This window comes from Sitophilus oryzae, unplaced genomic scaffold, assembly GCF_002938485.1.
Source record: "Sitophilus oryzae breed Bouriz unplaced genomic scaffold, Soryzae_2.0 scaffold_488_pilon_pilon, whole genome shotgun sequence".
NCBI lineage: Eukaryota > Metazoa > Arthropoda > Insecta > Coleoptera > Curculionidae > Sitophilus > Sitophilus oryzae.
In genome coordinates, this window is record NW_022147071.1 from 194,593 (window position 1) to 338,771 (window position 144,179).

General features: G+C 32.1%; 4 protein-coding genes across 13 annotated transcripts; 2 read left to right on the forward strand and 2 right to left on the reverse strand.

Annotated features, from left to right (window-relative positions):
• Positions 1–1,906: 1,906 nt before the first annotated feature.
• LOC115886388 (flocculation protein FLO11) lies at positions 1,907–27,708 on the forward strand. 3 transcript variants are annotated; one of them, XM_030905510.1, is made up of 17 exons: positions 1,907–2,171; positions 17,209–17,359; positions 18,730–18,889; positions 19,062–19,223; positions 19,283–19,476; positions 20,503–20,675; positions 20,794–20,944; positions 21,758–21,931; positions 22,930–23,052; positions 23,105–23,210; positions 23,415–23,552; positions 23,612–23,820; positions 23,892–24,084; positions 25,301–25,412; positions 25,475–25,610; positions 26,221–26,446; positions 27,106–27,708. In XM_030905510.1, exons 1-17 carry the CDS (start codon positions 2,149–2,151, stop codon positions 27,240–27,242), a joined length of 2,568 nt encoding a protein of 855 aa, XP_030761370.1. In that variant the 5' UTR covers positions 1,907–2,148; the 3' UTR covers positions 27,243–27,708. The 3 variants fall into 3 exon arrangements, with proteins under 3 accessions (XP_030761370.1, XP_030761371.1, XP_030761372.1); XM_030905511.1 differs by having other exon boundaries at positions 21,758–21,886; XM_030905512.1 differs by lacking the exon at positions 21,758–21,931.
• A 408-nt stretch (positions 27,709–28,116) lies between these two features.
• Positions 28,117–31,800, reverse strand: LOC115886389 (solute carrier family 35 member E2B-like). Its single transcript, XM_030905513.1, has 5 exons — positions 31,443–31,800; positions 31,100–31,351; positions 30,863–31,049; positions 30,053–30,250; positions 28,117–29,592 (listed from the first exon to the last, which is right to left on the reverse strand). The coding sequence occupies exons 1-5, from the start codon at positions 31,675–31,677 to the stop codon at positions 29,397–29,399; spliced, it is 1,068 nt and encodes a 355-aa protein (XP_030761373.1). The 5' UTR covers positions 31,678–31,800; the 3' UTR covers positions 28,117–29,396.
• A 602-nt stretch (positions 31,801–32,402) lies between these two features.
• Positions 32,403–84,082, forward strand: LOC115886381 (sodium bicarbonate cotransporter 3). 8 transcript variants are annotated; one of them, XM_030905493.1, is made up of 26 exons: positions 36,697–36,936; positions 54,665–54,768; positions 57,438–57,566; positions 58,962–59,015; positions 61,951–62,121; positions 62,241–62,403; positions 62,644–62,780; positions 63,300–63,362; positions 64,249–64,326; positions 65,459–65,758; positions 68,890–69,011; positions 69,222–69,364; positions 71,453–71,646; positions 71,714–71,815; positions 72,429–72,637; positions 72,817–72,975; positions 73,565–73,714; positions 73,774–73,869; positions 74,120–74,359; positions 75,086–75,213; positions 75,334–75,535; positions 75,855–76,085; positions 80,316–80,509; positions 80,980–81,091; positions 82,507–82,528; positions 82,914–84,082. In XM_030905493.1, the coding sequence occupies exons 1-26, from the start codon at positions 36,926–36,928 to the stop codon at positions 82,916–82,918; spliced, it is 3,519 nt and encodes a 1,172-aa protein (XP_030761353.1). In that variant the 5' UTR covers positions 36,697–36,925; the 3' UTR covers positions 82,919–84,082. The 8 variants fall into 8 exon arrangements, with proteins under 8 accessions (XP_030761350.1, XP_030761353.1, XP_030761354.1 ...); XM_030905494.1 differs by having other exon boundaries at positions 82,465–82,528; positions 82,914–82,990; XM_030905490.1 differs by lacking the exons at positions 36,697–36,936; positions 82,507–82,528 and adding an exon at positions 32,403–32,872.
• Positions 84,083–85,421: 1,339 nt separating this feature from the next.
• LOC115886417 (protein Wnt-4) lies at positions 85,422–91,914 on the reverse strand. The gene is made up of 5 exons (XM_030905548.1): positions 91,782–91,914; positions 89,767–89,991; positions 87,892–88,091; positions 87,207–87,371; positions 85,422–86,242 (listed from the first exon to the last, which is right to left on the reverse strand). Exons 1-5 carry the CDS (start codon positions 91,865–91,867, stop codon positions 85,866–85,868), a joined length of 1,053 nt encoding a protein of 350 aa, XP_030761408.1. The 5' UTR covers positions 91,868–91,914; the 3' UTR covers positions 85,422–85,865.
• Positions 91,915–144,179: the final 52,265 nt, after the last annotated feature.

Below are 144,179 nucleotides of genomic sequence, written 5' to 3' on the forward strand. Positions count from 1 at the left end.
AGGTCAGGGGCTTGGAACACCCTCAAAAAGAAAATTCCTCTTCTCCAACTCCCAGTGGATGACATACCAAGATTTTACAACTTTGTGAAACTTTTCCCTGTAGTATTGAGTAATAAAAAGGATTGGAAGGAAGAAACGCTTACTCAGCATATAAAAGACCATACCATAACGTGGTATACTGATGCTTCCAAAACCAAAGCAGGGACAGGGATAGGAGTATTTGGGCCGAAAACCAAATACTCCGAACCAATGGGCACCTACCCCAGTATCGTTCAGGCAGAAATTTACGCTATCGAAAGATGTGTACAATTTATCTTAGATAGGAACTATCAAAAACAGGAAATTGCCATGCTAATTCGAAGTTGGTCAAAGAATGCCTAGAGAAGCTCAACAAGTTGGGCAAAGAAAATAAAGTCCTCCTACTTTGGGTGCCTGCTCACCAAGGGATAGAAGGCAATGAAAAAGCAAATGATCTAGCTAGGAAAGGAGCGAATCTTCTGTTTTCCAAGCGGAAACCAACTGAAAGCGGAACTGAAGAATTTGGAAGACTCCAACCGCAACTTGGAATGGGTATCCTCCAACGGTGTAAAACACTCGAAAAAGTTCCTCAGAACCTACGACCGAGAAAAATCAAAGGTTTTCCTTGATTTAAGTAAAAACAATCTTCGGATTGTCACGGGGTTTCTAACAGGACACTGTCTCCTCAACGAACACCTCAGTAGGCTGAAGCTGAGAAACAACGGCGAATGCAGATTCTGTGGGGAATTTGGGGAAACACCAGAACACCTCATCACTGAGTGCGCCGAGACGACGACCATTCGTGCCATGAACTTTGGTACGGCTGATGTCAAGGATGGAGAGCTGGCCTCTGTGGAGCCGTCTCAAATACTGGCTTTTGTTAAAGCCTTGAGACTGTATGATGAGTTATAACTCAAGAAAGGGGAAAACACAATAGAGATCTATAAGGTCGAGGTGGCTAACTCCCCTCCTAAACATTCTACATTCTACGGTTACGCTGCCGCACAGTTTGGCTGCAACTGTAGCACGGGATGGCTATGGCACAGTGAGGACTGCGATGATAGTTCCCTTGTGCTACGTTCTCGGTCGGCTAGGAGTAGTTTACTACTCCTCTTCTCCAGAAAGGTGGTAGGTCTGAGGGTTGTATAAGGATATACCGCCTATACTCGGATGTCAGAGCCTCGTTTGTTTAAACAGGGTGCACCACGTGAAGGTGACGTTGACTTTTGGGTAAGCTAGGCTATATGTATCACTTCAAAATACCCCTTGCACCCCACCCCATAAACACCTCAGTAAATTGAAGCTTAGAAACAACGGCGAATGCAGATTCTGTGGGGAAAATGAGGAAACAACAGAATACCTCATCACTGAGTGCACCGAGACAACAACCATTCATAAACTTTGGTACGAGTATGAAGAGTTGTAACTCAAGAAAGGCCTCTAGATCAAAAAGGTCGCCGTGATTAGCAAAACAAATCCTCTCATACATTCTTCATGATCTGATGATCTGGGGGGCAAGTAGTAGTTAGGCCCTAATAGACCTTTTGTGCATCTTAAACTGAAAAAATGCATTGTCTGTGTAACAATACAACTGTTTTCAAGTCTCGAACCACTCTAAGAAGCACAAAAACAAGACAAGAAATGTCAAACTTGTCTCATAGTAATTTCCATAGCGTTGCGTATTTCCATATAAGCAATTAAATCGACATAAACTTGCAATTTCTTTGAATAGGTCATTAGGTACGACCATCATCACCACGCTATTTCCAAAAAACCCTCCGTATTCTCTCCGATTTTGAAAGCGAAAGCGTACCCTCACCACCACCTCTTCACTGCCAATCCTGCATCGGTACTTCTTCTATCTCCTGCTAAAACCAAGAGCGCCGAGCGGCGGTTCTTTCTCTCCCACAAGAGTCGGCGGTACTTCGTATTCGGCTTCGGTCTTTCGCGCTGTAAGTGACTCTTGTGAAAGGTGCGTGACCATACGCCATTGAGGGTGCGCTTGGTACTGCTATCTGACGACGGTACCACCCTCGAGGTACTACGACTCTTTTGTTTTGAATTTCTCCAATCTCTTCGTTACTTCGTCTCGGTTGATTTATAGGTGTGGACTAAAACGCTTCTACCGAGATGAATACTGCCTGGATTTTTATGTAAGTACTTTGTCGTTGTTATATGAAGATTTTTTGTTAATAATTATTCAGAGAAAGGCGTTAGGTGTTGCTATACGAGTAAAAGGCTGTGTATTATGTTTATTACTATGTGTATTTAAGTAAATTTGTCTCGCGTGTTATGTTGTAACAGTTTTAATGTATCCAAGGAATTCTGTATTGCGAATTTTGATTATGTCTTGTTACCGACCAGTAAGAGGTATTGCCGTATTGTTTTTATTATTATTGGTATCCGCGTAATATTTTGTAACGGTTGGTTTTAATGTAGTAACATAGTAAGAAGAAAAAATGTGTTGCTGCTGTTTCAATATGCTACAGTTAGTTAGTGTTTAGTCGAATTAAAAAGTCAAGGATAAAATAAACATTTCTTTTTGAAGAATGGTTCGATTTTACGTATTCTTTGGTTATTTTTTTAATAATTATACATTTTTATTAGAAACAAATTGTGTCGTTTCATGATTATAGAAACATGAATAAACAATAAAACGATTTTTTCATTGAAACATTGCATTGAGATGAAAGAATCATATGGAGATGGAGAGTTTCAATATGTTAAAGTTTAGTATGGACCTTTTTTATCATTCAAATTTCAAGGACAGACGCTCGTAAGAATTTGATAAATAATTTTAGTCCTGAAGAACTACAGGGACAAATTAAATAACTAAATACAGCTAGCAATAAAGTAGGTCTAAAAATGAATTTAACAAAAACTAAAGAAATGTACAACGAAGAAGTTGAAGTTGAAGAAAATGAAAGAAATTTTTAAAAGCCTTGAATCTTCCTGAGACTAAAAGAAAATGTGATCAAAAAGCTTTATGATCCAAGGTGCTGTGAGTAATAACAGATAAATAATTCTTTCAAACCAAAGTAAACAAATATTTTTTTAATATTATATGATGTGCTGAATAATAAAAAAGTAATACTAGAGACGAAAGATATCTCGGTTTTGACAGTTTTCTTTGACATTTCCTTTGATAAATTTGAATTTTTGAGACTTTTTTTGAGGTTTTAGTTTATCGTGTAATCGGTTTTATGTATAGTGTATAGATCTGGAAAAACGTTGTTTCTGAACTTGACTACAGTAAGATTATGGAAATCTTGCCAACCGTTTATCTGCCTTTTCGTTAATCTTGTGACCCTCGTGTCCAGGTACTTAGGTTAACGTAACATTGCTAATTGCGACGATTTTACAGCGGATAGTTCTCGATCTCCAATATCAATCTTACCAAAGTTATGGCATGAATACTCAGTGCAGGACTTTATTTTGCCTAATTTGTTGAGCTTCTCTGGGCATTCTTTGACCAACTTCGAACTGATGGTTACTGAGTTGATCGCTTTTAAGACACAAGGATTCAATTGCGGAAATTTTGTTTGGCTAATTTATAGCTCATACCCAACGCTGACAGGATCAGGGTTGGGTAGTCCAAGCAGACACACTCTCAATAATAATTTATGTAAGCGAAAAAACCTTTCTAAAACCCGGCAATTTTCCAGTTATTTGTTCTACCGACATAATAGCAAACACAATAATTTTTTGTCTTCTCAAAGCTGCTGTAGTGTATTTTGTAACAACGCAAACGTTTACGCTATGTCCCTGATCTAATCGACGCCACCAATTATTATAATTTGTCTTTGTGTTATAATTTCAATATTCTCGACATTTCTCAAGTTCCTGAAAGTTTATAAACGGCTGTTGTGTTTTTCTTTTTTCGTTATTTTGCAAGAAGGTGCATGGTGTTGCACATTTGTGGCGATATTTGTTTAATCTTGACCTTATTTGATATGTCCATACGATTTATTTTCAGATAATATGTGTTTTATAACGTTACTAGCGTGTACCAGCGACTTCCTTCGCGTCATATTAATCATTTGTAATGGTGATGATAAAGCAAAGGAAGAATTGCCATTAACATACAAACTGGATAAAATTTTCTCACATTTATGTCAGCATAAGAAAAAACAACATGGCGATATTATTGTATAACTTGGTAATATTTGAGGGGTAGTTTCATCTTGTTGGAATTTGACTTTCGAAAAATCCGTTTGCCAAAAATAAGTTTTTTACGTCAAGCAGTTTAATCAGAATCGTGTTTTTTTTTTAAAATTCAAAATATGTAAAAAAAAAACAAATAAATTATGCTTGTCCAAGCGTTTTCCCGAAAGACTAACCGTTTTTTAAATAACAAATATTGTAATATTTGAGGGGCGTTTTCACTCTCTTGGAATTTGAGATTCGAGAAACCCCTCCTTATCGAACCTCTACACCCCACAGTCAATCCGTTTGCCAAAAATCAGCTTTAAACGTCAAGCAGTTTAAGCAGAATCGTGATTACTCAATGGTCATATTTTATGAAGCACCCTGTATAAATTTATAAAAAATCTTAAATTAAAAATTTTTCCGAAAAACTCACCGGTTTCTAAATAAAAAATATTTTAATATTTGAGGGATAGTTTCACCCCCTTAGAATTCGAGTTTCGGAAAATCCCTTCTTATCGAACCTCTACACCCTAAAGTCAATCTGTTTTCCAAAAATCAGCTTTTTACGTCAAGCGCTTTAAGTAGGATCGTGATTAATCAATGATCAGATTTTTCGAAACACTCTGTATACATTTTTAAAAAATCTTAAAATATGTAAAAAAACAAAATAAAACATACGTGTTTAAGCTTTTTTTCGGAAAATTGGCCGTTTTTTAAATAAAAAATATTGTAATATTTGAGGGGTGGTTTCACCCTCTTGGAACTGGAATTTCGAAAAATCCCTTCTTATCGAATCTCTACACCCTAGAATCAACCTGTATGCCAAAATTGAGCTTCTTACGTTGAGTGGTTTGAGCAGGATCGTGATTAATCAGTATGTCAGTCACTTAAGGATTTTATATATTAGTATAGATATTATACAGGGTGTACAGGGTTTCTGATTGCATTAATTTTTCGTCAAATGTTTGATTTTAAATCCCATTTTAAATGAACTTTGTGGCAATATTTTATGGTTTCTGTAGATGGGAAATCCCATTTCAAGAAGATTTACTGTTTTGATGATATATAATATAAAATCTTTTACAGTTATTACCGGTAAAGGTCAGATGGATATGATAATTTTCGACTACCTTGACTTTTGAAAGGAAATATTAAAGATAATGCGCTTTTAAATATCATCCGCATATTTTTACCCGAAATATTATTAGAATTTAAATGTATACATATACTCAGAATTTTCTGGAAAATCATTTAAAATTGATTTTGAAATAATTGTTCAATGTTTAACAGCAATTAGATTAAACAAGAAAGAAAACTCAGAAAAGATCCAGCAGTTCCCAAAATTTAAGCAATTTTTTTTGGGAAATTTTCAAAGTAAAATAACTCGAGATCTACCAGCCCTGAAAATACACACACCGGAAAAGTCTAGGGATATTACATTTTATCCAGCCATCGTCAGTAATTTTATTATTTGCATTGGAAATAAAAATGCGAAATTTACCGAATTTTTCAAATTTACCTTGATTTTTATTGAACTCCAAAAAAATACACACATTTTTTTTATTCTAAACTGTGAATTAAAAAAAAAAGATAAAACCATTTTTACTTAATAAAGGGTATGGCCTCCTCTACTGTTCATTATAGCCCTACATCGTCTCTCCATGCTCCTGATCAGGTTGTCGATCTCTTCTTGAGGTACAGCATGCCACGCTGCATTCACGGCCCGAACCAGATCCCTACGAGTTTCACGAGGCATATCCATTCTCAAAATTCTTCTTTGGACCGCGTCCCATACGTGCTCGATGGGGTTGAGGTCAGGAGATTGTGCCGGCCAGGGTAAGATGTTTAATTGATGAGCATTTATAAATTCACTTACCGCTCTGGCTGTATGAGGCCGTGCATTGTCATGCATGAGAATCAAGTTTCTCCCAAAATCATTGGCATATGGTAACACGACAGGCTCAAGAATTATATCACGATATGTGATTCCTGTTAGAAACCTTTCAAGAGAAACGAGATCGGTTTTTCGGCCTAACTGGACTCCTCCCCAGACCATAACTGTTCCACCTTGATAAGGGTGCACTTCCTGAACATGATCCAACCGAATAAGATTTCCCGGTCTTTCTCCATACCCTAAGCCTTCTCGAATCAAAGCGTGACTCATCCGTGAAGAGAACATTGGCCCATTGTTCATTCGACCACTGAACATGATCTTGAGCCCACAAATATCGTAACTCTCGATTTCCTCTCGTTAAGGGTTGAGCTCTCCAGGGGCGTCTGCTTCTTAAATTGACCTCTCTTAATCTATTGCGAACAGTGTCAGGACTAACGGTTACATTATGTGTTTCCTGGAGAATTAAACTAAGCTCTGGTGCCGTAACAGTCGGTCGGCGTCGAGCATTTAATTGTAAAAAATGATCTTGCTGAGGGGTAGTAATGCGATGTCGCCCTGTGTGCCTTTCAGCAACATCACCACTTTCACGGTAGCGTACACTTAATTGCGATATTACACTTTGCGTTGTATTTAATGCTCTACCTACGTCGATTTGGCGCATTCCAGCTTCGAGCATACCCATGATCAGGGTTCGGAAGTAGTTAATTAAGACGTAATTTACCTGATTAAATGTCGTTTAATACTAAACTAGAGTTATTTGAATGAATTAACTACATGAAAACTACGTTAGTAAACTATGTATTGATATTATGAATAATTTTTCCTTTGTATGAGGTGTAATAGAGATAATATGATGTAAATATTATATTTAAAACCATATTTCTCCTGTTTTCTTAAATACATTATGTGTTTTTAAAGCTTCAACTTATTATAACCTCACCTAAAACCTTTGACATTTGAAAGTTACATACATAAGTTACATAAACTACACCCTCTACATAAACTACATTAACTACATGTCATGTAGTTTATGTAGTTTTTCAAAGTAACATGTAGTTTTCCGAACCCTGCCCATGATCCTTAGCATGTCGTCTCTGTTAAGATGTCGACGCTCCATAATGTCGTTTAATACTAAACAGAGTTATTTGAATGAATTCTGGCCAGTTATCATAAAAAACATAGTCAGTACAGGTTAAATTCGAACAATTGATGCTAGGTGCTTTTTGTATTTGACAAAAAATGCACAAACACTTCTGCAAATATCCCAAATTTAGAAATAACTAGTGTGACTACTTCGTTTCAATCGAAGTAGAAAGAATCGGCCTACAAATATGTGGTTGTTTATTCAAAACATTTATTTTTAACTTTAATAAAATGATATCCCTAGATTTTTCCGGTGTGTTTATTTGCAGTTATTTAAACCACACCCTGTATATTGGTCTAATTTTCTTTGCTGTTTTCACGAATAATTTCGTCCATATAAATTATAAATAAAATTATTATTCAGTATTAAAACTGCAAAACAATAAAAATATACACACTTGACAATACGCGTACTTAAGTTCTTTCTCTTATAACACCAATCTTTCGAGGCCACTCTATCTAAAAAAAAGCTTAATAAATATTTAAACAATTCTAATTACAAATGATAATTTGCCAGTGCAAGTGAAAATGTCAAAGGCGTAAATTCTTTCAGAAGAGGCGCATTATCTGTCGATTAGAAACGGTATTTGTTAATAAATTTGTCAAATAATTGTTACTTTCTAGTAGCGAAGTCACTTTGATAAGTTTTATGTTGTGTGCAACACTGTGATCATAAAATTAAGAAATACTATAAAAAAAATTAAAGAAATTTAATAATAAATTATAATTGGGATTAATTCTTTTGATAGAATCAAAATAATAACAATAAGAGAATCTTTGATTAAATATTTGATATAAGAACATATCCATTAGAAAGTAAAAATATATTTAAGTATATATTATTATAATAATTTATTTGTTTCTGCTAACAGAATGTTAAACGGATGAGACTGAAAGTAGATAGTCTTGTAAAGTAAAAGGTTAAGGTAGATTTATCAACATTATTAAATTATCTGCACAGCAAACTATCTATGTACAGGTTCATTATTTTAACATTTCATACTGACTTGCTATGTATGTATTTGCAAGGCTTATAAAATGTGTATTGAGAAAATAAAAAAAGCCAATTACCAATAGCTGAAGAAATGTGATACTGGGATTTAGGGCATACATTTCTTATGGAATAGGGTTAATCATACTTAAAAATATTTAAATTACCCAAGTCAAACTGTAACAAAAACATTTATCAATAAATTTTCGAAGTCGATGGCATGTGTCCATCAGGAGCTTACCAATAGCTGAAGAAGTGTGATACTGAGGTGGAGAGGATAATTTTCTTATGAAATACAATTATTTATACTAAAAACTATTTAAATTATCATAGTTAAACTGTAACAAAATTATTTATCGATAAATTTTTGAAGTTGATGGCCAGTGTCCATCAGGAGTTTACCAATAGCTGAAGAAGTGTGATACTGGGATTGAGGGCATACATTTCTTATGGAATAGAGTTAATCATACTTAAAAATATTTAAATTACCCAAGTCAAACTGTAACAAAAACATTTATCGATAAATTTTCGAAGTCGATGGCATGTGTCCATCAGGAGCTTACCAATAGCTGAAGAAGTGTGATACTGAGGTGGAGAGGATAATTTTCTTATGAAATACAATTATTTATACTAAAAACTATTTAAATTATCACAGTTAAAGTGTAACAAAATTATTTATCCATAAATTTTTGAACTTGATGGCCAGTGTCCATCAGGAGTTTACCAATAGCTGAAGAAGTGTGATACTGGGATTTAGGGCATAAATTTCTTATGGAATAGGGTTAATCATACTTAAAAATATTTAAATTACCCAAGTCAAACTGTAACAAAAACATTTATCAATAAATTTTCGAAGTCGATGGCATGTGTCCATCAGGAGCTTACCAATAGCTGAAGAAGTGTGATACTGAGGTGGAGAGGATCATGATTGCAGAAAACCCTGTCTTTTAATTTCCAGAATGCTCTTGAGGCGCTGCTAATCCTGTGCTGAATGTCAGATTCGATATTGGCCTTTTCCGAAATCAAACTGACGAGGTAATTGAATTCCGTTACATATTCCAACAGTTCTTCTCCGATTTTTATAGCATTGTTGTGATCTTCCGGGAGAATGCACATGATTTTTCTTTTGTCGATGTTCAGCTTTAAGCCCAAAGCCAAATAAATATCTTATATTATACAGACGATTACAAAATCTCTTATGTAAGACCCATCAAAGTATTTTTGCAACCCGACGGAAATAATACACAAAAAATCTTAAGTACTTTCTACGCCTATAAACGTAAAATTTCTAATTAATGTTAATACGATACTTTAAAATTCTAACGACATTTTTACCTAATTAAAGGACGGTTTATAAGAAATATTCAACGATACACAGCGTTAAGAAATACCTGTATACACGAATGACAGATGTTAGGAGGCGTCACGTTGGAACAGCTCAACATCCGAATCATCCTTAAATTTCGTAACACGAAATTCAAAATGAAAGATTGTACTGTGGCTGGTATAATATCTTTGTTGTAGCTGTTGTGTGTCTGCTAGCTGTGTCTTTGGCTAGAGAGTAAAAGCAAAAACCTTGAAGCCGCTAAAGTTCAGAGGGATCGTTTCTCTAACGACTCGAGGAGTGTTTACATACGTGTGTGTAGTGGATAGATAGTAAATTTGTACGAAAGCTGAGCTGCATCTGAATCTGAAGCAGTTGCAATTAAAATAAAGTGTCCCGAGAATGGGTTTTATTGTTTTAAGTTGTTCAATTATTCGAGAAACCTGTTTAGATATTTGTCGTTTCAGAGAATAAATTGTTCAAGTGAGATTTCTTTCAATTATCAATCCATTTGTTGACGAATAATTTTTGTGGTACATATGTATAAAATATTGACTAACCAATGTACCGGGTGGCCAACTAAGAATGGACGTCGGCAGTATCTCAGAAACTACTTATCGTATAACTTTGGGAAAAACATTCTAAGAAGTAAATCGACCAAGAGAAATCGCTGGAAATTATTGCCAAGTTCGAAAAATGTCCGCTAGGGGGCGTTTTTCTGAGAGCCAATCAGAAAACAGAGTTTTTCTCAAAAATATGCTGGTGAACAGGTATTTTAAATATTACTATTGTAATTGTCGAGAAATTTGTAATTTTTTTGATATAGAGTATTTTGCTCTATCTCATAAAATAAACTGGTGGGGGAAGGTTAAACTTGATTTTATTAAAATAAGGATAACTCTGGTTTGGGTTAGCCGATTTAAACAAGGAAAAAAAATTACAAATTTCTCGACGATTACAATAGTAATATTTAAAATACCTGTTCGCCTGCATGTTTTTGAGAAAAACCCTGTTTTCTGATTGGCTATCAGAGAAACCTAGCGGACGTATTTCGAACTTGAAAATAATTTCCAGCGGTTTCTTTTGGTCGATTTACTTATTATAGTTTTTTTCCCAAAGTTATACGATAAGTAGTTTCTGAGATACAGCCGGCGTCCATTCTTAGTTGGCCACCCGGTACAGGATTTTCAGAGATACAGTCAGAAAACAGACCTGCAGGTATGGCCTGATATGATATGGCTTAAGATTATGAATCCATTATCTATGGCCCATATCTAGGCAAAATTTTGTAAAATTTCCATTTTCTTATTTGCCATTCCAGTTGCGCCCTCTAGAGGTTCCCTGGAAGGAACATAGATTCCATGATGCCGTAGAACGCCCTCTAGGAACACCCTGTACAGTTAGCGTCGTATATTTACCTTATTGGTCTTAAGTAATGTTATTTAAAAAACGGCTATTCAGTAATTCGAGGTAAAAATAATGACTTGTAATGTAATCTATAGTATTGTTCTAAAAATATCCAAAATTAAAAGTAAAATAGTTTTACGAAAAATACTGCTGCACATATACCTATAAAAAATCGTAAAATACCGGGTGAAACCGATCATTAACCGAGTCAAAACAAAACAACAGTTATATAATCCAAACTCATCTAGTTACCTTTTGTGAAACTATGCCCGTTATAACATCGCTGACCCCGATTTGAGAATGAGCATGCCGAATACTAAATAAGTATGAAATTATTACGGTGATTAACCATACAATTAGCAATAAAGATTCGGAAGAAGCATAGAGAAATTATACTTTATTTCATTCTTATCAAAAATGTATTGATTTTGTTAATTTTTGTTTGCCAACTTTTGAGAAATTTAGAATAATTATATTAACATAAAAAATCGTATTTTTTATTTCAGAAATTGTGATTATAGTCTATTCATTAGGCATCCAGTTGGCTTGGCATGTAAATGATCGTAAATGGACTGGCTGTCCAACAAATACGCTGTGATTGTCACTGAGTTAGTTAAAAAAATAATATATTCTTTTAATTTTAATAAATCCTTGGTACCAATATCACCTTACCTACCTAAAAATCTGTCTATATTGTTTTATAGTTGTAACAATATTAAATACTGGGAATTTTGTAATAGAACATTGTATAACAAATAATTACCTTCGTATTTTTTTCGTGGATTATTTTTGCAGTATCTATATTCACAAAAATAATACGACATTGTAGTGTCAAATATCATTATGTGCAAATTCAATGCATGTGTATTATTTCTATAATTAGGCATTAGGCATTGCCTAAAAGATATATGTACTTAAAAATACTAAATAGAATGATTAACGTTTTTTGTAAGACAGACTTATTTGTAAAAAAAATATTTTCACAGCAAATGAGTGACATACTAGACGATATAGTTATTATTATTATTACAGTTGAAGCTTCTGAGTGCGTTATAAACAAGAAGCTTCATGACGATCTCGGGATTGAACGAGCCTCTATAGCAATGCAGAATTTTGTTCTTAATCATTTCATGAGAAAAGGCAGTCTTCTCATTCATTTTAATTTTATTTTTCATTAGAAGACTGACAAACAAGATCTTAGAAGTCCATTTTCTATAAACAAAAAATTGTCGAGCCTGGAAAAACGATACTTTCTGATGAAAAAGCTATCCAGAAAGATATTATTTTCTGATTAGTAAAAAAAACAGCATGTTAAAATTGTCTCTATATTTCGAAATGATCGAGACATCGCAAGCCGGACTGACCAGACCAGTCAGCATCTCTCGCTGGTCAAGTGAAAGAGAGTGAAATTGAACGTGGCCACCGATCAAGGTCACACGGTGACCTTCCCAATAAAGAAAGTATTTTTCGTAATGGCTTTTAAAATCGACCAAAAGCAGCCCCGGGCCGTAAGTGATTTGCATGTCGATCCATTAGTGTTCTCCGAATTCTCTCTGATTGCACCAAACTAGTTTAATGATTATTTGAGGATATTGGAAGAAGACGTGTAAAAATATACAGTGGGTGACAAAAAGTTTGCTTATAATGCCGGGTCTGGAGCAAAGCGATAAAAAGTAAACACGATTTTGAGACAAAAACAAAAAAAAAATTGAGACAAATTGTCCACACCGCAAGAACCAAAGACCAAAGTACAACAAAGTCAAAAGTTTAATTGTTGCGAATGAGTTTTATTAACCATATGTGATTTCACTGGTCTCCTACTAAGCAAAATAAAAACACATATACATATCACCACAATACACCAAAACACTTTTACACTGGACGCGCGTTTCGCTAACCATGTTAGCATCATCAGCAGATGATTATAAACTTTAGATATAATCATCTGCTGATGATGCTAACATGGTTAGCGAAACGCGCGTCCAGTGTAAAAGTAAAAGTGTTTTGGTGTAGCGTAGCAAAAAATACTAAGGAGTGAAGAAGCAGAAATAACTACTATCGAGGAAAATAATATCGCTTTATTTACTACAGACCAGGAAAACCTAGATTTATCAGAAAATAATATACCTCGTAATATGCCTGTATATGATGTATAGACTTCTCTTAGATCAAAATAAATTTTAGTTGAGTCAATAGTATTCGCTATTGCTTTAAGAAAAGTGTCTCTTTAATCAAGAAATGTCCCTTTTCAATCAAGAATTTTTGCATGAATCAAAGAGACTATTGATCTTGTAGCAAGAACTTCTTTGCATGTTCATTTTGGGTCAAGAGTGAAATACTTTGAACAGATAGATTCTTCTATTCTCTTAAGTAATTTTTTAAAGCTTATGAAAAGATAGTTAATGCTTTGGGCAAAGAAACGTCGTTCTTGGCCCTATTGAAAAGCGCCAATCTTTTGGGTCAATTAAATGGTACCTTTGCTAGGGACAGGTTCTCAGAGTCGTGGTATCAAAATGGCAATCCTGCTAACTGGAGTTTGACAAGCGGTCACATTCGCCACTCTAACCAACCATCCAAACTTGTCTTTTTATATTAATTTCTAGAATTTGTCTTTGATCATTTATTAATATAAAATTTTCCAACTTTTAAAAACATATTGACGGTCATTGTAATAGATATATTTAAATTACTATAATTAATATTCTTATTAAAATAAAGAAAAATAACTTTCGTATAGACACCGCCAAGAAAGTATCAAAAACAACATATTTTAATTGTTATATAATGCAAATTAACTCTTATTATATACATTAAAGTAAATATATCAGAAAATTGGAATAGATTAAATCCGAGTAAGGTTATTTCCAATATAATGCAGAACAAATTCTTTCGAGTGTGAGAGTGTTGTAATAAATTTACCTGGTTTTAATATCTAGTTCAACGGGCTAGATATTATTACAGAAAGGTGTTATAATAATATTAACGAGAAATATTTTAAGGTGATATTTTCGATCTTTTTTTGAATATTGCAGTTATAATTCTGGGATATTTGGGGTTTTATTGAATAATTATTTTTTCTGTGAAAGAATACGAATATTTCTTAGAAAATTAGGCAATTTGTTTATAAAGAAAGATTTAGTAACTATTATACAGGGTTGTTCACCACATACGACACGGAGTATTGTAGCTAAACGATGAGATTTTTACAAATTGTAAGTTTTGGGTTCGATGAAGGACTATTAGAGTTACAATTTAAAAATAATTTTACAAGATACAGAGTGTCCCAAATAAGTAAAAAATATCAAAGTTGTATTTTTTTAAACGGAACACCCTGTATATTATTTCATTTTTAGTTTCTACGAATAAAATAAAGGTAAATTTGATTAAGGTTTATTATACTTAAACCTTACCGTTTTTGAAATATTTTCAATTTTGTGAAATTGCAGTAAAAATTTTAAGGCTTCATTTCTCCAAGGGTATCAAAGTTTTTAATACTAAATATTTACTGAAGTTTATTTATTGATCAGTTATTTTGTTGCAATAATAAAAATAATACTACCTTATACAGAGTGCCTAAAAATTTATTTTAAATAATTATTACTTTCAAATGGCAATAACTTGTTTAATTTAAACGAAACACCTTGTATATTTTACGAGAATCAGATGCACAATTTAATTGTCTATCAAATTATATTATACCATTTTTTACCTATCTCTTTAAGTTTCCGTAGAAAATGCATTTTCTTGTAATTTAGAACTTATTTATCAATATACCCATGGAATATTGACATTTTAGATTATTTTTAAAGATGTACCAAATTTTTAAAGAGTACAGATACTAATATTGTCGATATAATTTGTTTATTTTATTAAAAAATAAAAAACTGTTTAAATATTTGTTAAAGGGGACCAATTAATATGATTCCAGTATTCAAACTACATTAACTGACCGTTTGCGTTGATTAATAATAATTGCTCTAAATACTAAAAACTGAATTTTGTATGGACAGTGTGATAAAAAGAAACACCTTAAAAATGATATTTCATTTTTTAATAAATACTTATTTATAACTACAGAGACTTTAATTTTGATAACTTATTATTATATTGATTTCTGACTCAAATCCACATTTATTTAGAATAATTTATTAACGAACATAATTAAGTATGTAATTAATTAGTATATGGGCGGAAATAATGCTGTTATATTTAATTAATGGTATACTCTTTTATAAAGATTTCAATAGTTTTCTTTTTGCATACAAATGGGTTAGTAATATTATCGTTTTGCTAAAAACGATAATATTACTAGCCTGTACATTTTGTACATTTGTTGCTTTAAAAACAATCTAAAATGTCAATATTCCATGGGTATATTGATAAATAGGGTCTAAATTATAAGAAAATGCATTTTCTACGAAAACTTGAAGGGATAGGTAAAAAATGGTATAATACAATTTGATAGACAATTAAATTGTGCATCTGATTCTCCTAAAATATACAGGGCGTTCCATTTAAATTAAAGAAGTTAATGGCGTTTAAAGCTAGAAATTATTTAAAATAAATTTTTAGACACTCTGTGTAAGGTAGTATTATTTTTATTATTGCAACACAATAACTGATCAATAAATAAACTTCAGTAAATATTTAGTATTAAAAACTTTGATACCCTTGGAGAAATGATGCCTTGAAATTTTTACTGCAATTTCCCAAAATTGAAAATATTTCAAAAACGGTAAGGTTTAAGTATAATAAACCTTAATCAAATTTACCTTTATTTTAATCGTAGAAACTAAAAATGTAATAATATACAGGGTGTTCCATTTAAAAAAAATACAACTTTGATATTTTTTATTTATTTGGGACACTCTGTATATTGTAAAAATATTTTTAAATTGTAGCTCTAATAGTCCTTCAACGAACCCAAAACTTACAATTTGTAAAAATCTAATCGTTTAGCTACAATACACCGTGTCGTATGTGGTGAACAACCATGTATATGTTACTTTGAAGATTTCCATAAAAAATGATTTTTTTGCTAAAATTTTGAGAACCACTGGATCTTTTCTGGATTTTCTTTCTTGTAAATTTAATCTATTACCTATGTTGCCATATTATCAAGAATTTGTGTTTTTTAACTAAAAACTAAAAAAGTTTCCAAAACATTTTTCCAAAAAAATTTCAAAAAAAATGTCGCTAAAAGAACCTCATAATCGTGTTTTTGGGGTCGAAATATACTACCTCTAAAAATTTTGTTTACAGTTGCTGTTTACAGTATTCTCCGATGATGGCAGCACTGGTGGAGAATTCACCAAGCCTGTAAAGGTATACGGAAATTTTAGAGCAATGATTATTCAGTAACCGTACAAGATACTTATTATTTATAGAAATTGTCTTACTCACATTCACCAACACGTTCCGCATTCAAAACGAGTTAAAAAATATATGAATTCTTTGCCAGTACCGATACAAATAACCTACCAGTAGCTATTTCAAATTTAAATAAACCTGAAGAACACACCTTCACAATGGATCTTTATTGCGTATCGTTTAGCATAAAAATGCAAGATAATTGCGAAACACATGAATAGATATTAATAACGGTAAAAAGTCAACTGAGTCGTAAGTCTAGCCTGAAAGAACGTTATTTTCTATTGATGCACACAACCAACTTATCATATATATTAATTCAGGGTTCTTCAAGCGGTTCACCTGACAGAAGAGGTAAATGTTAAAATAATTATTAATAGATCGAAAGGTTAAAGAACAGAATCGAAATACCACGAAAAATGCCATTAGTACAGTAGCTAGAATAAGAAGAATCCAACCTTCTTTTGTTAAATACAACATAAAACAATACAGTTTGCTGAAATATATTTTGTAAATCTGACAGATCTATTCAAATGCAAATAAAAAGAAAGTTAGGAACAATGCACTTAGACAAACGTTACTCAATATATCATCACATTTTCTTGAAACGATTAGAAATCTGTCGGTTAAGTTGGTAGTGTCTCTTAGTTTTTTGATGTTTTATACCAAATTATCCGTTTTATCGCCAAAATTATCATCGATTGTCTCTCCCACGCCGTCTTTGACGCCATTTTTTTTCGATCATACCTTATTACCTTTTAAGAGACCGTTATACTCGCACCGTTGCCTACTAACTATTCGTTTAAGTAATTTTGTTTTATTCAAAACCGCAACAAGATCGAAACAGAATAATTAATCGCAATTGCATCGTGGCCGATTACACAAAAAAATCATAGTTTCTCTTTGTTGCAGCTCGATATGCATAGTTTCCTCTGCTGTGGCGTTCCCTGCTCAGGAAGCGAAACCGACGACAGAAGAGAAGCCGGATCAAGAGTTCGTTTTTGTCCAGTCGTCAGGGTCAAAAGCCAAACCGATCACCAGGAAGGACAAAACAGTCGATAAGGTATAATATATTATGTAGATTTAGATTTTATTCACTATTGTGTCTCCCTTTCCTGAATTATAACTCACCATACAGTCTAAGGGCTTTGATAAAAGCCAGTATCTGAGACGGTTTTGCAAAGGTTAGTTCTTCATCTCCGATAACAGTCGTACTAAAGTTTATGACATGAGTGTTCGTCGTCTCGGCGCACTCAGTGATCAGGTGTTCTGGTGTTTCCTCATTTTATCCAAAGAATCAGTATTCGCCGTTGTTTCTTAGCTTCGATCTACGGAGGTGTTCATTGAGAAGACAGCGTCATATTAAAAGCCCCGTGACAATCCAAAGATTGTTCTTACTTAATTCAAGGAAAATAAAGTCCTGAAAAATTTCTTCCAGTGTCTTAGACCGTTGGAGCATTCCTATTCCAGGTTCTTGAGTTCAGCTTGGGAAGCAGAACGGTTCTGGTCCAGTTATTGGAGTGTTCGATGAGTTAATATTTCGTGTAAAAGAAGAGCCTTGCTGAACAAATTTATTATAGTGTCCTGATTCTGGATTAACACAGATTATTCAGTATTAAATGGTCATCTTTGCTTGTTTTTGAATATTCGCATGTCACCTACTGCGTCTGTTCTCATTAGTGATGGGAATAATCGAATTATTTTCACCATCGAATAATTAGTAATAATTCATATTTCACAATCAAATTAATAATTCGAATTATTTAGTAGTATTATAAATTTAACCTAAAAATAAATTCGTCCCAGCTAGTGCTCGTCTAGGGGCTATTTTAAACAAATTCTGAACCATTGCCATACCTATATTCTATCACTGAATAAAAAATAAAAAAAATATTCTTTATTCAATGTATTCTATTAACTGTGCCGAAGCCGTTTAATAAATTAAACCATAATTTAAAGTTTTAAATTTAAAAGTGCCGAGTTTATGATTGTTTCAATTCCTATTGAAAAGCTCATATCTAAAATAAAAGCTTCTTCTAAAACGATATAAGTATGTCCTTGTTTACGTGCGGTTCGTATTTCTTTTTAGTTTATCAGTTGCAATCAATAATTATTTAGATAAAAGAAGAAAATGAATTTTAGTGTTCGGCAGGTGTTCGGTGAAATTTGGGTGAGATGGAAATGAACCAAATAATAGTAGTATTCTTTCGTTCTGAACGAAATGAAAATTTTCACTTAAACTGATTTATTCCTACGTGATATAGGAAATAACAATGATTTCTGGATTTTTCTATATCGGATCGTTCCTTTCTTTGTCGATTCCCTTTATAAATCAGTTTAAGTGAACACATCATACATCTTTCCGTTTTCGTATCCGAGGGAAATGAGGTGCGCCACCCTGTATTTTTACTGTATTTTTTATTTCTCTTTAAGGAAAGACCATTTGAGACAGCTCATAAGCTTCCACCCTCGTTAACTTACGCTTTGAACGATGAGGAAGAAGAAACGACGTCACTTGTCAAACTTATCAAAAAGAGCGGCAAGAAGGTCCATAAAAGGGCGGCACAAAATGCCCCAGCTCCAGCACCTGCAGGTACCAGACACTTAAGACTTAACACCCTTTAGACCCTTAACACTCTTTTCTCTATTAATCGGTATTCCTAAATCCAGAAAAAAAAACTACTAGACTATTTTTTTGCTTCCAAAAACCGAAAACATTTGATCTGAGGTCGTTCTCTATCTAATGTGTTTTGTGTCTTCTTCAGGTGCTATTAAACTTAATGTCGCTAAGCTCTTAGAAAAGTACAAACAAGAGATTAAAACCTCAACTACGGAAAAACCCTCTTCCACGGCTAAAACCACCAAAGCCTCTCGAAGAAGAATCGCTAATAAACGCACAAAAAAAGAGATTAAAGCTGAAGACTCTGGTAGGAATACATCCATCATTATCTGATTTAGACTCAACAGGATTTTAAATAATTTCCAGGTATTTCTGCAACTAGCCCGAGTCCAGTTTTGACCACGTCCAAGATCGCCCCGAAGAATATCGATATGGATGTGGTTGGGGCTGCCAGTGAGAAACAGAGGTCCAGAATTCAGATTAAGAAAGGTCCTAATGGGCAAGAGTATGAGTATGAGTACGTTTACTACTATTATGACGAGGACGATGAGAAAGACAAGGTAAGTTTTGGAGGAAAATATGAAAATAATGTTGAGATGTTATATTAAAATATTCTTAGAATAGAGTGTCTTGAACCGTTGGAGTCTCCCATACCATGTTACGGCTGGAGTCTTCTAGGTTCGTGAGTTCCGCTTTAAGTTGGTTACGGTTCTGGTCAAGTTAGTGGATTGTACGCTCATTTTCTAGCTAGATCGTTTTTTTCATACTATACCAGAGTAGGAGGACTTCACTTTCTTTACCTAAATTGTTCAACTTCTCTAGGCATTCGTTGAGCAATTTCGAATTGATGGTTACTGAGTTGAACACTCTTAATGCTGCTTGACTATCGGATAAGGTGGTTTTTTCTTGTTTCCGATAGTTCCTATCTAAGATAAGTTGTATGCATCTTTCGATAGCATATATTTCTGCTTGAATGATGCTGGGGTAGGTGCCTATATTGATTCGGAGTATTTAGTTTTCGGCCCAAATACCCCTATCCCTGCTGTTTTGGTTTTGAAAGCATTAGTACCTATACCACGTTAGAGCATGTTTTTTTTCCTGCTGAGCAATCGTTTTTATTGCTAATATTTTTTTATTGCTCAATACTATAGTGGGGTGTTTCTCAAACTTGTACATTCTTGTTGTGTCATCCACTGGGAATGGAAGGTCTGTGTGTAATCCACTGGGAATGGTGTGTCATCCATTGTCGCATGGGCCGATGACAATGTGCAGTGGCGTTAGGCCTAGAATGGTCACCATTGCTGCTGTTGGGCAGGTTCTCATGACTCCTATGACGCAGATGCATGTCAGTCTCTCCATTTTGCACAAGTTTTGCCTTGCTGTACGTTGCTCTAGTTTTGTTTATCAAGCAACTCCTCCAAAATAATCATGTAGTAGATCATTTACTTGTTATTTCAGAATGAAATATTTAGATTCAGAATTTTATCACATACTCACACAGAATATCCTCTACTGTAAAAATCTAAAAAATATGAAATATAGCTAAAAAAAGACCAATTTCATCAAGGACAATTATTACTTTACAGATTACCAATGCTCACGATGGTCCTGCCAAAAACACCATCTCCAGAAGTGACAAAAACAGAGAAAAGCCGACTCCAGAAGCAAACGAAGTAGTACCATCCAGAGGCAAAGCCAGAGGCAGACAACTAGGTGAAGATGAACCCGTCCAAGAAGAACGGTTACCAGCTAATACTAGGTTGATATAATTAATTTATGATTTTAAGTCTATATATTATTTCTATCTCAGATATATCAATATTATTTTCATAGTCTTGATTAAAAAATTTAGCATAAAACAAAATGTTTTTCTTTAGGTTCCCTCCAAGAAGCAGAAACTTGAACACAACTCCAGTACCAGACGAAGACGATGATTCTAAAGTAGCTGCTAGTAGAACAAGAACCAGGGGAAAAGCTACTACAGAGTCTTCTAACGCAGAAGATGATAACGTCTCTGATGAGACTCAAGTTAGTATCACTAGAGTATTTAGAAAAATATAGTTACAGCTGGTTATGTTAAAAGCTGGAAGGGTACATAAATAATCCCGGAGTAGCGAACAGTGATAGTTTTGCAGCAAAATGTGAGAAAATTAAATTAATTTAAACGAAACTGTCATAGCCGTTTCTAGATTAAAATATGTCAAAATCTGACACATTTGTTCTGTACAAATTTTACAAAACAGAGGCTGAAGAGATTTTGACCACCCATGTGAGAAATTTCCTCTTATTTACATCATTAAATTATTTATTAGATTGAAAATATTTTATGCATTAAAGTTTACAAAAAATAAAGATTTATATAGTCGAAAAAAGTCCGATAGAACCAATAGAAAAGTAACTATTTTGTCACATCTTTAATTAAATGTTGTTAAATAAATTAATTTTTTATACTATAAATATCTTTTTTTTCCTAATCTCCTACGAACTGATATAATATGACGAGCAATCTATTAAATTACTGTGAGATTATATGCCTCGATAACATATTGGTGCAGATTATTTTCACCCAAACTATACATTGATGCGGATTGTCTATGAACTCTTTCTGAAGGTCACAGAAACCTGAACGCGTAATTCGGTGTTCTTTCGCGTCTGTTGTAGTTAATTTGTGTCTCTGTCTACTAGAAAAATATTAATAGAAAGAGGAGGGGGGCCAAAAAATCTCTTAAAACGCCTCACAGTTTCTGTAAAGTATTCACTCTAAAAACCGTTTCCAGTTTTTGACAAAACCACCTGTTTTTGGAGCCAGAGGTTTAACCCAGTTGTTTAATTGCTTACCAGGGTACCAGGGGTCGTACTAGAGCTAACGTGCGCCGCCCTTCGCTCGACCTCGTGGACAGCGAGACGTTTAACACGCACTCCGCCGCCGCCCAATCCCCCAGCTTCCCCGCCCAACTACCCGCCGGACCGGTACGTTTTTTGGGCGCCACTCCGAACGAATTCTACGACCTCCCCGTAAATGTTTTTGAGAGAATACCGAGAGATACAGCTCTTTTTTGCACCTTTTTTGAATTAATCTAAAGTCCCTTGGCTCGAGCACCCAGCAAAGCACTAACTTTCCTGAAAGAAAACTTTGTGTTACTCTCGATCAGACAGCGCAGAATATTTTTATCATGACAGAAAATCTTTAACTGTCCAAATATTGACTCCTCTGTTGATTTTACAGGAAAGTCGTAAATCGGTTTTTAAAGGTCTGGATATACTGAATACAGGGTGTCTCAGGCCTTGTTGCCTGTTCAATTTACAAATAGATTTCCGGTGAAACAGGAAGTGACCGAAGTAATTGAGTACGTCAATCAATCCTGATTTATGTCATATACTAACAGACCAAATCTAGATTTTTTGTCTGAAAAAATAAAAAAGTTATATGGATGAGTCACTTTTGACAAACACCCGTTATATAATAATGTTTTGTGCTGTCTGGTGGTTATTTTGATCATTTTTACAGAGGAGTTAGTGAAATTTAAATCTAAAACTTGCACTGGCGATCAGTACTAACATGGTGATCTGTTAAAGAAACACAAAAACATTTCAATCAATCAATATTTTTCAATTTTTCGACTATCCAATTTCAATCGTAAAAGCATTCAGTCAATACAAAACTAAAACTAATTACTATCAATTCAGATTCCACATTCAACTCATAACCGAAACAACGTCAATCTATTCTCTCAAAACCTTCATCATTCTTCACCATCAGAAAACAATACTTTCTCACATCTTTCTGGCTTCTTTTTCTTCTATTTCTTCTATTCTTCTATCTGTCCTTGCTTCTCCTGTCGCTTCTTCTTCAAATATTATCACTTTCTTTTTATGCAATAATTCACAAACGTCGGGGATAGTATCTTTGGTAGGTCTGGAGAATTTCTTCTTCTACAGAAATAAACCAAAGATAGAAACATCGTCGACGGTACGTTACAGTTTCTTTACATAAGTGCTTATATTGTTTACAGGAGGATCCAGAAGATAAAGAGCCCAGTCGTGAACCAGCTCCGGTATCAGAAAATACCGAGGAAACGAAAAAGCCTGTGCCAGAAAATGGTGAACCAACCACCCCCATGGCGGGCATGGAAAAAGTAACATATTAAAAGTATTGTGATTCTAGATAATAATGAAATTTTGTTAAAGGTTGCGCTAGATTTGTATGCTATTTCTCAAGGAACTCAGAAACTGTTTGGTGAAGATGGAACGGAGATCAGTACTGAAGATGGAAAGAGTACAGGAGAAACTGACGGTAAAGGATAAATAAGTTATTTTTTTACAAATAGTAAGGAATGCAAGAATAACAAATTAATTATTTAACTCTTAACAAATTTATTGATTGGTTTACATTATTTCTAAGTACTATTTTTAGCTTTTTTCTAAGATTCATAGTAATCTCTAATTCAAATCCTGTGAAAATGTACTTATTACAAAATAAGTATTTTAATTCTTGTAGCTACCACTCCAGAGTCATCTTCAACCGAAGAAATCGAAACCACAACTCCAACTACCACAACTACAACAACTACTACAACACCAGCACCCACCACAACTACCAGAACTACAACCACAACTACCGAAGCCCCTACTAAAGGCAATATAAACAACCTTAATCTTTTTTAAAAATATTTTAATAATATTCTCTTTACACAGCTAGCAGATTCGGTGGCAGACGCACACCCCTTTCAGGTCGCAAAGGCGGCAGTACCACCACAACCGAAGCTTCTTCTCCCTCAGAAAAACCCAAAAAGTTCGGTAGACCCAGTGGCTCCTTTGGAGGTCGTCGCAACAAACCTACGCACGCACCGGCAGTTGAAGAAGACTCTCACAAGGAGGAAAGTAAACCAGTCAGTCAAAGTAAAGTAAGTGTTCCTCGTTTATTTGTATATCTAAGTCTATAAAAGATGTTAAATTTTGTTTTTTTGAATTATAGCCAGCAACTAGAGGAAGATTCGGAGGTCCAAGGACACGTGGACGTACCACCGCTGCTCCCGAAGAGAGGAAAGACGATTCTAGTACCTCTGCGCCAACGACCAATCACAAACCTACCCTGCCGAGGTCTAGGCCTTCGTTTAACAGTTTGAAGGGTAGAGGAAGGACAACTACTTCTGCTCCTGCATCCGAAGGTATGTTATTATTATCAGTTTCACTATAGTCAGTGTCATCAGGCGTTCTTATATTATGTAGAAGACAAGATCGTACCTATTGTCACTTTCTTCTACGGATTTGCGACTCATAGATTGCTAAAGATGTTATTGTTATATCGTATACAAACTGGTTCTTTTGTATCTCCAATATATCATCATACGACTATTGCACTCTTTCTCTTTTTTCTCTTTAGTTAAAACAGTTTTAATGTTATGCTGTTTGAGGATTCGCCTGAACCTTCTTGATCCTTTTGAATATGGAATCAAAAGAGAGAGATCATGTTCCTCAGTCTAGAGAACCAAGAGATATACTATTGTTGAGGGACTTTCTATAGAGTCACCATTTTAAAGCAAATCTATTTCAAGATTATTTAGTCAGCAATAAGCAGGGCCTATTTTACCATAAGGCCCGGTGGTCTGGGGGGCCCGTTGAGGGTTGTAAAATATTCATAAATGTTGAATTTTATCGGAAAAGAGGGCCCGAATTTTTGCTTGGGCCTTAGGGCCCGACCAGATGAAAAATAGGCCCTGAGTACATGCATATTATTTCGTATATTTTTCATTTTATTGATTTTATGGAAAGCACTGTTCATGAAAATGTTGTATCCTATGTTATAGGGCTTGTTTCTCTCTACAGTTTTCTGTCTCACAATGTACCGTTTGTGTCCAGGAAGAGTTCATAGTTTCATAGTTGTCGATTTTCGAAAGAAATCAGTACATGCATATTATTTCGTATATTTTTCATTTTATTGATTTTATGGAAAGCACTGTTCATTAAAATGTTATATCCTATGTTATAGGGCTTGTTTCTCTCTACAATTTTCTGTCTCACAATGTACCGTTTGTGTCCAGGAAGAGTTCAGAGTTTCATAGTTGTCGATTTTCGAAAGAAATCAGTACATGGCAATAAGAGATAATATGCTGCTGCATATGCTGTTGGCTCGATGATATAATGTTTTGAGAGGTTGGTAAAAGATTCAGAATGTTTAAAAGTTAAACAGCTTATCACAGAATCAATGTACCCAAACGACTTTAGAGACTCTAGAGTTCTACCTTTATTTATTTTGTGTAATACCATGTTGAAGTTTGTATTTTCTTTAGTTCTAGTTATGGTGTTGAAATTTTTGTTATTATTTATTTAAATAATACATATAAGGGTTGATTGAAAAGTGCATTATTGTAATCTATTTTACAGAAGCCCCTGCTGATTCAGAACCTCAAGGCAGTTCATCGGAACCTGTCAGTACAACTACTGCCAGAGCAAGACGTGTCCTTCCTGGAGCTACAGGCAATATAAAACCCCTCAGGTAAAAATATATCTTTAATTGAAAGTGGTGTGTTTTTTTCATTAAAAAATATATATCTTTAGACCAGGACCAAGAATCAACCTAGCTGGAAGACGCGGTGGTCAAACTACCACCACCACGACAGAAGCTAGCGCAGCTGAAAATAACAGCGAAGCTGAAAATGAAGAGGAAACTCACGTTGAAGCTGCAAGCGAAAAGGTAATTCTTTTTCCCCTTCTCTGTGTCGTATAATTCAAAACATTATAAATATTAACGGTTATTCTGGCAATTGACAACTGATACTTATCCAAGGAAATCTTTGATTTTTCTCGGTCGTAACTCCTGAGAAATTTCTTTGAGTATCTTAGACTGTTGAATGTTTCACCATTCCAAGTTACGGATTGAGTCATCCAGGTTCAAGAGCTTCATGTAGGTTTCGACTTGGGAAGCAGAACGGTTTTTGTCCAGTTAGTGGAGTGTCCGCTTCTTTTTTAGCTAGATCGTTAGCTTTTTCATTACCTTCTAAAAGATAGACACCACTGGGTGGCACCCAGAGTGGGACGACTTTATTTTATTTGCCTAATTTGTTCAGCTTTTCTAGGCATTCTTTGGACAAACTTAATTAACGTCTTAATGTGCCTTCTTCCTATATCTACTTCTTTTTTGCTCCCTGTATCCTGTTCCCAGATACAAGAGAATATACAAGAAAAAAATAACAGTTCAAGATACAAGAGTTTCTATAATTCTACCGAGAGTTAAAAGCGATGAAGATACTTCTTTTACCAACTAGATTTACACAAAATTTGATAAAAATATTTTTTGATTCAAGGATGAAGCTCCAGCTCCAGCTCCAGTAGACAACAGTCCACTGGGTCGTCTCCGCAACAAGCAAAATCGCGTCAACGTTCAACCTAAATCCAAGTCAACACCAACGGCTAGTGCTAGTGCTCAAGTGCAAGTGCGCAGAGTGAATCCTTTGCTCGCCAGAAGAAGACCTGGAGCCACTACTGAGGCACCATCGAGCGAAGCTCCTTCCAGTGAAGCTCCCGAAGAAGGTATTTGATTAAAAACAGTCATATACTTTAACACATTACACCAATAGAGTTGAGGTTGGAATCTTTAGTGTTAGGACAGGACAATAATACATTAGTTCATCATAATACACCAAAACACCTTACTTTTAACGTTGGACGCGTGTTTGGTTAACCATGTTAGCATCATCGGCAGTTGATTTAAATTCTAGTTAATAATAGTATATTACCTACCGAGGATGAAAGTGTTTCATTACTGTCTAGAGATTAACTAAATCTTGAGACAATAATGAAAACTTTCCTTCGAGGTTTGTATACTACACACACCGGAAAAATCTAGGGATATCATTTTATTAAAGTTAAAAATAAATGTTTTGAATAAAAAACCACATATTTGTAGGCCGATTCTTTCTACTTGTATAGTACCTACACTGTATAGTACCCAGGTACCTACTTAGTATTTTTTCCACATTATGGTTAACCTTCACATGCAGTGATTAAAAAAGTATTTTCTTATCGTTGAACTAAATTTAAAAATGCTAATACCTACTCATATTGCTGTTTTTTTATTTCAATTCTAATATTTGAAAATAAATATGTTTGATGTTTTGATGAATATGAGGATTTAACTTGAATTTTATCTTACAAAGTAACATTTATTAAGAAAGGACATATTTATTTAGCTGAAGAAGCGGAAATTGAGACTGAAGCAGCTCCCAGTTCAAGTACCACCACCGAAGAACCAAAAGGGCTCAGCAAACTACTGGCCGGTAGGAGACGCGCAGGCGCAAGAGTACCGGGTACCATCAGCCACAAGTAAAACAAAGGCTGAACCATTTTTGAACGATAAATTCTAGTGTGACAAAAATCAGACTTTTTTGAAATTCGAAAAAAATATTAAGATATCTCATAGGTACCATCAATAATTTAGCCTAATATTGTGTTGTGTGTTTTTGTAAACTCTGATTTGTTTGCTCTTTTTTTGAAAAACAGAGTGATATAAAAATGATTAATTTTTATATAGGGTGATTCACGACGTTGCGTTGGTAGGTTAGACGTTTAATGGTGACATATATACATAAAGGTCTAACCTAACATCGTCATGACTCACCCTGTATAAAATAGCGAGCTGTGACTTACATTATAAACAAACACCTTTCATAGGAGACTCCCCCTAACTGCCTTTTAGGTTTTTCTAAATTTTCTTGTACTGTACATAATCTAAGAACAATAGTATTTTTCTTACTACTTGTTTTCTCATCATTAGGTTTTTTTTAAAAACCTAATGAATAGAAATAATTCTCAGATCTTCTTTAGCAAAAGTTTTTGTAATCTTTCCTAGTTTTTAGTATATACCACCTATTCAGCCTTTCAGAACTTATTTTTAAACTATTTTTTAGATTTAAGTCTAAAAAAAATAGGCAGGCCTGACATAGTGCCAATATTGTTAGAATTATGATTAATGTATAAATATTTATATGCGTGTTCTTTATTTTTTTATATCTTATCCTTTATACTGATATATTTCAATTTAATAAAAAAAATATTGCTAAACATTTTTAAAAAAATTGTATGTAATTTATTGTATTTCTATAAGTATCTCTTTTTTGTTATTCCGTATTTTGTATGTTGTAAATAATAATGAAATAAGGACAATAAATAAAACAAAACGAAAACAGTGTTTAATAGTTTTATTGTAAGGTATAAAAAAGTTATAATCTCTCAAAAATCTCTATAAATATTGGAATGTGATGTATCTTGATCACTCCAAAAAATAATTTATTATATTTAAAAATGACTTTTTTAAACGTATATTGCATTATTTGTAACATTTAACAAACAATATTTAGAATATTGAAGTATTATAGTACGGGTTTTTTTATTAAGTATCTACTTTCGCTATAATTCAACAAGTTTATAAAATTAACATCTTTAAAATAAAAAAAAGGTAAAGGTATGTTTTAAGTGGTTGAAAATGTTTAATTATCTGATATTCTCTAGTGTATAATGTGATGTAGCGTGGATTATACTGAGTATATACAGGGTGGTTCCAATACTAGACAACGTTCGCTGTATCTCGGTAACCGTTAATGAATTGAACTAAAGGAACAAATATTCATAGGTAAAGAAAAATTGCTCTAAAAATTGTTTGAAAGGTGGCAAAAGTATAGACGATATCGATATTTCGAAACAACTATCGATTCTTTGGAATATCGATGTATTTAGACGTCCCTAATATAGAAAAAATTTTCAACCCTTAAACACAGTTTTATCAAGAAAAGTGAGTGTTGTGGCGTCACGTGGATTTTACTGCTTATGTACAGGGTAGTTAAATAAAACAAAGGAGTTAATGATAGAACGAAAAGAAATAAACTTTCGGTGTAATTAATTAGGTTTGAAAGCTGGTAAAACTACGGACAATATCGATATTTTAAATAGCTATCGATATTTTAATACCTCGATAATCTAGGACGTCTCTAATATCGAATATTTTTAACTACTTGAAACAAAGTTTTATTCAAAAAGCGTATACTGTGACGACGCGTGGATTATACTCCGTATATACAGGGTGGTACAATAATAGAGGACGTCGGTTGCAACTTGAGAACCGTTAAAAAATATTTACATTTAAAAAATTGGTCAAGAAAAATAGCCGTAAATATTTTGTTTGAAAATTAACAAAACTATTACCATATCGATATTTTAGATACCTATCGATATTTTAATATATCGATAATGTTGGCCGTCCCTACTATCGATATTTTCATGTCTCGATAATCATGGACGTCCCTAACATCGAATTTTATTTTCAACCACTTAAAACACATTTTTTTACTAAAAAAGGGTAACGATAAAAACTTACAATCTCTTAACAATAATTAAATAAAATCTAAGATTCATCTTGCCTGAAAAATAATTAGGTTTTTTTCCTCTAGTACGAAAAAATAAATACTACGTTGTAAATTCCGACCATTCATATTTTCCTGATTCGTTTTTGGATTAAATTAGCTGATGATAACACTTTATCATCACGTTCTTGAGCCACGATATACAGGAAAACTCCCACAATGACAGTGATGGTACCCAGGCCACTTAGTGGTGTTACTGGATTGCCAAACATAAATACTGACAGCCATATTAAAAACGCACGTTTTGCTGTATTAGCCACACTAAAAAATAATTCAAATTAAATATATCAGTAATTTAGTGTATACAGGGTGTCTAAATTTCGTGGCTGAACTCGAAAAACATAAGAGATACAAAAATAAACCAATAAAATGCCGGTTTGCAAATCAAAAAAAATCCAAATACTTGTAAAGATTGTTTTTAACATATACAGAGTATCCCAAAAATGTACAACCATATTTCAGGGAACGATTCCTCATAAAAGAATATGAAAAAAAAATCTTATAGATATGGGTCCAGAAATGGCTAGTTTTACAGATACCTAGAATGTTAAAACTTTTAAAAACTATATTTTTTTTGTAATTATTACACATTTGTACATTTTTTTCACAATTAGTTTCGATAAGGTGACCCCTTTCCCACTGAAGTTAATAATCGTATTTGGGACATCCTGTATACCATAATAATATTTATTTAAAACCCATTACGGACAGATTGAATTACCTGTGTGTAACTGGACTAATGTAATCCATCAAAACATACGCTGTAATACTTTGAAAGTGAAAAAACACTCCATTCAATACAAAGAACAGTACCACATTATAACTAATATTTGATAGATTCAACTCTGTAAGGAACAGAGTTGCCGGTACTTGTATCACAATACTGGCTACGCTAGTGTAAAACTGTAATTCTGCAGGGCTGAAAAAAATATTACTTTTACAATAATTTGTTTCAAAGTAAATAAAGCAAAATAAAGTTTAATAAAAAATATATACCTAAAACTAAGTAAAAAAAGTAGCTGTGGCAACATTGCAACGTGCATTCGTCAAACATTTTGATGACGTCACGCCAACTTTTATTTAGTTTCCTATACCATTTTTTATTAAACTTAATAATCATAAATAAAACAGAAAAAATATCCAACAGATACAAAATTTTTGAACAATATGGCCCAGAGGCTTATCATTATTTGCTCTAGAATATTATCTATGCCTATAAAGATTAGGATATACATTATCTATAATATTTAATGTTTGTATATTGATTAAATCATAGACAGACAATAAAATTATTAAATTAATTATGGATAATTTAGTAAATTTAATAAAAAATTTAGAAATACTTCATTCTTCTAAATGTCAAAGAATAATACCCATTTAAAGACCTTCACATTATTTAAATGTAATGACCTGTTACCTCACTTTAAGTAAAAGTGAAAGTATTATTTATTATTGAAGCATCATAAAGTAAAGAGAAATCTTATTATACATGCAGTTAGAAGTAAAAAACCTCATAAAAATTTGTACTTACTTATACTTAAACTTATCCCCTGACAGTAACATTTTCGAGTATACGTTCTGTATACATTCAGTTAAATTTGTAGCCATAGCTGCCATGAATCCTATAGCATCGAAACTAACTTCATTTATCGAACACAAAGCTAACCCCGCCATAACGGGCAGTAAGCTGAGATTTACATATAAACCAGTCTGTTCACCTTAAAAAATCAATTAAATCATTGCATAAAAACATTCTTATATACCTTACCTAATATAAATCTAGATATTAACACAGTAAATAACGGAGCTGAGCTCTTAATAGTTTCTGTAAAACTAACAGCTACGAAATTCAACGCTACCAGACCTAGAACGACCGTTAAAAACCTAGTACAGCCTACAAAAATCATATGTTTATAAAACCCAGGTGGTTTACTAAGTCGGTGTAACGTTTTGTACATTCCGCATGGAAAATACAGCTGAATAAAGCCACACATGGCGGTCATAAGCATTTGGCATGCACCTAAAATATAACCCTATGTTTACTTTATACAGAACAGCTGTTCTAGTTGTATTGTTACAAAAAAATATTTTATAATAGACTGATCACTTACCTAACACCGTTGGATTTCCATTAAGGGACGTTAGAATGTACTTATTCAAAAACAACGTGCAACCGCTGAAAAAATACCACAATAAAAGAAATATGATGGCTCTGATATTACGGAGGCCCCTTTTCGCTGGCTGGGCCACCAGAGAATTGTTTAGCGGTTCCGGTTTTTGATTTTTCTCTTTTTGAACACCATTCGATTCCACTTTCTTTTCATTTTGGGGAATTAGATTTTCCATTTTCTACCTATTCAGTTTAATCTGCGTGTTCATCGCGATAATCTCTGTTTTTTAATGAGATTTGAAGAAAGGTTTATGTGGAAAAAAGTTACGTTACGTCAAAACAATTTGTTTATAACCCCACTTTTTCACATCTATAAATGTCAGTTGGAGAGATTTCTTTTTGAGAAAGATGTGTAGTTTCGTAAGTTGTCCATAGATGACCTGTATATTTGGTTGCATAACTGAAAAAGTATATTTTTCAAATTTTCAATTTTTTATATTTTTTTAAATAAAACTGATTTTAAATTAATTATATTCTTTAATGAAGCGACTTTTTTTAACTCGACATTAATCCCTTGCAAGTTAAAGTAATTGGACTAGAAGTAATAGAATTCTTATCAAGGGTTGTAAGTGCGATTATCTGAAGCCCTTTTTGCAATCAATAATGTATCAGGCGCATGCTTCTAAGGGAAAATCAAGTTTTCCTTGGTGTTTCTTGAATATTTCATTCGGATAAAGAAAGATACAAAAATTTGACCACTTATAGAACAAAGATATCGAGCTTTCGGAGTTATTTTCGATGATTTTCGGCATTGAATTGAATAAGGACGGGTTAAAGGTCGAATGTTTAGGGTCAATTGGCAAGGGTAGAAAGAAAAAGGTATAGTTTAGAGTACTCAGGAAGGAAATAGAGCTACTCGGGGCGGAAATGAGACTAGATTTGAAGGGAAAAGCTGAAAATTGAAGCAGTCGTGTCGGAAAATCACGGGCGCGACCATGACTCTATTATCAGCTCTATTTTATAACTAATTCTCATTATCCAGCTCTAAAACTCTTCGTGTTACCGTATATTACTATAGCAAAGCTTCTAAAAATACCTCAGTAAATTTTTTAAGTATTTTCTCTAAAAAATATCTTGAAAAAAATGTCAGCGAGTCGATGTGTAATTAGAATAATAAGAAAAATAGTTTCTAGGATTAGAAAAGTTAACGTTTTTAATCACAATAATAACAAATACGTTTTGGTTCAGTAACTATTAAATTTTAGCTAGTTTTACTCCAATATATTTAGATATAATTTCGTCTAGATCATTGCTGTTAAATATGTTAGATGAAGAGCTTTAAAAATAATTACTTACTTACTAGATATTAGTTTATTCCTAAGAGTAAATTGTGTAATCCTGTGTTATGAAATCAAGAAAGTATTGAACAAGGTAAGTCTGTATTAATATTAATTTAATCAAAAAGTTCATGTATAATTGATTATTGTATTTATTTCTAGGTCTATTTTCTTTAAAAAATTTTTCACTTTCAAAATCTGTCAATTTGCTTATTTTAAATATTCTTTTATGTTTTTGCTTAGGTATTTTTTTATTTTGTCTATACAGGGTGAGTCTTAAATACGTGCCAATATTTTCAGGACTGGTAGATCTCGAAAAAAGAAATGTATTTTCTCTTTGCTGTTAAATTCTATATGAAATTTTGTTTTATACTGTGTATCTAAGTTTAGCGGTGTTAGAAGAAATTTAAAATTTTTACCAAAAATAACGTTTACAGAGGAAAAGATTAAATAAGAATGAAATATTTTACAGCATGAGTGTATAAATTTTTGATACAAGAAAATTGATACAATAATATACAAAAATACCGTATGATCGAGAAAAAAAGACGGCGTCAGAGATGGCTATGAAATGAAGATCGCTGTCATTTTATACAGGGTGGCCCATCGAAAACGTTCCGCAAGGCATAACGGCCAGGGTAATTTTTTTTTCAGAAAATCCTGATGAACTGATGAACAGTTTATAATCATCTGCTGATGATGCTAACATGGTTAGCGAAACGCGCGTCCCGTGTAAAAGTAAAAGTGTTTTGGTGTATTGTGGTGATTTAGTGTTTTTATTTTGCTATAATATATGTATGGAAAATATCAACGATCGTCATTTCCAAGCCAACTGGACGCCGTTTTCTTTTCGATCATACGGTACTTTACCCAACGAATACATTTGTTGGATAAAGAGTAGCTTTACCCAAGCTCAAATAGATAGTGTATTTCTACGAGCTTGTGTGTTGTGTGAATACCATTTTGTAGAAATTTATATAAAATATTCATGAAAACTGTTATTTTTAATCATAAATTTGCATTTATATTGTTTTTCCATGGTTTCCCTTTGAAGGATAAAATATAGGAACTCTGAATTTCAGAGACCTAGAAATATATATAGAAAACCAAGGTCTGTTGAGTAAAAAACAGTGTTAATACTTTATAGATTCCATTTTGTATAAGTAAAATACTTTATTTTTCAAAAAATGTAGTATTTTGAAGTAAGTAAAACACACTTATTACATAATATATATATTAATTAAATATTATTATTTATTACTTAATATATATTTATTTAGGTATAGACATTTTTACACTTAATATATACTGTATGATAAAAAAAAACGGCGTCAAAGAGGGCTGGGAAATGACAATCGATAATAATTTTGGCGAGGTCAATCCCTAGACACTATTTACTAAAAACTGTGACATAAAACTTGTCAAAAATAACAGTAATTATAGAAGAATTAAAAAAGGATTGAACGTTCCAAATCCAGAAATTTATTTCCAAAAAAATATTTTTCTGGAATTTTAAATTACACCACTTTAAAATCATTTTTAGGGTTGCGTACCCAAAGGGTAAAAACGGGAACCCTATTACTTGACTTCGCTGTCCGTCCGTCCGTCTGTCACGAAGGTCTATCTTATGAACCGTTATAGCTAGTCAGTTGAAATTTTCACAGATAATGTTGCCGCTATAAGAACAAATACTAAAAACAGAATTAAATAAATGTTTATAAACAAAAAACTACTTTCACTAAACATTATCTTTTAAGTAAGAATTTTACATAGAATCTTTCAAGTCCTCGGTGGCCGCGTGGTTAAAGCGCGACTTTACGCTGCTATGACGTTGGAGTCGTAGTAAGGCAGGTTCGAATCCTAGCCAAGGCGACTTTTTTTTAATCGTTTTTTTTAATTTTTACATATTTATTTTTACTTTTTACATATTTATTATTGATCAATACAATTTTTAGTAATGTGTTTCTTCATTTTTTTTAATTACTTATACGCGTATTCAAAATTTCAGCCAAATCGGAAAATAAAGTTTATAACAATATAGTGTCTATATATTGTTGTATAGATAATGAATGGTATGGAACTTGAAAAATGAATTAAAACCTTCTTAAGGCCAACTGGCAGTAAGCGCCATAAAGAAGAGAAGAGTACGAGCATAGTAAGTGACGTCTACGGCTTGACCTCGTCAAAAATATCATAGATTCTCATTCCTCAGCCGTCTTTGACGCCGTTTTTTTTTCGATCGTTTAGTATATTGAATAATTTTACTTAACAGAAGTAAATGTACCTAGTTTAAAGTACTCCAAAGTACTACTGTATATAGGTCTAAGTTATTATTCCAGATATAAATAAGGAAATGGTTGAAAAAGGTCAACAGCTTTTCCTTTCAATTAGTTAAGTAAATAATACATTACGGCCTGTAATACAACGTTTTATTTCGTTGAACCTTCAAATAATTCATAGTACAGAGCTTATCACAGAAACAAAATAATAGTAATTAACCAATTATTATAGTTGGTGTTTTCCGCCAGCGGTGTTACGACAAATTATGTTTATTTGCCTCCAAATTGAATTAAATTACATTGTATTATTACAAAAAATTGTGTGTGCATTATGTGCACATATTTGAAGCCAAACTTCTTCATATTTCCGTCTGTCTGTCCGTCTGAGAACTCCATTCTGGCACCTCTATCCACGTGTCGAGTTTGGTTCCAATCGACCCATAATTAAGAAAAACCTTGATGATTTCGTCCATTTAGAGGTATCGGTTCAAAACGTCGAGGGTGTCATCCTGTAGCCCGTCCCCAATTATGCCGAAATCGACCAATAAAACACTAAATCACCACAATACACCAAAACACTTTTACTTTTACACTGGACGCGCGTTTCGCTAACCATGTTAGCATCATCAGCAGATGATTATAAACTGGGTTATATATATAACATGATTAGCGAAACGCGCGTCCAGTGTAAAAGTAAAAGTATTTTGGTGTATTGTGGTGATTTACTGTTTTATTTTGCTGTGTAGCACCAAAGGTTCCAACCCTCAACTGTAATCGTTTCTTACGTCAAAACTAACTGTCACAGTGAAACGTGCCTTACACGGTCAAGTTGGTCTTGGTCTAATCTATTGACATATACCAAACATAATTTAAGTCGGATGATTTCTTGATTTGATTCATTGATGATGGGATTTCGTAGCACACGAAACGTCGGCAAAATATCATGAAAAGATCGTTACCATTTTTCTTCTTGCGTCTTGTGTGTCACGGCCTTCAATTTTTACTCCTATCGCACGTAAAGAAGTTTCAATTCAAAAAATACTTGTGAAACAATTAAAGTTCAATTTTTTTTTATTAAATCAGCATTTTTTTTTATAAAAACAACAAGTTGGTTTCTGGTGTTATTGGTACTTGTATTCTTTAGTCATTTTTTTTGGTGTATTTTTTGTCCTCCATTCGCGAATTTCAAATTCCAGAGCTTTACGCCCTGGGCTGCTCAGAACGGTTCTGAAAGGAGCTGTGCGCGATATAGCCTGGTGTCTCCATATGGCCCGGAACAGTTCTGATCTTTCGGAACAGTTCTGAAACAAGGGTATTATTAAGCTTTTTTTTATTTTTTTTTTGTTTCTTCTTGTATAATAAGACAATTTTTTTCCTTTTAACTATTAACCGATTTTTTGTGCAAATCTCACTGTCTTAATCTCATCTCGTTACATTTAATCACTCTCATTTTTCTAAATATTCATTCCCTGATTTGCATAAAACAGCCTGTGGCGCCTGTCGACTATTTCTTCTCCTCCAAACTATTATTCGACTGACTGATGTAAACAAACAAAATGCTAATGCGTTTCAAGAGCACCATGTCGATGATGATGAACTCTCCTTATCACTTCTATTATTTTGCATCTATCCAGTTTCAGTATCGCAAGCACCAGCGAGCGTGCGAGACAAAAATCTTGATAGTCTCGTAAAACTGTATCGTTTGGCGTGCAAACGCTTCGTGAGATTTAGTTACTAGTCTGATAGTCTGGTAATACTTCGGTTGTTAGGTTTGTTGAGTGTAGTGTATATAAGGAGCTTTTATGCTGAAAAGAGATAGAATCAGTGAGGTGGTTGGTGTGCTTTTTACTTAGTTAAAAAGCTTTTCAATGGAACCCAAGTAAGAATTATTTTCTATTTTCAACTTGTAGATGTATTATTTTATGTCAACAATATTTTCTTCTATTTTCTATTTATGTTTTAGCTTTATAATTATGTTTCTAATATTTTTGTTTAAAATCTCTTGAATTCTTAGTTTCTTTTTTGGTAAAATTTTGAGAACCACTGAATCTTTTCTGGGTTTTCTTTCTTGTAAATTTAATCTACTACCTATGTTGCCATATTATCAAGTCAAAAAATTATGTTTTTTTAACTAAAAACTAAAAAAATATCCAAATTTTTTTTACAAAAATTCCGAATTTCCAAATTTTTTTTTCGCGAAAAGAACGTCATAGGCTTGTTTGTGGGGTTGAACTATACTACCCGTTAAAATATTTGCACTTATTTCTGGGACACCCTGTATAATATCTGATGTAATCAACAATATTTTTCTTCTATTTATGATTTTTGTTTCTACTATTTTTGTTTTGTAATTTTTCACGTCTTTTGTATATTTTTTGTTGTCAAGAGCATCTTATTTACAACTATAATTACAGGATGTTCGAATAATGCAGGGCCAAATTTTAGAAGGTGGTTCCCCAGAAAAATATAATCCTGTATCTTTTTTTTTATGAGGAATTACTTCCTGATATTTGGTCGACATTTTCGACCACCTTGTATATCTAGTATTACGTTATAACTGATGTAACGAGATTTAGTTATTACTCTGCCCTGGTAACAATTTGGTTGATTAAATTTTTTTGTGAAAAAATGTTCAACTCTGTTAATTTAGGAGAAGGTTTTAAAAATACTAGTAAGGACTTTTCAGTGGAATTGGAGCAAGATTATTATCCATATCATACAGACTTTTTTAAACTACTTTTTGGTTTTGTCTTTTATTATTGTTGCGATGTATGTTTATATGATTTTTACACATTTTTTAGACATTTTAGAATAAACAATATTTAAAATAACTACTTTGAATATTTGATTACTGTATTTGAAAGCCTCTTTATTTTTTGTTTAGAAACTATCAGTTCTTTCATTATAATCTTTGCAATGTTATATGTTATTGTTGTTTATTTATTTATTTACAGTATGTTTACAGACCTAAAAAGGCATAAAAAAAACATAATTTATTTCAAAATCTACTTAAATTTATAAAAAAATATTTTTTAAATTAAATTATTCTAATGATGATATTAAAAAAATTCTATAAAATTATTTAGGGCGATCAAATTTCGTTTTCGTATTTATTTTTAAACGTTCCTAAGAGATAAAACTCACAATTATTCATTAAATATGATACGACATTCTGAAATTACATATTTTTATATTTATATAACATTTTGATCAGTGATGATTATAATTAATTAATTAAATTTATTAATGTAACGTAATATCTTAATAATCCAGTTTTTTTTTATTCAGGAATCTATTCGAATACACAAAAAATAAAGATAAAAGTCAAATTAAATTTAGATTAGCTTTACTCTACCTCATAATGTCTTAAATTCTTACATCTGTCTAATTGAATTTACAGCAATAATTAATTTTTATCTCACAAAAATTTCCGCTAAGTTTATTTTAGAAACCAAAAATTTGAATTAATAGAATGCTAACGTTACCAATAAGTATCTTCTGTAGCAAAAATATAATATAATGTCATGATTATTGCCAAAAACTAGATAGTGTCTTTAGCTATGTACATTTTTATATGAATTAAATGCTTTTATTTGAATTTACTCCTCATCATAATCATCATTTTTAAAATGATGATAACATCCAAACACGGATAGGAAATTTTTAAAAAACATATATATTTCACTGACAAATGCACGTTTTCCTTAAATAATGAACCCAATGTTCAAAATTATCGATATTGGAACAAAGAAAACCAACACAGGTTTGTCGAAACAAGGACGCAATATCCACAGAAAGTAAATGTTTGGGCAGGGATATTCGGACAAAATATTATCGGGCCATTATTTCTTACGCGAAATTTAAATGCAGAATATTATTTGGAACTACTCGAAAATAATATTTTACCTGCTTTACATGATGCCGCTAGGGAAAATCAGGAAGTTTGGTACCAAATGGATGGCTGCCCGGCACATAGTACCCTGGCTGCTCGGGAATATTTAGACAATAGTTTTAACGAAAACGTTATTAGCCTAAATCATACAGTAAATTGGCCAGCAAGGTCTCCTGATATTTCGCCAAATGATTTATTTCTCTGGGGCCATTTAAAAAACAGGATATACAAGGATAAAAAATACCCAAATCTAGACGAGTTAAAAAATGCTATTTCTGCCGAATGCAATAGAATTTCAATTTACCAACTAGCGAATTAAGAAGAGACTTTTATGATCGCCTGGGTTATTGTCTAGCAGTCGATGGAGGAATATTTGAACATCTTCTTAAATCCTAAAGTTCTAACAATTTAATAGTACCTAAATTAATAAGCTATTGAATATTGTAATAATACTATAATTAACCTTGTAATTGATTACTTTATTTTACTTTAATTCATATTAATTTGTATTTATAAATACATCTTTAAGATTGCCGATGTAGGTAATAATAATAAAGCACTAAATAGGTAAATTTCTGAAATGACAACTTTATTTGACAGTTATCTTTTACCTTGACTGGTGCTCATAAGTAAATACAGGGCCATATGAAAGGAGAAATATTTAAAAAGAAATCGGCGATAACTCGATGTCCAAAATACGGTAAAACCTAGGATTTACCAAAAGCATTAACTAACTAGGTTAGCCTGGTTATTTGGATGGTGTTAATGCATTGGTTAGTCTGGTTATTTGGGGGGTGTTAATGCATTGGTTAGGTGGTTATTTGGTTGGGTTGAGACGAGAAAACATATATATTTTTCTACTGCTGAATATTTAAAATGCTATTTTTTTCCAATGCGTATTTGTGTATTCAAAACAATCAATACTGAAACCGAATTTTACTGGTTATGTAATTTATGCATGAAACTATAATATAAATAAATAATAAACATTTCAATAGGCAGCGTATACGAGGAGATTTTGAAGGTAAAAAATATAGAAAAAATTGACTCATCATTTTAGCAAATTCAGACCATACGTACCTGCAATTTTACACCATTATAATCAATAATAAGATCATTTTCCATTTCCTTTGATGATGTAATATACTTTTTTTATTGTCCAATCATATTAATGACACACTTGTTTACTTTATTAAGAGATGCAATGGTAATTGGAAGGCTTTAATGGCACCCTTAATATTCTTTTAATTTATAGTTATTCCATCAAAGTATATTTGCATTATTATCATAAATCATAATACTATTTATTTTTCCATATTTGGGCATCTTTAAACCGACCAGGACAAGACACGAAAAACTGAAATCTATTTTTCCTAGGCTCCTTGGTTAAAAATTAGTGTTTTTAACACAGCATCATCATTTTTTTAAGCGAAAATGTCAAAAGTTGACATAAGATATGTCATTCGATTCAGAGTGTCATTTTCTATCGAATAAAATAAACAAAAACCGAGGGTGCCATTTAAAAATCAAAAGTTGTACTCATTTCCGGTGAAACAGGAAGTGACTAAAAACAATTGTTTACGTCAGTCAGTCTTAATTTATGTCATATACTAACATACCAAATCTCGCTTTTTTATCTGAAGAAATAAAAAAGTTATAGGGGGTGAGCCACTTTTGAGACGCACCCGGTATAATAATAATAATAATTGTCAACACAGGCAATTTCAAGGATTCTATTATTGGCAGGTTGGCTTTAGACAAATCATTACAAGAAATATAAACAGCAAACAGTCAAATTGACAGACCCAACATTCGTTCTGTGTGCTTTTCTACACAATCGAAAAAAATAACAAAATTTATGTTGTTGGTGATAATTTTTAAAGTAGGCGTATGTAAACAAGACCATTATTTAAATATATTATGGATAAAAAGCGTGGTATTAGCACGTTTGTGAGCACGCGTATACTTGTATATACAGCATGGTTGTTTTGATTGAGAGAGAGAACCTGGTATAGCGAACCTAGCAAACAACCCCCAGCTAGGTCGCGACAGTATTATATCTTGAATGAAAACAGTGTAGTTTTCTACTTTGAACACACATTTATTCCCAGACAAATAATATAATCAACAACATCATGTCCAGCTCATTCAATATTCAACCATTTCATCAATTATGGTGTAGGCTATTTGTGGGTCCAAGTTATCACTGCTTTCCTTCTTTGTAGGTTCGTTCGCTTTTTTCAGGTTCTGTCTTCTTCTAGGTCTCTCAATTCCTCCTCTGTATGGGTAGCATTTCTTCTTTAGATAGAGTAGCATTCTGTATTTGAATATGATTAAGTTTCTTCCATTGTACTCCATGCTAACTTAATTCTTCGGTTGATTTTTGGTAGTAGAGATCCTGAGCTGTGTATTAGTTGTACCAAATATACAGGGTTGTTCACCACATACGACACGGAGTATTGTAGCTAAACGACAAGATTTTTACAAATTGTAAGTTTTGGGTTCGTTGAAGGACTATTAGAGCTACAATTTAAAAATATTTTTACAAGATACAGAGTGTCCCAAATAAATAAAAAATATCAAAGTTGTATTTTTTTAAATTGAACACCCTATATATTATTACATTTTTAGTTTCTACGATTAAAATAAAGGTAAATTTGATTAAGGTTTATTACACTTAAACCTTACCGTTTTTGAAATATTTTCAATTGTGTGAAATTGCAGTATAAATTTTAAGGCTTCATTTCTCCGAGGGTATCAAAGTTTTTAATACTAAATATTTACTGAAGTTTATTTATTGGTCAGTTATTGTGTTGCAATAATAAAAACTTTATTACCTTATACAGAGTGTCTAAAAATGTATTTTAAATAATTACTAGCCTTAAACGGCAATAACTTGTTTGATTTAATTGGAACACCCTGTATATTTTATGAGAATCAGATGCACAATTTAATTGTCTATCAAATTGTGTTATACCGTTTTTTACCTATCTCTTCAAGTTTCCGTAGAAAATGCATTTTCTTGTAATTTAGAACTCATTTATCAATATACCCATGGAATACTGACATTTTAGATTATTTTTAAAGATGTACCAAATTTTTAAAGAGTACAGATACTAATATTGTCCATATAATTCGTTCATTTCATTAAAAAATAAAAAAAACTGTTTAAATATTTGTTAAAGCGGACCAATTAATATGATTCCAGTATTCAAATTACATTAATTGACTGTTTGCGTTGATTAATAATAATTGCTCCAAATACTAAAAAACTGAATTAAGTATGTGTATTAGACAGTGTGGTAAAAAGTAACACCTTAAAATTATATTTAATTTTTTGACAAATGCTTATTTATAACAACAGAGACGTTCATTTTCATAACTTATTATTATATTGATTTCTGATTCAAATCCACATTTATTTAGAATAATTTATTAACGAACATAATTAAGTATGTAGTTAATTAATATTTGGGCTGAAATACTGGTGGTATATTTAATTAATGGTATACTCTTTTATAAAGATTTAAATAGTTTTCTTTTTGCATACAAATGGGCTAGTAATATTATCGTTTTACTAAAAACGATAATATTACTAGCCTGTACATTTTGTACATTTGTTGTTTTAAAAACAATCTAAAATGTCAATATTCCATGGGTATATTGATAAATGAGGTCTAAATTATAAGAAAATGCATTTTCTACGAAAACTTGAAAGAATAGGTATAATACAATTTGATAGACAATTAAATTGTGCATCCGATTCTCATAAAATATACAGGGTGTTCTATTTAAAGTAAATAAGTTATTGCCGTTTAAAGCTAGTAATTATTTAAAATAAATTTTTAGACACTCTGTATAAGGTAGTATAATTTTTATTATTGCAACACAATAACTGATCAATAAATAAACTTCAGTAAATATTTAGTATTAAAAACTTTGATATCCTCGGAGAAATGAAGCCTTAAAATTTATACTGCAATTTCGCAAAATTGAAAATATGTCAAAGACGGTAAGGTTTAAGTGTAATAAACCTTAATCAAATTTACCTTTATTTTAATCGTAGAAACTAAAAATGCAATAATATACAGGGTGTTCCATTTAAAAAAATACAACTTTCATATTTTTTATTCATTTGGGACACTCTGTATCTTGTAAAAATATTTTTAAATTGTAGCTCTAATAATCCTTCAACGAACCCAAAACTTACAATTTGTAAAAATCTAATCGTTTAGCTACAATACTCCGTGTCGTATGTGGTGAACAACCCTGTATACAGGGTGTCCCAGAAATAAGTGCAAGTATTTCAAGGGGTGGTAGATCTCGATAAAAGAAACTCATTTTCTCTTTATCGTTTTTCAAATAAGTCCAAAATAACGGAGCTATTTCGCTTTGAAAATTTCCAAAAAAAAAAATTTTTTTGCTAAAATTTTGAGAACCACTGGATCTTTTCTGGATTTTTTTTCTTGTAAATTTAATCTACTACATATGTTGCCATATTATCAAAAAATTATTTTTTTAAATGAAAACTAAAAAAAATAAAATAAAATAAAATTTGGAATTTTCCAAATTTTTTTTTCGCGATGGTTTCGCGACTCATTTCCGGTGAAACAGGAAGTGACCGAAAACAATTGAATACGTCAATCAATCCTAATTTATGTCATATACTAACATACCAAATCTCGTTTTTTTAACTGCAAAAATAAAAAAGTTATAGGGTTGAGCAACCGGTATGTATGTTGTGATTTTTATTAGAATGTCTTTTCTGTCTCATCAGTTCGTCGTACATTACTTTAGTTTTTGCTAAATTCATTTTGTGACCTATACTTTATTGCTGGCTGTATTTGGTTCGTTTTGTGCTTGCAGTTCTTTAGGACTATATTTTTAATCCTTTGTTGGTCCAGTCTAGTTGATTTATTTCTAGTGTTGCTGTAAACAGCTTTGGGGATATTGCGAGAATAGTTCACCAAAAATTTTTGACTATTAAATATAAATTTAATAATTTGCGGTTTGTTTAGGCATATATAAATTAAAAACCACATGCTATTAGGAGAATCCTTGAAATTAACATCAATTTAATTTGATTTATAAGATAAGTAAACATCTATATTATATTTTGTATATTTAATTATAGTATTGAAAAAAGTAAATAAAAATATTAATAAACTTATTTTATTACACAACATTTGCTGATAAAATATACCTATATAAAAGCACATAATTATAGCTTTACAAAACTACCTATATATATATTTGAATTCAAAAAAGCTTAATATAATTAGTACTAAAATGTTTTTTTAGCTTTAAAATATTAATAAATGGTGATAAATAAGAATTATTTGGCATCTTAAGAACCTTTTGGCACTTAAAATTATCATATAGGAATCAATTTTCGACGCTATAATTAAAAACAAACAATATAATATGGATATTTTCCAGAATTTAAAACAAGCGAAATTAATAATTTACATGTCTTAGAAGTTTTCAAGGTCTTCCTTAAAGATTCGTCTACACATAACAAACTTGCGACAAAAAATGGGAAATTCTGTGAAGACAAAATTACACCGCAATGATAAAAGTACAACAAAGTCAAAAGTTTAGTTATTGCGAATGAGTTTTATTAAACATGTGTGATTTCACTGGTCTCCTACTGTTGGCAGCACACGCCAAACCAAACCAAACAAAACATAGACACTTTGATCTTTACCGACTCGAGACGGGACATTGAAAAGTCTTCGAATTTTGAAACAAAACAAAAATGAGACAAAAATGTCGCAGAAATGTATTGGATTTGTCGCAATTTTGTCGTAAAACATGAAGATAAGTTTTCCAAAAATGTTGCAATGACATAGACGATCTACGTTAAATCAATTAAATTAAAAATTCAATTTACGTTATCATTACTATTACGTCAACGATGTCACATATCAGAGATATAATGATATATTTCGTAATGGTTAATTGTGTTTTAAAAAGGAGACTAAAGGCAAATAAACAATAAGTTACAGTTTTATATCTTAAGTACCTAAATAGCTTTTAATGTTTGTCTATAAAGATTAAAATATTGAGACGATTATAATAACTTTATTTAAATAATTGCTGTCTTTTCTTAAACTAATGCAATTTAGTTATGTGTAATAAAACTGAAGTTGTTTTGAAATGAAACTTCTTTACGCGCGATGGTAGTAAAAATTCAAAACCGTGGTTATCCAATAAAATTGTCATTTGAAAAAAAAATTACGGGGAACCTGATTTTTTCAGAGTTTGTCAGCGACTGTCTTCTGAGTGTAAAATTAACAAAATCGGAAATTTTCCCCTTGCGGTTGTTGAGCAATAGGGGTGGTTTTTTTAAAACTGTACTGCAACAAAATAATTAGACGCAAATTGTACATAAGAACATTCTCTATAAGTTCGCCTAATGATTTTTTTATAAGTTTATTATTTCCGGACTTAGCGGCCGTTTCATGAGCCCTTTGGGGTGGTTTTCAAAAAGTTTGTTTTACAGCAAATTGCCCCGTATGAAAGTTGTTCATAATAAATGGACAAGCAACTTTTCCTCATGATTTTTTTTGTAGTCAGAAGACAGTCGCTGACAAACTCTGAAAAAATCAGCTTGCCCGTAATTTTTTTTTTCATTAAACATATAGTGGTGATGAGAAAATGCAAGACCATGACTCCCATTTTTGCTAAATGGAGTTTCTACATAGAAAATCTTTAAATAAATAGTATTTTTATTAATTTAATACACATAAAACATTTAAAAAAAGAAATTATTAGGATATCTGCCTAACAAAAAAAATTTTGTTTCAATATAAAATATTGAATCCGCTTTTCTTTGAAAACACTATTTCAAATAAATTAAAACAATAATTTTGAACAAATAAGTAATTTCTTATATCAGATAAACATGCAAAAAATGAAAGACCGCAAGAGTCTTGTTTGGTCTTGCGGAAGTCTTGCACTGGTCGGTCTTGTTCTATGTCTTGCAGATCAATCGCCAACTTTTTGTGCAAAATTCTAGAACAAGACCAGTCTCCTTCAGCACTAATACTGCGAAATATTATTATTATCAAGTATATCGTTTAGAATTTTAGAATTTAGAATGAGTGGGAGGGGGGTTAATCACTTCGACCTTACAGATCCATTGTGTCCCCCTTTCTTGAATCATAACTCATCATACAGTCCCAGGGCTTTGACAAAAGCCAGTATCTGGGACGGTTTTATAGAGGGTAGTTCTCCATCTCCAATATCAGTCGTACCAAAATTCATGGCACGAATGGTTGTCGTCTCGGCGCACTCAGTGATGAGGTGTACTGGTGTTTCACCATCTTCCCCACAGAATCTGCATTCGCCGTTTCTTCTTAGTTTCAATCTACTGAGGTGTTCATTGAGGAGACAGTGTCCTGTTAAAAACCCCGTGACAATCCGAAGATTGTTCTTACTCAGACCCAGGAAGATCTGTCATTTTTCTTGATCATAAGCCCTCAGAAACTTCTTCGAGTGTCTTAGACCATTGCAAGATTTCCATTCCAGGTTGCGGATGGAATCTTCCAAGTTCTTGAGTTCCGCCTTGAGTTGGTTACCACTTGGAAAATATATCGTTTATATTGCTCTATTACTGATGTTTATGAATCTGTTTTTAGATTTACGAAAATGCTAACTAGACCAATTATTTCTATGTTTATCACACATGTGGAGTGGTAATTGAATAAGAACGTTAGTGAAATGAGGAAATCATTTAATATCTGTCTTAATTTGATAATTGGGTATTTTTTCCTAAACCAACCTTGTTGACAATATTTTTTTGTGTAAATATTATGAAAAAGGATAATAAAATTTAAATTTTTCTCGCTTGGAAGCTTTTCGTTCTACCAATTAAAAGGGAAACATATTTTTCATTAGATTTCTTCCAGTTTTTTGATCACTGCGCTTCTAATATTCAGAAGTACGTCATATTTTTTTAGAAAACACGTGTTTTGATAACCATACATCGTTACTAATTAAAATTGTCTGAAAGTAATTACGGTGTAGGTTCTTTTAATAAGGACAATTTTTGGTTAAACAAAATCACGAGACTTACTTCGGATATTTTTTTTTTGTTAATACTGACCTTCAACATACAGGGTGTCCTAGAAATAAGTGCAAGTATTTTAAGGGCTGGTAGATCTCGATAAAAGAAACATATTTTCTCTTTGTCGTTTTTCAAATAAGTCCAAAATAACGGAGTTATTTTACTTTGAAAATTTCCAAAAAAATGATTTTTGCTAAAATTTTGAGAACCACTGGATCTTTTCTGGATTTGCTGTCTTGTAAATTTGAAGTAAAAATATGAAGTCCAAGAATTTTACCATCTTTTGGGCTTCCTGAGTCGAACAACAATCCCTGTGCAAACCTATATTCGTGGAATCTTCTATTTCACGTCAAATGAACTAGTCAAATCAATAATTAGCTTTCCAACACTTTTTTCCAAGTGATCCCTGTAATTTGATTGACCTAGTATGTTTCTTGAAATTTTAGATTATTTTTATTCCAATTTGACATTTGAACATTTTATTTTTAATTAAAAAATATATACAGAGTGAGTTTTAAATAAATGCAAATATGCTCAGGGCTGGTAGATCTCGATAAAAGAAACATATTTTCTCTTTACCGTTTTTCAAATAAATAAAAAATAACTGAGTTATTTTACTTTGAAAATATCCAAAAAAGTGATTTTTGGCTAAAATTTTGAGAACCTCTGGATCTTTTCTGGATTTTCTTTCTTGTAAATTTAATCTACCACATATTATGTTGCCATATTATCAACAAATTATGTTCTTTAACTAAAAAAAAATTCCAAATTTTTTTCGAAAAATTCTAAATTTTCAATTTTCGATTTCTTTCGCGAAAAAAACTCATAATTGTGTTTCTGGGGTCTACTTAAAACTCACCCTGTATATACATTTTGACTTTTAATTGTTTTCTACTTGCACCTATCCACAGAAGAATATCCTACGAAATATTCGCTACTCAGCCAGTAGAGACAGACAAAAATAATCTCATACAGGTTGAAGAAGTATTTTTAGTCTAATCGGGTACATGCTGAAAGTTTGAATGAAAATTTATTTATTTTACTTTTTTTGTAGGTACATTTTTATAAGCTGTATTCCTTATTATTAAGTCGATCCTCACGTTTTTGATAGCTATCTATATCAATCATGCTATCAACACAATTACTCTGTTATTTTCCGTGGATGTGACAATAATACGAGAAATTAACGTTTTTTATCTAAAACAAACATGAAAATACTTTAATTGCTTTAAGTTACTTGTTCCTCTTGTGATGAATTTTTCACTAATGGTAGCGTGACCTTGACTAAAAAAAATGGTAGCTTAATATTTATTTAAATATTAATGAGCGGGGCACTTGGATATTGAGAGCAACGAATCTTCGTGGCGTTCTTGTAAATTATTACATTAAATTACCAAGATAAAACTTAATCAAAAATACGTAATAAGCCTCTCATCGTGGATCCTCCTGTAAAGTTAGTAATCAACTTCTACTAGGACTTACCAACAATGTCTTAATCTGGTCAGCAGGAACTTGTGGACTTGTGGCTCTGTGCTGTCAATGCTTCGGTACTTCTCTCTTGCATAAACGATCGACGGACCCTTCTCAGTATTCTTTTAAATTTTAGGTTTAAGGTGTTGAAGTAGAAATAAAATGCTGATTTTACACAACACCTACTTTATTACAATACTAAGAAATTAAATAGCGAAAATAAAAGAAAGACAAAAAAATATAAATAACAACTATTTAAAAGTAAAAAGAAAATTAAGCGTTTAAAACAATGAACCTAAAATTATAATAGATAATATCTAATTCATTCAGAAACTAACTTAGAGAAAGAAAATTAATATAATTAAAATTTAAGAAAGAGAAAAAAAATAAGAAATCAAATTTAAATTAGGATTTAATTTAAAGAAAGAAATAAAATTTACTAAACTGATAATCAAAAAAATATATGTTAATAAAGAAACTTAGTATTTTAAATTTAAGAACTTCAGAAAATCAAAGACTATTAAAATAAAAAAATATACCAAGAAATACTGAGATTCACCACGAAGCCGAACACGTCAAACTACTTAAAAAGACAGAAGTGAACTGATTTAGAAAATTATTTTTCTAACACTTGTTTCATCCAGGATAAGTGGGGTAAGTTTGTAGGCTCCACCCATGGTTTTGGTTCTCGTATCATCATCAGGCACCCTTTACCGGTACCCTCTGATTGGCCGAGGAGGTTCCAACCCCTAGTGTTTTAGGCTTAACTCACACCATATAACCTAGATGGCACTAGTAATGTTAACTTCAGCTATTAAATTCAATTATCATAAATATCTACGTAAATCTCATTATTTCCTGAATTTACCCTATCATTGTTTACTATATTTTTACCTAACACAAATTGAGGATTACTCTTAAAAAAAACCTACCAAATCACAATTCTAATTTATATTCATTATATTTCAGTGTATTTATTTCTCATAATTTCGGACCTGCATAGGATAAAAAAAGGAGAGCAATCCTTCAGGATAACGTTACGTGAACCTTGTTAATTTAGTTATTTAACTTATTTATATCAAAACGTTTGGTTCGACCAGGGTGGGCTAGTCGTCGGTTTATCGAACATGTGGCATGGGACATGGATATTAAAAATAGTTGGTGTCGCGTTGTATAGAGGCTTCTCTATAAGGGTCTGTTTATTTAGTCTGGCTAGAGCTTAGTTCTTACGACTTTGTTGATTTCTATTAAAGATTTCTTGGTTCCCATCCATTCTATAAGGCAATTCATTAATTTTATGATCGTGAGATTTAAGTCGAAAAGAAAAATATTTAGTTTTCCCCAGAGAAAAAGAAGGGTCCCTCAGACTAAACAGATTTTACGACTTTCACAGAAAATTATCGTGTTAAGGGCGGAAACACGTGTAGACCCCCAAACAAGATAGGCTTATTTTCTTCGCTGTAAAATAAACTGTTACACTCTCATGACAAATACATTTTAATCTGACTGGTATACCATACCTGTGCAGGTAGTAGCATAGCTTGAAATAAATTACTATGTTGGAAACGAACGCTGAATCTGAACGAAACTGCTTCTAGTGGGATATCTTCGGATCAAACTCGTTCAGCAGGACAGCAAAACAGGGTAAAGGTACATTGTATACAGATAACAGTTTGTTCCAAGTTGCATTTTATTACTAATCAACAATTAATGTGATGTACTAGACAATAATAATAACAACAAAGTTTTGGCTCAAAGTAAGTTTACGAATTCTATAATAATAAACGATAATTATTAATTAAATTTTATTTTTATTTCAATTATTATTAAATAATTGCAAATATTTTCAGGGCTTGTAGATCTCGATGAAAGAAACATATATTTTCTTTACTGTTTCTCAAATAAATCAAAATAACAGAGTTATACATTGGTGTAACTACAGGGGTGAACGGGGATGCCGGGCACCCCCCCAGGTACTGCTGGGCATCCCCCCAAAAAATCCTGAATTATGACTCTTGGCTACGTATTAATTTTTATTTGCTTGTGATGCAGTAAAAATGACGTTTTCTAGTTTTGTTTAGTTAATTTTATTTTGTTGTGTTGAAAAAATGTGTTAATTTTTATTTTTTTAGAAAATTTGTCGGTATTTAAGTAATCTACGGGAACACGGTTTGATAACCAAGTCTATAAAAATGTGTTTTTAGAATTATTTTTCATTTTTAAAAAAACAAAAGCACTAGGCCCCCACTGGGCTCAACCCCAGGCCCCCCCAGGCCCACCAGCAGACCTTGCAGTCGAACATTGTTCTTTTTGGAACCTCTTTTAGTGCGAAGTGGTACGAGATAGCTTAATAGCCGTAAAAAACTCGTAACTTTATTAGAATATTTTGAACGGGAAAGCGGTAGTAAAGGCCCTTTACGTCCCTTAAGTGCTGTTAAAAAGGTGAGTTTTCTTGATGTAAATAATAACTGTTTATATATTTATAATTAATTTATTTTTGTCTCCTAAAATATTTTGATTAAAATTATAATCGTGTTTCTGGGGTCGAAATATACTAGCCCTACAAAAAAGACTCACCGTGTATATAGAATAAAAAGTAAAATAAACAAATTTATCTTTTGAAATTTTAATAAATTTCCAAATGCATTTTTTATGCACCCCGATGCACTGATCAAATCAAAAATCTATGCGACCCTTTTATTCATTTACATTTATGATCTAAAAATAGATATGATATTGATTGCTCTACTGGTCTAGTTTTCTTAAGTTCACCAACAAACCATACAAAAACAATGATTTAGATAAATCTGTTGATGTTTATAAGTCAAATTGTTGATAAGAATTTTGGGTTATTATTAACAACAAAAATCATTGGCCTGATATTTCGGGTATTGATATAAATAAATACCGGTTATAATCGGAATAAAAACAACGTCATTAAAGGTGTAGACAACATTTTAGTTCAAAATGTACTTCTAGAAGTCTCATCAACTTCAAATTTTGAATCTTATGCCGGGTCCAGACCAAGGCGATAAAATGTAAACACTATTTTGAGTGCAATGACAAAAGTACAACAAAGTCAAAAAAGTTTAGTTGTTGCGAATGAGTTTTATTAACCATGTGTGATTTCACTGGTCTCCTACTGTTGGCAGCACACGCCATTCACACTGCGCCGACAAATTGTCGTGAAATATACGAACAAAACATAGACACTTTGATCTTTACCGACTCGGGACGGGACATTGAAAAGTCTCCGAATTTTGAAACAAAACAAAAAAGTATAAAGTGTAATTGAAACCACTAATTTATTCAACTATTTGCGAGGTTATGAATGAAGCTTTAGTTGGCTCTTAACCGATAAAAAAAGGAAAAAAAAAATACAAAATCTCGATATCATTATACATTAATTGAAAAATTTATCAATTTTTGCATTGAATAAAGAATCGTCCACATGAAGCTGCAAGAATGAGTTTTGATTGCTTTGGTTTCAACGGTTTTTAGATATTCTCTGGTTTCCATAATTTTGTCTGCTTTGAACATCCTTATTTTAAAATTGACTTTTTTTATTAAAATTTTGGCGTTGTCATTAAATCTTTTGTTTATACAGGGCGAGTCTTAAATAAGTGCAAATATTTCCAGGGTGGTTGATCTCGATAAAAGAAACATATTTTCTCTTTATCGTAAATAAGTCCAACATAACTGAGTTATTTTACTTTGAACGTTTCAAAAAAAAATATATTTCTTATTAAATTATCAATGTTGTCTCGGGGTATGTTTTCCCATTCTGCTAATGCTTCATCAATAAGCTGTGCAAGATTTCCTGGATTGTTTCGACGAGCTCTAACCCTTCTTTTGAGCTAGTCCCACAAGTGTTCGATAGGGTTTAGATCTGGTAAACATGCAGGCCAGTCCAAAACTATGACACCTTCCGTTTCAAGATATTCTCTAGTCACTCTGCTGGTATGGGGAGGTGCACTATTGTACAAGAAATTAAAATTATCCCCAATTGCAGCTCTCCAAAGACTAACGATTGGTTCTAGCACCAAATAAACATATCTCCGACCCGTTAAAGTTTGTTGAAGTGGTAACAATGGAGTTTTTGCTCCCAGTATAATACCTCCTCAGAACATTATAGTTCCTCCTTTATATCTTGGTACAGATTTGGCAGCCTGAAGTCTCGCTCGTCTTCCTGGAGCTCGGAGAACCCGAATTCGATGGTTATCTGATCTTAGACCAATTCTGGTCTCATCCGAAAAAAGAACATTTTGTTAATTCTCAGTTGTCCAGTTTTGATGTTGAAGGCATTAATTTGGCCGGTCAATTTTATTTGCCGAGATAACTGTGGGATCTCTCCTACTGTTAAACCTACTAGATTAACTCTCTCCTACTGTTAAACCCTCGAGCACTAAGCCTTTCTCATATGGTTTCAATTAAAACGTTCACACTTGTAGCTGCCAGAAGTTGTCTTTGTAACTCTGGATGAGAAACATTGGGATATATATTACATGAAATGTATATTTGCACTTATTTTAGACTCACTCTCTATATCTTTACAATTAGTACTAATTTCTTGAACAAAATAAAGAAATATTGTATTATTCCTTTTGTGTTTTGATTTATTCATAATGTTGCTTTATTCAACAATTTTATTATTAACAAGAAACTTTAATAATTCTCTTTGAAATTACTTAAGTGCTCGTTATAAGCAGCCACGACGGAAATTTCACGACAAATTGCATATTTGTCAGAAGGAAAACTCCAATTTTAGATTTCCTTCAGATTAAAAACTTTAAAAGTTAGAAACGCTAATCTTCCTGAAATCAAAATTGGAACTGTAAGAGCTTTTAAAATGCAATAAAGAAAGTTTTAAGCTCTATTTTAAGCTCTTTTTTTATTTTAAGCATTGGAATAAATTTTTCTTTAGTAAAATATCGAAAATACTATTATTTGTGTTTTTGTTAAAAAATGTCAAGGGTGACATAAAATTTGTGTATCAAGGTTGGTTTCACGCTTCATGAGCATAACAATTAGAGGTTTTGTTTACTTCTAAGGTGATTTTTGAAAAAAAAATGTCTTGCATGTTTTTTGTATTAATTACCGTGAATTATTTTATTTCATAACTTTTAATTTTATTAACTCATTAGTTGGTCAATGTTTGTTTTACATATTTTAGCAAAAAACAGAGATATACTGAGGTGTTCATTGAGGAGACAGCGTCTTGTTAAAAACCCCGTACAATCCGAAGATTGTTCTTACTTAAATCAAGGAAAATCTTTGATTTGGTTTGGTTAGTTAGCGAAACGCGGTTTTCAATTTAAGATTAGGAATAATATTTGCAACAAAATTTGTAATAACATCAAAATCAAAGTCGCAGTTTTTGAGATATTCCGTGTTTCCGTAGTCCGTTTTTGAGAAAATCCGTGTGGAGGATTCCAAACTCCCATCGGACGCGACCCCAGGTGGCGGTTAGGGGAAATAACCGCGGACCAAAATTGGAAAAATTCCTTTACTTTGAAACTAAAAGAACTGCTTACCAATTTTTTATTAACATATTTTAGTATGGGCGGCTATACGTGCCTCTCGGCGCCATTTTTTTTATAAAATAAAATCCTTCAATTTTCAGATATAGATTGACGGTTTCATAACTTAAAAATAGCTTAAAAACGTCATATTTGGGGGTGGTCGTGTCACAATATGATTTTCTAATGTTGTGCACCCCTCTAGTACTCAACCACGCGCCGCCTCTGGTTACATGACATCTTTATGATATCAGATATCAAATTAGGTGTTTGATCTAATTATGATTATTTATTGCTTTACGTCTCTTCATTTACACCAAATAAATTAATATAATTGTGCTAATAAAGCCAATACAAAAACGTCATGTTGACGAAAATGAAAAAAAAACACATGATTATTTTGTATAAGAAGATCATTATAACTCAGTTTGGCACAACGATTTATATAGCTTAAATTGACGCAATCTTAATAAAAAAACACAAAACATATAACACTTATATTTATTAATAATTATTTACATATTTTATTAAAAAAATGCAATTCATTTAAACAAGAATATTTCTTATACTTATAATTAAATAAAATAGGTCTGTAGCATTTTTTATAAAAAAAAATCTGAAATATTTTAAAAATAATATATATTGTTTGTTACAGAGAAGTAAATAAGATGGACCATCAAGAATCACAAGATGACGAGGCACCAAAGGATCCAAAAGCTGACAAACAGAAGCTGTCTTTTGATGAAACGGATTTCGAAGGTAAAGTAGCATTAATAAAAGAAAATAACTGTAATTTTCTTTTACCAGTGATGTTGGTTTAAAATTATCCAGTCGATTTTCTCTCCTTTTCAAAATTACAAGATTCTCATTTTGTTCTGCCTTATAATTATTATTGTGATTTGATAAATAAAAAAAAATACTTATACAAGTATTCAGTATTGAATTCTTGAAATTACATTTTAATATGGGAAGTCAATCAAATTGTTATTTTCTGTCAATTTTTTTTTGCTATAAATGTTTTGCAATTAGTGCTAATATTATCCAGATATAAGATCCACATAAATACATAGGGTGAGTCATAAATAAGTACAAATATTTTAAGGGGTTGTATATTTCGACCCCAGAAACACGCATTTTTCGAAAAAAAATTGTAAATTTTTTAATTTTTAGTTAAAAAACATAATATCTTGATAATATGGCAACATAGGTAGTAAATTAAATTTACAAAAAAGAAAACCCAGAAAATATCCAGTGGTTCTCAAAATTTAGGCAAAATATACTTTTTTTTTAGTTTTCTTTTAACGAGATCTACCAGCCCTGAAAATATTTGTACATATTTGAGACTCACCCTGTATAATTATAAATATTAATTATAAAAATATGCAGAGGTGAAGTTACATGTTAAAATTTATGAATTTTATATAAAAATATCAAGGGATTTGAACTTATGAATTTCAAAACTTTTAATGGGATCAGAAATAATATTTTGACATAACATGGTAATGAGATAAAGTAATTTATATTTAATTTATTTGTGCAAAATATTTAAATAAATTTAATTTACTATATTTATTATATGCGATTACTATTGAGACACTCATACTAGAGACACCTGTATAATAAAAATACTAAAATAATAAAAAGAAAAAAAATTAAATGCTTTAAAGTAAAATAAAATCCAAGGGTGTAACGACCTTTCAATCGAATAAAAATGTCGTCATAGTAAGCATAGAAATATTATATTATCGAATTATTGATTTTTTAACTCCAATCAAATGTCAGTCTTGTTAGAAAAATATTACAAGTTCACACAGGTCAGTACGAATGTCATTACATCTATCGAGGAAAGTCATACTTTTAGTTAATAAATATATCAAACAACATTATGCATAAGTAAATTTGTTTAAATAATTGACAAATTCCTCAAGTTTAGCAGAAAATTAATACAAATTACTAAGGAGCGTCAGTAGTAAGGAAATTTGCGTAATAAATTTAGCTATTCATACTGAAATTGTTTATTATTATCAGCAAATTAACGAATGTCAGATATTTTTAACAGATTGTGCTGTGAATTATATATACAATTGAAAAATTGAATAATATTTTTTGTTAATGAGATTATTAGTAATATTACTAAAGTTTAATAAAAATCACGTTTAATTTGGTTATATTTATTCATATTATTTTTATTTTTTTAATAAATGTTTCAGAGTTTAACTGAAAAAAAACATCAAACTATATTCTTTCCTTGCAATCAATGCCTGTCTCTATATTTTCAACGCATGTAATTGCATTTTGCTTTTCAATTTCCGTTCTTTCAGAAGTTCATCCACTTCTTCCCACTTTACTTTATTTTCTTTTCAAAAATTGTTTCTTTTAAAGCTACCATTTTGTTTATTTCAAGACACTATCAGGAAATTGAGAATATTTAAAGAAGAGTAAATACACTCATATGCAAAAGTTTTTAAAATGTTATATTTTTTTTATTTTTAGCCCTAGTTTATTGACTTTTTTAGCAAACTGTATAAATATATCATCTATAATTCGTAAACTCAGTTTATTATAAACTTAAAAAATTTTTATGAACAAAATGAACTTGCCACAAACATTTTGAAATTTTTTCAATTATCGTTACTTTTTGATGTTATTCTTCATAATGACGAGGTGGTTTTGGTGATTATTGTTCTGTCTAAGATTGTGCAAAACTCATTGATCTGGTTGAAGATGGCCGAAATTATGAATATTGTTCGAACGATCCACCACACGGTATGTATTTGATGACTAATTAAACTGATAAATTTAATTATGACATAAAAAATTAATCACACGGGTAACTCTCCATCGGATTTAATTTCACTTTTGTTTATTGTTTATTTGTCATGTCATTTAATGATATGTAAAACGGACACAAATATTACAAGGTGAATAGGTGTGGGCGTATAGGTCATATGACCCGATCAAGGAACGATAGTTGCACTAATTTTAAAAAGGAAAATAAAAATCAACAAAAATGTAGTTGACAAAAGGGTCATGGGACTCGTTAATTCACTATCACCGAAGAAACTGCCGCAGAATTCTTAAAATAGCGCTGTTCGATAAAGAGCATGCATAATTTTATGGGTTATAACATGCTGGTATGAACGAGTAAGGAATATTAAATACTTATATTGGCACCTTTGTTGACTGTACGTACGCCATATTAAATATATATTTGAAATTTACATAATCACGAGACCAGATAGAGAGTCGTTCAGAATAATATATTATATATATTTAAACTACATTATAAACACCTAATTAATGGACTTAATGCCCTGTCTACACCTAACGTTTTTACCTGTCAGTCAAAACGTAACAAGTTAAAGAGAAACTCTGTAAAACATACCAAAATGGGACATGCTGTACATTATTTTTATCTTTCTTTACAGGTCATCGAGCTCACAGTGTGTTTGTTGGAGTGCATGTTCCATCTGAAAGAAGGCATTCCCATAGGAGACGCAAACACCATCACAGGACTTCAGAAGGAGAAAAATCCGGCTCAGAAGATGACAGACCCAGTAAGTATTTCAAAAATTATATTATCTTTTCTATAACCAATGGTTAAAACTAGAAAATGTATATATGCATATTGAGTAAATTATGTATAAATGACGAGACTGTTTTTTATATCATTTTAATATTACGTGACTTTAAACCAATGTTATTTATATATATTAATTAATTTAATTAATGTATTAATATTAAAATGTTCGTGTTAACAGACTGACGTTGAAAGAAAATATAAACGTAAAAGATTTAATAGCTCTATATCGAATTTACCCTTTTTATAAGCAGTTATTTTTAGCTCCAAACACTAATTGTGTTGGGTTTCTCTTGTTACATTATTTACATGACCTTAAGTAATTTTACCAGAAAAAAATAGAATTATATTAGGGTTACAAAAATATTTATATTTCCGTGCTTTAGAAATACCATATGATCGAATAAAACCGACAAAGACGGCTGGGGATTAAAAATCGATGATAATTTTGACGAGGTGAATATCTAGATGTCATTTAATAAAAATTGACACAAAACTTGTCAAAAATTGACACTATTTATAGAAAGATTAAAAGAGTATAGAACGTTCTATAGACTTTTCCAGACCAGAAGAGAAGTTTTTGACTAGTGTAGTCAAGATTTTCTCGTATAGATACTGACAGCTTTTCATGTAATAATTAAAAAATATTTAACATTAAAAATACGTCATTATCACAGCTTATTTAGTATCAGCTGGCCATCTTGCTTGTAATAATTTTTTCACTGATAGTAACGTGTCCTTGAATATATCTAATTATTAGCGGGCGATGCACTTGGATTTTGAGTGCATCGAATTTTTGGCATACGTTTATACGCCATGTTAAAAAGTTAAATCATATTATATCGGAATAAGCCTCTTGTGGTGGATACTCCTGTAAAGTTAGTATCAGTAGAAAATTCATTACATAAAATTGGTGGCAGCGGTGGGATTTAAGTCTAACGGAAAAATAATTAGTTTTTTCCAGAGAAAGGGTTTCAGTTTTGAAAAAAATAGCAAATTAACGGCGAACACGAAACACGAGGACCTCCAAACAGGCTAAGGTTGTTATCTAGGCTGTAAAATAATCCGTTACATGTTATTTAGTATCCGCGTTTTATTTCTGATACACTTGCTGACAGTTAGTGCACCAGTCTCGCTGGTTTTTATAAACAAAGCATCAAAAGAGCTTAGAATCCGACTTGTTATATAACATAAAAGATAAGCAAATATCTAGATAGGCACGCAGAGTTTCTTACGAGAGATTGTCGCAATAGTCGCGAGGCTGATTATGAATAGGCTGTGATTTTTGTACTGATAATTTATCGTTTAACAATAACGATAATAATGTTAATTTGTATTGGTATGGGTTGCAAATTGTGAAACATTTTTTTAGGGTTTGTTGTATCAAGAAGGAGGGGATTAAGCATATCAGAGGATGGGGAGATATGTAAGCTTACATGTTTTGGAGTTTAATTTTTAGCACTGTTTACATGATTCTTGAGTGTTTTATATTCATCATCATTCATGTTAAATTCATTATTATACCGGGTGTTTAAAATTTGATTATAACCATTGACTATATCCCTCGGGAACGGTAAAATACAGGGATGTTCACCACATACGACACGGAGTATTGTAGCTAAACGATTATATTTTTACAAATTTCAAGTTTTGAGTTCGATGAAGGACTATTAGAGGTACAATTTAAAAATAATTTACAAGATACAGAGTGTTCCAAATAAGTAAAAAATATCAAAGTTGTATTTTTTTAAAAGGAACACCCTGTATATTATTACATTTTTAGTTTCTACGATTAAAATAAAGGTAAATTTGATTAAGGTTTATTACACTTAAACCTTACCGTTTTTGAAATATTTTCAATTTTGTGAAATTGCAGTAAAAATTTTAAGGCTTCATTTCTCCAAGGGTATCAAAGTTTTTAATACTAAATATTTACTGAAGTTTATTTATTGATCAGTTATTGTGTTGCAATAATAAAAATAATACTACCTTATACAGAGTGTCTAAAAATTTATTTTAAATAATTTATAGCTTTAAACGCCAATAACTTGTTTAATTTATATGGAACGCCCTGTATATTTTAGGAGAATCAGATGCACAATTTAATTGTCTATCAAATTGTATTATACCATTATTACCTATCCCTTCAAGTTTTCGTAGAAAATGCATTTTCTTATAATTTAGACCTCATTCATCAATATACCCATGGAATATTGACATTTTATTATTGACACCCACGGAATATTGACATCATATATTGACATTCTAGTAATATTATCGTTTTGCTAAAAACAGTAATGTTGTATGCAAAAAGAAAACTATTTAAATCTTTATAAAAGAGTATACCATTAATTAAATATAGCACCATTATTTCCGCCCATATACTAATTAATTACATACTTAATTGTATTCGTTAATAAATTATTCTAAATAAATGTGGATTTGAGTCAGAAATCAATATAATAATAAGTTATCAAAATTAAAGTTTCTATTGTTATAAATAAGCATTTATAAAAAAATGAAATATCATTTTTAAGGTGTTACTTTTTATCATACTGTCTAATACCCATACAAAATTCAGTTTTTTTAGTATTTAGAACAATTATTATTAATCAATGCAGTCAGTTAATGTAGTTTGAATACTGGAATCATATTAATTGGTCTTCTTTAACAAATATTTAAACAGTTTTTTTTTATTTTTTAATGAAATAAACGAATTATATCCACAATATTAGTATCTGTACTCTTTAAAAATTTGGTAAATCTTTAAAAATAACCTAAAATGTCAATATTCCATGGGTATATTGATAAATAAATTCTAAATTACAAGAAAATGCATTTTCTACGGAAACTTAAAGAGATAGGTAAAAAATGGTATAATATAATTTGATAGACAATTAAATTGTGCATCTGATTCTCGTAAAATATATAGGGTGTTCCATTTAAATTAAACAAGTTATTGCCGTTTGAAGCTAATAATTATTTAAAATAACTTTTTAGACCCTCTGTATAAAGTAGTATTATTTTTATTATTGCAACACAATAACTGATCAATAAATAAAATTCAGTAAATATTTAGTATTAAAAACTTTGGTACCCTTGGAGAAATGAAGCCTTAAAATTTTTACTGCAATTTCACAAAATTGAAAATATTTCAAAAACGGTAAGGTTTAAGTATAATAAACCTTAATCAAATTTACCTTTATTTTAATCGTAGAAACTAAAATGCAATAATATACAGGGTGTTCCATTAAAAAATACAACTTTGATATTTTTTACTTATTTGGGACACTCTGTATCTTGTAAAATTATTTTTAAATTGTACCTCTAATAGTCCTTCATCGAAACCAAGACTTACAATTTGTAAAAATCTCATCGTTTAGCTACAATACTCCGTGTCGTATGTGGTGAACAACCCTGTATACAGGGTAGCTTAATTTGAGGCAAAGTTGTTGCCTGTCGATAAGTCCAATGATAATCCTTTTAGCGATTGAACTTATTTTTGTCAGAAATGCACAGAAAAAAATAAATTTTTGAACCTTTATTTTGATAGCTAGAAAAAAAAACTATAAACTCATTTTCAAAGATGTCTGAAATAAAAATAAGAAAATATTTTTGGTTTCCTGACGCTGAACTTTTACCATTTACCTGTTAACTAACCAGGCTTGTAGGTGATTAATGTATATATCTTTGTCCTGGTTTTCTCTTCCAGTGGCAAAAAATCCAGATATTTTTCATTCATTTCCAAGCTTGTTATAATAAAATTACCTTCTTGTCTTTTGCTTTCCCTGTTTCTCCCTAGATATTGAAAAAAAAATTCTGAAACCCTAATTACGAAGAGATTTATTTAAGAGACAAAAATACAAATGCGGTTGTTTTTAAAATGCGATATTTAACATTTTTTGTACCTTTCAGTCATCATTAAATACTGTTTTGCATGAAGTTTGAATCAATATAAACGCTGCTTTAACTGCATATATTTTATTTGAACTACTTAAAAGTAAACTTTCCTTAGAATTTTGAACTTGTGGCAAATACTGAACGCGCTCGCATGATTGGTTTCATTCATTCATAAATTAGATTCTTCTTTTTTCATTTCTCTGACTTTTAATCATCGCATCATATTTTTTCAGCCACCTGGGACAATTGTAAGAGTTTAATTAAACATCATTTCTTGCAATTTTCAATTCTTATTTTATTTTTTATGTGTTTGGACTTGACTTTAAAATATTTCTTCTCTTCAATATTTTGAATGTTTTAGCTCGAACAAAATCTGTTGAACGTTGACAGCATCCGTTTTGATGTTTAAAGAACAATTAATTTTGAATTAAGATTTATAAAGAAGTTTGTTTTTTTTCAAGGCACTCCACCCGCACAGAGGGTTCAGTTTATCCTGGGTGAAGATATTGGAGATGATAAATACGAGAGTCACCCTCTGTTTTCCGAAATGGAGGAACTGGTGGTGGATGGTGATGAAATGGAGTGGAAAGAGACAGCCAGATGGATCAAATTTGAGGAAGATGTCGAAGAAGGTATGATAATAATAAGAAACAAAAGTACTATCTTATAATAAGAGTTATTGAAATTTTATTAATAAATTTGAAAACAAAGTTTTCATAATTTTATAAAACATGAGACACATTTTATTTAGGTGGAAATCGATGGTCTAAACCTCACGTTGCTACTCTATCTCTACATTCCCTCTTTGAACTTAGAAGTCTTCTACTAAACGGATCAGTCATCTTAGACATGGATGCTACCACGATAGAGCAGATTGCTGACCTGGCTTTGGACAGCATGATAAACAATAACAGGTACAGTGGCTGCCTATATCCTAGGGAAATCCCATGCAAGTTTTAAAAACCATAAACAAAAGTTCCCCCCATTTTACTCTACAGGAAAGTTTGTTTCGAATTTTTTCAAGAACTTATTAAAATGGAACATATTGTTTTTTTGAATAGCTTCTACGATTTCTCGTAGTTGTGGAGAGTCTTTTGTATTGTTATAACTTATTAACATACAGTTTTGAGGTTACAATAATTTTCAATTTTTAGGTTGCCAATTGACAAAAAAGAAAAAGTAAAGGATGCTCTTCTAAAACGACATAGACATCAGCACCAAAAAGGTCACAAAGGATTGCCCTTCATCAGGTCTCTGCAAGAAATCGGAAAGAACTATTCCACATCCAAAAGTAAGTGTTCTATCACATTTTTTCTCAATTTTAATGGACCGTTTTGTATAATTTAATAAATTATTCATATCCAAATTCTGCGTTGAAATTTTAGGTGGTTGTTTTACTTTAAACGGCAACAGGAGATCTAGAAAATCCAAATCGTATCTAGCCAATAATAGGGCTCAAAATTTCGAACAAGGTTAGAAAAAAAAAATGAAAAAATTGGTTGTGGGTAATATAATTGTTCTGTGGTTTACACGGTCTCTATACTAACACTGCCACTTAACAAAAAATAACATTTAATGTTGCTTTAGTGTTTTTTGTGAAACATCGTTATTAAATTCGTTGTACTATAAATAAGAAAATAAATACAATTGTTTTAATAAATATCTTATAATTAAATGAAAACGACGTTAGAGTAAGAATGGCATTTCCGATATAATATTTCGACGCCTACCTCGACGTCATTTTTATTTAATTATACGGTAAGGAAGAATCTTACTATACTTGAAAACTGAGTATTATTTTTATTGTTAGCGGAATATACCGAGCATATACAGGGGTTTACAACATGGTTTACATTGCGACAGTCTCCAAAAGGTAGAGACAAACAAGGTTTTTCTTATGTGTATTGTGTCTCACTTCTTTCACTGATATTTGTTAATGATGATGGCATCTTGTAAAGTACTTTATTTTATTTTCCTTTTCAAAATTATGTTTTGATTCAAATGCAACGAGGCTTTGGAAACTATACATGCACAATTATCTTGTAGTAGGCATGTATCGATATTTCTTTGAATTCACGAATTCTACAACTGAAAAAATTATATCAACTATGTGTCAGTCAAGGTATATCTATTTTGAGATTGTACACTGACTAGTTAATGTATACAGGAGATTCTTAATTTAATTTGTTTTGTCATTAAGAACTAGAATTGTATTTTAAATTTTTAGTAAGTTATTTTTTTGAAAATTTTTGTATGTTAATTGTTAATAAGGAATAAATACTGGTTAGGACGAGTTGTCATTGTCAAGACATCTAGTGATAGGCACAGAACAAAAAAGACATGTTTTTTGAAGCCTACTTTAACGTCCTTTTTTATTCAATCATACTATATATTTATTTTCAAAAAACTTGTTAATGTGTATGTTGACTAGTCAGTGTATATTCTGAAAAAATGTTATTCAATAATTCTAATAATCGTTTTATAAATAATTTTGCAACCTATCAATTATTTTTTTCTTTAAAAACTTCGATTTTCTTTCTTTTAAAGTTGTAAGAGTGTAATATACTTACGGATTTAAAAAAAAACATTAATTATTACCTCAATTATAATTTTGAGGAATGTAAAGCTTGGCCTATTGTGACTGAATTCTTACCATACGTTTTTTCTCAATAATTTCTAATTCTATGCACTTAAATATAGTTTTAAATGTTAGTTTTCTTGTTTTAAACTGATTATTGAATTTTGCTTCGGCTTTTCAGTTGAAGAGAATAGTTTTTCCGAACAGTCTACAGGAAAATCTTCAGATTTCGGAAAATTTCTGTCTGTTCCAGGACAGGGTAAATAAATATAATTTTATTGCACAAATTATTCTTGATTTTTTTAATGTTGTTTAGCGTGTTATTACAGTACATGTTTGAGTTTGACTTTTGCATTTATTAGTTATTTTTTATACAAGACAATATTAATTTGAATTAATTTCGAGATTGTATAAAACAAAATTTTTTTCCATAGCGAGTTACGTTTTAAAAAATATTCAGAATTTATTATTTCAAGGAATTTATTACGAGTAGAAAAAATATTGTGCTGGGTTGGCGTTGGTTTCTATGTAATTTGACAAATAAATAAAGCTGTCTCTTTAGTTGTCAGTTTTGAGTCAATATTTTTTAATTCTCTTTCATGTCGATTGCTGATTGAATTGGAGCCAGAAATGGCTCAAAAAGAAATAAGTAAATTACCAACAGATATTCAGGTTTGAAAGGAATACAAAAATTTCCAAAAATGGAAGTAATTAAAATTCGTGCGAGAGGAAATAAAGTTTTTAACCTATCCTAGCTGTTAAAGTATCATTTAATCTAGGGTTAAAGTACTATTTTATCTACTATTTTTGATAGATATGAGGCAATTTTAACAGATGCTATGGAAAAAAACATACAAAATGAATTTGGTTTAATTTAGTATTTTTTTAGTAATTTTTTAATTTGTTTTGATGCAAATGATAACAGCCAGATTGACAAATATTGTCAATAAAAATTTACAATGACGATTTCAATCATTTTTGGTCGATCCGTATAAGCATTAACGGTGGATGTGCGAAAATGCTTTACCTGAATGTGCTGCATTCGTAACTAAAATAGCATAGCTATCGATTGAGCTGTATATTGATGCTTTGGTTTAATCTGGCTAATTAAAGTGTTTCAAACTGTTTAAAAATTTATGATATTAAATGTTTTATAGGGATTTAGTGCTTGCACTGCATGATTTTCGCATTTAGAAATTAATGTTAATTTGCTTTTTAATTGTATAATATTTATTTTAGTTTGTAGAAAATTGTGTTTGATATTATTTGTAACTATTTTTTAAACTAGCTTCTTATTTCTTGTTTTTGTTTCAATAACTATGTCACATTAAACTTAATATATCAAATTGTCAATTTTTCTAAAATATATACCTTTTTAACTCATAATTTAGGGCAAGACAAACCACAGAGACTACTAAAAAGTGCCAGCAACGTCTCTATCACAAGAAACCAAAGCGGTACCGACCTGGGTTCTAACGGTGAACTCCCCCAACATAACTTAGCTTTCATGAGGAAGATCCCCCCAGGAGCGGAGGCCAGCAATATTCTGGTGGGAGAGGTGGATTTCTTGGAGAAAACCGTATCGGCCTTTATAAGGTTGAACAAGGCCCAAGTTCTGGGAGATTTGACGGAAGTACCTGTTCCTACGAGGTTTATGTTTCTTCTGCTTGGATCCAGCAATTCGACTTTAGGTAAGGGATGAAGAATTTTGATACTTTTTTGTGTCCGAAAGTAACCTTTACTCGGTTACTCACTAACCGCGCTTGTTTTCGAGAGTTAGTGTCTTTTATGCTACTATTCCAATGCGAGTAGTCAGAACCACAACTTATTCAATACCAGCTGGTCAGCTGGGCTTTTTTGAGTGTACCTGTGCCTCAACTGCTGCATTTATTCTCGTATACATGCCACAAATGATTTTTATAACCTGGAGCTTAGACAGAGCAAAATGTCCATCGAATTCAGTCAAAATTTAAAATTATGTTAAAAGTTAACTAGTGGAAGCAAAATGATACTAAGATAGTTATTAAATGAGTAGAAGTTTTTCAGCATTTTGCTTCGGAAGATATTTCCTACTTCAACTTAAAAAAAATATTGAATTTTGCTTGTCTTCCAGAGATTAATCTCATACTGAAACTGTATTTACAGTGGTCAATAAGTTGTAGATAAGTACAGAAAAGACAGACTAATTATCTCTACCTTTAATATGTATGGTAATTACAATATGCAGAATGATCGGCGAATATTTTGTTAATGAAAAATAGCTTCAGAACCTAATTTGAAATATAACTTAAGGTAAAGGAGTATCTATGTAGGATCAAAAATTTCAATATAAAGTCAGCAACATACTTACAGTTTTCCCTCAAGGCAAAACTGCGCAATCGATGCCTTGAGGAGGACCTAGACACGGAATGAGATTATACTTCAGTTCATTCTTTTTTGGTCTTTATCATACACGTTGAGGAATATCACAAGACTTGGACAGCGCAGTTCAAACCTTGAGGAAAAACTGAACGTGTGTGGCTACTTTAAAAGACCATGGCTGGTACTGATAAGCTCAAGAGTTAAGCTTGATTTTCATGCCTCTGTTCAACGGACATACGATTTGCTTTGTGATTGGTGTCATTTTATATTTTCATTTTCTTAACGATTTCGCTGTTTTACTTATAGTCAAAGAGCTAGCAACGTTTTTGAGAGAGAATTTTAAGAAAGCTCATTCTTTAATATATTTTTTGCTATGCTCTCCTGAACAGAGTGCGGACCGTCTGACTGCGGGTAGACGTTGCGTTCACTACTACGCATCATATATGTATTCAACATCTGTTTACTACTGCGCATCACAAATTTGCCCTGTATTTCAGGAACTAAGGAGGATAGGACAAATATATGTGTAGCATATTTAGTTTCATAAAAAAGTAGCAAAGTAACGTGAAAATCTCATCATTGTATCTCTACTATAAACGAGAAATCCTATAAACCACACGAAAATGGGATACCCTGACCAGATGTGATGCGCAGTAGTCTACCGGCAGCCAGACGGTCCACACTTTGGTCAGGAGAGCACAGCAAAAGATATACAGGGTGGTCCGAACTGTATTCCGGAAACTTCAGCAGCATATAAACAGATAAAAATAAGTAAAAAAGTTCTTATAAATGTATGTACCAAAATGCTTACTTTCGGAGATACAGGGTGTAGGAGTTTCATTTTTATTTCGATTTTTTCCAAATAATTTCTGAAGTAACATCAGTATTTGGATGAAATTTGGTGTCTGGGAGTTTTTTGATATGAGAAATTCGATTTTGATGTCAATATGGCTCCTACTTATAGAGGGCGCCACCTACATATTTTTTACTGGTTTGAAGAGTAATAACTTTTCGTCCGTAACTGTATAAAACTACTAAGTCAAAAAATGTACATTTACGACGTTTTTAACGTAAAAAAGATCTCTTAGTAAAAATCGCTACGAGTAATAGTTCTTGAGATATTTGAAATCGAAATTATCAATACCTGTCATCATTGACATAAATTATAAACATGTTGACTAAATAGTTAATAAACGGAAATCATAAATTTGAAATGTTTTTGTGCCAAATCATCATCAATCATCATTTTTTCGAAGAAAATTTTATGATTAATTTAACAAAATAAAAATTTTCCAAATTTATCTTTGTAGTCAAATAACTATATCTACTCAACATGTTTATTTTTTGTCAATAATGACATATATTGACTATTCCCATTCTAAATATCTCGAGAAGGGTTGCTCGTAACGATTTCTACTAAGAGACATTTTTTACGTAAAAAAATACAAAAATGTATATTTTTTCACTCAGCAGTTCTATACAGGTACGGACAAAAAGTTATTACTCTTCAAAACAGTTAAAACCTTTGAATAAGAAGACTAAGGAAGGAGCATAATGCTATCCATGTATTCATGCATGGTGGGCGGAAAAGCCACCATAAAAGCTCTCTAGGGTGGGGATCCTTGACAGTTCTGTTTGACGATTCATTTGACACATTTGAATTTGATTTGAAATTTTGTGGATTTGTCAGTCTTTACGGAGCTTATTTTATGTTATTTATTATTTATTCTACTACTGATAGTTGTATAAAGGTAGTAAATCTAGATGGAAATTGTGGCAGAACTTAAATTAACAGTGACACTATCGCGATTTATGAAAAAGACTCTAAAATAGTTGGTTGTGTAGCGTGCGGTAAAATCTCGGCAAAAACTGAGTGAAATAATGGAACAACTTTTCGCTAGTAAGTGACTATATAATATACTTACGTGTAGTAAACCGATCATTTATGAAATTCACTTAAATTAACTAAATTATATATTTTTCTTGCATTTTAGCTTTTATTTATTACTGTCAAAGATTAGATGTCAAAGAATTTAGATACGCTAATTTGACTTACCTGCTTCAGTAGCGTATCGGATGTTTGTGTTAATAAATACTTATTATAACTTATCTATTTTTATTAGAATTATATATTTTTATAACAATTTTAATAACTACCAACATTTATTCACAACGTAAAATAAAACAACAAATTATTGAGTCTACCCCACGTCTACCCTACATCATGTTTTACATTTTTTAAATATGGGACACCCTGACCAGATGTGATGCGCAGTACTCAGCCAGAAGGCTCACACTTTGGTCAGGAGCTAGCTCTTGTACTATAATATTTTTTATTAGTGTCGCAAAATAGCTATAACCAATCAGAGCGTAGTCGGACCATCGTATCAACGGATAACGGATGCAAGAAAATCAAGCTTTAGCCGTAAATAATACTATTTTTTGTTTTGTTTGTACATAGGTCATCATGAAATCGGCAGGGCAATGGCCACGTTAATGTCAGACGAAGTATTCCATGAAGTGGCGTACCGAGCGAAAAACAGAAGTCACTTATTGGCCGGGGTGGATGAATTTCTGGATGCTGTAAGTGAATAATAGCATCGATTGAGGAAAGGAAGATGCGCAACCGTATACAAAAAAAATATTTATTCCGACAATGTTGCCAGTAACTTTTCGAACATCTTTTATGGCAGGAATTTACCCATAAGGTTGCGCATTTTATGTTTTCCTTCTGTCAACGATAGTATTGTTTAAAAATAATCCTAAGACCGCAAACACGTGGATATTTTTTAGGTTACTGTACTACCTCCTGGGGAATGGGACCCTGCAATCAGAATCGAACCACCGGCAGCCATTCCATCTCAGGATATAAGAAAACGGCCTCCAGAAAAAGTACCTGACGAAGTCGATGAAGAGGAAGAAGAGCAGAAGATAAGGTAATAATTGTTAGTAGACAAGCAATGTAACATGTAAAGGTGCGTATTCATTATCCGAACGAACGAACGAACGAATGAAAGTGCGGTATATTTAGACGGGGACCGAACGCATGCGGCCGTTTGTTCGGTCGTGCGCTCGACCATCCGCTTCGAGTCGGTACATCAAAGGCGTTCGCCTGCGTGCGCTTTCAGATTTAAGGTGCGTATTCATTATCCGAACGAACGAACGAATGAAAGTGCGGTATATTTAGACGGGGACCGAACGCATGCGGCCGTTCGTTCGTTCGTGCGCTCGACCATCCGCTTCGAGTCGGTACATCAAAGGCGTTTAGACGTCATGGTACAAAGAATACAAGGTATGATCGATAGCGGCTCCAATTTCGTTCAGTTCGCGCATACCACCTGTGACGTCACTAGGAAAATAATGAATAAATAAAAATAAAGAAAGTTGACAGGAGATCTGCATTTTTGAGGTTATGGTTAAGAATTGTTTATTTTAAGACTTTTTAGTTCGTTTAATTTAATAATTACTAAAACCAGCAGTTCCAAAATATATTTAAAAATAATAATTATCTATTAACATGGATTTGGACGATAATAGGTAAAAATACTAAATTTATTTCTATATTCGGTATAAAATTGTTTATTAGGTTTTTAGTTTGCGATGTTTATGGTAAATAATTTTCATTTTTATTGCCTCTGAATTCACATGAGGACAGAGATGAGGATATCTATGGAAAAGTAACCACAAGAGGAATTGTTACATCATTAGTAGAAAATGCCAATGCAGATGAACGTATTGTAATTGTGAGAAGTAATTCCAAGGGTGAAGTTTATTATAATTAGTGGAAGTAATACCAAGGGTGAAGTTTATTATAATTAGTGACCTGTGCTTCTTTTTATATGTAGATGTTTCTGGTTTTGAGAATAAATCGGTTGAACCACACCCAAAATTTAAAGGAAGTATTTGCATACCCAGAATATGCCCATCAAGGGTTATATAGCTCAAATTTCCTTTAATGGTAGGCAATTATTCAATGCAAATTAACTTTTAAGCGACTGAAATATTAAATAGTTTACAATATGGTATATCACTAAAAATATATTACTTTTAGGTACAATTAGGGGCCCGATACATTTCAAAAAGTAGAATATTATTTTATATTAAATGAGGTATTGTACTAACAATCAATTTATATTAATAACGGAGATTAAAAAATAACAGAATAAATAGTTCTTTTTCTTATACTACAAAAATAAACTATAGAATACAACAGTATTTAAAAAAAATAAAAGTGATGTTCCGGCCGAGATTCGAACTCCGGTCTCTCGCTTCCTAGCCCGACTCCTTATGCACTGCTCCATAGTAACTTGCTTAGCGATAATTCAATGACGGTATATAAACAAAAAAAAAACAGGTTTATAACAATATCTTGACGATTTGAACTGGCGCGCGAATGAAGAAATGCGTGCGGTCTTCTCGTGCGGTTCTATCGTGCGGTCCCCGTCCATACCACTAGCGAACATTCGTTCGTTCGTTCGTTCGTTCGTGCGGATAATGAATACGCACCTTAACATGCAATATAGAAATACAAACCTAAATTAGTGCCCTCAAAACCGTCCTTTCCGTGAATAGATTTTCAGATTAAATCATATTAAATGCTTCTCTATACAATGTCCTAAAATGAAAATTCCGGTTTCAAGTAATTTATGGCATAATTAAAAATAATTTGATTAGGAATATAATGGCAAGGGTCAGAAGCTCTGTCTAAAATTAAATTTTAACAACCATTAGCTTTGCGTGGAGCATTTTGTATTTTGTATCCATAACTTTTGGTTATGTGGTAAACTTTTTTTTAATTACGTTTAAATTTGTACACGTATAATTAAGAATAATTAGAGGTAGAACATTTATTTTAAAACAAAATTTATATTATTGAATGTTGTATTTATTAATATGGTTAAATTTTTAAAAATTATACCCCGTAGCCAAAGAACGGACAGACGTACACTGTACTTATTAACCTTATTGTAGGTGAATTAAATAAAAATAACCTGTTGTTACATTTCATTTATTATCAATTTTAGAGAAGAATCTGGCTTAGCCAGAACAGGAGTCCTTTTCGGTGGTCTCCGAAACGACATCAAACGAAAAGCACCCTGGTATTGGTCAGATTTCAAGGACGCCCTCGCATCCCAATGCATAGCCAGCTGGATATTTTTGTATTTCGCTTGTCTCTCGCCCATCATCACTTTTGGAGGCTTGTTAGCCGAAGCAACAGGTAAAGTTTGGCTTGGATTCAAACTTGTTGAGCACCAACTGTATTATTGTGTATTTTTATCCAACAGGAAAACATATGGCAGCTATGGAGTCGTTAGTCTCTGGATTCGTGTGTGGAATGGGATACGGGTTCTTTTCAGGTCAACCTCTTACTATTCTGGGTTCAACAGGTGAGTACTATACAGGGTATTTCATTTTGGTTGAAATCAAACGGTATCTCAGTTATTAGTAAAGATTAGTGGCTCCCAAAATAAAACAAAATGGCAGATAGCAGTATACTTTTAATAATTCTTTGTTTTTTTTTATTATAGTAGCAGTAAATAGTGAAAATAAATATAGAGTGATATATATTTTTGAAAAGCATATGGCAAGCCAGATCATATAATTTATAAATATACAGGGTGTTCCATTTAAGAAAACATAACTCTAGTTCATATCAAAATAACAGACTACAACACTGTAATCTACTGTAAAAAATTCTACAACAGACAGGTTTTACCTTCTCGATACAAGAAGAGAGATACAGGGGGTGTTCAAACTGCAAAATGTTCAAAAACCTTGTAGCTCAGAAACGAATCTTCCGTTTTACAAAAAAGTAGGACAGGTTTGTGCAAACCTCGCCCTTGTGTCTTCACGAATAACGCAGATACCGTATGATATCAACTAAAATGGGACACCCTGTACAGTCAATGGTCAATCGCTCCGAATTATATTTCAGATAATTTTTGAATAGATAGAATTGATAGAACTTATTTGATAAAATAATAAATATTTCTCTTTTAGGACCTGTATTAGTGTTTGAGACGATAGTGTACGATTTTTGCCAGAGGATCGGTTGGGATTATATGTCTTTTAGGTTTTGGATCGGTACCTGGATAGCTATAATTTTACTTATTCTAGTTGCAATTGATGCTAGTGCACTTGTTTGTTACATCACAAGATTCACAGAAGAAAATTTCGCTACTCTAATCGCATTTATATTTATTTATAAGGTATTTATCTAGCTCATAAGTCTTTCTTTCATATCTTCTTTTGTTAGTGTTTGTTTGACATTATTTCTTTAGTCTTTCTAATCAGTGATTTTTATTTATTCTAATTTGTCGTAATTGACTGTAATAATTAATGCACACATTGTTTTATATTAAATTAAACAATTTTTTGACATTTTTAGGCTGTAGAAAACGTTTTAGCAATAGGTAAGAAGTATCCAATCAACACTTCAGGCCTCCAGAATATATCCTACGATTGTTCTTGTCTGTTAAATGATTCTGTCCAGGCGAACCATCCAGAAATTAGCGACTGGTCGGCTTTGAACAAAACAATATGCACAGTAAGTAGCTAAATAAATAGATTAAACATTAATCAAAATACACTTTCCCAATAAATTAACGCACCACAAAAAAATATCCAAAAGTTTAAGTTAAGTTTTTGTCAAAACCACTTCCGATTTGGACGTTTTTTTTTGAATGATAGGTTATCCTTTCCACAATGTTGCTGTACTAACTGTATTTTGATAGGAACCCCCTTTTCGAAAGTATTTTTATACAGGTACAGACTATAAAAGTTATTTCTCTTCAAAAGAGTTAAGACACATGTAGGTGGCGCCCCCTACAAATAGGAGTCATATTGACATCAAAATCAAATTTCTGATATCAAAAAACTTCCAGACACCAAGTTTCATCCAAGTATTGACGGTACTTCAGAAATTATTTGAAAAAAATCGAAATAAAAATCAAACTTCTACACCCTCTGTATCTCGGAAACTACGCATTTTAGGACATACATTTATACGAACTGTTTTACTTATTTTTATATGCAGAATATGCTGCCGAAGTTTCCGGAATACAGTTCGGAACACCCTGTAGGGAATACTCAAGTATGATTCATGTATGCAGTTTCAAACTATTTGTTTTTTCCAGACATTAAATGGGACAATTGTTGGTTCTGGCTGCGACACTCCGCAATACGCTCCAGACGTGTTCCTCATGTCCATCCTGTTGTTTTTAGGCACGTTTTTGATATCGGTAGAACTGAAAGAATTCAAAAACGCCCTATTTTTCCCTTCAAAGGTAAAAAGCACACGAAAATAACTGTAAGTATGGCATAATTATTCCCTTGTTGTTTGTAGGTCAGACAATTTGTCAGCGATTTTGCCGTTATTATAGCTATTATTTCCATGACTCTGATGGATCTCTTTGTCAACATTCCTACCCCGAAATTGCAGGTAAAAATATATAGTTTATAAACTAGAAAAAGAAAGTTGTTCGATTAAAAACATAAAATTTTTGATGACAATTTATTTTAGAAAAAATAATGTTAAAAATCAATGAATACATTCGAATTGTGTCTTACACTGCGCCATAATCCACTTTTACAATTATTATACTCAATGAATTTTTTTTTCGGTTTCTTTTTTTTCCTGTTTTTCTTTTTTTCTGTTTTTTCTGTTTCATTTGTTTATTATTATTTTCTAGGTTCCTCACGAATTTAAACCCACGCTTCCAGACAGGGGCTGGATTATTCACCCCTTCAACAACAATCCCTTTTATTCAATTTTTCTGGCACTGCCCCCAGCTTTATTGGGAACCATATTGATTTTTATGGACCAGCAAATCACCAGTGTTATTATAAACAGGAAAGAGTACAAGCTGAAGAAGGGCTGTGGCTATCATTTAGATTTGTTCATTTTGGCCATATTAATACAGATTTGTACGGTGAGTATTTTTTTTAATGTAATAATAGAGAAAAACGGTATACGGCCGAGTCGGCCGCTCCTGGCACGTATACGTAGACGTAAAGAATCTTTTACGTGTATAAAAAATAGAAAATATAAGAAATGCGCATGCGTACGTAAACGTTTACGTGTTTGTAGGCCGACTCGACCGTATACCGTTGTTCTCTAATATCAAAATTTATATAGGGTCCAGCAACAGTGCCTCCGGTATCTGTAGGTCCTATAAAAAAGAACTCGTTGGAACTTGTTTGATTGTACACTTAAAGTATGTACTAGGGCCTATTTTAGGAAAATATTTTAATTTCTAGGATCGAGATGATTTTTTTAAAAGAACACCTTGTATATTATTGCATTGTTGGCTTTCTTTCAAACCAATTTACATAATTCTACGATATGAGTAAATATATTTCGATAGTTGCAGAGATATGCACCTTGTAGAAGTTTTGTCGCCCTGTAAACTCTATGTAATCAATCAGCATTTCTAAAGTAAATTTTTCGTGAAAAAAAAATATATACAGATTGTTAACTGGACGGTTACTTATTGAGGAACAGAATTGCAACACTGCCTGCATTCTAAATGAGTACTAAGCTAAGCTGCCGATTCGTCCCGTCGCGTCGTCTCTCGACGAGCGGGCCGAGGTTGCCATATTTCAACCATTAAGCTCTTCCAGCGAGTAATAAACAAATTAACAACCTGTATTTTCAGACAATGGGTCTGCCTTGGTTTGTTGCTGCTACAGTGTTGTCAATAAACCACGTAAATTCCTTGAAACTAGAGTCGGAGTGTGCAGCTCCTGGTGAAAAGCCGCAATTTTTAGGAGTACGAGAGCAACGGTAAGTCCAAAAAGAAAATACTCATCACATTTTTGATACTTTATTTTATGTTCCGGATAGTTAATAATTACAGTTAACTGGCATTAATTAGTAATAATAAAGTGTGTTTTTCGCTTTCAGAATGACGCATATTCTCATTTTTTTGACAATCGGCTTGTCAGTGTTCTTAACACCAATGTTAGGGCACATTCCTATGCCTGTTCTGTTTGGTGTGTTCCTCTACATGGGAGTAGCGTCTCTTAAAGGACTGCAGTTCTTCGATAGGATAATGATAATGTTCATGCCTAATAAGTATCAGCCTGATTATATGTTCTTAAGACAGGTAAATATCACTAATATAATAACATAATATTAATCATTATTATTAAGATTCATATTTTTCAATTTTCACTGTAACTCAAGTTCTGACACAATGTCATGCCAGATTTATATGCTTTACATAGAACAAATTATAAAATAAACAAGAAATAATAGAGACATATCAACTCGTAAACTTCAAAATTGTGAAAAGAAGAGTTAAACAAAACTATCAAAGAATCACAAGAATGTGACACTTTGTGACAGAAAGAGCCTTAAAAAAGTGATACATGTTTACATGTTTAGAAAAAAATATTAATAAAAATATTGTTTCTATGTTCTAGGTTCCTCTAAAGAAAGTCCATCTCTTCACAGCCATCCAGTTGGCCTGTCTGATCTGTTTATGGTCAATCAAATCCTTCAGTACCACCTCCATTCTGTTCCCGCTCATGTTGGTCGTCATGATCGGCATCCGAAAATCCCTAGACTTCATTTTCACCAGGCGGGAACTCAAAATACTCGATGACGTCATGCCGGAAATGACGAAGCGGAACCAGCTGCTGAAGGATGAAGAGGTGGGCATCTGCTGCGGCAAAATAACCAGGTTCTTTCTGGGACCCAAGTTGGTCAAAAAAGAACATCACTTGTATGAGAAATGTTCGATGAATGAGAAGGAATCGATAGCGTAATTGAATGATTGTATGATGTCATGGGTTTATTCAATATTCAGCTATTGTACCTGGTAGTAGCTAAATTCCTCCGGCTGCTTTAACTACGATAGCGATCATAGTTTTATGCACTGATTTTGCTAGTTGGGACATAACGATTTTTTAAGGGTACCTAATTATAATTTTAGAACACGTCGCGTCCATAAAGAATTTAAGCGCTATTAGTTGATTAAAAAGAAGTAAACTATTAATGTTGATTAAATCTTATCCTCATAATATATGCCTATATTTATCTGAGGTGCAGAAGATAAAAGGGAGTTCTGGCTGCGTATTGAATAACCTGTGATTGAATTTAGTTTTTTTCACACGTTTTGAACACGCACAAATAGGAACTGTTACTTGTGAAAGTTAAAATAAGAATAAAACTTTTCAGAAAAAATGTTTAGCATTTTTTAAAAATTTAAAGTTAGGAGAAATAATTGATAGTGATCTCTGTTAATAAATATTTGTTGTTTTAATGAAACAAAAATATTTAGGGACATTTATAGTACAGTATTAATTTTTTTAACGCTAAAATTGATTAATTTATCTATAGGATATTTTAAATTAATTTTATTGATAACTTATAAGGGCAAAATGTATCACTGTATCATATTTTTTGAAAAATTTTATTCTTTAAAATATGAATTGTATACCATTTTTTAAGCAAAAAATCCGATTTTATAGATATTATACTGCCAAGGATACATTATCGTGCAATTTTTAACTTATATTTATTATATTTAATCCATTATAATACTAATAGAAGCAAGATTAATATAAATAAATGTAACTAATTATTTAGAACAATTTGCGTTGAATATTTATCACCACGTAAAATTTTGTGCCAAATCGGTTTTATGTTTGTTGCTCTTAGTTCAATTTGAGTGTACTTAAGCCTAATACAGAGTTTTTTTTGGATAGTTTGGTTTTAAATCATGAACATTTCATTAGATACAACACACTTTCGTTTTGGAATTTTAAAATGCTTAATTCTATTGGTAAAATTAAATATTGCACGTTATATACCGATGCACAGTATTGGAGTATGATCAGTTTACCATAAAACACATTTAAATAAACAACAATATATTTTATGGATTGCTACCTATACAGGGTGTTTCAAAACAAATGCGAAAAACTTCAGGGGGTGATTCCTTGTTCAAAATAAAGGGTAGTTTGCTTTATAAACGTTGGGTCAAAAGTCAACCATTAAGGAGATATCGCGGTACAAAGATGGCGGAAAAATAATGTTTTTATTTTTTATCTTGAAAACGAAAAGAGATAGACTAATGAAATTTTACGGAAGCATTACTGTTATGAAAACACACTTTCTGGTAATTTTTTCACTTTTTTAAAATGAGTGGAAGGGGTTGAAATAAACTACCTCTATCATTCTTGTTAATGAAATTTAAAGAAAAATCTTATCAAACACATGCAAAAATAATTAATTTTGATAGTTTAATTTATTTAGAAACTTTTTTATCTCTTGTGTTTTTTTGATAAAACAACGATTTGAAATTAAAAAATAAAATGTAAAGCATTACATGTCAGGACAAAAAACATTTTTAGATAAAGAATCTAGTGATAATAATGATAATAATAATAATCTAGATAAACAACAATATATTTTATGGATTGCTACCTATACAGGGTGTTTCAAAACAAATGCGAAAAACTTCAGGGGGTGATTCCTTGTTCAAAATAAAGGGTAGTTTGCTTTATAAACGTTGGGTCAAACTTTATAAACGTTGGTAAAAGGATAAGATTTTTCTTTAAATTTCGTTACCAAGAATGATAGGGGTAGTTTATTTCAACCCCTTCCACTCATTTTACAAAAGTGAAAAAATTACCGGAAAGTGTGTTTTCATAACAGTAATGCTTCCACAAAATTTCATTAGTCTATCTCTTTTCGTTTTCAAGATAAAAAATAAGAACATTATTTTTCCGCCATCTTTGTACCGCGATATCTCCCTATTGGTTGACTTTTGACCCAACGTTTATGAAACAAACTACCCTTTATTTTGAACAAGAAATCACCCCCTGAAGTTTTTCGCATTTGTTTTGAAACACTCTGTATACACACGGCAGAGTCCACGTGGATTTGACGAGTACGACACAATATATTATATTGGCTACTAGCAAATTTGTCAAATTTTTATTGACGGGACGCGTTGTCTAATTTTTTACGAGAAAGATCGATTGAAACGGTAGTAGACCGAGCTTGCAGAACAGTGCAGTCCTTACCGGTACAATAGTTACGTAATTTTATTGATTTTTTATTGTTCTTCTTCTTAATTTTTTAATTTTTATAAAGATTATGTCTTATTTATGTGGAAAAACATTGAAAAAATAAAACTAGTATTATGATCTCATTAGGAAAGATACCAATGATTAAACTCAGTTATTCAAAAAATACTCTGTATAGCACAAATAGGCAGTTTGATGCAAACTATAATATATGTACTATATTTTATTAGGTGCATTTTAAGCACTATGATGATTATTATTATTATTAAATGTCGATGTTGTTTAGTCAATTTGTTTATTTTTGATATAGGGTCAATTGCGTAACATTAGTCAATTGAAATTTAGACAATTTTGTGATAAATAATTATAAATAATTGATACTTATTTTTTTAAATCGGGTTTTCTTATGAAGTATTTTTTTTAAATTAATGTTAAATTATAATATGATATTTTTAGTTTATTAGTAAAAAGTATTTCATAAGAATATCGATTTTTTTTTTGGATATGTTACAATTTGATATTTCAATTTAATTTTGTCTCGAGTTTTGTTAATTTTTTTAACTGATTTTAACAAGGTTTTCTAAACATGCTTATAGTTGCATTAAAGTTTATATTTTTGAATGATATAGATGACGAAAATCTCCCCAAAAAAATAGAAATATCAAATTGTGATATTATCTGTGTTTTAACTTATTTAGGAAATTATTAACATTTTCTTTTATTTTTGATCTAAAGCGTGATGTACACGTAACGACTTATCGTACGATTTGCTTGCGTGGACATAGCTTGCGTGTAAGATCCTTCATTTTGAAGGAAATCCTTCAATCTGGCAATCTGCTGGATCGACAAGTTGTTGTAATATGGACACAGCTTGGTCTGTATATACTTTTTGTCGACGCAGTCAAATCGTACGATAAGTCGTTGCGTGTGGACCACACTTTAAACAGACTTTATTAAAGATTTTAGTTTAAAAAACTTATCACGTTATAAATATTTGTTTTTTTTTACTTTAAATTGTTGTGATGTTTATTTTAATAAATCTCTCTATAGATTACACGTTTTTTTAGTTTTATTTTTTCACGCACATTTTTCTGTTTTTCTTTTTAAAATTCTCATCGTAAGCAATTTTAGTACTGGCATGTATATTCTTGTTAAGTCAGAACGTACAGGTCTGTTTTTTATTGCAAATCTTTCTGTGTTAGTATATACAGGGGTGGACCAAACTTAGTACTTTGGGTCTATATCGTATACAGGATGCTTTAAATTAGACTTTTACCATTGGGATCCCGGAAACAGTAATAAATAGAGACTGTTTCATATTGGAACAAAGTTATAAAAAAATCACAAATTTCAAAACTGTTTTTAATAATGCAACAATGCTTTTGGTAGACCGTCCCATGCCCAGAGTCGAAGATATAGTGCATAGAAATTCTGCCAGCTGCCCCTGACAAGCTGAAAAAAAAGACAAACTAATGTAGAAAGCTTTGCTATGAAGAACAAATCTTAAGCTTCATTCAGAACATTGAATTTCCAGATTCTGAACGAAGCTTTACATTTCACTGTATTCTCAATGTAAAACTAGCATGCTCTGAGATCGATATTCATCTTTTTTCCTTTTTCGGCTGTTCGTATGTTGGCGTTGGCTGTGATATGATTTTAGTGCATTAATAGTGCTGCAGAATTCACTATATAGTTTTGGTTACATCTTTTCATATTTTAAGTTAAGTATATACAGTTTAGGCTTGAACTATTCATAATATTGATCATATTATTGATATTATTAATTTTTATTATAGTAGAATATTTTTGGATTTTTGTTTACTAAAAATAAATAATGTATTTTTTTAGGTTGGTCAGGAGCCAGTTGAGTTGGAAAAGATTGATAAAAATATCAAAATTCCGTTGGCTAATGGAAACATAATGAATATTCCACTATCTTCTATTAATATTTCTGAAGAAGTGAACAAGACTGGCATTTGGAAGCAAGTGAATGATAACAGATCTAAAAGGGAGAAAAAGAGTACAAATGAGAAGAAAAAGAGGTACAAAATACTTTATATACTGTACCCGATCATATTTTTTGATTTTCGACTATTTTACTAAATGTATTACCCTATATATTCTAAATATATAGATATGTATAAAAATAGACTAACCCTATACATTCATTAATTTGTTTTGACTCAACATATACCAACAAAACGTAAAGAAGCACTTGTTTATTTACTCCTTTTTTTCAATATTTGACATCATTGGCGTATTTTTAAGGATTTTCATAAATACAGAAAAAGGTTGTAAGAGCCCCACACACCTTCAGTTCTTTAACACAGGCTGACTGTCCAGACCTATTTGTACAATATGACCTGTAACACAGCCTGTAGCACACACATACAGTTTTGTGGCTCAGTTTTGTCTACAGTGAACGCATCCAATACAATACAATAATTTTCTATTCTTCTACCTGACTTCGTTTTATTTATTTAGAATTTATTTCATTTTTATTTTGTTTTAGTCGTTTTAAAAAGAAGAAATCCTCGAAAAAAGACGAAGAAATTAAACAAAAAGTCGAGAAACGCTTGTCAGTGATGAGGGAAGAAGACGAAGAAGAAGGGATTTTGATCAAGGTGAATGACAGAATTTTACACATGTAAAACATAACTCTAAATTTTCTACTGCCAATTATTGACCAACTAGAAAACTCAACCTTCCAAAACTAGATATTTATTCTATATATCCTTCTTTCTAACTTCTTACGTCACTGAAATGCTGGAGCTTCAACTATGGCACAATATCTACACACTTCTACATAATTTCTAACACAATACCTACGCACATCTGTCACACATACATACACAAGTATACTTTGTAAGTACCTCTCTTTTCTCTTTTTAGAAAACGCTATCTCTTATATTGTACATACTTTATTTATTGAACAAAAAGACCAAACAAGGAGCTAATCAAAAAAATAATTTCGACGACAATAGAGCATAAGTGACTGACTTTGAGACTGAATCATTTTCTTATCTTGCATAGGGTTGCTAATGTTTAATCCCATCAAGGACATAAAATGTATCAAATGCCAAATTTTGCAACGCAGGTTTTTTGCTATAAAAAGTTTTGTGAGAAGCACCTATTCATTTGTTATAAATTATTATCATTTATTTTATTATAACATTTATAGTGACTGTATCAATATTAGAAGTCTTTATTTCTATAATAATTATAATGACTTGGTAATTATATTTGCAGTAATCGGAATAGTAGATTATTATTTTATAATTCTAGCTAAAATGCACGAAATAAAGTCAGAAAAGTCCAAACAAATGTGCAAAATTCCATAAAAATAATATTTGACTCCCCCTTTGGTATTTTTATTCCAAGTTTTTATTTTATTTTCGCTATTTTATTTCAAAAATTGCATGATTACTGTATGCTACAATGAACACTACATTACAATAAGCACAGAAATATTATTTTAGTTTTAGATTTACCAGTCTATTATACCATATTATCGAGAAAAAAAACGGCGTCAAAGAGGGCTGGAGAATGACAATTAGTGATAATTTTGGCGAGGTCAAGCCCAAGGTTTTTGTCAATTTTCAGTATACGACGTCTAAAGATTGATCTCGATAAAATTATCATCGATTGTCATTCCCCAGCTGTCTATGACGCCGTTTTTTTCGATCAGTTATTTAATATTTAAGGTTTAGAAATGTTTTTTGTGTGCTTTTTGTAACATCGTTTTAATTCTATCACACAGTATATTTATTTTTATGTTTCGTTGTCAGTTAGGTGGACAAAATTCCTGAATTTAAATCTAACACAAAGAATTCATTACATTCAAAAAGCCTTTACAAGAATAATACAGAATATAGAAATCACAAATTAAATTAACCTTCGCCATTTTGTCAAGAAAGTACTAATATTTATGCACCTAGCTCGAAAGTTTTTTTTTTGACTAATTTGTACCTAAATGCATTTTTTTTTATAATTTTAGATTAGAATAGAGAAAATATAAATATGTTTAATCGATTTTCAGCGGCCGAGTCATAAGGAGAATGGTACATATTTTAAATTAGATTTTGCATGTGCTCCTGTTTCCTTTTGATCAAGTGCATGATGTTCTTAGAAAAATGAAATAAAAAATCCTTCTATAAACCAAGAGATAATATAGATCTTCTTTTGAGTAGAGTATTTATTTTTGTCGTCTTGATAGTATTTCATCTATGTATATTAAGACATAGATAGTTCCATAAAAATAACATGCGATACTTAACCAAAATGTTACTCAGAATGCTTTGTTTTCTAAAAATGTGGAAATTATTGAATAACATTATATAAGATCTTTTTTATGTACCTATTTAGATGTTGACGTTTGATACCTTCCTTTTTGATTAATACAAATGTTAAAAATTCTCTCAACTAATAATATATTAATTCTTTTAGTTTGATCATATCTGCGAGGCGTCTCACTGGAAAGATACCAAACTCAGAAATATAATGGAGGATTCAATGGAAACACACGTATAATATTCTAGAATAATTACAAAAAAAAAACGTATATAGTCTATTCTAATTCATCCATTTTTATCTTGATATTCCAATTAATAATATCTAAAAATAATCCCCATGATTTGTACAACAGCTTTATATGAATTATGTTGTATATGGTCTATCTCCAGCAATGCTATTTAGTATATTATTTGTGTGTGATTTAGATTATTTTTTCTATTAGTCTTTTTTTTCTATAATTTTCTCTCCCTAAATCGTATATTCTCTTGCTGGATAGATTATATAAATTATAGACTAGGTACTGGGAATCACAAACTGAATCACAAACTACAATTGATTTATATAACTTATATGTAATAATGAATTATTTAATTATTTATTTTGTTTCGTTATACAGGGTGTTCCTTAAATAAGTAGTGGCATTATATTACGACCTCGTCGATACTCTTAAAATTCTTATAGGTATTTAAGAAACACCTTATATAATAAGTATGCTTATTTAATATGAATGTTTACTATTGGACACAGATTAAATATGATATTTTCTAAAATAAGCAATCTTAGTAAAGATGTTTGAACTATAATATTGTTGTGTGGCCTATATTATGGTAATTAATTTAGTTAATAGGAATTAGAAAATGTAATTAAAATAATAAAAAAAGATTATTTAAATATTTTGTAGGAAGTTTTACAAGATTTTTCCCGGATTAAAGCAATAAACAAATTCTGGCCTATTTTTTTGTATTAAAAATTGTGGTTGATCAAAAATTCTTATCACCAAGCCTAAATCATTATAAAATTATTAGATAAATAAAAATTAGAGCAAAAAATATCAGTGTAAACGCATATAACCAATATTTTTGTATGATTTAGGTAAGCGTTTAAAAAATACTAAAAAATTGTATGTCCAAAAATGTCTGGTTTATTCGAATCTCTATCCAAAATATTATATTTTGTATATGATATACCTAAATTAAATATTAAGTATGTTAGTTAAGTGTCTGGATATGGTGAAATTAAATTGATTATTTTAGTAGAGAGATAAATAATAATTGTAATTTTTAGGTCGCAAAACCAATAAAAAGGCAGAACTAGAATTAGTCGTTTAATAAAAATATATATAGTTCCAAAAATCACAGTGTTTTTTTCTCTTAAAACTAGTATAAGTAAAGCAATAAATAATTATCAGATTATTTATGAATATAAATAATACAAAATTTAAAATTTACTTTATAACTATTAACTGTGTGAAAAGATCAAATATTTCAAAAATACTGCAAAATGTTTGTATCTATTACTTCAGCTAGATATAAAAAGTTTCTTAAATATTTTTTAAATAATTAATAAGTTTCTCTTCAGTTTCTAATGCTTTTTTTTAACTAATACCATATGATCGAAAAAAAAAATAAAAAATCGGCGTCGAGTTGGCTTGGAAATGAACATCGATGACATTCCTTATACAAGGTGTCCCAGAAATAAGTGCAAGTATTTTAAGGTTTACTACCTATTTAGATGTTGACCTTTGATACCTTGGGTGGTAGATCTCGATAAAAGAAACATATTTTCTCTTTATCGTTTTTCAAATAAGTCCAAAATAACGGAGTTATTTTACTTTGAAAATTTCCAAAAAAGAAATGATTTTTTGCTAAAATTTTGAGAACCACTGGATCTTTTTTGGATTTTCTTTCTTGTAAATTTAATCTAATATCTATGTTGCCATATTATCAAGAAATTATGTTTTTAAACTAAAAACAAAAAAAAATTCAAAAAATGTTTCAAAAAATTTCGAATTTTCAAAAAAAAATTTTCGCAAAAAGAAACTCATAGGCATGTTTCTGGGGTTGAACTATACTGCCAGTTAAAATACTTGCACTTATTTCTCGGACACCCTGTATAATTTTATATACAAAACAGGACAGTGATCTTCATTTCGTAGCCATCGCTGACGCCGTTTTTTTTTTCGATCATATTGTGTAACAATAGTAAGTTCTAATATTACGAACTATTGTTATTGTTAGTATAACAATCATTGTTATATTAATCGACCAGATATTATTACAAGATGTTTATAAAATTATATTAAAATAATAAGCTGTAATGTAACCTGTTAATTTAGTAAGTTTATATAAAACCCTCTGTATAAAAATATTTCAATAAAAAAATTAGGGAGGGAGTATAATGATATCCATATATGATATCCATATATATATTTGTTTAGTTCAGTGAAGTTGCTATAAAATTCCGGTTCCAAAAATAATAAGCTCACAAAATTTCACTTTAACACAAACTTTTGTTCTCTCTGCAAAAACCACGTCAAAATAAAACACTTAATCACCACAATACACCAAAACACTTTTACTTTTGCACTGTAAGTGTAAAAGTAAAAGTGTTTTGGTGAATTGTGGTGATTAAGTGTTTTATTTTGCTGTGTAACACCAAAGGTTCCAACCTTCAACTGTAAAAACCACGTCGTATATGACGCGCCACCCTGTATAATTCGATTTCAATCAAAATTTCAGTGATTGCTTTATATATTTCAGCTTATGCATTAGATTCATTTATTTCAATAAATTTACTTAGGAAAACAAATAAAAAAATAAAAAAAATAAGAAGGAAATAACCATAGAGGAAATAACTAAGAATTTACTAAAATAAAAAATTACAAGCATTTAAACATTTTAGTATTTTATCTATGTATAAAACACAATACAGAAGGTTTCACATAGTAATTGAATTCCGAGGTAAAAGTCTCTGGGCACTCCACTAATAGGACTTTTTTTGGAGAGTCAAATCCGCCATAGAGGTATAGACATTTCCTTTCTTAATCTTTTAAAAAAATAAAAATGAAACTAGCCATGCCATCTATAACCATTATCTCGCACCATATCAACGACAGTAGTAAAAGGTCTCTTCTTTGGCGCACTTAGCGCACTGCAACGTCAACGGGTTCGAATGAATCCACTTGCACTTGCAGTTCTCGTCGAAAACCTTCTTGACGCTGGTGTGTCCGCGCGTGCAACACAAGGTGGCGCAGTTGTTCTCGTCCTTGCACCGCCTGCCTGATGTCGTCACGCCGTACGCCCCCAGCTGGCCGCAGAAATTGGGGGAGTTCTCCAGGAAAACCAGGTGGGTTTTCTTCTTGTATGGTTCGAGGTCGCTATCAGGCTTGACTTTGACCGCTGTGTGGTAGAGCTGGCGAAGGTTTTCGGCGATTTTTACGAACGGTTCCACTCGCATAAAGCAGATTTTTAGAGTACATGATTCTGAAAATAATCGTATATTACATACCGAGGAGGAAAAGTGTTTCATTACTAGAACGCGGATATATAAGCATTAAAGAGACCCAAAATACTTCGAAAATAAGCACATAAATATGCACGTAAATTTAAAAAATCATGAAAAAAATGAACAATTAATTTTGACTAATTTAATATTTTTTAATAAACCAGTATAAAAAATAATTATGCACAAGAACATAAACTATAAACTTATATGAACAAACTAAACTATAATGAATTATATACCTAATATTTTGTAATAAAAAATATTTAAATAACAAAAACAAATGAAATTAGGACTTAACAACCAAAATAAACTAATCATCGTTTTTAAATAAACCAACAACTGTTTCTCTAAATTTTGTACAGAAAATCCCATTCTCCTATCACTAAGGAATATTATGTCCTTAAGTAGGGGGAAAAACTTCGTTCAACATTTACACTTGTAATCGGGGCATATTTAGATCTCTGAATTAAACTGGCATTAATAGTGAGATCTTCAACAATGTTTCCTTTTACATTTACTAAAAATTATAGTTCCTGAAGCACTTTTGAGATGTCCGTTTTAAATTTCTCAACTATTTACTACATCTACTAGCGCAAAATCCTTGTTTTCGAGTTTTGTAACAGCTTCGCTCACAAAGCTGTATCTTTCTCACTCCAAACAATATTCTATTGATAAAAAAGTCATGTAAACGCAGAGACATCGACAGGCAAATAGACAAGAAACCTAACTATAAAATTTAAGGCAGACGTATCCAGTAGCTGGCGTCAATCACACTAGTAGTCCAGCACTGGCATAGTAGTAAAAGAGTAGATGTGAAGGAATATAGAGGGGGTTCTTCAATTTTAAGTATTATTTTAGAAAATTTTCTAGAAAGCCTCCAAAACTGGATTATTTCTAATTAATTTTTTTGCACTAATTTAAGTGACACCCTGTGTAACTTACTTGACATTCCATGGCAATCACACTTTTTCACATTATGCTTCACCACAGCCTTCATTCCAACTTCACTGTTATATCTAATAATATTACTATAATTGTCACCCTTTTTCTTCAATTGCAAAATCTTTTTTGTTAGTTTCTTAGCGTACTTTATATTATCTCCACAACCTAGAAAAACGAATTAAAAAAAATACAATAAGTTCATTAACAAAACGTTAAAACTACTTGGTTTTGACTGTGTATCTCTAAAATGTATGTTAAAAAATCCGCAGCATAATCCTGGAGTATAAAACAAAACTTAACATTAAAATTAGGACTAATTTTTATTTTTCCTCGTATAGATGGTACCTTCTATAGTATTTTAAAGAGATTGAGAACAACAGAACTTTTTATATCACGACACCTAGTAATTTCAATTAAAAATACGTCGTCTTGAAGTGTTTTTATTTATTAGAAATCATCTTTTTCTATTTTAACCATACGATTGTGTTGTAAGGTTAATTTTGCACAGATCTTTCAGGGATGCCCTGTAGATAAAGTAGAATTCATAAACAAGTAATTTTCTTATTTTTTTTTAATTTTACTTCAACGCCAAAATGAAAATACTATACTAAAAATTTTAAATTCACTTCTTTACTTATATTTTCTATATTTCTATTAAATATTGAAGTAAACAAAATTTTCTTACCACCCCATTCAAAATCCGAACTATTTTCACTTTTTCCATGACTAGCACATTTACAATTGGCAAGTTTACCCTCAGCACACGCTCTGGCAACAGTGTACATAAGGGCCGAAGTGACTAAGCTATGCATCAATGCCGTTTCCCTAAATATCTTCTTAAAATATTTCTTAATATTCGTTCTGGAACAATTCCATTGCTCATACCTAAAAATCATAATCGTATAGTGAAAAACCATGGATCGAAAAAAAACATTTTTTTTTCAAACGTCAGAAAAGTATTAATTTTTGCGACCGTGATTGACAATATAAAAAAGTCATTTTGACGCCTAGGCATAAAAGTAAAGGACTTTTACGCCTAAGCATAAAAGTACGAATATACAGGGTGTTTCAAAACAAATGCGAAAAACTTTAGGGGGTGATTCCTTGTTCAAAATAAAGGGTAGTTTGCTTTATAAACGTTGGGTCAAAAGTCAACCATTAGGGAGATATCGCGGTATAAAGATGGCGGAAAAATTATGTTTTTATTTTTTATCTTGAAAACGAAAAAAGATAGACTAATGAAATTTTATGGAAGCATTACTGTTATGAAAACACACTTTCTGGTAATTTTTTCACTTTTTTAAAATGAGTGGAAGTGGTTGAAATAAACTACCCCTATCATTCTTGTTAACAAAATTTAAAGAAAAATCTTATCAAACACATGCAAAAAAATTAATTTGGATAGTTTAGTTTGTTTAGAAACTTTTTTATCTCTTGTGTTTTTTTTGATAAAACTTACCGATTTGAAATTAAAAAATAAAATGTAAAGCATTACATGTCAGGACAAAAAACATTTTTGGATTAAGAATCTAGTGATAATAACAATAATAATAATCATCTAGATAATAACGTATTGCAGTAGAGTAATGTAAAATAAAATAATATGAGGAACATCCTAAAAAGTAACAGCAGCCCACTAGATTCTTTATCAGAAAATGTTTTTTGTCCTGGCATGTAATGCTTTACATTTTATTTTTTAATTCCAAATCGGTGAGTTTTATCAAAAAAATATAAGAGATAAAAAAGTTTCTAAACAAACTAAACTATCCAAATTAATTTGCATGTGTTTGATAAGATTTTTCTTTAAATTTCGTTAACAAGAATGATAGGGATAGTTTATTTCAACCCCTTCCACTCATTTTAAAAAAGTGAAAAAATTACCAGAAAGTGTGTTTTCATAACAGTAATGCTTCCATAAAATTTTATTAGTCTATCTCTTTTCGTTTTCAAGATAAAAAATAAAAACATTATTTTTCCGCCATCTTTGTACCGCGATATCTCCCTAATGGTTGACTTTTGACCCAACGTTTATGAAGCAAACTACCCTTTATTTTGAACAAGGAATCACCCCCTGAAGTTTTTCGCATTTGTTTTTAAACACCCTGTATATTACTAAACTGACATAAAGTGTCAAATTCAACGAGCGTAACCATAGTTTCTCGATATATAATTACTTACAAGGTATTACTTTTAAATCTTTTTAGATTATTTGAAACGTTTGAAATTATTTAAAACATTATTTGAGGCATGTGAAAAAAATAGCATGTTCTATTCGGAGTAAAAATGACTTTTTGTGCCTCACCTGTATGTTAGACGTATAGCCTCGCCACAAGAGGTGTCGTTTTTACTCCTAACAAAATAATATACTATTTTGCAGACCAGTGTAGTTTTTTAAATTTCCTTTTCAATCAATATTTGGAATTATTAAATAAAAATATTAGGGAGGGTGTTTTTCTTTTTAAAAAGTATTGTAACAAAAACTAATAAATAATCAAGACAGAAATATTAAAAAATTACTTAAAAAATTAAAAAGTTATATATAGTATTCAAAAATTCTTACTCAAATTGTTCCATACAAGAACTGACTGCTAACTTCCTTGTTTCATGCAAAAGTTCAGGTAAGCCTCTCCTTCTTCTACACAATTTTTCTGGATGCTTGAGGGTCTTCAACCATCTACACATTTCCTTATGAGTAGCATTCGGTTTGATCCAAGTCGCGTTTGAAGAAAACACAAGCGAAATAAAGGATTTTTTACTATGTTCCATTTTTGTTGATCTTGTAGCACTATCCAACAAAATAATTTAGTTTGTATATGTCTTTAGACTGGATATTTCTGCAGAAGAATATTTTTCTGTGTGTGCTAATAGATATTTACAGCATGAGTTAACAGCATGATTAAGATACGCACAAAAGTATCTTAATGGAGTTAACTCGCGTGTATTGTACAATATTTTATCTACGTCTAACTATAAAAACACACAATGAACTTTAACAAGTTTTTTACTTAACTATATACCTATCCTAAAAATCAATTACCTTAGTACCTTTGTTCAAATAACACCATGCATGGCAATGTCAATATGACAGTAAATAATATTCATGTCACTAGTTTAAAAAATGAGCAATTCGGAAAGTATTCCTTCTGATATTGAAGAAGAGGCATTCAAAACCATTTCTGGATTGCTTCTAGCAAGATCGAAACAAAAATATGAATATACATACCCTCAGTATGACAAATGGCGCACCGAAAAAAAGTCAACAACTATGGAAATGAAAAGGTACTCATAACATATGTTTCCAATTTATCCGCTACTTATAAGCATTCGTCTCTTTGGGCTTTCTATTCAATGATACGTACTATGATATCAATTAAAATGAATATAAATATATGCTTCATCAGGCATATACTTGAAAGATTGTTCAAACTGTATCATTAACATTTATAACAAATAAGTTTTCATGTTTTTATAATTATTATCAATAGAACAGTTTATTTGTATTTAGTAGGTAGGTATTTAGTGCAAAATAAATGATTTACAAAATATTTTTTTCTCTTCGGTAGTCATCTAAACAAGGAGTGCGGTAAGAAAAATGCGTGAGTTAAGAAACTCTTAATTCACTTAAAATGCGTGAGTTAAAAACTTCTTAACTCACTCATGTAGATAAATATATCCATCCATGTGTTCTTTATTAGTATTAACACACTGGTTAAATACGATAGATCACTGATACACTTGAAACACTAATAGAATTCGCTATAATTATTAAGAAAAAATTAAACACCAGCGGTTGGTAGAATTTTCGATGTAAAACCAACTAAAATCAAAAATTAATTTTCGTTTCAATTTTTATAATTTTAAATATTTAAAAAAATCTTTTAAAACAATTTTCTATAAACAAACATCCATTGACCAAGTGTGAGTTCATATTAATTAATGAAAATCATATAATGAGAGGAAAGAGTCACAAACCTTAAAATCTTTTATTTGATTTTTTTTTTATTTTTCATTAATTAAATTTGTATTTTCCTCTTTTTTTTCACTTTTTTTACTTTTTTTCTTTTTTCACTTTTTTTTTGTTTTAACTGTTCTTCTTAACAGTTGAGAAAAAATAGATTGATAATCCTCCATTTTATGAATCTCAATTTATTTATTTTAAAGCTTAATTAAAAAGAAATAAAAGATTGTTAAAATTTCTCTACTAAATGAAAATTACTACCACTAATTTTAACTTTCTGAATGCCTAAATTAAAATTAGAGCAACAAACTTTACGCTAATTAGAATTACTAATTTATGAAAATTTTGAGGGGAATGAGCTGAAAGACTTGTATTTTCACGGCGGTTATGATTTTTTTGAGGATATTCAAAATGTTTGATAAAATATGAAAAAATCATAAAAAATGAGTCCTGATCAAGATCGAAAAGTTGACAAAATACAAGTCTAAGGTAAAGTCCAAACCAAACTAAACGACTGTATCAAATTGGAAAATTAAGGTCGCAAAAAACAAAAATACTAAATAATTTTATTTTTTGAAAAAATTGCGAAATACGGATACTAAAATTATCGCACTTACTTATTCAATAGAGATCCACAGATTAGGAAAGCGAAAAGGCACAACACGACTGATGCTTTTATAACATGAGCCGGAAAATGTCTCATCTTCGCGCTACATCTCGGAAAACTGTCTTTTGGGTGTAACCGACATAATTTACTCGCAAATGTTATGACAGACTAACTAGTATACCGGGGACGTTCGAAATATACACCGAGATAATTGATTTTTATTTTTTTATCTTGATATTATCTTGATTAACTGATTTAGATATTTTGTTTTAGACACACAACAGATCTGTAAGGTCGCGGTTTTTAACTCCCCTCCTAAACATTCTACGTCTTGATTTTTTGTGTTTTTTGTTAGGAGCATTTAGTAGACCTAGTATCATATAGTTTAGTTTGTTATCTTTATTTTCAATTTCTTTAGGACAATAAAATGCATAGATCGTAACTATTCTGATTCAGCAGAATAACTGCTGACAGAATCTTCCAAATTTATAGTATCCAAATCACAGGTGGATGAAATATCCTCACATATAAGATATTTCTGTACATCATTTTCTAATTATGTTACTTTTTCGCGTTGTTACTGTTCTTTTTATTGGTATGAGGGGTTCGGATGTTAATAGTTACCTCTTTAATAGACCATATCCATATATTATTTTTTCCTTTTCTTGGGTATAAGGTTTTATAATAAATTGAAAGATGGAAACTTTTTTTATGCGACGTTTCGCTCCAACATAGTGGGCTTTTTCCGGCACAAGTGGTGTCTCATTTGACTGGAAGGTTCATCAATATCTAATAAAGAACACATTTTCTGAAATACAAAGAGTTCTTATCCTTATGATCAAGCCAAGTATTAACCAGATCGGCATTGCTTATCAATTTTACTCCATCTGAAAAGTATTATAAAATAAAGTTCGTCGCAAGCAGACGCAGGTGAACTATACAAAAATTAAAAGTGTATGAATATGACAACAAAAATATTCAATAAATACGATATGTTTTGATATGTTTTTTTCTTAAATGCCTTTTTGAAGTTTGAAAACGTAAAATTTTTATACCCATTTAAGAATCATCTTAAAAAATAAATAAAAACTAAACAATCACGAACTTGTTTAGAAATAAATTTAAAGTACATTCCTTGTTTAACAATATCCATAGTGGATTTCAATTAAGTACGTACCGTCTAACTCCATACACAGAACTACTATGAATGTTATTCTTTTCACTGATATAAGATAATGATCGCAAAATTTATTTTTAGTGAAAATATTTCCTAACAAAAAACGGTGTTTATGAAAAATAATATACAGGATGGTTGAACATTGCTATAAGTATAAAATTACATATTCAGATATTAGTAAATTTTAACTTTTTTTTTCGATTTTTCTCCATGGGACGAAGCACTGTGCATCGGTTCAGTAAAATATTTTAATTTATCTAAATATCATCATCATCATCGTCAGCTTATTCAACCATTGTTAAATATCTCTACATCTTGTTTTCTACTGCCGATGCCGGGTCCAGACCAAGCAGACAAAACAGGACAAGACAGAAACATTCATGTTTTACGACAAAACTGCGACAAATCCAATACAAAAATGTCTATCCCTATGTGGCGGATTCATCTCTCCAAAAAAATCCGATATTGGTATGTGGCCACTGCAAGAAAATCTACAAAATAAAATAGTTATTTTTTGTAAACACTTCTGCGTTAACCCTAAGTTAAACTTCAAAATTAACAGTTACTACCTGATAAAAATTACTTAATAAGGTAAAACCAAAAAACCTCAAACTTTCTGTATGATTATTTTTAATTTTTACGTATGTTATGTTTATTTATGTTATGTTCTTTAAAATCAAAGAAGCGATTGCCATACATTACTAACATCTACAGATGCATGAACAATACATTTATTTTTATTAGATTGTATTAAGAAAGCTTCTTTTATTTTTCTTTTAGACGCTATCGCTTCTTTCATTATAATATTGGCGTTATTAAAATTTATTCCGTGCCCTGTGTCCCATGAATGCTTACAAATCTTAGATTTGTGAAAATCTTCCTTTCTTAAATAATCTTTATGTTCTTTAATTCGAACGTTTAAGGGTCTAGATGTTCCACCAATGTAAAATTTATCGCATTCGCACATGGTATTTTGTATATTACATTTTTTGTTTGTTGTTCCGTATTTTTATTGGTTTAGTATGTGATAAAATGGATCTAAATGTATTTTGTGTTTTGAAAGATCTTCGTATGTTATATAATTTAGTTTTGAATTAATATGACAGACCAACTACTGTTACTGTAATGCATTAATTCCTTGTCCAGTTTGCAGAAAACCTTCTATTGGACACTACCTTGTATTCCCAGTATACTTTACGACAAACCAAACAAAAATGCAAGAAAAAAGCAAAATAAAATAAAAATACACATACTGTCGTCCTGAAGAATGGCCAATGAGCTGAAACTACATATTAATATTTGTCTTGGTGTAGAGCAAACAGATTTTGAAATGGAATACCGACCAGAGCGCGGACATTTTCAAAATATACACACATATGCAGCCCTACACGATATGTTCAAGCTTATATGCGAAAGAATTTTGTTTAATTTGGATTTTAAATAAATTAAACACACTTTTTAAATAAATATTGGCAAGTTTGAGTTTAAACTATTCAGTATTTAAATATGTAGAAGAACGTTTTCTTAGGATTGGTTTTGGATAAATCTATACTAATATATGTATGACTAATATGTGACTGACATACTGATTAATCACGCGATCCTGCACAAATCACCCAACGTAAGAAGCTCAATTTTGGCATACAGGTTGATTCTAGGGTGTAGAGGTTCGATAAGAAGGGATTTTTCGAAATTGCAGTTCCAAGAGGGTGAAACCACCCCTTAAATATTACAATATTTTTTATTTAAAAAACGGTCAAGTTTCCGAAAAAACGCTTAAACACGTATATTTTATTTTGTTTTTTACATATTTTAAGATTTTTTAAAAATGTATACAGGGTGTTTCGAAAAATCTGGTCATTGATTAATCACGATCCTGCTTAAAGAGCTGACGTAAAAAGCCGATTTTTGGAAAACAGATTAACTTTAGGGTGTAGAGGTTCGATAAGAAAGGATTTTTCGAAACTCGAATTCTAAGGGGGTGAAACTATCCCACAAATATTAAAATATTTTTTATTTAAAAACCGGTGAGTTTTTTGGAAAAAAACTCTTAAACACGTATATTTTATTTTGTTATCTTACATATTTTAAGATTTTTTATAAATTTATACAGGGTGTTTCATAAAATATAACCATTGAGTAATCACGATTCTTCAGCTTAAACTGCTTGACGTTTAGAGCTGATTTTTGGCAAACGGATTGACTGTGGGGTATAGAGGTTCGATAAGGAGGGGTTTCTCGAATCTCAAATTCCAAAAGGGTGAAAACGCCCCTTAAATATTACAATATTTGTTATTTAAAAAACGGTTAGTCTTTCGGGAAAACGCTTGGACAGGCATAATTTATTTGGTTTTTTTACATATTTTGAAATTTTTTAAAAAATTATACAGGGTGTTCCAAAAAGTTGGGTAATTTCTTAACCACGATTCTGCTTAAACTGCTTGACGTAAACAGCTTATTTTTGGCAAACGGATTTTTCGAAAGTCAAATTCCAACGAGATGAAACTACCACTCAAATATTACCAAGTTATATAATAATATCGCCATATTGTTTTTTCTCATGCTGACATAAATGTAAGAAAATTTTATCCAGTTTGTATGTTAATGGAAATTCTTGCTTTGCTTTATCATCATCATTACAAATTATTAAATCGACGCGAACGAAGTCGCTAGTACACGCTAGTGTAGTTATATGTGTTATACAAATCATTTTTTATATAGTTTTATAACATTTATATTTTTTTTTCGATTTATTAAACGTATTTAAACGTTATAATAGCAAGTGTAACATTTTATTTAACGAATAGATATAAGGTATATATGTCATAGAAATATTTTTTATAGTTTTCTAGGACACATTTATATAACTTACAGTTATTTTTCGATTTATTGTAAAGTTTTAAAAAGTTGATTTTTTTATTTAAATCATGCCAACCCTGCTTTTTAGTACTTTGAATGTAGATTTTTGCAAATAACTTTCAGATGCCTAATCCAAATAAAACGAAATTCTAGATAAAAGTACAACTTTAACGCCTCTTCTAATAAAGTCATTCATCACGAACAAGTCTCATCACTTTGTATATTTTTTGGAAAAAAAATCAAAACCTCTACCTGCCTTAAAGTCACTTTACTATACCCCTGCCCCCACTGTAAGTAAAACATTCGAAAAATACACAGGCCACTCCGCAAGTCAATATATCCCGTCCAAATATGTATTTTATGGATATTCCGTGTTTTATTCTATTTATCCAATGTCACTTTGAACTGTAAAATAAGCAAACAACGGTCCTTTAAATCACAGAGAGCCAGCCCGGTGAGTACGAGATTTTTCTCTTTTATTTTTGTTTCTGTTCCTCGGTCGACCTTCTCTCTCTTTCTCTTCTTTTTGGTGTTTGTGTCGATTGTCAGAGGAGTAAACATTGGGTGCACGACATGGATTTTTCGTGGATTTACCTTAAAAGTGTCAAATATTTGGGGTTTATCTAGGCCGAGCAAATATTCGTCCTTCAAGTTTGGGCAAGAACAAGTGCGAGGTTTTTGACTTGAGGAATTGCTGGTCAGTTTAGGTGACAATAAGGCTCATTTTATGTATTAAATGCGAGTTAAATGCGAGAAACAGGTATTGTGTTTATTAGGGTGTACAAAAAAAAAATATTTTTTAGTAACCCTGAAAATAACATTTACGATGATGAAAAAAATATCTGATAAAGTTTGAGCTCTTAATATTAATATTAATATTTTAATTTTATTGTTGTCTAGCAAATCAGCGTCTTGTTGTAAACATCAATACATATTCTTGTAGGAAATTGAACGATCTACATAAAAGGTCTGATATGATTTTTCATTTAATCGACTCGTTTGAAAGTTATTGAAGGTGCTGTCAGATATAGTTAATAAAAAAGTATTATCTAAACAGCAATATTGGCCTTTGAGTACGGCAGCTTTTTTCTCAATAGAGCAGTAATGGGTTCGTTTCTTTTTCTCTGATGGAAACCAAATTACACTAAAACTAAAAATAAATGACGATATTGTACCAGGATGATTCCTAATTATTGTAATTAGCGATAATTAATAATTATTGTAATTTTGCAATGTTTTATCAAAGAACACTGGATGGGCTTTACGAAAAATAGGATATTTTATGATTTTGAGCCATTCTTTCGTGACAAAATATAAAAAATTGTGGAAGTTTTCCTATGCGATTTGAAGTTGAACTTTAACCTTCAATAACTTTCAAACGAGTCGATTAAATGAAAAATTTTATCAGACCTTTTTTGAAGATCGTTTAATATTTCTTACAAGAGTGTGTATTGATTTTTACAATAGGCTGATTTATTAGCATTGCTGATCGCTCCATGTAAAAATAGGTATACATATTGATTTCTAAAAAAATAGGTGTTACAGAAGGCTTTTATAATTCTCGAGTATATTATTAAAGAAAACTACAAGCAAACGAATACAAAGAAACAGAATACACAATAAATATAGAAGTAGACGATATAGGTACTTGTCCTCCACTTAAGAAAGGCCTTATTTCAAAAGATCGGCCTTTCGAAACGACAAAAAAAACCATCCGAAGCAATCATTATCGCATTTTCCACTTCACATCGTCGACTATCGATTCAGTCGAAGCGGTCCATTGATCGAAAACCGTTTCAGTAACAAATACAAACAACGCTAATAGCGTTCGATGGGTGTTCATTCTGTCGGCCCGCTAGGGAGGTGCGAAATTATCGATACGTTAAAATGTCGATAGTTGAGTGTAGAGATATAGAGCGAACAACAATGATTGAAATAGTTGGTAACATTCTGTTAGAGGTTAAGAGGTTTGATTAATGATATGATGCTGAAAAAAATTATCGATCCAAAAAAGTAAAAAAGTTCGTATAAATGTATGTTCTAAAATGCTTAGTTTCGGAGATACAGGGTGTAGAAATTTCATTTTTATTTTCATGCCGAAGTTTTCGGAATATGGTTCGGGCCACCCTGTATATTTAATGTAAAAAATTATATCTAATAAACGTAATTAACGATATTTTCATGTATTTTTTTAATTTTCTCTAAAACGGTATGGGAATTTGAAAAAGGATAAACGGAATTACCAATTTTAGAACTTTTATGAAGAATGCTTTTTTCTCAAAATGTCAATAAAAAATCCTTTTGTAAAGGCAATCCGGAGATATCGTGTAGGCACTATTTTTAAATGAAATATAGTGTTCACCATGGAAATAGGAATATTTAAACAATCACGGATTATTTTTATCCCTGGGTTCAAAACAGTGTTAAAAATTGAAAGCAATCGGCGAAGTAACTTTTAATCGATACAGAATCACAATTTTATGATACCACAGCTCATTCAGTGCCAGCCTGCCAACTTAAGGTATTTGAGATTGAAAAAAAAATCAATGTATACTTTCCATAGACTTGAATGATGGTAGTTATCAGTCTCCCCACGAATCTTGCTATAATTATTCTTATAAAAATATAAAAAAATTGAGTAGGAGGTTAAAGAGGAAATTGATGTTAAACTAAAATGTAAATAAACCCAATGTAATATCGATATTTTTTCTTAAAACTACATTCCTATAAAGAGCCGGTGAAAGGTTCAAAAGAGCTTTTGCCGACAGCGATACTACCGGTGCGTATCCGTTTCCCAAACGGTCTTTTAATGCCTCGATAGCTGTATCGAAAAATCTTAATTCCTTTAATCCGGCTTGGATTCGTCTGAAAGAAACGCTGGTATTAAGGCCGATTGAAACTCTGGTAATTTGACAATTTTTTTAGTAAAACTAGATCATTTTTTCATTGTATTAAGCTACAGAGAGCATTAAATCAATAATATAATAATCTAGTTTAAAGTAATATTTGCAAATAGCCGATATTGTGAAATATTTTCAGCAAAATTTATACTTTTTCTGTGAATTTAACGTTTTTCTGTCAATTCCTATACCTAGTGGCAACACTACTGTCTACTCTTTCTACTGTGGCAACTAATAGATCCACTGTTTCTACTGTGAAGGGTAGAGGTAAGAGAAACATCTCCTTATGGGACTTTGAAAAAGTGGCCACCTAAAAAGGAATAATTATAGGTTATTAAATAACCACAGTGGCGCTGAAAAGCAAAAAAAGGATCGAACTGAACTTAGCGATTATAAATAAAGTGAAGTTAGTAAAAAAAAGAGTGGCAAACGCGCCTTCAGAAACTATATCTCTTTTTCATTATTTCCTGTTAGCTACAGCAGCGCCATATTAATTGTTCCCTCTTTGTTGACCACTTTCAATACACGAAGATAATTCTCCTTACCTCTATCCATAGTTGCTACGTAAAAAGATGTCCAGAATATCTAAACAGAAGATTTTTTCTTTCTTCATCGTAAATCTAATGGAGTCATTTTGAGAATTGAGTTATAAACGAGATTACATTAGACTTGGTCAACCATCACCTTGGGCATAGAAACAATCTTTAACTGAAAAGTTAGAGTTATACAGACAAAACCTCAAAATCTCCATCACTTCCTTAAAAGGCACAAACGGATGTACTTCAAAACAAAAAAACTTCTTTATATGTGACGTAATTCTATGTTTCTATCTATATTCTGTATATCTATAAAATGTTTTGAATTTTTAACAGATCAAGACAATTTTCGTATCATTATATTAATTTTTAATTTTCATCAAAAATAAATATTTTAGAGTTTTTACACATACTTATTTCATACCCTTTAGTATTTTAAATAATTTTTAGCACTTTTTTTTATCTTTACGAGTAGCTACTTTCTGTATTATTTTTTAAATTTTTGAAAGTTATTAAGTCAGACTTTCAACAGGAAGATACTTTTTACCAAAGTGAAATATATCCAATCAAACGAAATAAATCGAGAACAGCTGCAAATACCTTTTAACTTTTAGAGCGTTTAAGAAGGTATCCAAGTGCTCTCTTTTTTCCCTCGTTGGCGAACTTAAGTTGTGTTCAAGTGTTTCGGATATCCGATGTCTGCCTTGTTGACCTGGTGCGTTCAGGATATGTTAATAAACAAACCTGGGAGGTCACACAAGTGTTTGCTAAAGAAAATGTGGCAGTGTGTGACAGCTTCCTTACTGTGAATTAAAGCTAAGCATTCTTATACTAACAGAATTTATTAATTATAAGAGAATGTCCCAGAATGAGTTTTTTGCGAAAAAAAAATGTTAAAATTTTTATATTCTTCTTGACATTTCCCGGAAAATCTTGAAAAACTAGTACTCGCTTGTTCAGTTTCCGGATATTTGTTTATAATCCTCATTCTCTCGAAGCAAGTGTCCATCAGCAGTTTACCATTAGCTGAAGGATTACGATTCTTGGATTGGGGGTAAAAATTAATTATTAAATAACATTATTATCACCAAAAGAATATATTAAAACCGAATTATAACGAGAAAACTTTCCTGGAGTGGGTCCGTTCGAACTGGATGGCATGTGTCCATCAGCAGTTTACCATTAGCTGAAGAAGTACGATTCTTGGATTGGGGGGTAAAAATTAATTATTAGATAACATTATTATCACCAAAAGAATATATTAAAACCGAATTATAACGAAAAAACTTTCCTGGAGTGGGTCCTTTCGAACTCGATGGCATGTGTCCATCAGCAGTTTACCATTAGCTGAAGAAGTACGATTCTTGGATTGGGGGGTAAAAATTAATTATTAAATAACATTATTATCACCAAAAGAATATATTAAAACCGAATTATAACGAGAAAACTTTCCTGAAGTGGGTCCTTTCGAACTCGATGGCATGTGTCCATCAGCAGTTTACCATTAGCTGAAGAAGTATGATTCTTGAGTTGGTGGGTAAAAATTCATTATTAAATAGCATTATTATCATCAAAAGAATATATTAAAACCTAATTATAACGAGAAAACTTTCCTGGAGTGGGTCCTTTCGAACTCGATGGCACGTGTCCATCGGCAGTTTACCATTAGCTGAAGAAGTACGATTCTTGGATTGGGGGGTAAAAATTAATTATTAAATAACATTATTACGACCGAAAAAATATATTAAAGCCGAATTATAACGAGAAAACTTTACTGGAGTGGGTCCGTTCGAACTGGATGGCATGTGTCCATCAGCAGTTTACCATTAGCTGAAGAAGTACGATTCTTGGATTGGGGGTAAAATTAATTATTAAACAACATTATTATCACAAAAAGAATATATTAAGACCGAATTATAACGAGAAAACTTTCCTGAAGTGGGTCCTTTCGAACTCGATGGCATGTGTCCATCAGCAGTTTACCATTAGCTGAAGAAGTATGAATCTTGAGTTGGGGGTATAAATTCATTATTAAATAGCAATATTATCATCAAAAAGAATTTATTAAAACCTAATTATAACGAGAAAACTTTCCTGGAGTGGGTCCTTTCGAACTCGATGGCATGTGTCCATCGGCAGTTTACCATTAGCTGAAGAAGTACGATTCTTGGATTGGAGGGTAAATTAATTATTAAATAACATTATTACGACCTAAAGAATATATTAAAAGCCGAATTATAACGAAAAAACTTTCCTGGAATGGGTCCTTTCGAACTCGATGGCATGTGTCCATCAGCAGTTTACCATTAGCTGAAGAAGTACGATTCTTGGATTGAGTGGTAAAAATTAATTATTAAATAACATTATTATCACCAAAAGAATATATTAAAACCGAATTATAACGAGAAAACTTTCCTGAAGTGGGTCCTTTCGAACTCGATGGCATGTGTCCATCAGCAGTTTACCATTAGCTGAAGAAGTACGATTCTTGGATTGGGGGTAAAAATTAATTATTAAACAACATTATTATCACCAAAGAATATATTAAGACCGAATTATAACGAGAAAACTTTCCTGAAGTGGGTCCTTTCGAACTTGATGGCATGTGTCCATCAGCAGTTTACCATTAGCTGAAGAAGTATGAATCTTGAGTTGGGGGTATAAATTCATTATTAAATAGCAATATTATCATCAAAAAGAATTTATTAAAACCTAATTATAACGAGAAAACTTTCCTGAGTGGGTCCTTTCGAACTCGATGGAATGTGTCCATCGGCAGTTTACCATTAGCTGAAGAAGTACGATTCTTGGATTGGAGGGTAAAAATTAATTATTAAATAACATTATTACGACCTAAAGAATATATTAAAGCCGAATTATAACGAGAAAACTTTCCTGTAGTGGGTCCTTTCGAACTCGATGGCATGTGTCCATCGGCAGTTTACCATTAGCTGAAGAAGTACGATTCTTGGATTGGAGGGTAAAAATTAATAATTAAATAACATTATTACGACCGAAAAAATATATTAAAGCCGAATTATAACGAGAAAACTTTACTGGAGTGGGTCCGTTCGAACTGGATGGCATGTGTCCATCAGCAGTTTACCATTAGCTGAAGAAGTACGATTCTTGGATTGGGGGGTAAAAATTAATTATTAAATAACATTATTATCACCAAAAGAATGTATTAAAACCGAATTATAACGAAAAACTTTCCTGGAGTGGGTCCTTTCGAACTCGATGGCATGTGTCCATCAGCAGTTTACCATTAGCTGAAGAAGTACGATTCTTGGATTGGGGGTAAAAAATTAATTATTAAACAACATTATTATCACCAAAAGAATATATTAAGACCGAATTATAACGAGAAAACTTTCCTGAAGTGGGTCCTTTCGAACTCGATGGCATGTGTCCATCAGCAGTTTACCATTAGCTGAAGAAGTATGAATCTTGAGTTGGGGGTATAAATTCATTATTAAATAGCAATATTATCATCAAAAGAATTTATTAAAACCTAATTATAACGAGAAAACTTTCCTGGAGTGGGTCCTTTCGAACTCGATGGCATGTGTCCATCGGCAGTTTACCATTAGCTGAAGAAGTACGATTCTTGGATTGGAGGGTAAAAATTAATTATTAAATAACATTATTATCACCAAAAGAATATATTAAAACCGAATTATAACGAGAAAACTTTCCTGGAGTGGGTCCGTTCGAACTGGATGGCATGTGTCCATCAGCAGTTTACCATTAGCTGAAGAAGTACGATTCTTGGATTGGGGGTAAAATTAATTATTAGATAACATTATTATCACCAAAAGAATATATTAAAACCGAATTATAACGAAAAACTTTCCTGGAGTGGGTCCTTTCGAACTCGATGGCATGTGTGCATCAGCAGTTTACCATTAGCTGAAGAAGTACGATTCTTGGATTGGGGGTAAAAATTAATTATTAAATAACATTATTACCACCAAAAGAATATATTAAAACCGAATTATAACGAGAAAACTTTCCTGGAGGGGGTCCTTTCGAACTCGATGGCATGTGTCCATCAGCAGTTTACCATTAGCTGAAGAAGTATGAATCTTGAGTTGGGGGGGTATAAATTCATTATTAAATAGCAATATTATCATCAAAAGAATTTATTAAAACCTAATTATAACGAGAAAACTTTCCTGGGTGGGTCCTTTCGAACTCGATGGCACGTGTCCATCGGCAGTTTACCATTAGCTGAAGAAGTACGATTCTTGGATTGGGGGGTAAAAATTAATTATTAAATAACATTATTACGACCGAAAAAATATATTAAAGCCGAATTATAACGAGAAAACTTTACTGGAGTGGGTCCGTTCGAACTGGATGGCATGTGTCCATCAGCAGTTTACCATTAGCTGAAGAAGTACGATTCTTGGATTGGGGGGTAAAAATTAATTATTAAACAACATTATTATCACCAAAAGAATATATTAAGACCGAATTATAACGAGAAAACTTTCCTGAAGTGGGTCCTTTCGAACTCGATGGCATGTGTCCATCAGCAGTTTACCATTAGCTGAAGAAGTATGAATCTTGAGTTGGGGGGTATAAATTCATTATTAAATAGCAATATTATCATCAAAAGAATTTATTAAAACCTAATTATAACGAGAAAACTTTCCTGGAGTGGGTCCTTTCGAACTCGATGGCATGTGTCCATCGGCAGTTTACCATTAGCTGAAGAAGTACGATTCTTGGATTGAGTGGTAAAAATTAATTATTAAATAACATTATTACGACCTAAAGAATATATTAAAGCCGAATTATAACGAGAAAACTTTCCTGAAGTGGGTCCTTTCGAACTCGATGGCATGTGTCCATCAGCAGTTTACCATTAGCTGAAGAAGTATGAATCTTGAGTTGGGGGGTATAAATTCATTATTAAATAGCAATATTATCATCAAAAGAATTTATTAAAACCTAATTATAACGAGAAAACTTTCCTGGAGTGGGTCCTTTCGAACTCGATGGCATGTGTCCATCGGCAGTTTACCATTAGCTGAAGAAGTACGATTCTTGGATTGAGTGGTAAAAATTAATTATTAAATAACATTATTACGACCTAAAGAATATATTAAAGCCGAATTATAACGAGAAAACTTTCCTGAAGTGGGTCCTTTCGAACTCGATGGCATGTGTCCATCAGCAGTTTATCATTAGCTGAAGAAGTATGAATCTTGAGTTGGAAGGTATAAATTCATTATTAAATAGCAATATTATCATCAAAAGAATTTATTAAAACCTAATTATAACGAGAAAACTTTCCTGGAGTGGGTCCTTTCGAACTCGATGGCATGTGTCCATCGGCAGTTTACCATTAGCTGAAGAAGTACGATTCTTGGATTGAGTGGTAAAAATTAATTATTAAATAACATTATTACGACCTAAAGAATATATTAAAGCCGAATTATAACGAGAAAACTTTCCTGAAGTGGGTCCTTTCGAACTCGATGGCATGTGTCCATCAGCAGTTTACCATTAGCTGAAGAAGTATGAATCTTGAGTTGGGGGGTATAAATTCATTATTAAATAGCAATATTATCATCAAAAGAATTTATTAAAACCTAATTATAACGAGAAAACTTTCCTGGAGTGGGTCCTTTCGAACTCGATGGCACGTGTCCATCGGCAGTTTACCATTAGCTGAAGAAGTACGATTCTTGGATTGGGGGGTAAAAATTAATTATTAAATAACATTATTACGACCGAAAAAATATATTAAAGCCGAATTATAACGAGAAAACTTTACTGGAGTGGGTCCGTTCGAACTGGATGGCATGTGTCCATCAGCAGTTTACCATTAGCTGAAGAAGTACGATTCTTGGATTGGGGGGTAAAAATTAATTATTAAACAACATTATTATCACCAAAAGAATATATTAAGACCGAATTATAACGAGAAAACTTTCCTGAAGTGGGTCCTTTCGAACTCGATGGCATGTGTCCATCAGCAGTTTACCATTAGCTGAAGAAGTATGAATCTTGAGTTGGGGGGTATAAATTCATTATTAAATAGCAATATTATCATCAAAAGAATTTATTAAAACCTAATTATAACGAGAAAACTTTCCTGGAGTGGGTCCTTTCGAACTCGATGGCATGTGTCCATCAGCAGTTTACCATTAGCTGAAGAAGTACGATTCTTGGATTGAGTGGTAAAAATTAATTATTAAATAACATTATTATCACCAAAAGAATATATTAAAACCGAATTATAACGAGAAAACTTTCCTGAAGTGGGTCCTTTCGAACTCGATGGCATGTGTCCATCAGCAGTTTACCATTAGCTGAAGAAGTACGATTCTTGGATTGGGGGGTAAAAATTAATTATTAAACAACATTATTATCACCAAAAGAATATATTAAGACCGAATTATAACGAGAAAACTTTCCTGAAGTGGATCCTTTCGAACTTGATGGCATGTGTCCATCAGCAGTTTACCATTAGCTGAAGAAGTATGAATCTTGAGTTGGGGGGTATAAATTCATTATTAAATAGCAATATTATCATCAAAAGAATTTATTAAAACCTAATTATAACGAGAAAACTTTCCTGGAGTGGGTCCTTTCGAACTCGATGGAATGTGTCCATCGGCAGTTTACCATTAGCTGAAGAAGTACGATTCTTGGATTGGAGGGTAAAAATTAATTATTAAATAACATTATTACGACCTAAAAGAATATATTAAAGCCGAATTATAACGAGAAAACTTTCCTGTAGTGGGTCCTTTCGAACTCGATGGCATGTGTCCATCGGCAGTTTACCATTAGCTGAAGAAGTACGATTCTTGGATTGGAGGGTAAAAATTAATTATTAAATAACATTATTACGACCGAAAAAATATATTAAAGCCGAATTATAACGAGAAAACTTTACTGGAGTGGGTCCGTTCGAACTGGATGGCATGTGTCCATCAGCAGTTTACCATTAGCTGAAGAAGTACGATTCTTGGATTGGGGGGTAAAAATTAATTATTAAATAACATTATTATCACCAAAAGAATGTATTAAAACCGAATTATAACGAAAAAACTTTCCTGGAGTGGGTCCTTTCGAACTCGATGGCATGTGTCCATCAGCAGTTTACCATTAGCTGAAGAAGTACGATTCTTGGATTGGGGGGTAAAAATTAATTATTAAACAACATTATTATCACCAAAAGAATATATTAAGACCGAATTATAACGAGAAAACTTTCCTGAAGTGGGTCCTTTCGAACTCGATGGCATGTGTCCATCAGCAGTTTACCATTAGCTGAAGAAGTATGAATCTTGAGTTGGGGGGTATAAATTCATTATTAAATAGCAATATTATCATCAAAAGAATTTATTAAAACCTAATTATAACGAGAAAACTTTCCTGGAGTGGGTCCTTTCGAACTCGATGGCATGTGTCCATCGGCAGTTTACCATTAGCTGAAGAAGTACGATTCTTGGATTGGAGGGTAAAAATTAATTATTAAATAACATTATTACGACCTAAAGAATATATTAAAGCCGAATTATAACGAAAAAACTTTCCTGGAATGGGTCCTTTCGAACTCGATGGCATGTGTCCATCAGCAGTTTACCATTAGCTGAAGAAGTACGATTCTTGGATTGAGTGGTAAAAATTAATTATTAAATAACATTATTATCACCAAAAAGAATATATTAAAACCGAATTATAACGAGAAAACTTTCCTGAAGTGGGTCCTTTCGAACTCGATGGCATGTGTCCATCAGCAGTTTACCATTAGCTGAAGAAGTACGATTCTTGGATTGGGGGGTAAAAATTAATTATTAAACAACATTATTATCACCAAAAGAATATATTAAGACCGAATTATAACGAGAAAACTTTCCTGAAGTGGGTCCTTTCGAACTTGATGGCATGTGTCCATCAGCAGTTTACCATTAGCTGAAGAAGTATGAATCTTGAGTTGGGTGGTATAAATTCATTATTAAATAGCAATATTATCATCAAAAGAATTTATTAAAACCTAATTATAACGAGAAAACTTTCCTGGAGTGGGTCCTTTCGAACTCGATGGAATGTGTCCATCGGCAGTTTACCATTAGCTGAAGAAGTACGATTCTTGGATTGGAGGGTAAAAATTAATTATTAAATAACATTATTACGACCTAAAGAATATATTAAAGCCGAATTATAACGAGAAAACTTTCCTGTAGTGGGTCCTTTCGAACTCGATGGCATGTGTCCATCGGCAGTTTACCATTAGCTGAAGAAGTACGATTCTTGGAATGGGGGGTAAAAATTAATTATTAAATAACATTATTATCACCAAAAGAATATATTAAAACCGAATTATAACGAGAAAACTTTCCTGGAGTGGGTCCTTTGGAACTCGATGGCATGTGTCCATCAGCAGTTTACCATTAGCTGAAGAAGTACGTTTCTTGGATTGGGGGTTAAAAATTAATTATTAAATAACATTATTATCACCAAAAGAATATATTACAACCGAATTATAACGAGAAAACCTTCCTGGAGTGGGTCCTTTCGAACTCGATGGCATGTGTCCATCACTAGTTTACCATTAGCTGAAGAAGTATGAATCTTGAGTTGGGGGGTATGAGTTCATTATTAAATAACATTATTATCATCAAAAGAATTTACTAAAACCTAATTATAACGAGAAAACTTTCCTGGAGTGGGTGTTTTCGAACTCGATGGCATGTGTCCAACAGCAGTTTACCATTAGCTGAAGAAGTATGATCCTTGAGTTGGGGGGTGTAATTAATGAGATCTTATTCTCATATGGAACACTGTGTATATTTATTTACTTATATCTCCAACATTCTACCTAAAATCCGATCAGTCTTAGTTCAGCCCCATTCTTTTCAGGAAATTTACTTGACCAAAACTAAAGCGCTTTTACCCTACTTACCCAACACATAATACATAACGGGGTACAAACTGCCCCCTACAAAGATTAATCTTTTAAGGGTCCACTTGATTTTCCAAAATTCGTTTGAATCTTTTGAAAAAAATACATCGAAGCAAATCTAAACGGTTGAACAAATCTCGCAAACGCAGCCAAGTTCCGTAAAATTTACGCTTCTTAAACACAATTAGCATCGATTTGCTTTTTGTAAAGTGCCCAAAAATAGGTTTAAGCTGCTTCTTTTATGCTATACTGTTAGGTACAAGGATATAAACTTGCCCTGACAAGACTCTGAGATGTTATTTCTTTAATTTTTAGTACAAGCCATGTTTTAATAATGATTAATATACAGGGTAGTTCACCTCATTCGACACGGAGTATTGTAGCCACACGATTAGATTTTTAGAAATTGTGTGGAATGAATTGAAGAGTGATTGTATTGTACCATTTTTTACCTTTTTCTTGAAGTTTTCGTAAAAAATGCATTTTCTTAAAAAATAACTATTAATGAGTTGAGTTGTGAAGCAACGATGATATTGCAAATTAAGAAGTCTAAATTATAAGAAAGTGAATTTTCTACAAAAACTTGAAGAAATAGGTAAAAAATAGTACAATACAATTTGATACACAATTAAATTCACAATCGTCAACCGAAAAGATTAATTCACGAATGATGAAATTGCGAGGGAATTAGTTTCGGGAGACGATAATGCAATTTTATTGTCGTGTATAAAACAATATTTTTTTCCATAGCAAGTTACGTTTTAAAAAATATTCAGAAATTATTATTTCAAGGAATTTATTACGAGTAAAAAAAATATTGTGCTGGGTTGGCGTTGGTTTCTATGTAATTTGACAAATAAATAAAGCTGTCTCTTTAGTTGTCAGTTTTGAGTCAATATTTTTTAATTCTCGTTCGTGTCGATTGCTGATTGAATTGGCGCCAGAAATGGCTCAAAACGAAATAAGTAAATTACCAACAGATATTCAGGCTGGGGCGTCAAACGCCATATCCAAACTACTTCCGTTTAAATCCCGAATAACTTATGAAAAGGAATACAAAAATTTTCAAGAATGGAAGCAATTAAATCTACTATTTTTGATAGATATAAGGAAATTTTAACAGTTGCTATGAAAAAAATAAAATCTGTCCACAAGAAAACCATTTTCATCAACTTAATTTAATAAACTTATCCGGCATCACAGACAACTAACTTTTAATTGGTTTTTATACAACTTTTTATCTAAGGTTCTTTTCCAAGCTCTCTATTTATCTAAAGCTATTTTAATTTAACTTCTTTAATACGTATTGTCATATAAATTTCAATAAAAAAGTTACCTGTAAAGTCTTTTAATTTTCGAATTCATTCAGGCTTTTGGTATTTCACTTTGGATTTGTTACGGTACAGGATGAAGATGTAACCTGGCCGGCCTACTATGTGATTAAAGCAGCCGATGTTGAAATATTATATTTTTGTTTTCTGAAAGTTTTTAACTTTCTGCGCAGTTTTTTTAGTTTTTCTTTCGCAGGAAGAACATTCTACGAAGTATTAGAAAACTTTAAAAATAGATGAATAAGGCCAAGGGAGATTGTTTGAGAAGGAGGAAGTTAACCACAGAGACCTTATAGATCTAGAAAATCTCAGGTCTTTAACAAAAGCCAGTATCTGAGACGGTTCCACAGAGGCCAGCTCTCCATCCTCGACATCAAAAGTACCAAAGATTATGGCACGAACGGTCGTCGTCGTCTCGGCGCGCCCAGTGATAAAGTGTTCTGGTATTTTCCCATTTTCCCCACAGAATCTGCATTCGCCGTTGTTTCTCAGCTTCAGCCTACTGAGGTGTTCGTTGAGGAGACAGTATCCTGTTCGAAACCCCGTGATAATCCGAACATTGTTTTTACTTAAATCGAGGAAAATCTTTGATTTATGTCGGTCGTAAGTTCTGAGGAACTTTTTCGAGTGTCTTATAGACCGTTGGTGGACTCCCACTGTAATTTACGGATGGAGTCTTCCAGGTTGTTCAGTTCCTCTTTGAGTTGGTCCCCACTTGGAAAACAAAACGGTTCTGGTCCGGTTAGTAAACTGTTTGCCCCTTTTCTAGATAGATAGTTTCCTTTTTGACTACATTGTATCCCTTGATGTGCTGGCATCCAAAATAGAAGCACTTTATTTTCTTTATCTAATTTTCTCAGCTTCTCTAAACATTCTTTGACCAACTTCGAATTGATGTTTACTGAGTTGATCGCTCTTAAGGCTGTTTGACTGTCAGATAAGATGGTCATTTCTGGTTTCCGATAGTTCCTATCTAAGATAAGTTGTACGCATCTTTCAAGAGCAGATGGATGCTGGGGTAGGTGCCTATTGGTTTGAAGGAATTAATTTTTGGCTCAAAAACTCCTATCCTTGTTATTGCTTTGGTTTTGGAAGTATCAGTATCTTTAACTGCTAAGCAACCGTTTCCCCTTTCCAATTTTTTATGTTGCTCAATGCTACAGTGAGGTGTTTCTCAAAGTTGTACATTCTCGATATGTACTGGTTGGCACTGGGAGTTGGAGGAGAGGAATTTTCATTTGGTGGCGTTCCAAGCTCCTGAGTTGACAATTATTCCAGTACTGTTTATATCAATGACCATTCTAATCATTGTCGCATTGGAATATCTATCAATATGGTCAAGGTAAGAAGGGATTCATTTCGAAAAATCCCTTCTTATCGAACCTCTACACCCTAAAGTCAATCCGTTTTCCAAAAATCAGCTTTTTACGTCAAGCGCTTTAAGCAGGATCGTGATTAATCAATGACCAGATTTTTCGAAACACCCTGTATACATTTTCAAAAAATCTTAAAATATGTAAAAAAACAAAATAAAATATACGAGTTTAAGCGTTTTTTCGGAAACTTGACTGTTTTTTAAATAAAAAACATTGTAATATTTGAGGGGTGGTTTCACCCCCTTAGAACTGGAATTTCGAAAAACCCCTCTACACCCTAGAATCAACCTGTATGCCAAAATTGAGCTTCTTACGTTGAGTGGTTTGAGCAGGATCGTTATTAATCAGTGAGTTAGTCACTTAAGGATTTTATATATTAGTATAGATTAAAGATATAAAATGATTCCGGCCTGGCGGTGATGGACGTAGGCCCGCCTACCTTTGCGGCGCCACCCATCTCGCTACTCGCATCACCTCCAGGGTCGCGCGGCCTTTTTGGGCGCCGATCGGGGCCCTTTGATCGCAGCCGACCGTGTTCGCACCCTACTTCCACCTTTTGGGACCCATTCCGATTCTCCGTCTATCCTTTTCTTCGATCTTATTGCCCTCGAATATACAGCGTGATCCCTTTGCACAAATCAGAGTTTGCCGTTTAGGTTTTAAGGGGGCCGGGCGGTCCAAATCTAACCAAATCCAGTAAAACCAACTTAACTTTGTTGAATATTTTAATCGTCTTGGTCTTGCTGGTAATATTAGTCTTGGTATTCTTGGGTGCCGAACCGTCGGCACATAAACAAGTTGCAACAGAGACACTTTAGACAACCATTGTGTGGTACCATTTGACTTTTGTTCAGAATCAAATGGTACCACCATGTCCAAAAACTCAAACGTATAACCAAAAGAATATATTAGAACCTAATTATAATGAGAAAACTTTCCTGGAGTGGGTCCTTTCGAACTCGATGGCATGTGTCCATCAGCAGTTTACCATTAGCTGAAGAAGTACGATTCTTGGATTGAAGGGTAAAAATTAATTATTAAATAACATTATTATCAACAAAAGAATATATTAAAACCGAATTATAATGAGAAAACTTTCCTGGAGTGGGTCCTTTCAAACTCGATGGCATGTGTCCATCAGCAGTTTACCATTAGCTGAAGAAGTACGATTCATGGATTGGGGGGTAAAAATTAATTATTAAATAACATTATTATCACCAAAAGAATATATTAAAACCGAATTATAACGAGAAAACTTTCCTGGAGTGGGTCCTTTCGAACTCGATGGCATGTGTCCATCAGCAGTTTACCATTAGCTGAAGATGTACGATTCTTGGATTGGGGGGTAAAAATTAATTATTAACCACTGAACCCCCATTAAAATTAATTATTAAATAACATTATTATCACCAAAAGAATATATTAAAACCGAATTATAAAGAGAGAACTTTCTTGGAGTGGGCCCTTTTGAACTGGATGGCATGTGTCCATCAGCAGTTTACCATTAGCTGAAGAAATATGAATACTGAGTTGGAGGGTATAAGTTCATTATTAAATAGCATTATTATCACCAAAAGAATATATTAGAACCGAATTATAACGAGAAAACTTTCCTGGAGTGGGTCCTTTCAAACTCGATGGCATGTGTCCATCAGCAGTTTATCATTAGCTGAAGAAGTATGAATCTAGAGTTGGGGGGTATAAGTTCATTATTAAATAGCATTATTATCATCAAAAGAATATATTAAAACCTAATTATAACGAGAAAACTTTCCTGGAGTGGGTCCTTTCAAACTCGATGGCATGTGTCCATCAGCAGTTTATCATTAGCTGAAGAAGTATGAATCTAGAGTTGGGGGGTATAAGTTCATTATTAAATAGCATACGTATCACCAAAAGAATATATTAAAACCTAATTATAACGAGAAAACTTTCCTGGAGTGGGTCCTTTCGAACTCGATGGCATGTGTCCATCAGCAGTTTACCATTAGCTGAAGAAGTACGATTCATGGATTGGGGTAAAGATTAATTATTAAATAACATTATTATCACCAAAAGGATATATTAAAACCGAATTATAACGAGAAAACTTTCTTGGAGTGGGTCCTTTCGAACTCGATGACATGTGTACATGAGCAGTTTACCATTAGCTGAAGAAGTATGAATCTAGAGTTGAGGGGTATAAGTTCATTATTAAATAGCATTATTATCATCAAAAGAATATATTAAAACCTAATTATAACGAGAAAACTTTCCTGGAGTGGGTCCTTTCGAACTCGATGGCATGTGTCCATCAGCAGTTTACCATTAGCTGAAGAAGTACGATTTATGGATTGGGGGGTAAAAATTAATTATTAAATAACATTATTATCACCAAAAGAATATATTAAAACCGAATTATAACGAGAAAACTTTCCTGGAGTGGGCCCTTTTGAACTGGATGGCATGTGTCCATCAGCAGTTTACCATTAGCTGAAGAAGTACAATTCTTGGATTGAAGGGTAAAAATTAATTATTAAATAACATTATTATCAACAAAAGAATATATTAAAACCGAATTATAACGAGAAAACTTTCCTGGAGTGGGTCCTTTCAAACTCGATGGCATGTGTCCATCAGCAGTTTACCATTAGCTGAAGAAGTATGAATCTAGAGTTGGCGGGTATAAGTTCATTATTAAATAGCATTATTATCATCAAAAGAATATATTAAAACCTAATTATAACGAGAAAACTTTCCTGGAGGGGGTCCTTTCGAACTCGATGGCATGTGTCCATCAGCAGTTTACCATTAGCTGAAGAAGTACGATTCTTGGATTGGGGGATAAAAATTAAATATTAAATAACATTATTTCGATTGAAAGAATATATTAAAACCGAATTATAACGAGAAAGTTTTCCTGGAGTGGGTCCTTTCGAACTCGATGGCATTTGTCTATCAGCAGTTTAGCATTAGCTGAAAAAGTACGATTCTTGGATTAACTACAACAACCAAGAAGTAATGGGCAACAAAGGCAACAAAGTAATGAGATTTTTGAAGGTTCGGAGTGCTGAAGAGAAATATCATCACGTATCGGGCTTTTCAATCACAGAAAAGCTCATGAAAGAACACGCCTTTCGTAACCATCTTCTAATGCGTGTCAAATACTCGTCAGCGATTAATGGCGGTAAGTAAGTAAGTCTTGTTATTGATCTTGTAGGTACCTTGCAACAAGACCAATCTTGGGATTGTTGTCAATTCTGGCATGCCTCTAAAAAGCGTCTTACTAAAAACAAGATTGGAAACATAAAAACAAGAGAGAAACGGGATCTACAAGGTACCTTGTGAATGCGGTGAGTCGTATATCGTGAGTAATCCATAAAATCAAATCCCTCAGGCAATGGGCAGGACACCTGGCATGAAGGACGGACAACAGATGAACCACAAAAATTACGGTATGGTTTGATAAAAGAAGGCTAAACCTGTGTGATGGAACCATACTACTAGAAAATTAGTAGGAATAATTTGGTCCCACATAGCCAACAATAGATAACAATGGGTCCAATTACAAAGATATTGTCTAATTATGTGATTGGAAATGGTTGTTGAATAAGCTGAAAATGATGATGATTAATGATAGTAATAATTAAAACTCTAATATCAGCTAGTATATTTGATATAAATTATATTGCCCAATAAATAAAAAAATATTCTCTTTCCAAATGTGCACTCTTGACATATGAATTTGAGACACGCTGTATATATTCAGCTCCTTCCTATAAATGTTATCGATAGGCCACTTTTCGCTTCTGTGAGGTAAGTGTAACTGAAAGGCCCGAGAAAAATTTATTGGACAGTTTGGACTGTTCAGAGCCTCAATAGAGATAGAGATCCTTTGTCGTAATTTACTATTAGAGCCTATTGATAGTCGCCAACTGATACATTTATCTGTTCTATTGATTGTGAAATAGGGTTGTTCTCTTTTGTCCGGCTCGATGGGTGCCTTTTTTCACCGGTAGGTATGTCGGTATTTTATCTAGAATGAATGAAATGAAACTTTTACACAAATTGACAGTTACGCATGATAGTAATTTTAGTTAAAAAATTTACTTTCAATTTTATTATTTTTTCGACACTTTTTCCGACAACAAACATAATATCAATCTTATAATAATTTATGTAAATTAATAAATACAATACATATATGGAGTGGTCAGAATTAAAATGGACCAAGTCCAATTTCCTACTATTTTAAGATAATGGTCTTTATACGTTTATAAAATACTAGCGTGTACCAGCCACTTGAATTAATCATTTGTAATGGTGATAATAAAGCAAAGCAAGAATTTCCATTAACATACAAACTGGATAAAATTTTCTCACATTTATGTCAGCATGAGAAAAAACAATATGGCGATATTATTATATAACTTGGTAATATTTGAGAGGTAGTTTCATCTCGTTGGAATTTGACTTTCGAAAAATTCGTTTGCCAAAAATAAGCTTTTTACGTCAAGCAGTTTAAGCAGAATCGTGGCTAATCAATTATCCAACTTTTTGGAACATCCTGTATGATTTTTTAAAAAAATTCAAAATATGTAAAAACAAAATAAATTATGCCCGTCCAAGCGTTTTCCCGAAAGACTAACCGTTTTTTAAATAACAAATATTGTAATATTTGAGGGGCGTTTTCACCCTCTTGGAATTTGAGATTCGGGAAACCCCTCCTTATCGAACCTCTACACCCCACAGTCAATTCCTTTTGCCAAAAATCAGTTTTAAACGCAGAATCATGAAATTTATGAAACACCCTGTATACATTTTTGCACGGATGCACCAATTTATATCTAAAATTTTAAATATTTTCAGAGATAAAATTGTTCAAGTCCAAAAAAGTATAAAAAACATTCTTAAAATTGAGTTAATTTAGTTTGCAATTTTCAATTTAAAAAATAATAAAGCATTGTGTCAAGTTTTCTTCTCCAACTTGTTTTATTTTAATTAAGTAACATTAAAAAACTTTTACTATCGTTTTCTCCATATTTATTCTTCTAGGACTTGTACTGAACCACTCATATTATGTTCCTTAATTTACGAATTATGAAATCAAACGCATTCCAAGTGAAGGGCCCTGTTAAATCCGGCTTAAAGATCTGCTACTTTTTAACTAATCTACTGGTAAAGCGCTGAGAACTTACTTCCTAGTAGTAGTTACACAGTTTACATAGATCGTTTAGTTCGTTGTGTATTACAAAGAATTAATCTGGTTTCCTAAAGAGATTTACTACAACAGATTAGAAAGAATACCAGAGATTACCTGTTTAAGCAATGTAAAAGAGCGTTTAGTAAAATTGTAGGCATATTTTGTTACCTACAGCTCTTCAAATATAGAATGGTAACTTTGTAAAAACCTGTTCACTAGTAAAATAAAAAATTTGTCAAGTGCGGGTCGTTAAACGCAATAATAACAAACTAAATAATAACCTAAACAGTATATTAATATTTACCAACAAGCAACTCCGATATCCTTAACACGTATTTCTTAGAAGATGGCCCATAAAGCCCCCAAAACTCAGTGAAAAATCAAATAACCGTATAATATGCTTTGCCTTTCTAGTACCTTCAGCATTTTTGCTAATATCTAATTACGGATTAAGGTATTATCTCGTATTGTACATGGCAAACCTACAACCTTCCTTTAGGTTTTACAAACACTACCATTAAAGGCAATTGTTATTGCTTAAGTAGCTTAAATCTGTGGGCCACCAACACCCCAAACAGAAGGTGGTCGTTTAATAATGTTTATGATTTACCACTTGTCGTTGTGAGATAAGAACGCCAAAGTCAAACTGGGATTTAAATTTCTTGGTACAGAATTAGGAAATAAATTTGGATTCTAGTTTCTAATACTCTCAGGTAATTAGTTTGTTTTATTCATGAAAAATGCAAAATAAAATCAATAAATGATGGTCTTGCATTTTTGCTCTTCATTAACTAGTTTTAATCCAACATATACAAGCAAAATATAAACAAAACATTTGTTTATTTACAAGCTGATTTAACAACAGACTATACATAGACATGATGTATAAAAGTAGTAATATAGTATAGCTATAGTTCCCAACAGGGTAAAAGAGTACGACAGGGAGACGCAGATATCCCCAAAGCTGTTTACCAGGACCAACAAAGAATTAAAAATAGATGGAGAATATCTTAACCATCTAAGATTCGCTGATAATACAGTCCTAATTGCCAATAGTCCTGAAGGCCTACAAGCACAAATTAATAGCTTCAGTTCCTTCAAAAAATGTGAGTTCTCACAGAAAATTTTTGTAAAAATAATTTATATGTGAGACAAACGAAATATTTAAGCTATTCTCGGAACACCGTTTTACCTCGTCGACCTTTCAAACGTTACCAAACAATTAACGACGACATGATGACAATCGGCAGCTTGAATGGGACACCCACGACACCTCGGCCCGCTGCAAATATCTCTCCTAATAATGCCGAAAAGAAACACGCCGTTCGAGACACACTCATTTTTCTCAAAGCACGTCATCGCAACAATGGCGTATTGCTTACCGTACAGGCCGCAAATCGGTGTAGTTCCTTCTGGTTGTCATTGTCCTGCCACTTTTCTGTAGGTACCTAGGATGAATACTATTGAATACAAAAGCTGATAACGCTCGGGGATGATGGGCCACCCTTAGGGCGCAAGGCGTAGGGAAATTAATGGCTAATAAGTCAGTGGTGGAGTTGATGAGGTAGGAGTATAGGGTGCACAAACTTAGAAATAAAAACTGTCATGCGACCATGTCCAAAAAATGTTTGTCAAATACACGAGTCAATAAGGATAAGTTAATTGACTCTGATATATAAAAAAAGATCACAGGCAGCAAAAAATTAATTTAACTCAAGACATAAACTTTATGAAAGACGTTAAATAATAAACATGTTAATTGAATTTAATTTCATTCAAAAAATGAGCAATAACCAAGGAAGTCAAACACAAATTGCTGACGTAAATTTTTTAGGGTAGATGTTTCATTCAAGCAATTTATTAATACCACAAAAACATAATCAATTTTTTTCTGATCCATTATACTACCATTACCATCACGATCGGATGAATCGACATATTTTTTTCCGCTCCTTCTTCTCAGAGAAATAAGTAAATATAGAGGACTTGCAAACTATTCGTTGATACAACCATCATCATCTTGCATAATGTTATTAATTTCGTGGGAATATCACAAATAGAAGATATAATAATAATATTGTAATATTGGCAATAGAATACAAACACAAAGGGTTATAAAGTGAATAGAAGTCAGGGTACCTTTATGTTTACTTATGTCTCTGACTTTTCCTGCCATTATATCTATCGTGCTGCGCCAACGAACGGACGGGCAGGTACGAACAGGTATTTCTCGCCTCCATTCTTAAAAATCTACAAAAACAAAACCATCGCCGAAATCTCTATTTCACGCCGTTACTCCCGGCACGAAATTAACAAAGGACCGACGCGGACGAAAAGAAAAAATTAACGTCCTTGCGAAAGGCCACCCAGGTGAAAAACGCCCAGTATATGGGGGGATTGGACCGCAAGTCTGCCAGCAAGAAAGCAGAAATATTTCTAGTACGGAAATATCCATTGATTATTGTTTTGGGGAATATTTTTATTAATTTATTACTTAGGCTTTATCTGGCAAAATAGAAGACGTTAAAATTGGAGGCGAGATCATAAATAACGTAAGGTACGCAGACGATACCGCCATTGTTGCCGAACTCCGAAACGGTAACAGATATTGATGTGCGGTTTTCACCATCACGTTTCTCATCATGCTCTAGACACCGATATTAGTTTTCGTCTATCTCCTATAGAAAAGAGTTTTTCCAATTTAAAAGCGTCGAATTTGACCCACCCTGTACAGATGACAGAAATAAAATGAAAATAATGAAATATGTCACTTATTCAAACATGTCCTTCAAATCGTTCAATTTAATAGCTGTTAGTAAGAAGTTTCAGTTCAAAAATGCGCCACACATAATTTTTTTTTTCAAAAATGCCTTTGAATCAGATAGCTCCGTCTAAACCCTAAAAATGGTTATCACATTAGATAAGATATCTGAGAGACTTTTTTGACGGCACTATCAAACGAGTATCCCGTAAAAATTTGAGGGTGGTTCCTAACGATTTAAACAAACAGCGGTTTATAGCTTGGGAAAATAGGGTCGCGCGCTTTTGTAAGAATTTAAAATTTGAATGTGGTGTTTGCCTAAAACATTAACCCTTTCGGGCTTTACGAGTTTGTTAGGTTTTAGGGAAGAAATAAAAAAAAAACTTATGTTAAGAACTTATAAATATCGTTCTTTTTGGTTGTACAAGTTTGGGTGAACTTTAAAAAAGCCATCCTCAAAAATTGTTTAAAAAATTGACTTTTTTCCATAGCAACTATTAAAATTGTCTTATATCTATCAAAAATAGTAGATAAAACAGTACTTTAATAGGTTAAAAACTTTATTTCTTTTCGCACGTTTTTTAATTGCTTCCATTTTTGAAAATTTTTGTATTCCTTTTCATAAGCTACTAGCGTGTACCAGCGACTTCGTTCGCGTCGAATTAATCATTTGTAATGGTTATGATAAGGCAAAGCAAGAATTTCCATTAACATACAAACTGGATAAAGTTTTCTCACATTTATGTCAGCATGAGAAAAAACAATATGGCGATATTATTATATAACTTGGTAATATTTGAGGGGTAGTTTCATCTCGTTGGAATTTGACTTTCGAAAAATCCGTTTGCCAAGAATAAGCTTTTTACGTCAAGCAGTTTAAGCAGAATCGTGGTTAAGAAATTACCCAACTTTTTGGAACACCCTGTATGATTTTTTAAAAAATTTTAAAATATGTAAAAAAAACAAATAAATTATGCTTGTCCAAGCGTTTTCCCGAAAGACTAACCGTTTTTTAAATAACAAATATTGAAATATTTGAGGGGCATTTTCACCCTCTTGGAATGAGAGATTCGAGAAATCCCTCCTTATCGAACCTCTACACACCACAGTCAATCCGTGTGCCAAAAATCAGCTTTAAACGTCAAGCAGTTTAAGCAGAATCGTGATTACTCAATGGTCAAATTTTATGAAACACCCTGTATAAATTTATAAAAAATCTTAAAATATGTAAAACAACAAAATAAAATATACGTGTTTAAGAGTTATTCCGAAAAACTCACTGGTTTTTAAATAAAAAATATTTTAATATTTTAGGGATAGTTTCACCCCCTTAGAATTCGAGTTTTGAAAAATCCCTTATATTCGAACCTCTACACCCTAATGTCAATCTGTTTTCCAAAAATTAGCTTTTTACGTCAAGCACTTTAAGCAGCCGGATCGTCGATTTTTCGAAACACCCTGTATACATTTTTAAAAAATCTTAAAATATGTAAAAAACAAAATAAAATATACGTGTTTAGGTTCGTGTTCGGAAACTTGACCGTTTTTAAATAAAAAATATTGTAATATTTGAGGGGTGGTTTCACCCTCTTGGAACTGGAATTTCGAAAAATCCCTTCTTATCGAACCTCTACACCCTAGAATCAACCTGTATGCCAAAATTGAGCTTCTTACGTTGAGTGGTTTGAGCAGGATCGTGATTAATCAGTTTAGTCAGTCACTTAAGGATTTTATTATATTAGTATAGATAATAAAATAAAACCTTTAAAAATATGAAATTTAAGAAAAATGCTCACAAGTCTCGCAAAAGCGAGTCAGTTATTTTAATTACATAATTACCATATCGTCCTATTGCTGCTAAAAATCACTAACTAACATTTTTTCGAATAACCTAAAAATTCAATCGCTAACTCTATTTTCAAGCGGGGAATCGATTGAAAAAATCGTTAACTACGATTTCTGGCTATTTATGCTGTATTTTATACTTGTGTCTAGCCCTAGCAGGCAACTGTTAAGCCCGACCAATCACGTTAGTGTTTTTGACAAACACAAATGAATTAACACACTCCAAATAACCACGCTAACCAACCTGATTGGTCAAGCTTAATAGTTGACGGCTAGGACTAGACACTTCTTATTTTATTACCGAATAGTTACTAACAACAACTTTATGCAATGCAATGACCTTTAGACACGTTTTTCTCGGAAGTAATAAAAAGTAAGTTAGTGACTTTTGGCAGCAATGGGACGATGTATAGATAAATTCTATGGTAAATTCTCTTGAATACATATAATTATCTTCAGTTGTTGCATAATCATACACAAGAATGCCAAATATATTTATGTTATTTTGCTGAACTATTACAAACATGATTTAAAGTATACTTTCATAATCAATCTAGAAGAATCTCAGATCTTTTAACTACGGATGTTAGAAATATTAGATAAAATATGTATAAGATTCAAGATAACGACAAGAAACCATCCATGTCCTCAGATGTGGAGGAACATGCCATCAGAAACAAGAATATACAAAAAATCCTGGAATTTTTTCAAACTTAAGTACTTTTTTGTCAGCATTAGGTGTAAAATAATTACCAGGTTTTTTTTCCAGAACCTGGAAAATTCCTACCTTATCCTGGAATGGGAATGCTCTAGATGGATCTAGGGATAAGACACTCGAAGAAATTTCTCATAACTTACCACCGAAAAAAATCAATTATTTTTCTTTTTTATTTAACTCGTATACTTTCTTCTACAGTTTTAAGAGCAATCTATTTATTCTAAAATCAATTGTAATAACTCATCGTACAAGAAATAGGAACTAATTCGGCCATTATCCAATTTTCATAGCTGCATTTCCAACGCAATCGTTGCTATTTTTGCCTGATTGCTACGTAACAGTGACATTTGTTGGATTGACGTGAATGTTACGAGATCGCCAGACTCGCAAAAAGAGCAAAATCAATTCTGTATTAAAATTTAAAAATGCATGAGTAGATGATGAGAGATGTAACTGTATTTAAAAGTGAAATGCAGATTGTTGTAGCTAGAATAGGTCCGGATTTTAACAAATTTAATTTATCAATCATCGAAAAAGTATATTATTTTTATCAATTTAAAATTATATTTTTTTGATTTTTGACGATGGCTACTTTTTTCTTGTGACAAGAAAGACACCATGCGATTCTGTAAGCTGCCCAAAGAAATTTCTTGCAGTGACACACTAAGTTTCTGCGCAAAAATATTTAGTCTCTTATATCATAATCATAATATAGACGTGCCAAAAATACTTTGAATAAGAAGACTAAGGAAGGAGCATATCAAAAATCTTAGGTACACCGCGATGGGCCTCAAATATGGCCGACTTAAATTCCGGTTTATCAGTGTCGTTCTAATTTTATTTAAAAAATGTAAAACTATGATGTAGGGTAGACGTGGGGTAGACTCAATAATTTGTTGTTTTATTTTACGTTGTGAATAAATGTTGGTAGTTATTAAAATTGTTATAAAAATATATAATTCTAATAAAAATAGATAAGTTATAATAAGTATTTATTAACACAAACATCCGATACGCTACTGAAGCAGGTAAGTCAAATTAACGTATCTAAATTCTTTGACATCTAATCTTTGACAAGTAATAAATAAAAGCTAAAATGCAAGAAAAATATATAATTTAGTTAATTTAAGTGAATTTCATAAATGATCGGTTTACTACACGTATGTATATTATATAGTCACTTACTAGCGAAAAGTTGTTCCATTATTTCACTCAATTATTTCACTCAATCGCGATAGTGTCACTGTTAATTTAAGTTCTGCTACAATTTCCATCTAGATTTACTACCTTTATACAACTATCAGTAGTAGAATAAATAATAAATAACATAAAATAAGCTCCGTAAAGACTGACAAATCCACAAAATTTCAAATCAAATTCAAATGTGTCAAATGAATCGTCAAACAGAACTGCCAAGGATCCCCACCCTAGAGAGCTTTTATGGTGGCTTTTCCGCCCACCATGCATGAATACATGGATAGCATTATGCTCCTTCCTTAGTCTTCTTATTCAAAGCAAAAATATAGTATAGTTTATTAGTCTTGACATTGAAATTCTTGGTTATAGTCTGAATCACAGTGTCATAGATTTGTAAATCAAATTTAGAATGTAGGGACAAAATATCGATATATTTTATAAAATTCATCGATATACTCATCAATGTTTTGCATAGAAAATACTGTTTGACCAAAAAAAACGTCGTCCAGTTGGTTTGGAAAAGACGATCGTTGACAATCGATCTTCGTTTCCAAGCCATCGCTGCCACTGTTTTTTTTTTCGATCATATTGTATATGCTTGTTGATAAATAAATACCTGAAGAAGACGGTAAGGTAATTTGTGCTCTTTTTATTTCGATTGCAGATTATTCAAGGAATATCAATGAATCTATAAAAGAAATTGACGAAATATGAAACACTTTTCAAAAATAATATATAAATTTAAGTAAATATATCAATATATTTTTAAATTTTACCTTGAGTATACAATAGCCAAACCTTTTAACATCTTTTTTGCCGAACCCTGCGTCTGGGTCATGATAGTTTCCGAATTTTTTGATTGGTTGGGATGAAAATATCAGTCCACCAATTTCGTAAATCGAGAAAAATTACACATCCTAAAAATATCATAAGGATAGTGAGTCACTATCAAGAAATTTCATGTTACGAGCTTACAGAATCACACCCCAGCAAAGCATAGAAAGTTTGGTGGACTTGGAAATTCAGTTGCCATAGAAACTAAGTAAATCCTTAACCTAAGTTTCTAAAGCTGCCAGTTTTGTAGTAATTGTTCTGTGGCGTAGTCGTCAGGACATTCAGCAGTAAACAGTAAACACCCCCGAATACTCTGAAATACAAGTTAAGTTTAGTATCTAGAAGCAGTTCACAAACTTTTGTTTACAAAATTGTATGTTTTTTACAGAGCAGATTAATACCTGTGGAGGAACTGGCATTTATTCTTGGAGATTATGGTTTTAAAATCAAATCTAAAAAAAACGTCCAATCGTTTACATATTGCTATTATGTAACAAATGTACCGTGAATGTTTGTAAATAACAATGTATATCTTTAAGTAATTCGGAAAGAGGAGTTCAGTTAATAGACGATAGCCGGCAAGTAAGCAGTGTTTTATTCAAGACAGTGTTTTCGTGTATGATACCAGACGATCGAACAAAAAACGGCGTCAAAAATGCCTGGGCAATGACAATCGATGATCATTTTAGCGTACAATGACTGCAACAGATAGAAATAAGAAAAAGTTACAAGGATAGTGTAGTCAAAGTGCTATGTGGAATTCCACCGTCAAGCAGTTGCAAGAACATTTTTTTAGGTAGGTACAATCGCAAATTCCATCCTTTTATTGAAATTATTTTGTGATATGACAAAAAATTTTCACTATAATTCGCTGTTGAGAAAAATTTTTGATAAAATACATGCCTTGCACATGCATGAGGACCTGTCAAAATAAACCATGGTGATTGAGTTTTGACATGTTCTTCAATGTAAAAAATAAAAAAAATTCTTTATAAAACTATACAGGGTCCGGCAATAGTGCGTCGGACATCTGTAGCTCCTGGAATAAAAAACTTGGGAATTTTGTTTAAGTACAGACCTAGAATATATATGTACCTACTAGGATGTATTTCAGGAAAATATTTTAACTTCTATAGGGTGGCTCAAAAAAGTGTGCGTGCATCAGTTTGTTATTAAAATGCGTGCATCCGTTAGTTTTTAAATGCTTTTAATGTTAGTGCATGTTTTTTTTTAAATGGAACACCCTGTATATTATTGCACGTTTGGCTTTCTATTAGATCATTTTACATAATCCTAATATATGAGTAAATATATTTTGATAGTTTCTGAAATATTAATAAATAAATAAAAAAATATATTTTTCAGACTTTCTTAAAAAAATTATTAAAAATACAAGAACTGTCCTGAAATCAAAACTATAATATTAGGTATTTACCTTAGATGGTCTGTACTTATTTTGCTATAAATATGTTAATCGTAAATCATACAGGATGTTCAAAATTCTACGCCAAATTTTCTAAAATACAAAATAACTTTTAGTTAACACAGAATTTCATTTTGATACAGTTTAACTATACTTAAATAAGTACAAATGCTTTCAGCACTGGTAGATCTCGATAAAAGAAACATATTTTCTCTTTACGGTTTTTTAAATCCAAAATAACTGAGATATTTTTCTGTGAGAATTTCAACAAAAATTTGATTTTTTGCTTAAATTTTAAGAACCACTGGATTTTTTCCTGTTTTTTTTGTAAATTTAATCTACTACTTATGTTGCCATATTATGAAGACATTTATGTTTTTTAACTAAAAATTAAAAACATTTCCAAAAAAAATTTCAAAAAACTCCAAATTTTGAAAATTGTTTCTTGGCCCCCAAAAATATTTGCTTTTATTTAAGACTCGCCCTCTATATTAAATTTCAACAACTTATAGTTGGACGATTTCAAATTGATGATGGAGACGCCCTTTCTAATGGTAATTTTATGACGTTGCTGTATCCATGTAAGTATCTTATATGATCTAGGAACATTGCATACTTAAAAATCAGTTTAGAATTGAAAATTAAGCCTCAGTCCGGTCCTGTAATCGAACAAAACGCAATACAGCGGTACTGTAAATTATTCCTGTACCCCACAAGACGATTCGCCTTACTGTATCGCACGATTAGAAACAATTGTACCATTGTAAAGTATCACAGTTACTAAATAAAAAGACCAATCACTCCGTTTGGTTCTTTGCCCATCGGCATCGTGGTACTACTAATGGAGATACATATTTCTGTCGATGCTCGATGCTTATTACCCATTGACGTACCAAAACAATATAATATTTTAAAAGAAGTATATATTCTTTATTTCTTCTCTTCAATATTATGAATGTATTAGCTCAAACAAAATCTGTTGAACGTTGGCAGCATTCAATTTGATGTTTAAAAAACAATTAATTTTGAATTAAGAATTTTAAAAAGGTTTATGTTTCTTTTTTCAAGGCACTCCACCTGTACAAAGGGTTCAGTTTATCCTGGGCGAGGATATTGGAGACGATAAATACGAGAGTCGCCCTCTGTTTTCCGAAATGGAGGAATTGGTGGTGCATGGAGATGAAATGGAATGGAAAGAGACAGCCAGATGGATCAAATTTGAGGAAGATGTCGAAGAAAGGTATGATAATAAGTAACAATTATAATGATATAGAACTAAAAGTATTCTTGGAAAATTCGATGTTCTTCATCCTAAATATTCTAAGTTTGATTTTCTTGGGATTTAGGTTCGGGAAAAACGCTGATTAGATTTTCATTTGGTTTAAGTATCTTTAGGCAAAAAATCTTTGGTAAATAACCTTCATCAGTGTTTTGTCTATAACAAAGTACAATTTCAATTTACTAGTCACAAAAATCTATGTTAAATTTTTTTTGTGAAAAAAAATACATTTATACCTCGATTTATACAAATCACGAATATACAGGGTGAGTCTTAAATAAGTGCAAATATTTTCAGGGCTGGTAGATCTCGATAAAAGAAACATATTTTCTCTTTACCATTTTCCAAATAAGTCCAAAATAACCGAGTTATTTAAGTTTGAAAATTTAAAAAAAATTGATTCTTTTTGGAAAAATTTTGAGAGCCACCGGATTTTTTCTGTAATTGCATCCCTTTTAGTGCCGTAACCATATGATAATCGTATCCAATCTTTGCTACAAACTTTTTAAATAAATATCTGGCAATCTTGCATTGTTCTGTTTACATATAGTTTGTATATCTTTGATTGTTGTGTATCTTTGTTTTGTACGATAAGTTTATTTACTAAGGTAACTTAATTATATATTCAGGAAATACTACGCCACTGTACTCATAACTTTTAATAACTTTTCCCATGGTACTAATCGTGTGTATCACTGCAAGAAAACACAGGGTACCGCTCCGAGTACACTCCGCGCCAAAAGCTACATTCACATTAACAGTCTAACCATCCGATCGCTACATAACTCAATTTAGTTTCGGTTTAGACTGTGCTGCAAGTTAAATATTTTAAGCTTTCGATCGGGATGACTGTACCGAAATCAAGAACTACCTCAGATGTGGCTATTAATTAATTTAGTTGCGTGTGACTGGATTTATAGCTTGATGAAAACGCGTGATATCGAAATTATCTTAATATTTTTGTTGTTCCGCTTGCTATATTCCCAGAGAGGTTAAAAGAAAGTTAATGGATATTTATTTTCATTTGGTTAATTTTTCCACATGAATTAACTGTTTAAAGAAGCGTTCGATTTATAAGTATAAGATTGATAGTAATAATTAACTCAATAATACATTATTACAACTCAATAATACAATATTACAAAACTTTGTAATATTGTGTATAAACGATGTTTAAATATTTGACTTATAAATAAAAACTTTAAATAATAAATAATATTTACACATGTTTGGCTTTAATTTTATTTAATAATTGTATAAATTATACTGTTAAATCTTATTTTTTACACATCACAACGATACTTGTTATTAGTATTGTTGAATTTGTGTAAAAAATAAGATTTAATAATCAAATTAATTATATATTTTAGAGTAAAATTCAATAAATACGCTCATTTAAAAAGCCCGCGCGTCGATCCATTTAAAACAAGCCCTACTCAATAGATGGCGCCACTTCTGTAGGACCATTTTTCAGTATGCCAGAGTTTCATTCTTTTTCTAGCTAGGTATATTCTTTGGTTATAACCAAATTTTGTCAGGAACCGTAATAGGAAAACTTTCAGGAAACCGATAGAAACGGAACGTAAAACCATAACCAAGGTAAGCAACGGAATACAGCCAAAGTTAAATCAAATAGATAGGTAATTGATAATAAATTATCCTGCTCACTACCATTTATTCCGTTCTTTTCTTTGCCAAAATTGAGACATTAATATTAATTTGCCTGGCCCTAACACAGACATTAGTCAAAAAATCGGCCGCGAACCTGCACCGCCCGAGGAGCCGCCAAGAATGGGTGTCCAGGTAAGCCGAGCCGGGCCGCGAGAGAGCAACCTCAGAGGTCTAATGGCGGACAATAATCTGAAATTAGTTCCGTCCGAGGCGGCTAATGACAGGCCCGGATCGATACGGGTGTCAAAATTAGCTAGGCGATGCCTCGGAGATACATCTGTATCATTAGGTGGCTGGCGACGTTGCCAGCGATCGCCGCTTTTCGGGAAGACTGCTAGACAGTTGAAGCAAAAACAATCTTCGCGCATTGTCACGGAGTTTTAACAGGACACTCTCTCCTCAATGGGCGAATGCAAATTCTGCGGTGAAAATGGGGAAACATCAGAACATCACTGAGTGCGCCGAGACGACAAACATTCGTGCCATAAGGTTTGGAACGACTGATATTAAAGATGGAGAACTAACCTCTATAAAACTGTGACTATATAATATACACATACGTGTAGTAAACCGATCATTTATGAAATTCACTTAAATTAACTAATTATATATTTTTTCTTGCATTTTTGCTTTTATTTACTACTTGTCAAAGATTAGATGTCAAAGAATTTAGATACGTTAATTTGACTTACCCTGCTTCAGTAGCGTATCAGATGTTTGTGTTAATAAATACTTATTATAACTTATCTATTTTTATTAGAATTATATATTTTTATAACAATTTTAATAATTACCAACATTTATTCACAACGTAAAATAAAACCCCTACTCTACCCCACGTCTACCCTACATCATAGTTTTACATTTTTTAAATAAAATTAGGACGACACTGATAAACCGGAATTTAAGTCGGCCATATTTGAGGCCCATCGCGGTGTACCTAAGATTTTTGATATGCTCCTTCCTTAGTCTTCTTATTCAAAAATGGAAATAAATTTATGACATGTCATTATGACAAGATTATGACAATATGATGACAATGAAAAGTTAGTTCCCTTAACAATGTATAATTTGTACTTTCTAAACCGTATAAAATTGTGCTTAATTTGGAAATACGTGCAATTTTAATGGGCATGCGCAAAGTAAGGTCCTCAAGAGAGACAAACCTATTGAACGTTTCAGAAGTGCAAAAAAAGAAGGTTTGAAAATGGCATGTCGTGATGTTGGAGACATATTTTTTAATGCTAAACTTATGGCGTTGATTTATCCGGGTTCTACTATAAATTTTTTCGCCTATCTATCAGTTTTTGTTGATACTTGATTCAAATAGTGAGAAAGTAATGAAAGTTTATAAGGTGAATCATTTTTAGGCTTGTCTTTACCTGTGCAAAATCCGGCAACGATGTAGGGACCACACGCGCTGCAACAAAGCTCCGTAAATACGTCAATCTCACAATAAACTGTGCTTTTTTTCAATTAGGGGATCTTTTAAGAATTTTATAATCCTTTATCAATCTATCGAAATGCCTACAAAGCATAATTAGCGATAAATGAAATGGCACTTAAAGTTTTATATTGCAATAAAGCTTTTCTAATTTTTATTTGGTTTTAATTAATAAACGAATTTATTGTGTACGGAATTACTAAAAAAATAAATATATTTTTAAATATTGTATGTTTAAAAGTTAATTCTCACTAGGTTTGTTCCAACCTTTGAATAAGAAGACTAAGGAAGGAGCATATTAAAAATCAGGGCCACCGCGATGGGCCTCAAATATGGCCGACTTAAATTCCGGTTTATCAGTGCCGTTCTAATTTTATTTAAAAAATGTAAAACTATGAAGTGGGGTAGACACAATATTTTTTTTATTTTACGTTGTCAATAAATGTTGGTAGTTATTAAAATTGTTATAAAAATATAAAATTCTAATAAAAATGGATAATTTATAATAATTATTTATAACCATAAACATCCGATACGCTACTGAAGCAGGTAAGTCAAATTGACGTATCTAAATTCTTTGACATCGAATCTTTGACAAGTAGTAAATAAAAGCAAAAATGCAAGAAAAAATATATAATTAGTTAATTTAAGTGAATTTCATAAATGATCGGTTTACTACACGTATGTATATTATATAGTCACTTACTAGCGAAAAGTTGTTCCATTATTTCACTCGATTTTTGCCGAGATCTACCGCACGCTACACAACCAACTATTTTAGAGTCTTTTTCGATAAATCGCGATAATGTCACTGTGAATTTAAGTTCTGCCACATTTTCCATCTAGATTTACTACCTTTATACAACTATCAGTAGTAGAATAAATAATAAATAACATAAAATAAGCTTCGTTAAGACTGACAAATCCACAAAATTTCAAATCAAATTCAAATGTGTCAAATGAATCGTTAAACAGAACTGTCAGGGATCCCCACCCTAGAGTGCTTTTTCCGCCCACCATGCATGAATACATGGATAGCATTATGCTCCTTCCTTAGTCTTCTTATTCAAAGGTTCCAACCCTGCTGAGAACCGTTCAGGGACGGTACCGTTCATGCGCATAGGGCTAAAAGCGTTCCAACCTTGATGGGGATCGTTCTCGAACGATTCTCTATGCGTTCCAACCAATTTCTGATCGTTATTAGAACGGTTTCGGAACCGTAATTTCGATACTTGCCAGTAAGTAGGAACTGTTTGTACTGACATGCGCAGTTAGTAAATTTTATCAGCTGATTGACATTTGGGCCGGGGCGTTTGTTTCTTGTGTTTTGTGGATTTGTTTGGAGTTTAATGGGTTTTAGTGTTTAGAATTCTTTTTATACTTAGAAATTGTTAATTAATTAGCATATAAACATTTTGATAAGCCCATACAGTTAACACTTTTCAACAATAAAAAACAAATACTAGACCAAGTGAAGCTTACCAAAAGTATGGTTTGTGTCCATTATTTATTAATGTAGGTAGTAATTTACCACGTGACCAACCACCAAGACAGATTAAAAATGGTTCCGAAACTGTTCCAACCGATTGTCAATCTAGAATCGTTTAAAAACAGTGCCGAGTTAACGCATGCGGATAAGACTAGTCCCAATGATTTCAGAACGGTTCCAGATGTGCATTGTCCTATGCATTTACATGATATAATATTTTATGTAAACGGAAGGGAGCTGATATGGAAGATATAGTGAGAATCAACCTTAAAGAATAAAGAGCTTTTTTAGCTCTTGTAATGCGCGCTGGCTCACACAAGCTATTAAACAGGCTAAAAATTATCTAACTATTGCTGCTTTTAACTGCTGCATGTAATTAACAAGAAGGCATGGTAATAAATACTCAGTTAGAATATTAAATCGTGGTAAAGATAAGCCAAGGAAAACGAGTAGGACTTTATTACTTGGACCACCCTTGGTTTAATGACCCACCTGTCCCATCATCAGATGCGTTTTAGACAGAAGTTACTGTCAAATTCCATTACCTGAAGAGTTTCGTAGTGGACTAAAACATAGTTTTACTGTATAAGCCTTTTCAAACAATTAAAATACATTTTAATAAATATTGTTTTTATTTCTTATTGGCGAGTCAGAAATAAATGCAAGGATTTTCAGGATTTGTATACTCTGTTTTTTTTTTCTCAGGTAAGATTTCGACAGACGATGACAGAAGAAAAGCAGATGACGTCCCATACCAATCTATTTATTTTACTAAAAAGTTTCTAATATTTTTTAAGTTAACTATGGATGGGTTTAAATATAAATCCGTCATACGTTGTCTCTTGTTGTTTTTAACCAGTTTTATTGGTTTATTTCAAAAGTGACAGATCATAGTTCAATTTTATTGGTTTGACGGAACGATGAACGACAAACGGACGCCGATGCGTATCAATTCGCCTTTAGGTTTTTGAGGCTTGTCAAAGTCTTGCCAAATTATAGGTTATAATTTTGTGTCAACTTATGTCAAATACCCTGCGTTTTAGAAGATGATGCATTTTGATTCGTGTTATTACGTGTGTTTTGTGTCTTTCGATGTCAAGTGGAGGAAAAATCGAGGGAAAATTAACTGTAGACCCAGAGCACAGTTTTTGTTAATAATCGCTGCCCAGGCAGAAAGTCTTATATACCAATAAAGTTACCATCAATAAAGTTTGTATACCATCTCGTCGTAGATAAGTGCATTTCCTATATGGTACAAGGATCGTACTAAATATATACTAAAAACTGGAGTAGCTGCAAAATATCGACATCACACGGTAGGTAAATAATGGATTTTGGAACTGCCGAAAAGTAATGTCAAAAGGTACTGGATTAAAAAAAATTAAGATATGTGACACAAAAAAAATCGCGAAAAAAAAACCATAGACGTGTTTCCGGGAGGTTTCTGGAATAATTTTATGTGGATATATTTAAAATTTTATTGTTACGATTGTCTGAGATTATTTTCAAATTAGAAAAAAACATTTTATCCTCTAAATATCTCTAAAAAATTCATATCTGTGTCTAAAAATAAGCCTAATTTTACCGGTCATTACGAAAACTGTTAGTGCATATAGACAATAAAATTTTATGACCGGAAAATGATGTTTCTTTGTTCGCTTCAGTCATCGTAAAAATATTTTCTACGAAATGGAGAAAAAATCATAAAATTTTATTGTCATTTTTGGGTAAAACTTTGAGTTTGAAAGACAAGCTTTATTTTGTTAGCAAGTAGTTTTTTTCAATATTACGAAAAAAACACTAGAAAAATTATAAGGATGTTAGAGACAATAATTGCCCGAAGTTATTAGCATTTTATAATTCTCGTGATACATAGAAAAAAAAATCCTTTCAAGAAGCTAACTACCTTAAAACATATATGAGCAAAGATTAATACAAATGTTTTTTGATGGGACCTTTTCCTTCAATGTTTGAGGAACAAATGGACATAAAAACATGTACTCCCTCTATGCCATTTGGCTGAAACTAACTGAATGCTTCGGATCATTAATAAACAAAACCCCGTCTAATATCTATTGTGTATCTGCCACGGAACATCGCAAGCCCCGGTAGACAGATGATTGTTCACGCTGTTCGGATATCGACATGGTGTATCTCTTCATATTGGAGAGCGATCAGCACGATAAAATGCTTTGTAAAAGAATTAATCAAAAATTGATAGAGTTTGTGAGAGTTCGTGCGGCGCTCAGTGGCGTGCACAACTTTTATTGATGATCTTCTTTAAAAAAAATCGTACTGGTATATCGCCACCAGCACTATAAGAAAATCTACAAAATAAAATGGTGTGTTAAGTGCATATACAGTGTGACCCACTCAAGACCGGGCACCCTCCATAAAATCTGTGTTTATAGTCCGATTTTGATGATTTTTTTTTCAAATATAAAGTTTCAAAAAATGTACTTTAGGGCTCAATGTCATGTTATTTCACAAAAAACAAGGCCTACTTAATAAAGTTTTTGTGGTGAAAAATTTGCAAAATCATATTAGCGATTTTTTTTCAAAAAATTTGAGTACACCCCTACATTCGGCATCCCCCAAAACAGTTCTGTACCAAATTTCGTTTAAAAATATTAATTATTAATAATTCTGCAGTTAAATTAAATAATTCCCTATTTTTGCCAATTTAACGATGAGTTATCAAGTAACCCTTGAAAAAAACAATCCACAACAATGGGTTTTATTACAAATAATGATAAAAATACTACAAGCAACACAATAACCGAATAATAAGTTAAACATATTCAAATAATTCTAGTTGCTTCTACCAGCCCTCCATTCAGTTCAATACATTTGTCGCATCTTTTTCTTAGATTAACAGTTACATTCCTAAGCTGCTGTGGTGTAATATTTGCAGAAGCCTCTGTAATTCTAATACGTAATTAATCTACAGATTGAGGTCTAGACTTGTAAAACTTGTTGCTTTAAAAAAACCCCAAAGAAAGAAATCAAGGGGTGTTAGGTCCGGGGATCTCGGTGGCCACCAATTAGCGGGCTATTTCGACCTATCCACTTATTTTCAAAATTTTCATTTAACCATTCCCTGACAACTGCCGCGTTATGCACAGGTGATCCGTCCAATTGAAATTTTAAATTCAAACGGGTTTGGCATGGTAAATTATGTATTGCATCCCAAAAGTCATTAATCAGAAAATTCAAAAACGTTGGACTATTCAAATTTCTCTCAAAAAAATATGGACCAATGATTCTATCATCAAGTATGCCACACCACACATTTAATTTCTGAGAATACTGTCTTCTTGTATTGATCACCCATTCAGGGTTTTCGACTGCCCAGAATCGCGAATTTTGAGAGGATACTACTCCGTTTGTACTAAATGTTGCCTCATCACTAAATAAAATTTCTTTTAAGAAATTTCTATTATTTAAATACTCTGCTTGAGCCCATAAGCAGAATTCAATCGTCTAACATCATCTCCGTTTTCCAAAGTGTGTAAAATCTTTGGTTTAAAGGGTTTAACTTTATTAGTTCGCAAACATCTCCTAATATTTTCCCTTGGTATATCCAAATCAACACTGGCGCCTCTAATGCTTGCACGAGGATTGTTACGAAAATATTCTAATATTTCCTCATTCCGCCTATTTATTCAATGTTCCGGCCTTCTGTTTTTTAGTAAGTATTTTGACACACAACCAGTTTCATTAAAAACTCTATTTATTCGTTGAACCGTGCTTCTACTTACTGCAGGTCTGTCGGGATGTCTGTTGTTAAATTCTCTGGCAGCTTCTCCTGCTTGAAGATAGTTATCACCCACTAAACGAATCATTTCAATTTTATCCCTAATATTTAATTGTTCCATAATGCAAATAATATTTCTTGATACAACACTTTTCTGCGTGCTATTAAATTAATATTCAATTCTACGCTGCAAGAATTGACAGCTAATAAAACCCATTGTTGTGGATTGTTTTTTTCAAGGGTTACGTGATAACTCATCGTTAAATTGGCAAAAATAGGGAATTATTTAATTTAACTGCAAAATTATTAATAATTAATAATTTTAAACGAAATTTGGTACAGAACTGTTTTGGGGGATGCCGAATGTAGGGGTGTACTAAAATTTTTTGAAAAAAAATCGCTAATATGATTTTGCAAATTTTTCACCACAAAAACTTTATTAAGTAGGCCTTGTTTTTTGTGAAATAACATGACATTGAGCCCTAAAGTACATTTTTTGAAACTTTATATTTGAAAAAAAAATCATCAAAATCGGACTATAAACACAGATTTTATGGAGGGTGCCCGGTCTTGAGTGGGTCACACTGTATATGAATACTAAGGACATGAGATCGGTATTAGAAGGGATAATCAGAAACACGAAATTCTATGAAGAATAGATTTGTCGTGGGCGGCATTGATCTTCTAATATGCTTAAAAAGAAAGGTCTTTAACCAGTGTATCTTGTCTGTCCTCACGTATGGAGGTGAAACACTTACTTTGACCAAAAAGAACATATATAGAATACAGGTCATGCAACGGAAAATGGAAAGGTCCATGTTGGGAGTTACACTTAGAGATATTTTATCCAAGCAATCATACCATAAGAAATCGGACAGGAGTAAGAGATGCGGTGATATCTGTTTTACATCTTAAATGGAATTGGGCAGGACTGTGGCTAGGATAACAGGTGGACGGTGGACAAAGAGACTGGTGGAATGGAGACCAAGACACGAGACCTATAGAAGCAGAGGACGATCTCCTAGTCTATGGACAGGTGATACTAAGAGAGTGGATGGAAACTGGATTCAAGTGGCACAAAATAGAAAGAAATGGTTAGAGTTAAGGGAGGCTTTTGTTCAGAAGTGGACGGAATAAGCTAAATAATGATGTCCTTATTCTTATTATACCAGGGAAATGTTGAAGATGCTTCTCAGAATCTAATTACTTATTGAGGAATTTATGGAAGAAGAAGTTGTTTTCACCAAAGGGCAAGAGTAATAAGAGAATGAGTAAAGACGCTAAGCGCATCAAATGAGAATACTCAAATCGGTAGTCAAGTACGAGCTAAGCGAAAAGTATGGGATATATTTTTGGAGAAGATCAGCAGGCAAATCAAGACTCGAACGAATAACTAATGAACGCATAAGAGAGATTATGGAAGTTAAACATACAAATAGTGGACGAGATAAAGAACAGTCAACTCATATGGTACGGGCATGTCCAAAGAATGGCAGAAATAAGAATCCCAAAGCAAATTATAAACTGGAAACCTGCAGGAAGAAGAAAACCGGGTAGACCGAGAAGAAGGAAGGGATTAACACACGTTTATGGAGGATATGGTACGGGCATGTCCAAAGAATGACAGAAATAAGAATCCCAAACCAAATTATAAACTGGAAACCTGCAGGAAGAAGAAAACCGGGTAGACCGAGAAGAAGTTGGCAGGAAGGGATTGACACGTTTATGGAGGAAAGATCTCTGGGAGACGGTGCATGGAGAGACAGACAGGCATGGAGAGATGGCATCGGAAGACGTAGAACGTTTTAAACCGATTAATATACAGTACGTCTGTCCGTTCTGTGGCTACGGGGTATCCGTGAGAGGGGAAACGATATTCTCTCGATGTTTTTCGTAAAAAATTAGACGACGCGTCCCATCAATAAAAATTCGACAAATTTGCAAGTAGCCAATAAAATGAGTGGGCGGAGCGATTTGCGGTGACGTACTCGTCAAGTCGACGTATAAAATATATTGCTGTTTATTTAAATGTTTTTTGTCCGCATTCCTTTCATAGACACAGATCCAGCAGACGAACTGTATATACAGTGTGACCCACTCAAGACCGTGCACCCTCCATAAAATCTGTGTTTATAGTCCGATTTTGATGATTTTTTTTTCAAATATAAAGTTTCAAAAAATGTACTTTAGGGCTCAATGTCATGTTATTTCACAAAAAACAAGGCCTACTTAATAAAGTTTTTGTGGTGAAAAATTTGCAAAATCATATTAGCGATTTTTTTTCAAAAAATTTGAGTACACCCCTACATTCGGCATCCCTCAAAACAGTTCTGTACCAAATTTCGTTTAAAAATATTAATTATTAATAATTCTGCAGTTAAATTAAATAATTCCCTATTTTTGCCAATTTAACGATGAGTTATAACGTAACCCTTGAAAAAAACAATCCACAACAATGGGTTTTATTAGCTGTCAATTCTTGCAGCGTAGAATTGAATATTAATTTAATAGCACGCAGAAAAGTGTTGTATCAAGAAATATTATTTGCATTATGGAACAATTAAATATTAGGGATAAAATTGAAATGATTCGTTTAGTGGGTGATAACTATCTTCAAGCAGGAGAAGCTGCCAGAGAATTTAACAACAGACATCCCGACAGACCTGCAGTAAGTAGAAGCACGGTTCAACGAATAAATAGAGTTTTTAATGAAACTGGTTGTGTGTCAAAATACTTACTAAAAAACAGAAGGCCGGAACATTGAATAAATAGGCGGAATGAGGAAATATTAGAATATTTTCGTAACAATCCTCGTGCAAGCATTAGAGGCGCCAGTGTTGATTTGGATATACCAAGGGAAAATATTAGGAGATGTTTGCGAACTAATAAAGTTAAACCCTTTAAACCAAAGATTTTACACACTTTGGAAAACGGAGATGATGTTAGACGATTAGAATTCTGCTTATGGGCTCAAGCAGAGTATTTAAATAATAGAAATTTCTTAAAAGAAATTTTATTTAGTGATGAGGCAACATTTAGTACAAACGGAGTAGTATCCTCTCAAAATTCGCGATTCTGGGCAGTCGAAAACCCTGAATGGGTGATCAATACAAGAAGACAGTATTCTCAGAAATTAAATGTGTGGTGTGGCATACTTGATGATAGAATCATTGGTCCATATTTTTTTGAGAGAAATTTGAATAGTCCAACGTTTTTGAATTTTCTGATTAATGACTTTTGGGATGCAATACATAATTTACCATGCCAAACCCGTTTGAATTTAAAATTTCAATTGGACGGATCACCTGTGCATAACGCGGCAGTTGTCAGGGAATGGTTAAATGAAAATTTTGAAAATAAGTGGATAGGTCGAAATAGCCCGCTAATTGAGTGGCCACCGAGATCCCCGGACCTAACACCCCTTGATTTCTTTCTTTGGGGATTCTTAAAGCAACAAGTTTACAAGTCTAGACCTCAATCTGTAGATGAATTACGTATTAGAATTACAGAGGCTTCTGCAAATATTACACCCCAGCAGCTTAGGAATGTAACTGTTAATCTAAGAAAAAGATGCGACAAATGTATTGAACTGAATGGAGGGCTGGTAGAAGCAACTAGAATTATTTGAATATGTTTAACTTATTATTCGGTTATTGTGTTGCTTGTAGTATTTTTATCATTGTTTGTAATAAAACTCGTTGTCGTGGATTGTTTTTTTCAAGGGTTACGTGATAACTCATCGTTAAATTGGCAAAAATAGGGAATTATTTAATTTAACTGCAGAATTATTAATAATTAATATTTTTAAACGAAATTTGGTACAGAACTGTTTTGGGGGATGCCGAATGTAGGGGTGTACTCAAATTTTTGAAAAAAATCGCTAATATGATTTTGCAAATTTTTCACCACAAAACTTTATTAAGTAGGCCTTGTTTTTTGTGAAATAACATGACATTGAGCCCTAAAGTACATTTTTTGAAACTTTATATTTGAAAAAAAAAATCATCAAAATCGGACTATAAACACAGATTTTATGGAGGGTGCCCGGTCTTGAGTGGGTCACACTGTATATGATTTGGTAATAATTGATGATTGATTTCCCTATATGAAATTAATAAGAACATAATAAATTGCAACAGAGTTGTCCATAAGGCTGTTGTAGGTACGTCCCTGACTCGAGACCAAGTTTCTTGGTTGCCTTTTGCCAAGACCGCGGGCCTGTCAGTTCGAAATTGTTTTATACAGTGAGGCCATAATCAAATTAGCCTCTCTATCTCTCTCTCCCCTGGGTTGTGGCCGGTGTTCGCCACACAGGGCGTCGTGACCAATCGGGAATGCGACCGAATCGGAGAAGCCCGAAAGCCACACTGAAAAAACCCAATAGAGCTGTCGATGCTTTAAAAAATATCGTTATTATTTTTTTTTTGGCATACGACCACTATATAAGGTGCAAAAACGCATGATCTCTCTGTGCAGTAAATAGTTTATTACTTTTATTTTTATTCTATTGGGCATGTGTCAACGAAAGGAATTTCAAGAACGCAGATACAATATTGATTTCATATATCGATATACTTTATACATCTCTATATAGTATTCTTGTAGAGGCTGTCTTCAACGTCGCACGGTCACTGAAGATCCGTAAATACAAATAATGACGGCTTTTTGAAAGAAGAATTAGAGGAAAGGTGAAGAAGAAAGGTTGAAACAGTTGGCCGACACCTTTTTGGTAATACTTTTCTGATTCCAATGACCAATGATTATATTAATTATTATTACCGTCCTAAAAAGAGGCTGGTATCGTTTTGAAAAAAAAATAAAAACAGTAATTTCTAGTAGAAAATAAGAAAATAAAATAAAGCTCCACTACTTTGGGTGCCAGTCCAGCAAATGATAGAAGGCAATGAAAAATCAAACGATCCAGCTAGAAAAGGAGCGAACACTCCACTAACTGGACTAGAACTGTTCTGCTACCCACAACACTGAAAAAAAGGATCTCTCCGTCGAAATGAATATGACTTTGACCCAAAAGATTGGCGCTTTTCAATAGGGCCAAGAACGACGTTTCTTTGCCCAAAGCATTAACTATCTTTTCATAAGCTTTAAAAAATTACTTTAGAGAATAGAAGAATCTATCTGTCCAAAGTATTTCACTCTTGACCCAAAATTAATATGCAAAGAAGTTCTTGCTACAGGAACAATAGTCTCTTTGATTCATGCATAAATTCTTGATTGAAAAGGGACATTTCTTGATTAAAGAGACACCTTTCTTAAACCAATAGCGAATACCATTGACTCAACTAAAATTTATTTTGATCTAAGAGAAGTCTATACATCATATACAGGCATATTACGAGGTATATTATTTTCTGATAAATTTAGATTTTCCTGGTCTGTAGTAAGTAAAGTGATATTATTTTCCTCGATAGTAGTTATTTCTGCTTCTTCACTCCTTGGTATTTTTTGGGGTGGTTCATCACTCTACAAATTACAAAAAAATGTTACATCACGATTAATCAAAGTAAAGCAAACAAATTATTAAAATTATAAGCTTTGGTCACATTTTGAATTTTTTAATACGATGACTTGAAATTCTAAAATTTTTGTAATTATTTGCATAAAAAAAATGATACCTATATTCTTATTCTATCTATAGACACGCATGCATAATCTAAACAGGTAAAAGTTTAATTAGTATCGAATATATTTTTTTTAGTTTTTTTCTATTCATTTTACAGGTTGGTTTTCCCATACTACCCATAAAATCAGACGTCTCCACCCAAACCCACTATTTGCTTATCGCATACTTCTGATTTCCCATCTTATCTCCTGTTGTTTACTTACCGGTAGTATACTATACCGGGGATGGTCTAACTATCGAGAAAAATCTAGGAACACTATTTTTTTCCTCCTATCGTTCCACTGTTAACAACGCTATAAAACCTACCGAAACCGTCTAGGTGGTCCCTGACCGTAAAAGCTAGGTAATACGAATATAATTTCCAAAAACCATTTTAACACCTTTGAATTATTAGGCTATTAGGTCTAGGCCCGGAATTCGGGATTGTTTTTATTACGATAGAAGGATTTTCGAGAAAAAATACCGAAAAAACACGGACCTTTCTAAATTTAAAAAGTTTATTATGTATTTCCGGTAGAGCAATACAGAATACTGCCTTTTATCCATATATAATATTCAATAGCGTGTACCCGTGACTTCGTTCGCGTCGAATTAATCATTTGTAATGGTGATGAAAAAGCAAAGCAAGAATTTCCATTAACATACAAAATGGATAAAATTTTTTCACATTTATGTCAGCATGAGAAAAAACAATATGGCGATGTTATTATATAACTTGGTAATATTTGAGGGGTAGTTTCATCTCGTTGGAATTTAACTTGCCAAAAATAAGCTTTTTACCAAACCAAGTAGTTTAAGCAGAATCGTGGTTAATCAATTACCCAGTTTTTTGGAACACCCTGTATGATTTTTTAAAAAATTCCAAAATGTGTAAAAAAACAAAATAAATTATGGGTGTCCAAGCGTTTTCCCGAAAGACTAACCGTTTTTTAAATAACAAATATTGTAATATTCGAGGGGCGTTTTCACCCTCTTGGAATTTGAGATTCGAGAAACCCCTCCTAATCGAATCTCTACACCCCACAGTCAATTCGTCAAAAATCAGCTTTAAACGCCAAGGAGTTTAAGCAGAATCGTGATTACTCAATGGTCATATTTTATGAAACACCCTGTATAAATTTTTAAAAAATCTTAAAATATGTAAAACAACAAAATAAAATATACGTGTTTAAGAGTTTTTCCGAAAAACTCACCGGTTTTTGAATAAAAAATATTCTAATATCTGAGGGGTGGTTTCACCCCCTTAGAATTCGAGTTTCGAAAAATCCGTTCTTATCGAACCTCTACACCTTAAAGTAAGGTGCCCAAGGTACACAAACCTAGATAAAACAGATATACAGGGTGTTTCAAAAAACATGTACCATCTCCTCGTGGGGAAATTCCTCACATAAAAATAAGATTCTGCTTTGTTTCGTAGTTACAGGGTGTTTAAGTCTTTTTTTCCGATTTAGCATAATTTTCTATTAAAATATTTTTTTTTAAATGAACACAAAAAAAACGTAAAAACCTTTACAACAGGCAATTTAAATAAACGAAAAAATTGTCGGTATTTTAACTGAGTATTTTCATTTATATATTCATTTATGGACAAATCAAAATAGTAGACGCTCTCATTAATTTGAATACCTGTTAAAAACAAATTAATTTAAATAATTGTCGAAAAACTAGTCGAGAAATTTACACGACCAGAATACCAACAGCCTCCCGAAATAAAAATAAATAAATTCGCGGCCATTAATATCAATTTAAATATTATGTAGGTTCGGAATATAAAATTCAGAAAACAAGTTTGTTTGCATGTGTAATTTTCGTATACGTACAGTGGCGCAGTTAATATTATTGTGGAGGTTTAGATTAAATTAGATTAGTTTATTTAACTTATTTATGTTTATTCTTTTTGTTTTTTGCCTCTGACTATGGGGAAACATATACCCTCTGAAACGTTAAGCATTATTTGTTGCTTCGGCTAAGTTATTTCCAAATAAAAAAAACACTGATAAGCTGGTTTCTGTTTGGATTTTAACGCAGAAACTTTCTGCAGTAAATATAAATTTATTTTCTGGATTTCTGTTACTGTTGAGGAGAAATATCCAGGGTATATCCATCAAAATCTTAAAAATAAAAAAGTTGTCTAAAAATGTGCTACAATACGGATATAGTATAATCTTTTATCTTTAATTTCCTTCTTTATTTGTGTAAAAATACCTAGTCAGTTTTACATAAAACTTTAAATAAGCGTTAGGCTTATTTTGCTACTTTTTCGGACTAGTGAAATGTACTCTAAAATTGGATGATTTGCACTAAGAAACGAAACTGTATTGAACAGTACCCAAGCAGCATTTGGACGTCGGGACAACGTTGTGTCACGCGACCAAACATCGGGGCGCAACGTCGGCACAACCTCGTGCCAACCCTAGTCTGCACTAGTTTGGAGAATAATTTTTGGGTCGAAACGACGTTGGATACCGACGTTGGCTAGAAACCTAATTTAGTACAATCTGCAACGTTGTTTAAAATCCTAGTTCACAGAAATACAAAACTAATATGGCGTCTAAGTCGCGTTTTATCCTAAATTGGGATAATTATAGTAAAAATATTATTTTTATGATTTAGTTAGAGACATATGTTAGATGGCAGTGAAGGAAAACAAAACAAAAGTATTTAAGTGTGGAGGATGTTTGAAGATCATAATTATTGAAACACTTTAACCGACTCTGTAACTCGTTACCCAAGGCAAAAAAGTTAAACGCAAAGAACTTTATTTATAAATGTATTGTTTCTACTTTGAAAAATACTAATGGGCCTTAAAATTAAAGAAGTTTTAAAAATTTTCTTGATTTTTTTTTTTAGTAAAATGAGAATAATTTATTCGCAGTCGAAAAAATTGTTTCCGCGTGTTTTTTAGGGTCAAATATTTCAAGTTAATGTATTCAAAAAGCAGGAATTGCTATTTTAGGAACGAAACATTTTCTTATTTAACAACATGGCGGCTTTCACTTTGTTGTTTTGGAGATTAAGATGGAGTAGTTCGAGTAGTCGCTTACTGGACTAATAAAGTCGCAGTTCGGCCTTAACAGGTAGTATACTAGTCGCAAGATTGCCTAATTTAGTCATCCTAGAGTCTAGCTTGTGCCGCCCTCTATAACCTAAATAAACGAGGGAGTGGATAAACATCGGTAATATATGTCGATGTATATTTAAATTTAGTTTTATATGTACCTTTCTTATGTCCCATTTTAATTAATTTTTTTTTTATAAAAACAAAAACAGCACTGAACTGTCTGACAGAACAGAACAATGAAGTGAAAATTTAAGATTTAAGGTTATGGTTCAATACAGATGCAAAAAGGTAGCGACTCGACGTCCTACCAACGTAAGAATAAGGAAATCTAAACAACGTTGGAATTAGTAAAACAGACGACGTTTGCATAACGTTGGAATAGGTCCTGAAACTGACGTCGGAAAACTCTATATTGTTCAACGTTGTAACTACGTTGTCCGAATCACCTAGAGATCATTTAAGCAAAAAAGGTTACAAGACAACGTTTATTCGACGTCGCAGAAGCTTCTACTTTGCTGTAGTAGGTACTACTCCAACGTCGGCACAACGTTATAAAACGTTTCAATTTATTTTAATACCCAAGGTAGGGAACTAACTATTTTTTGTAACTAATCCAACGTTGTGTTTAGTAAACATGTGGTCGCAAGTCGTGAAAATGCTACTTGGGTACCCACCTTTGGTAACGCCGCTGTGCACGTAACTCGGCTTACGGGAGGTCTGCAGCGGAAAGCCGCCAAGCTAAGTTTAATGTGTAAATTTATTCTGCTCGGAAAGAAATTAAGAAATTATATGTAGTGGCGTTCGTTGCATTTAAATACCACCCAATTAATAATACAAATTGCTTAATATTAATTAGCCGTGTACGCGGAGAACGCTTATCGGGCGCAGATATAGGGGATTCGAAAGAAATATAAATATTTGATCTACTTACACGAGGAAAAAGGTACTTAAACGTACTGTAAATGTAATCTAATTCTTCTTAAGTATATCGTGAGTCA

Bases quoted from the DNA above. Each gene is read 5' to 3' on its own strand.
- LOC115886417 (XM_030905548.1), bottom strand. From the start codon at position 91,867: ATGAGACATTTTCCGGCTCATGTTATAAAAGCATCAGTCGTGTTGTGC. The intron at 88,092-89,766 runs GTAAGAATTTTT...TATGATTTTTAG, and splicing joins TCTTGTATGGAACAATTTGA to GTATGAGCAATGGAATTGTT. The intron at 87,372-87,891 runs GTAAGAAAATTT...TCGTTTTTCTAG, and splicing joins TTCGGATTTTGAATGGGGTG to GTTGTGGAGATAATATAAAG.
- LOC115886388 (XM_030905510.1), top strand. From the start codon at position 2,149: ATGAATACTGCCTGGATTTTTAT. The intron at 19,477-20,502 runs GTAAGTTTTGGA...ATTACTTTACAG, and splicing joins AGGACGATGAGAAAGACAAG to ATTACCAATGCTCACGATGG. The intron at 20,676-20,793 runs GTTGATATAATT...GTTTTTCTTTAG, and splicing joins CGGTTACCAGCTAATACTAG to GTTCCCTCCAAGAAGCAGAA.
- LOC115886389 (XM_030905513.1), bottom strand. From the start codon at position 31,677: ATGGAAAATCTAATTCCCCAAAATGAAAAGAAAGTGGAATCGAATGGT. The intron at 31,050-31,099 runs GTAAGGTATATA...TGATTTTTTAAG, and splicing joins AATATCTAGATTTATATTAG to GTGAACAGACTGGTTTATAT. The intron at 30,251-30,862 runs GTAAGTACAAAT...TATTTTTTTCAG, and splicing joins GGGGATAAGTTTAAGTATAA to CCCTGCAGAATTACAGTTTT.
- LOC115886381 (XM_030905488.1), top strand. The intron at 71,816-72,428 runs GTGAGTACTATA...TTTCTCTTTTAG, and splicing joins TACTATTCTGGGTTCAACAG to GACCTGTATTAGTGTTTGAG. The intron at 76,086-80,315 runs GTGGGCATCTGC...GTATTTTTTTAG, and splicing joins AGCTGCTGAAGGATGAAGAG to GTTGGTCAGGAGCCAGTTGA.